The 143,177-nt window shown below is 47.7% G+C and overlaps 4 protein-coding genes across 4 annotated transcripts; 1 reads left to right on the top strand and 3 right to left on the bottom strand.

Annotated features, from left to right (window-relative positions):
- The first annotated feature begins 32,745 nt into the window (after positions 1–32,745).
- LOC116887018 (core histone macro-H2A.2) lies at positions 32,746–82,557 on the top strand. Its single transcript, XM_032888505.1, has 9 exons — positions 32,746–32,874; positions 58,868–59,097; positions 63,154–63,260; positions 67,041–67,238; positions 69,129–69,239; positions 70,911–71,010; positions 71,947–72,036; positions 78,392–78,566; positions 81,709–82,557. The coding sequence occupies exons 2-9, from the start codon at positions 58,926–58,928 to the stop codon at positions 81,872–81,874; spliced, it is 1,119 nt and encodes a 372-aa protein (XP_032744396.1). The 5' UTR covers positions 32,746–32,874; positions 58,868–58,925; the 3' UTR covers positions 81,875–82,557.
- Aifm2 (apoptosis inducing factor mitochondria associated 2) lies at positions 81,491–105,908 on the bottom strand. Its single transcript, XM_032888506.1, has 10 exons — positions 105,850–105,908; positions 95,005–95,216; positions 94,570–94,685; positions 93,457–93,576; positions 92,971–93,063; positions 89,035–89,143; positions 87,167–87,319; positions 85,984–86,184; positions 84,671–84,846; positions 81,491–82,136 (listed from the first exon to the last, which is right to left on the bottom strand). Exons 1-9 carry the CDS (start codon positions 105,903–105,905, stop codon positions 84,695–84,697), a joined length of 1,212 nt encoding a protein of 403 aa, XP_032744397.1. The 5' UTR covers positions 105,906–105,908; the 3' UTR covers positions 81,491–82,136; positions 84,671–84,694.
- An 11,040-nt stretch (positions 105,909–116,948) lies between these two features.
- Tysnd1 (trypsin domain containing 1) lies at positions 116,949–122,856 on the bottom strand. Its single transcript, XM_032888728.1, has 4 exons — positions 121,635–122,856; positions 119,861–119,991; positions 118,581–118,766; positions 116,949–117,732 (listed from the first exon to the last, which is right to left on the bottom strand). Exons 1-4 carry the CDS (start codon positions 122,801–122,803, stop codon positions 117,515–117,517), a joined length of 1,704 nt encoding a protein of 567 aa, XP_032744619.1. The 5' UTR covers positions 122,804–122,856; the 3' UTR covers positions 116,949–117,514.
- Positions 122,857–125,221: 2,365 nt separating this feature from the next.
- On the bottom strand, positions 125,222–138,239 carry Sar1a (secretion associated Ras related GTPase 1A). Its single transcript, XM_032888313.1, has 7 exons — positions 138,130–138,239; positions 133,740–133,813; positions 133,511–133,630; positions 133,063–133,128; positions 132,175–132,278; positions 128,699–128,830; positions 125,222–127,223 (listed from the first exon to the last, which is right to left on the bottom strand). Exons 2-7 carry the CDS (start codon positions 133,795–133,797, stop codon positions 127,107–127,109), a joined length of 597 nt encoding a protein of 198 aa, XP_032744204.1. The 5' UTR covers positions 133,798–133,813; positions 138,130–138,239; the 3' UTR covers positions 125,222–127,106.
- Positions 138,240–143,177: the final 4,938 nt, after the last annotated feature.

Raw genomic sequence — 143,177 nt, 5'->3', positions numbered from 1 at the left:
AGACGCTACCCGCTCCTCCCTCTTCCCCTCCTTCCCCCTCCCCTCCCCTTTTTCATATCTGGGGTTGAATCCAAAGCTTCAAGTTCACCGGACTTTGTCACTCAGCTGTATCATCAGACCTTTTATATTTTCACTCCTTATTTTGAAACAGAGGCTTGCTAAGTTGCTCAGCCTGACCTTGAACTTGCGATTCCCCCTGTTTCAGCCTCCCAAGTGGTCGGCGTTCCAGACATTGGCCAGCAGACCCTGCTATCCTGAGTCTTTATCCTTACCCAAGGACTATCTCATTGACAAAGCACCCAAGCTCCCTATATCCCTCGTGCGCTTTTCTTCTCTTCCTCACAACTCATCATGGTCCCCTCATGTCCAGGGCCAGGCTGATCTCCTGAGCTGAACACGTTCGCCTCTCCTTGTTCATTTTAGAAAGCCATGCAGAGCTATTCACTGATCTCCAGTGCACATTATTCATTAACGCACGCATGCATACACGCGCGCGAGTGCGCGTGCACGCGTGGGTGCGCACACACACACACATACACACATATACACTCACACACATATAGACACACACATACATACATACACTCACACACAGATGTACATACATATATACATACATATACACACATACACAAACATACACACAATACACATCCATACACTCACACATATACATACACACACACACACACACACACACACACACAGGAAGGAGAAGAAAGCAAAGGGTTTCCTTTTTAAGGTAACATGAAAGATTTATTTTGGGAATAAACGCTTAATTAGAAGAAACAAGAGTGAGCTGTCACACTGCATAATTCTTCAGAGCAAATGGGGGAAGTTTTGAAATAGAAATGACCTGTGAGAGCTGTAAGGAGATCAGGGTCCCTGTTTCGTTTCCTGGAGAAAGAAGATATTTTGTGTGGAGAAAAGAGCCAGGTGCAGTGTGGAAGAGGGTGGGTTTATGGCTGTGTGAGTAGATGTGTTCGTATGAACTCAGGACTTCTGAGGCTTTACAAAGGAAAATGCGGGGCTGCAGAAATGCCTCAGGGTGAGGAGTGCCTCCGGCCTTATCGAGGACCAGGTCTCAACTCCCAGCATGCACACGGTGGCTCACGACTGTTTATAAGTCCAGCTGTAGGCAATACTGGACTCTGAGGGCACCAGGCACACACGTGGTAAACAGGCATGCAGGCAGATAATACACCCCGGTATATGAAATATAAATAAAATAAATAAATGTATACACAAACATGTCATCTTAGTTCTACTCACAACAGGGCCTGAGTGTAACAGCCACCTGACTGTCCTCGGCACACACCTGACTGAGGTAGCAGCTTCCTCTAATCAAAATGACTTACTGTTCTATCACTGTGACGAGACACTATGACCGTGGTAACTTTTTTGGGGTGAGGGTTGAGAAGGCAGGGTTTCTCTCTGTAGACCAGGCAGGCTTGAACTCCGAGATCCTGCCTGCCTCTCCCTCCCAAGCGCTGAGATTAAAGGTGTGCGCCACCACTGCCCAGCATGACCATGGTAACTCTTACTTGCCCTCAAAAAAGCATTTAATTGGGGCTAGCTTACCGTTTGGTGGAGACAGAGGGTGCATACATGGTGCCGAAGAAGTAGCTGAGAGTTTTACATTCCAGATCTGCAGGCAGCAGAAAAAAAGAGAGGTCCTGCCTCGGGCTTCTGAAACCTCAAAGACACGCCTCCTAATCCTTCTCAAGTAGTGCCACTTTCTGATGACTAAGAATTCAAATGTATGAGCTTGTGGTAGTTTGAATAGGTGTGGCCCCCAGAGACTCGTGTGTCTGAGTGCTTGGCCCCTGGGAGGGGCACTATTAGGAGATGTACCCTTGTTAGATGAACTGTGTTGGGGTGAGCTTTGAGGTTTCCAATGCTCAAGTTCTGCCCAGTGTGGAGCACAGCCTCCTTCTGCTGCCTGTGTAGAGCTCTCAGCTCCTTCTCCAGCATCATCATGTCTGCCTGGATGCTTCCCACCATGATGATAATGGACTGAACCTCTGAAACCGTAAGCCAGCCCCAATTAAATGCTTTCCTTTATAAGAGTTGCCTTGGTCATGGTGTCTCACGGCAATAAAACCCTAATTAAGACAGAGCCTATGGGGGCCATTCTTATTCAAACCACCACACAAAATGAAGTCTCCTTGCAGAAGCTAGGCCTCGAATTTCCTGTCAGTCTCAATAAGAGGAAGGTGAGGGTTGGTGAAATGTTTGGAGGCCACGAGAGATGCTTGCTGCCAAGCCTGACAACCCGAGTTCAATCCCTAGATCCTCGAACTGACCCTAGAAGCTGCCCTCAGACTTCCATACTCGATCTGTGGCACACACGTTCACATAAACCTCCCCCCGCACAATAACAATAAATAAATCTAAAGAGAAAATGCACAGAGGGAAAAAGGGCTCAGAGCTGATTAGAAGATACACACACACACACACACACACACACACACACACACACACACACACACCAGCCAGGAACAGCACAATCATGGCAATTTATTAAAACCCATCAATCAACGAGCTCGTCGTTGTATTAAAATTTATTTTAAAGAAATTAATCGGTAACTTTTGACAGAGTGACAGGAAACCAATTCATTATCTCAAACGAAGCGTTGATTCTGCCCTCCGATATCAACCCCACCATGGTAATCAAATAGTAATGCGCGCACGTGTCTCTTTATAAAGGTTCTCTGTCTAATAGATGAAAAAGAAATTAAAGAATTAGAATATAACCATTTCACATCCCCGGTGAATTAATAAATTTAGGCATTTAGCACTAATGGATGACAAACGTCACAGGAGGGCGGGGGGAGGTAATCAGATATCCGAAGATAGAGCGGAGAGCTGCAGTGCGCATGTGCGGAGCCCGGCTGATCAGACTGATCCCGGAGTCTGACTTTTCAGCGCCCGAATTAAAGCTGGAGCTGGGTGTAAATCACACACAGGCGTCAGCAAACCCAGACTGTGGAGGCTGGGGCGGGGGTGGGGGGAGGATTTCCGGTTCTTCAGTAGACATCAAGTCACAGGCACGATTCCCAATGTCAGGTCTTTTTTAGATAAAACGGAAAGAAGGGGATGAAGGAGTTCGCAGATCAAAGGAGGTGTCGGCAGTGTGTAGTGATTCTCAGACTTGGTCTGAGTCAAAAGGCTGAGCAGTGGCTTCATCCTCTGCAATGGGGACGACGACGAAGCAAGCCTAGTGTCTGGAAATAGACACTTAGGTGATAGAATTGCTGGACGCCATGAGAGAGTGAGTGAGCAGGTACAAGGTTCGAGAGGACTTCTGTTCTAATAAAGACTGGGTAACAGCAACAAGGACGAGATTTATCCTCCAGTCCGAAGTCAGTAAGATACCAGGCCATTTATCAAGCAGTGGGTGGAGAACACTTGTCTCTAGACACAGCACATCCAGCTTCAATGAGCAGTGACCACTGAGAGAGGTAACCCATGAGGTGGGCTTTAGAATGAACCCAGCTTAACCTGTGGAGAATTTCCAACCAGACTGAGAGGTTGGTCAGAGAAGGGGGCCCCTGACAGTCTCCCCAGGTTGAGGAGACAAAGCTGAGAGTTTGGGATAAGGCCTTGTGTGCCAGGGAGGGACCCGCGCACAGAGAAGGCACCTCTGAGGCATTCACTCACCAGCGCAGGGAAGGATGGAAATTGCCAGAAAACTGGGAATGAACCACACCTAGGGGTTGAGGTGAACATTTCCCGGACACCACACAGAATCAGTAAAGCCTGTGGCCTCAGGCGCCACAGGAAGAAAGTTACTGGGGATTCTAGGATTCGAGTTAGGAGGCCAAGTTGGCTCTAGCGTCCAAGTTGCTCAGCCAGCAATGCTTCAACCACAGGCCTCAAACGCCCCAGCAGTTTCCAATCAACTTGCATTCCTGAAAGGAGGAGGAAAAAAAACCTCAAGAATGTGTTGCAGGAATGCGAAACATCCAGAAGCAAGACAAAAAGGGGTGTGTGTGTGTGTGTGTGTGTGTCTGTGTGTGCGTGCGTGTGCAGTGTGTGTGTGTGTGTGTGTGTGTGTGTGTGTGCTTGTGGGTCGAGGATGGTGGTGGCTATCATGACCTAGTATGCAAATGAACAGCAATTGTAACAGATAATGAGGAAAAGACACAACACAGAAGATAGAGCTGTAAGGCAACAGGGTGACGGTGGGAAGCAACGGCTCAGACAGAGGAAGGAATGAACTCGTGAGAGACTCAAACGCCTTTTGAGAGATTAAAACTGAAGACAATTGAAAATGTAACACAGGGGTTGGGGATTTAGCTCAGTGGTAGAGCGCTTGCCTAGCAAGCTCAAGGCCTTGGGTTTGGTCCCCAGCTCCGAAAAAAAGAAAAGAAAAAAAAAAGAAAAAAAGAAAATGTAACACACATACACACACATATACATACACACACACACATATACTCACATGTATAATACATACATACACACACATATACATATACCCATATACACTACATGTCTGCTCACACACACCTATACAATAACATTCATATAAACATAATTTACACATATACATACACTCACACACCTATACACTAACACATACACTCACACACACATATACAATAACACACTCACACATACACACACATATACATACACTCACACACACCTATACAATAACACATACACTCACACACATATATAACACATTCACACATACACACACATATACACACTTACACATATACATATACTCACACACCTATACACCTACACAAACACTCACACACCTATACAATAAAATATTCACACATACACATACACATATACACACTTACACATATACATACACTCACACACACCTATACAATAACACATACACTCACACACACATATACATACAGACATAAACACACATACACTCATACATACACACATATACATACATACATACATACATATACATATACCCACATATACATACACACATCTACTCACACACACCTATATATTAACACATTCACACATATATACATACACATATACACACTCACACAGAGAGTTATTATTCATAGCAAAAAGAAAGGTTAATCAACTCGAAAACAGAGAATTGGGAATTATTCGAGATGAAACACAGAGACAAGAAACAGGAAGAGAAGAGTTTCAGCAACGGAGAAGGAAGTCCTGGCCTTCTAGAAAAGGTTCCTGAATACCCCGAAGGACAAGACGGGGTCCTACTTTGTTTCTCTGTTGCTGTGATAAACACCATGGTCAAAAGCAACTGGAGAGGAAAGGCTGTATTTCAGGTCACAGCCCATTACTGAGGGAGGGACTCAAGGCAAGATCTCAAGATAGGAACTTGAAGCAGAACCAGCAGAGTGCCTGGTCTGGCGGTACAGCTCTCAGGAGGTAGAGGCAGGAGGATTTCCATGAGTTAGAGGTCAGCCACAGTGAGTAAGTTCCAGGGCAGACAGGGCTACGTGGAAAACTCTGTCTCAAAAAAAAAAAAACAAAAAAGAAAGAAAAGGAGGGGGGGAAAAAAGAGAGAGAGAGAGAGAGAGAGAGAGAGAGAGAGAGAGAGAGAGAGAGAGAGAGACTGAGACTCTGCTCCTGGCTTTCTCTCCCTGGCTTGCTCAGCTACCTTTGCTACACAGCCCAGGCCCACCTGCCTAGGGATGGCACCACCCACAGTGGATGGCTTTGTACATCAATCAGCAATCAAGAAAATGCCCCAAAGATGGTCCCTAAAAGATGGCCCCAAAGGCCAATCTGATGGAGGCAAGGTCCCCTTTTCCCACGTTAACAACCAAAATTGCCATAATAAGGTAGGTTTTGTAGAAATAGTGGCTGAAGCCAGACATTTTGTGGCCTATGCCAATAATCCCAGCATTCATGAGACTGAGGTAGAAGAATCTTGAGTTTGAAGTCAGCCTGGGCCGCATAGCAAGACGCTGTCTCAAAACAAAACAAATAAACCAAAAACCAGAAGGAAAGGATCAAGGGAAAGAAGGAAGAAGGAAGAGAGAGGGATGGAAGGAAGAAAGGAAGGGTAAAACAGAGGAAGAAAGGAGGTCCGAATGGATGGATGGATGGATGGATGGATGGATGGATGGAAAAAGGAAGAATGGAAGGATAGAAAGAAGGAAAGATGGTGTAGTGTGTAATTTTAAATAAATCCCATGCTCCTTCCTGCTAGGTCTTGCCCATCCCCCACAGCTAGTTCCATCTGGCCCTGGTTCCCATGGCTGGAATACAGACGGCCAACAACCACTCTGGTCTCACTCGGCTCCCTCTAGCCCCACGAAAGGAAAACACTAGAGACTTAAATTTATACCAGCCAGATTTGTATCGGTAAATCTCCAACCCCAATATGCCCGTGCAAAGAACACACAAGTCATTTAATATATGTACAAGCTGCACACCGACATCGGGCAGATTCACCGCTACACTGCTCTGTGGTCCAGCTATGAAATCCCGTGCTATTTGCCGCTCTTGCAGGCCATGTGGGTCTGCTCCATCGTCCACCTCTTCTCCTCCATCTTCTTCTCCCTCCGTCCTCCTTCTCGTCTGTCTCGTCGTTTCTTTCCTTCCTCTCTCTCCTTCTTTAAAACTTCCAGGGGTTGGGGATTTAGCTCAGTGGTAGAGCGCTTGCCTAGCAAGCGCAAGGCCTTGGGTTCGGTCCCCAGCTCCGAAAAAGAGAAAAAAAAAAAAAAAAAAAAAAAACAACTTCCAGCCACGCCTTTCCCCTCCACTGCCCAATCACAGGCTCTCCTTTATTTTCAGGACTGGGGAGCAGGTTACATGATTCGTACTCAGGTGATTCCATGTGATTAGCATCAAAACACAACAGGATGGAAGGATGGATGGATGGATGGACGGACGGACGGACGGACAGAAGGAAGGAAAGGAAGAAATTCCTCCATATATAATCAACATTATTAGACCCTGGATTTAAGAAGTCTAATGAACCCAAACCATAAGGAACAACCAAAATTAAATTTCCTATAATCAATACTAAAAATAGGCTTCATAGATAATCAGGAGGCAAAAATACAACTGACTTTGTTTTAGGGAACTTGTGGTGTAGCGGGAGATAACCTAGACTCTCTTATATTTATTTTTTTATTTTTATTTTACTGAAAATATTTTTCATAGAATGTATCCTGGCTATGGTTGCCCACCCCGTTCCTCCCACCTCCCAGCCTTCCCTCCCATCCAGATCCACACCCTTTCTGTCTTGTTAGAAAAACAAACAGGCATCTAAGGAAGAATAATAAGATAAGTCGAAAAAGAAGCAAATTAGAATATGACAAAAACAACCAAGCAAGAAAAAGAGCCAAACAAAAAACATAAGAAACAAATACAGACACAAAGACACGCGATTTAAGCTCACACACAGAAATCCCATAAAAACCCCAAACCTGAAGCCAAAATATACACAAAAGTGGGAGAGGGGAAACACCCGGACTTAACATGAGGTAATGAACCTTCCAAAGATGCCTCTGAGTTCGTTTTGTGTTAGCCACTTACTGCTGGGCATGGGGCCTGTCTTGAAGAGTCACTTGTTGCCCAAGTGAGACTCCTTTGGAGAAAACAAATTTGTCATTTGCAAGTGAGCAGAGTCGCACACAGATTCTGTACAAGCTGCAATCAATTGGAGATAGCTTCTAGGTTATCGATGGTGTGTGTGTGTGTGTGTGTGTGTGTGTGTGTGTGTGTGTGTGTGTGTTGGGGGGTAGGGGTGTCCACTTCCCCTTTCAGCTCTAGGACTCCATCCAGTACAGATGTGTGTAGGTCTTGTGCATGCTGCCTCTGTCTCTGTGAGTTCCTCTGTTGTGTATAGAAGGCCTTGATAATTTGGTGTCCTCCATCCCCTCAAGCTCTGTCCTGCTCTGTAGAGCTCCCTGGTCCCTGAGGGGAGGACTTTGATGGAGACACCCCTTTTAAGGCTGAGCGTTCCACGGTCTCTCTCTCTGCACACTGCCTGACGATCTCCGTGTTTATCCATCTGCAGATATTATCAGAGGAAGCTGCTCTGATAACAGCTGAGCAAGGCACAGGTCTGGATCCCTGGCGGGTGGCACATTCCCAGTGATGACCTAGACTCTGATCCTCCTGTCTCCTGAGATCTGGAGTCAGCGGCATGCACAACTACACCTAGTTTTACAACTGATTTATTGATTTAAATAGTACAAGCCAGAAGACAAGGGAGCCTTTTTATTTTTTTAAAGATTTATTTTATTTTATTGTATGTGTTTTGCTTGCACATGTCTGTGCACCATGCTCCTGCATTGTGCCTGCAGGGGTCACAAGAGGTCATCAGATCTCCTGGAACTGGAGTCAAGAATGGGTGGGTGCTGGCATCCCAACCAGGGACCTGTGCACGACTCCTGAGCCAGCTCTGCAGCCCAGGAGCAGCGCTTTCAAAGTAACCACTCCAATAACAAAAGCTCGGGTTACATTGTTACCTAATTTGGGAACCAAACAAAGATTACCAGAAATGGCAACCGAGGAAGTAAACAGAAAGGGGGAGGGTGGATTTTTTTTTAAAGCCCAAAGAAGATAGTTAACTGTTAATTGCAGTTAGTTAAACACAGATCTAAAATGTCCTGACCTCAACACAGGGCTTCATTGTTAATGACAGAGTTTACTAAAGCAAGATGGCTGGCTGGTCATCTCGCAGCTGCCTTAGGGAAGCAGAGAGATGAAAGTTGTGCTTTGTTTCCTTTCTCCATTCTATTTGGCCTGGAATCCCAATACACAGAAACGTGCTGCCCACATTTAGACGGGTCTCCCCACCCCATTTAAGCCCATCTAGAATCTCCCTAAAAGGCGTGTGCAGGGCTTCGATGCCTGGTCAAATCTAAATTTCTGTTAAGGTGAAAACCAGTACTAACCATCTAGTTTTATTTTGTGAAGAGACAAGAAGGGCATGAAACTAAAATCATTTTGGGTGTTGGAGAACTTTTTTAAAAATCTCATCCACCATTGCAGCCTATGTAAACAAATACTTTGAACGGAAATATGCCATTCCTAAACCAGGTACTCCTAAGGAACAAAATTCAGGCCTTTGGCTTCAACTCACTACCTTAGTTTCTTTGATGGCGTCGAGGCTGGCTGTTCTTGTCAGAATCACTTTGCAATACTTGGCTGACAACCAGACTCTAGCAAAATTAATAAGCATTCTAAAAGATGTGTGTGTGTGTGTGTGTGTGTGTGTGTGTGTATACATATGTCAAATTAAAGACGGATAACATTATGTTTTCAATGTGCAACATCCTGTTCTGGTTAGTGATACAGTTTGGCAGGGCGATGGGGGTTGAGTAGCAATAAACCTGAAGTCAGATCTGTCAGTCCTCCGCCCCTTAGGATGTCACTTGGGGACTCCGATGCACTTCTTCGGAGGATTTTACGGTTGCTTTGTAATCGGGGAGGCTGAGGGGCTATGGTTAGAAATGCTGCTGAAAGATCCTCGTGTTTCTAATCTTCCAAATAGAACCTTAGCAAGCGTCTCCATGTCACCTGTCAAAAGGCTGCATTTGCTGCATCCCCAAACACGAACAAGCTTTATTGAAAGTGAACAATGGGCCACAAACCTTTAACTTTGCTAAAACACCACATCCCACATTAGGAAAACCAGCACATTCCAAACCGTAGACCAGAAACCCGAGAGTCTGAGAAAGGCACAGCCTGCTGTAAAACTAACTGCTCGCAGAGCCAGCAGGAAAGGGAGAAATAATCCATCGAACATCTGGTGTTTAGGGATGACGCGGGCTGGCCGCATGGGATTAGCTGCACACGGTATCAGCACAATTGCAGCCTCCAAGAAAGTACCTCACACGCAGCAAAGATCGGCAACAGGACTGCAGTGCGCTTTGATGCAAAATGAATGCCAGCTTTTCCCTTTCTCCGATTTCTGATCCTCTGAGACGTGAGCAGGCAGCAACCCCCACCCCTGCAAACCCACACAGACCCCTCCCTGCAGTCATGAACGGGAGCCGGTGGTAGACTATATAGTCAAGACGCCAGATAAACCTTTCCTCCCTTAAAAAGCAAACCAAACAACTACTCGATTGAAGTTGTAGATTTGTGTAGACGTAAAAAAAAAAAAAAGAATAAATCCAATCTCAACGGGAGCAGACTCAGAAGGCTAAGGCAGGAGAATTGCTGTGAGTTTGAAGATAGTCTGTGCTACACAATAAATACCAAGTCAACTAGGTCTACATAGGAAGGAAGGAAGAAGGCAAGGGGGGAGGGAGAACATTGTAAATATATCATGAGAGTCTGGGCAGATGTATTATACGTAATCCCTTCTTGAAAGAGCATTATCTTAGACTTTTGGGAGCTGCAAGGACAAAGTACTTGAGACTAGATAACACATAAACAGGAAATTTACGGCTCGCGGTTTCCAAGACTGGAGAGTCTCAGAAGGAGATGCCCGTGGATTGAGTTGCCTGATGCTGCTGCAAGTGCTAGAAGAAAAGGCCTTGCCCCAGCCTCTTACAAGGGCTCTACTCACTTCCTAGCGACGCGCCTCTTAAAACTGTCAGGTTAGGGGCTCAGCCTCACATGGTAAGCCCATAGCAAGTATCTCTCTATGAAAAGAAGCGCACACAACAGAGAGAACCGGTTATAGTCTTCGCAACAGCGGCACATGGCGTCCCCACGGAAAATGCAACTGTCCAATTAAGCCCAATCGTTTGACACCTGTATTATCCTGTGTTGCCTTCTGGGGCACACACTCTATCTTGTCTGTATATGTGCACATATCTCATGTGTATTGTTATCTGAGGGGGGGCATCAAGGACCCTTAGAAGACAGCTAAAGGGAAGATGCTTACATCCCTTACATAGACTGATTCCTTACCTGAATCTAACATAGGGATACCTGTCTCGAAAGAAAGAACGAAAGAAAGAAAGAAAGAAAGAAAGAAAGAAAGGAGGGAGGGAGGGAGGAAGGGTGTCCTGTACAGCGCAGGAACAAATAGTCACAGTGGCGCTTACGGCACAGACACCGAAAGGGTTTATTGTCATCATCAGAATCGTTATTAAAGTACTCCACAGCTGCTGACATGTGGGAAATGCCTAATAGATAACTGTTATTTACCACAGCACTGTATGTTTTCATATTAAGCAACATTCAGAATGGAGATTCATTTCTGATTCAAGAGGCAAATATTTGAAGACGCATCACAAAAACAGAGCCCGGCAGCCTGCTTCCTCCTCAACCCCTGTCATCACTCTGAGATGAAGAAACAACTCATATGTTCTGCTGCTCGTCCAGGGCCCCGTGTGGAGATGCCGGGACTAAAATGGAGTCTGTAACGGCCAAACGCCACCTCCTTCCCTTGAATGAAGCAGATAAAAATGAATAAACTGGAGGGCTGCCTATGTTTCATTCATCCAATCAACTGGGAGACATGTTTTCCCCGCTACTGTTTATCATCAATGAACTCTGTGGAAGGCCAGCAGAGGTCCAGGTGGGAACCTGCTACTGTCGTCTTGCTAAATAAACACACAGCCCAACTGCTGCTAACTATTTACATTTAGACATGTAGTTTAGTGCTGCTCTTAACCTTGGCCATCGAAGCCTCTTTCTGCCATGGGCAACAATTAATGCAGAAGGAGACTCATACTGTCCAACACTCAGCCCAAAACAGGACATTTATATCAACCCTTACCGCCAAGGCTCCAGGAACATGACCAGTGGCAGGGCCAGGAGGATGCAGGAGGAACATTGGAGGCAGCAGATAGGGAGGAACAGAGCATTGTGCTGTGAAACGCTGTCCTCCAGACATGACATGATTGGGTCACTCAAGAGCTCACTGCAGCTGGGGCCACCAGCACGAGACCAGCACGTGGTCTAGGTAGCAAGCTCAGTCAAGTGTCCAACAGGCGACAATAACTGGACTCAGTAGGTTACAGCTGGGGGTTGGGGGAAGGCTTGAAGGTGGGAGGAAGACATTTGGGATATGGGGATATGGGAGGGGAAGTTGGAAGGTATGATCAAGATACATTGTATACATATTTGCAGGAAAAATGAATACAAACCATTCTGAAAAAAAACGTGGCATACGAACTATAAGCCACAGGGCAAGCAGAATGCAGGCAGTATTAAGAAACCCTTAAATAAGGTCGGTGTATCATCCTTTTCTGAGTAATAAAGGGTATTAAAAGACCAAAGTCCCTACAACACTGGGGACTCACATTCCTTCTCCCATATTGCTCATCCTCCCTAGGCCACACCATCTCCTACACGACTTACCCATGGCCAGATGACTGGAAGCAAACAGATACTTGCCGTTAAGAGCTTGATCTAAAAATTATACCTGTAATATATGCAGAGCATGCCAGAGCACAGGGGCACAATCATATACAGCTGCAAGGGAACCTGGGAAATGTAGTCTTGCTGTCTGGGCTTAATTTGGAGAATTCTACAACTAACGGAAAATGACAAGGGCCAGAGGTGTGAGTCAGTTGGCAGTGCTCACCTAGCATGCCTAACAGCTCTGGGTTTCATTCCCAGCATTACATAAACTGTACCTCTGTAGTCCCAGAACCTGACAGACAGAATCAGGAGGATCAGAAGTTCAAGCTCATTATTGGGGCTAGCCTAGGCTACCTGAGCAAGGATAGCCTGGGCTACATAAGACCCTGTCTCCAAAAAAAAAGAAAGAAAGAGAGAGAGAGAGAGAGAGAGAGAGAGAGAGAGAGAGAGAGAGAGAGAGAGAGAGATGACAGGAAAAGGAAAAAAAAATTGAAAAGTGGGCAAACATAAACCAACTCTGCACTCCATGTTTATTTCCACACTCTGCCAAGACTCCACTAAAACAACAGTAAAAGTGCTTAAAGTCATCAATCTTCAAGAGAAGTGGGAGAAATGGCCAGAGAAGACAGATACACAAGCAAACCATATTTTCAGGCTGGCACCCTTTCCCAAGCAGTTCCTGGAAAGTGTGTCCTACAGATGAGTCAGATTCCATTACTATAATAAAATACACGAGATAAATTATAAAGATAAAAAGGTTCGGGTTTGTGGAGTCATGGAGCCCTGTGGAGCAGGCCTGGAGCCAAGAGCAGACTGCGCATGACCAAACACGGAAATCTCCTAAGATCTGCAGAAGTAGAATCGCTGCCCCCTGGGCCTGGGGCTTGTGTGTCCCAGTGCACATAACCCTGTGCCCCCACCTTTACCTATCACAGGAGGTCTCTCCTTATCAGATCATACCCAGCACCACCTGGAAATTCCTCCTTACGCAGATGAGATATCACCAGTGTCCTGGCCCCGGCCAATGATGTAAACTCACCCCAAAAGCCCCTACCACAAAAGGTTTAAATAGTGATTATTCCCCCCATTAAACATGCTGTCTCAGTGAGGCTGCCTCCTGAGAGTCTGTTCTACTCGCACTCACCACCACACTGCCATGGGAGGTCTCTTCCACTCCAGGCTGTCTAGCCTCGCTTCCTCTCAAAGAATATGTCGGTTGTGATCACAGGCTGATCATGGCATCATGGACAGAGAGCAGAGACTGAACAGAACTGTTTGACAATTTTAGAGGCTCCAGTCCACGATTGGCTGGCTACTGCTCTCAGGCATGGTGCAATACAGTCTGGAAGAAAAAGGTGAAGCCACTCATTTCACGGTCTAGAAGCAGAAGAGGCCAAGGTCCCACAATTCCCATTGATACCACACCCCTCAGTGACCTAATGACGTGTGTTATATAACAATATCCTTTGAATTGAAACATCCTATCCTAAAAGGAAGGAAATTCCATAAGACTCAGAAAGTTCTAAAGGAAGCTTCATTAAGACTTGGGGAAATAGCCTGCTCCTGGTGGTGCACACCTTTAATCCAGGACTAGAGACAGAGACAAGTATAACCTTATGATCAGCCTGGTCTACATAGTAGACTCCAGGACAGCCAGGACTCTATAGTGAGACATTGTCTTTAAAAAAAAAAAAAAAAAAAAAAGACAAGGAAGTCATAGACAACTCACAAGTCAGGAAAAATCCCTGAAATTTGCTAGATTAACAAGATTACAAAAGCAATACAGAATGCTGAAGAGAGAGACTTTCTGAGTTGTTCAGATGCCTGCAAATCCTCCAGAGAGCTCCAGGGTTCCAGCTTTCATGAGTCACCACGCTGGCTAGGGTAGATTCTTAGTGATGTAGCTGTCTTGGGACATCCATGTGCCTTTAAGTAACTACTCACCCATGTTTCTGTAAGAAACCCCAGTAAACTCATTGGCTCAGGATGTTGAACTATTACTTTGATGGTACTATTACATCTATAAAGGGAATTTCTATCATTTCCTGGAAACTCCAAGTTGGGAGCTAAACCTTTAATAAAGGAGCATTTGAAGAGCATCCAAGAACTACTACCAATATACCACTTAAGCAAGGAAGTACATCAAGAAAAAAGATGAGGGCTGGAGAGATGGCTCAGTGGTTAAGAGCACTGATTGCTCTTCCTGAGGTCCTGAGTTCAAATCCCAGCAACCACATGGTGGCTCACAACCATCTGAAGTGAGATCTGATGCCCTCTTCTGATGTGTCTGAAGATATCGACAGTGTACTCACATACGTAAAATAAATAAATCTTTAAAAAAAAAAGATGAAAGGTCCAAAATGAGAAAGGAGATAGGAAACTGTCAAGAGGATGGGAAAGATGCCCAAGTTAGCATTGACATAGAGTCATCTGAGGAGAGGCCTTCCCTGAGAATTTACCTACCTATCTGCGTGTGTGGGCCAGGTTGCCTTAACTGTTAATTGACTCCACCCCTAGGTAAGAGTGAACTGAAAAGAGAGCTAAGTAAGTGTGAATCTAAGTGTGAACCAGCAAGCAGCCTTCCTCCTTAGTTCTGCTCCAAATTCCTGCTTAATTAAATTCCTGTCCTGTGTTCCTTCAGCGATAGACTGTGACCTGCAAGTATAAGCCGAACAAACCCTTGTTTTGTTAGAACCCTTGCTCATCTCAGGCATGAGCTAAGAAACCTCATTTACTCTTCTTCCCCACAATCCGGCCCTCAAGGCTAGAATCTCTCCCCATCTCCATGATTCCAGCTACCCACCCATCCATGCACAAGTACCCACCTAGGGCTCAGCTTCTTTACCTTATATGGGCACGATCCCAGTCCCTAGCTCATTCGTCATCATCCCCACACCTCCAATCCCATAACACCCTCCCACTCACAGCTTTAACCCTGGTGCATGGCTTCCCTGACCTCCACCTAGAAGATCTATGAACTCACCCGAGAGCCCCTTCTGGATAAACCTACGTTGTTACATCTGATTAGACTTAGACTTCAATTGGTTCCTTTCGTTGGCGAAGAAACCCATCAAGCCCTTCCTCCCTCATCTTGCTTCTTGGCAGTGTTTTGTCACAATAATAGAAAGGAAACTAGAACAAAAGGTGAACTCAAAAAGTCTCACACAGTGGTGCCAGGCGGCACACGCCTGCTAATTAAACGCACATTTGTGCACAATATCCAATATTATGCTAATGTACAGCATGGTGCTTATAGTTGACAGCGCTGGCTTGTGTACTTGAAATCTGGCCAGGGCAAGGACCTGCCACATACACACACCATTCACTTCATCCTGCGGAGAAGCTCCTTAAGACAGAAGGTAAGCTGTTGTTGTAAAATTATATGTAAATGGGGTTCTTTTACTCCACTAGGTCCAGCACCACAGTGCCCCAAGATATCTCCTAGATATCTTGTCAGCACGCATCCCAATTCTGTGGCAGCCCAGTGTCTCTTGCCGCCCCACACTCTCCAACACTTAAATCGCTACAGGAAAGAACACACAACACAATAACCTTTAATCCAATTGATGAGATATAATTGTCCACCTAAACATACAAAGCCCTGCACAATCCATCCCTTAAGAACATTCATAACAACCTGTAAAGGTACAGTGTGGAATCTTAACGTTGGCTTCCATGTCCTCTCTGCGGCTTCTCTGCAACTTCCTCTTGTCTCTTCCTTCTTTCTGTTCCAGTCTCCTCTTCCCTCAAACTTTTCTCCCGCCCATCCTTCCTTCTCATCCAATGACAGGCCTCGTTCTATCCTGTATCCGCCTCACCTGTATGATCATCCTACAGTAAGCAACTCAAAATGGCTATAGGAAGTCCCTGAAACTAAGCAGATTCACTAGGTCCCTCCCTCCCCAGAGTTAACAATAAAGACTTCTGAGATCCATTCTCAGACAGGTCAGGCTGGAAAGATTCCAAGACCAGACCAGCTGCCCGGATCAAGCAGAAATTAGCAGAGCTACAATGGAAGAGGTTTGGATCAACTGCGTCACTTAGAAATGATACTACTCTCCCACCCATTGAGCTGCCTACGTACGGGCTGTGTGGTGTGCCTCAGCTTCCCAGATTTTGTGAGCTGGTACCATTGCTGGGGTGGATATTTATGATACAGTTGTCTTTGGGTCATTTCTGCTTTGAAAGTAACCCCTTACTCACATTCCTGTAAGTCACCCCAATAAAACTCATTGGTTCAGGGCTGAAGAGATGGCTCAGAGGTTAAGACTCTGCTTCCAGAGGTCCTGAGTTCAAGTCCCAACAACCACCTGGTGGCTCACAACCACCTGTAATGGGGTCTGATGCCCTCTTCTGGTGTGTCTGAAGACAGCTACATCATATTTCTATGTATAAAATAAATAAATCTTTAAAAAAACCTCGGGGTTGGAGATTTAGCTCAGTGGTAGAGCGCTTGCCTAGCATGCGCAAGGCCCTGAGTTCGGTCCCCAGCTCCGGAAAAAAAAAAAAAAAAACAACTCACTGATTCACTACCTTGGATTCACTTCGGTATGTCATGGGCTCCCTCTCTGGAGTGAGTAGACACCCTTAGTAAAACACCCCCATGTCCTCCTCTTTCATTTTAATAGAAAATTTAGAGCAAGAGAGATGGCTCAGTGGTTAAGAGCACTGACTGCTCGCCCAGTGATCCTGAGTTCAAATCCCAGCAACCACATGGTGGCTCACAACCATCTGTAATGAGATCTGATGCCCTCTTCTGGTGTGTCCGAAGATAGCTACAGTGTACTTATATATAATAAATGAATCTTTAAAAAAAAAGAAAAATGAAAATTTAGTTTCTGCCAGGCAGTAGTGGTGCGTGCGTTTAATCCCAGCACTTGGGAGGCAGAAGCAGGTACATATCTGAGTTCAAGGCCAGCCTGGTATTCAGAGTGAATTCCAGGACAGCCAGGAGTGCACAGAGAAACCTTATCTCAAAAAAAACAGGAAAGAAAGGAGAAAGGAGGGAATTGGTAGAGAGGGGAAGGGGAGGGGAGGGGAGGGGAGGGGAGGGGAGGGGAGGGGAGGGAAGGGGAGGGGAGGGGAGGGGAGGGGAGGGGAGGGGAGGGGAGGGGAGGGGAGGGGAGGGAAGGGGAGGGGAGGGGAGGGGAGGGGAGGGGAGGGGAGGGGAGGGGAGGGGAAGGGAAGGGAGGGGAGGGGAGGGGAGGGAAAAGGAAGGAAGAGGAGGGGAGGGAGGGGAGGAGAGGGGAGGGAGGAAGGAAAATTCAGTTTCCAGTGAAGGCATCAGAGGTGACCTCCATGTGTATGTTGTGGTATGTGCACACACATGTTAACAAAAATACTAACAATATTGTTAACAATAAAATTTAAGTGTCATCTTGTCTCTAGAAAATAACTAAGGGCCTAAGTTCCACCTGTTAGTCCTCTCCCTGCTACTGTCAGGCAATGCGCCATGATGTATGGACCTGGCTTAATAAATGCTACTCATTGAGCTGATTTCTATCAGGGGGTGGGGGGCAGGAACACGATTCCTTTGCAGTAATCTCAGTAGATGCAACTGGGCTCCATTTCCTGACTCTGTGATGAAAAATTAATTTCCATACTTTAGAAGTAATCGTCCCCGCTCCCAGCACTGGAGCAGAGTAAATAGATCATCAATAGTTACTATTACAGCAATGCTGTGTATCGGGCAGCCTGTCGGTTGTAAATCCTTTTCAACAGACATGTTATTTCTTCTGGGGGAACAAACAGATTTGTTGTAGATCAGAGAGTCAACTGACAGATGGCCTTTGTATAAACACACCATTTGTATAAATAAATTATATTTTTACCACGGCATTCGGCATTCGTAGATCTGGAGAAAAATCAATGCCCCCATTCTTTAGAATCGGCCCGGAACTGGAAAAGGCACTTCTGTGTGTGAGTGGTGTCGTGCCGCACAGATCTGCCGAGACAGATGCTGAGTCCAATCCTCGGGCTGATTGCTGCCGTCACAAGCCCTGGCTAGAGTAGCGGGGTGATCTCCGAGACAGCGTCCCTGAGCAGAGCAAGCTATCAGCTGGCACTCCCCACGAGCCCCACGTCTGTTTCCATTCAACTTCATGATACCATGTGCTTCCTCCCAAGCACAACTTTGCATAATTGGGGCCGATGGCGTGTTCGTCTAAAAGACCGGGAATGTTTCATTTTGCTTTACAACACAGCACGTCGCTTAAACGCTAAATATCTGGGAGATTCCTTTAAAAATCCAGACTGGCCTTGACTCTGAGCCTAATACTGTCTCAGTCTTGCACACTGTAGAAGCACACATATAAATATTGACACATGCGTGCACAAATACGCATAGCATGCGTTTGTATGTGTGCACCTGCACGCTTACTAACTCCAAATACCCTGTTCTCAGACTTTCTTTTTCTTTTTAAATTACCATAGAAAGAAAAAGGGTTTCCATCTGGCATTTTCATAGACACTTATGGGTTGGTGGGGTTTTTCTATTTATTTATGTGTTTGTGTGTATGTCTGTGTAGCACATGCACGCAGTGCCCACCCGCAGAAAACGGAAGAGAGCGTTGGATCTCCTAGAACTGGAGTTACAAATGGTGGTGACCCACTATTGAGTCCTCTGCAGGAGCGACAAGTGTCTCTGATCACTGAGCCATTCTACAGCTGCCAATACTTAGGCTTTTTAAGTTAATTTTTTGAGAACGTCATGGATGCATACTGTATTTAGATCATCTGAATCCTCCCTTTCCCCTCTCCATCTCCCTCCCATATTCATGTCTTCTTTAATTATTATTGTTTTACATGTATGCACACATATATACATATCACATATATACACATACACATATACCTATATAGGAGCAAAACATATTGAGTCCGTGCAGTGCTGCTCTTATATGCATATGTTTAGGGATGACGACTTGAGTTGCCCTCATGTACATGTGTTTAGGGGCTGGCGACGTGGGGTTGGACAACCCTGTTAGGGGCTTAGTCCCTGGAGAAAGCTGATTCTCTCTCTCAACAGCCGCTGCATGTCTAAGAAACGGTATCGGCTCAGGATGCCCAACACCAAGTCTTGGGAGAAGGAAGTGGCCAGATAAGGAAACAGACCTTGGGGGCTAGCTTTAGGAATGTGATCTATGGGTTTTTAGTAAGGCAGAGGGGATGGGGGAGAAAGGCAAGGCTATCAGAACCATGCTCACTACCCTGGATCTGGCCGGAGTCCATTCCACATGTAGTTCTTCATCTAGGAGTAGACTGTTTCCACCTATGTTGCCACGTCCACTAGTCTGGTCGTTATGCATATTGTTGAAACTTCACGGGTGCAGCTCCTCCCTGTCGCAGCTCGAAGGCCCACGTAGCAGCAGGTATCTCGGCCCGCTGGCTCTTACAATCTTACTGCCCCCTTGTCTCCATGTAGCGTGAGCCTCAGCTATTGGACTGCATCAATTAGGGCTGGTAGAAAAGGATAGGTTTTTACTAATGTTTTTCAGAATCGGGACTGGTAAAATGTTTTTCTTGGAGACCATGAATTGCAGCCACAGAAGGACAGGTGGAAAAGGGTTTAACTGCACAATGAGTGCTTGTGGACTTTTCTTTAAAGGATATTATCCTCCTCCATGAACAATTAAGATCCTTAAGTCCACAGCTCTGAGCAAGAAAATAAAAGTTTAACATTAATCATGTCCACCATTCAAAATGTTGAAGCCTGAGAGACTTTGCCTGTTCCCAGCTTTAAAAACAAGAGAGATTAACAAGATTGATTGATGGCCAGTATTTCCCCAGCCATACGATATTTTCAAAAGCCGTATTTATTCTTTAAAGTGATTGCTGAGCTGGGCTTTTCATTCACAACCTCAGACCCCTAGACTGCTCTTAAGAGTGATGGTAGCTGATGTATTGATGGAATTAACAGAGCAGGCAGGCCAGTACCCTTCCGTCCAGTGGTTTCCATCCATCTGTCCATTCACATGCCTGTCTGTATGCCTGTCCGTTGTGTGAGACAGATTTCTTGAGGGAGAAGAAAAAACTGCAAGCCCCCTTACCTCAGGAAGGGAACTCACCACAAAGCAGTTAGGATTGTACCTAAGTCCAACTTGGTGAACCAATGTGTTTTTATTGGGGTCAGAAACGGGAGTACGGATGATAGATTACTTACAGGACCACGGTGACTCAAATGCAGCTGCATCAACCAAAAGCCCACCCAACATGGGTGGCAGCTCCAGAAAGCTGCAGGCCCAGAGCTCTCAGCACAGCTTGCCAGCACAGCTCCACAGTTCAGAGAAATATCTCTGCAACTCGACTGGTCATTGTCTCCTCCGACACCTGCTCACTGTTCTTAGCCCCGCCCTGTGCTCACTGTTCTTAGCCCCGCCCTGATCCCCCCAAGGTTTATAAGCTTCCGTTTCCTAGTCATGTGACTGTTTTGCCCATTGAGTTTCCACAGCCTCCCGCCTCCCACTTCAACGAAATCTTTAAATTTGGTTCTCGGAAACCATTATACAACTGATCGTTTCCTTAGTGGATGTGTAGCCCAGGCTGGCCTTCAACTCAACTTGGAGTCAAGGACAGCTTTGAAGTTCAAAATCAAACCCAGGCTTCATGTATGCTGGTCAAGCTTTCTCCCAACTGAGCTATGTCTGCCTTTATGACACCCTTGAGAAATCTCAGCTTTCTTCAGAAGAGATCGGAAAAGCAGAATAAATCATCTGGATATACAAATTTTGCATTTCTGTATGCTAACTGTAAATATATAAATACATCGATAGATTGATAGATGGATAGATGATAGATCTGTATGTCAACTGTAAATATATAAATACATCGATAGATTGATGGATGGATGGATGGATAGATAGATAGATAGATAGATAGATAGATAGAGAAATAGCTACAAGGACATGGTCCTACTGGAAGAGGCAAAGAGCACAATAGATCTAGAGAAGTAAAACTGACGGCCGATTGTGTGTGTATCATGCACGGATCAGAACTAATCAGGAGAAATGCAAGTCTACTCAATTCAAAGAAGATGCATTAGATCATGAAAAGGGAAGCAGGTTTGAGCCAGAGCCTATCCCAGCACTGGAGAGGTGCAGGCAGGAGCATCAGCAGGTTTGTTTTGATTCTGTTTTTCCAGGCAGGGTTTCTCTGTATAACCCTAGCTGTCCTGGGACTCGCTCTGTAGATCACACTAGCCTCAAACTCAGAGATCCACCTGCCCCTGCCTCCTGGGATTAAAGGAGTGCACCACCACTGCCAGGCTGAGAATCAGCATTTTGAGGCCAGCCTTAGCTACACAAACCAGTTAAAGGCCAGCCTCAGCTACGTATCCAATTTAAGGCCCACCTTAGCTACAGGACCAGTCTGAGGCTGCCTCAAGACACACGTCTCAAAATAAAAGGAGGGAGAGAGAATGGGAGGAAGGTTTTAAAGATCAGGATAGGGCTGGAGAGATGGCTCAGTGGTTAAGAGTACTGACTGCTCTTCCAGAGGCCCTGAGTTCAAATCCCAGCAAGCACATGGTGGCTCACAACCATCTGTAATAAGATCTGATGCCTTCCCTCTTCTGGTGTGTCTGAAGACAGCTACAGTGTACTCATATATAATAAATAAATAAATCTTTAAAAAAAATAAAGGGCGGGTTGATGAAGTTATTTTTTTAAATAGATGACGTGGAGCTGGCTCAGTGGCTTGGTGGCTAAAGGGGCTTGCCGCCACACATGGTGACGTGAGTTAAATAAATCCCTGGAATACACACTGTGGAAGGAGAGAACTGACTCCCTCAAGTCAACCTCAGACCTCCATATGAGAAGCATGGCACATGGACACACACACACACACACACACACACACACACACACACACACACACTCACACCAGATACACAAATGTAACTGATGTGTAAAATAAAACAAATGACTTACAGGTCAAGTCCCAGTAGATGCAACAGAACAGGACTCTCGGCACACAGTAACTTCCTTTTCCCTCATAAAGCAGGTCAAGGGCCCTGTCACACTGCACATCTATTTCAGTTGAATATTTCAGTTGATAGGTTGGGTCCACTCATTTTAAACAGGCAACTCTCCAGGTAGCCAATAGCAACTATAGGCAGTGACTTTGTCCCTATGTGGGGGAGTTAGTTTCCTTTTGGTCTGTCACTCCAGCCTTTTGTAGAAGATCAAGGACGACGGGTTCTCTTCCGTAATTACTTCCTACTGAAATTAGGATGCTACATTGTTGTCCAGGAAGGATGGAATGTAGTCAATGGCCAGGAGAGGATTCGGACAATGAGGCATTCACCAGAAGCACCTGGTTCGCTGGCCCAGCTGAAGACGAAAGAAGCAGTCATAGCGGCTAAACTGGTCCACATCCGCTTTCGACCAGCCCAGGGCTCGCAGCAGCTCATTCCTGGAGTGTGTCTGTCGGCCGAGGGAAAATCTGTTGAAGCAGATACAGACTAGACACAGACTAGTAAAAGTTCAGGAACATAAAGGAAAACCGTACATTTGGAACTTTCAGGCTATAGTTCTGGCAGTTGAGGGAGAGGAAGAGGAGTCTGAAGGCCAGAGGAGAGAGATCACTCACTCCCTCAGGAGCAGGCTGGTGGGAAGACTTAGACTGTACTTTCCTGGAGTCAGTGACCTGTGAGAGGCAAATCCAAGACCAAGGACGACCTCAATTTCCTGAAGTTTACATGAATTCTCTGGTTCTCAAGAAGAGATCGAAGTTTTAGACATATCATCATTACCACTGTTTGTCCCAAAATTCACATTGTAGAAAACGCGGCTAACGGGTGTCAGGGCTTCGAGTCATAGCAAAAGCTTTGGGCTAAAGGCGTGAGCATTTGCCCTCTGAGCATTTAAGCCTCTCTACTCAGAAGACAGCCAGAGGATACTTAAAATCTTGAGCTTGTGACTGGTAATAGTAGTCAGTGCTGGTAAGCTTATCAGAACCCCACTGATCAATGTTAAAACTCTGAACCTTCAAAACAGAAGGGGAAGGAACCTGGAACATTTTCCTACTACTGTCTTATACCTTTACAGCTTGCATTTACATGCCGTAAAACACTAGCTTTCACAGCCTCAGACGTTCCCTCAGATCCCCAGAACTTACTGAAGTTTTTACTTCTTAAATTCTGAGCTCTGTCCATCAAAGAAAGCAGCCATCAGTGGTGGTTGGAGCAGGCGGTGGCAGAGAAAGTAAAACAATACTAATCAGCACAGGACACAGGAAGCTCACATTGTCAGAGGAGAGCAGTCAGAAACAAAACAAGCAGTAGCCACCATCACTCATTCATACATTCAACTGAGCCTGACCCATTTCTGTCTCTGCTTCCAAGTTGGCCACAAGACTTAAAGACCCATCCGTACTCACAAAACAAACAAAACTTTCCAAATAACCAGAACCAGGTGATGGACAGCATCTTGCTTCTTTTCTTGGACGGGGGTGAAAGTGTTTTGTAGTTGGATGATGGGTCAGCGGTGATGTTGGGCTATAGAGGGGCTTTGAGTGCCCCATACTTAGGGATGCACTGGGGAGGCAGGCAAGGGAAAAGGTGTGTCAGACTGAGTGATTTGGAGGAGAGGAAGGAGGGGAACAGCACGCAAGGCTAAGGTCAAGTGAGTGGAGATAGCAAAGGAAATAGAGCCTCCCACTTTGGCTAGAATATGCTTCCCAAGCAAGAGCATGGGACAGGTTGGTACCACTAGGAAAGGGTGGGCAAGGGGGAAACCACTAAAGATTCAAGTAAGTGGGGCTGGAGAGATGGCTCAGTGGTGAAGAGCACCAATTGCTCTTCCAGAGGTCCTGAGTTCAAATCCCAGCAACCACATGCTGGCTCACAACCATCTGTAATGAGATCTGATGCCCTCTTCTGGCGTGTCTGAAGACAGCTACAGTGTACTTCTATATAATAAAATAAATCTTTAAAAAAAAAAGATTCAAGTAAGTGATGGGGACTGATGAGGTTGGTACAGCTGTCCCTCTACCCTGACAATAGGGGAATGAGAAGAGGAGGTGGGTCCCCAAAACTCAGTCAGGACCAAAAAGTTGACTCTGGTGTCCAGAAGGAAGAAGATGGTTGCCCTGATATCATGATGGCTCCCTGCTGGAAATGGCAAAGGTCCAGTCAAGGAAGCCCGGACTCCCTCTGTTGTCCATGCCTAAGAGGTCAGGACCATCTGGGCCTGATGCCCACATGCCATGAGGGGACAGTCAAAGACCCATTGTCCCTTTTGAAGGCACTTCAAACACGGTCAAGATAGATTGTGAGGGCTGGTGAAAACCCAGGCCCAGTGACATTCCTGACTGCATTTGAAGCAGGGACCGGGAAGTTCTCAGGTTTCCGGAGGTGAGAGAGCCTGAGAAATGGCTACGGCCATCTGAAAGGCCTTAGTCAGTATCAGGTATCTTTGTCTTCAGGCGTTTTCATCTCTCTCATGGTACACCTTCAAGACCAGTGCTAAAATTTCTGTCCATGGAGTCAGGGCCCCCCTCTCTGGGTGTTTAAGTTTGGCCCTAAGGTCAGGGAAACTCTGGAAGGTCATAAGGAATTGTTTTGCATCTGGGGCCTCAGGATCCAGACTGACCTATTGGAGCAGGGCATTTGTAAGGTGGTCTAGGAACTGAAGTGGGTCTTTGTGTTTGTTCTGGCCGACCTCTTGGGCTTTTTTCATAATTTACTGCTTTAAGGGGAGCCTTACAGTCAGGAGGCAAGTTATAAATCCATCCCTAGCTAGTATGTCCCCTAGAGTATTGTAGTTCCATTCAGAGTCTGGTCACAGACCACCTTGGCCTCCACTGGGTGGGCAACATTAATGTGGTGAATTTCATCTAGGTGTGCTCTAGCCTGTCCTTATGGTGAGAATCGTATGAATGTCATGAATGCTGAGCTTGTAAGATTGGATAATTTACTGGAATTCTTTAATGAAGGTGGAGGAGTTAGCCTGGAAGACCCTAGTCACTTTTCTATTTTAGAGTTTGCTTAATGAAAAGGGTCATGTACCCTGAGCAGGCTGTCCACCCTGGCAACTTCCAGCAAAGGGAAAAACATGGCCAGGTTAGGCCAGATTAGGTTGAGTAGACAGAGGTAGAGGGGATCCCATGACAGAGTGGGATCAAGTGGCCGGAGAACCAAGGGCTCCGGTGGGCTGAAAGTGGGTGCCACAAAGGGTTGATTTGGATGGCTTGTTGCTGGGGAGGAAGAAGGGGCTGGAGGAAGAGAGAGAGCAATATGGCAGATGCGGGGAGCCTGGTGAGCTGGATTAGAAGTTGTAGAAGAACCATGGGGTTCAGGCTTCATGGCTAGGAGGGGCTGGGTTGGGGAACAGGGAGAACAGAGAAAGAGTTTGAATCAGAGGTAAGAGAAAGCTTGGACACAGGGAATCTCTTCCCGTTTCCCTGACTGCTCGCAGGAGCTCTAAAGGTCCGGAATAATATTGAGATCTAGGCGACCATTCTGATTGGTTATCTAAGGAATATTGAGGGCAAATTTGATTGCAAAAGTGAGTCAGTTTGGGGCCCTTCAGGTCAGGTGTCAGGTAAGGAGGCATTCTGAGGGGGAATGAGAGGTTACACATGACTGCGGTCCCCTGAATGAGAAGGGAAAGGTGAGTGTGGGCTTCAAAGGAGGACACCCTTGTAGTCAAGAGTGTCCTCAGGACTCAGGGAGGACTAGACAAAGACCAAGCCATTTAAGGGGTTGTCATGGCACTCAGCAGGGTTCAGAGCTAACAGCCCAAGGACATTCCATGCCTGGTACCAGGACTTCTGATGAGGCCAGAAGGCTTCCCAGATGGTGATGAAAAACAGCTCAGGAACAAGGTCTCATCCACAGGGATGTGGAACGGGGTCCAATAGTATCACAAAATCCACAGGGCACAGTGAGGCTTTGCGGCTACAGGCATCTGGGCAGGGGATGGCAGAAAAGAGAGTGGGGAGCAAAGGGTCACAACAGCCCAGGAAGCTGTAGGACCGCAGTTCCAAAGGGGAATAATGGAGCTGATGAAAATGACTGTGGGGAAGTGGACCATGCCACCAGACAGAAAACCTGGTAAGTTCGAGAGAATTCGGGATTTTTCATAAGTGAGAATGGTTGACTGGTGCTTAAATCTACTCCTGACCAGGTTCCTGTCCTAATACATGTGACACAACACCCCATTGAGAGGACTGTGACAATCAGTCACTGTAGGGACAACAGCTGAAGTCCTTCCACATGCAGATGAGGCATCCCTAACATCTCAGACCAAGCCAACAGAAAGCATCCCACCTCTAGATCCCAATACACCCTCAAATGTCTATAAGGGTCCTATCCACAAGGAATAAAGTGCACAAGTTATTTCACCGATTGTCTGAGAGTGCCTGTCATTGAGCTGTAACACTCCAGGGGAAAGTTTGCTCTCCTGGAAGCTTTTGTCACTGGATCTTGGCCTGTCCCAACCAGCCTGGTGTGTGAGCTTGACTGCAGCCACTTCCTGCTGATGGTCTTGACCTTGGCCCCTAGCTGCCTGTTGTGTCTCCCTGCCTGCCACCTATTCCAGGGTAGTGGCAGCCGAGAAAGAGGCCCAGCAGCCTGTCTTGCTCTGGCTTCCCCTCAGAGAGCTGTAACTCTTTGGCCGCTCCAGTGGGGCCAGAGGCTGACAGCACTTGGTACAGAGGCTGACAGATGACCACCTCCAAGAGTATGGGAGGGGTGCGGGAAGCTCAATGGTCACTTCCTTGGTCTCACAGAAACATTTATACTGACTGGAGGGGGAACTTACCCAACTACTACTGGTGGATGGAGTGTGGAGTTATCAAGGAGCCAGACAGTGAGTTTGTTACAGGTGGACAGGACATGAGGGATAGAGTCCTAGTGGAGATCTTGGTGGTTTGAATACGCTTGGTCCAGGGAGTGGTACCATTAAGAGGTGTGGCCTTGTTGGAGTGGGCGTGGTCTTGTTGGAGTAGGTGTGGCCTTACTGGAGAAAGTCACTGTGGGGGTGGGCCTTGAGACCCTCCTCCTAGCTGTCTGGGAGACAGTCTTCCCCTGGCTATCTTTGGATCAAGATGTAGAACGTTCAGCTCCTCCTCCACACATTTGCCTAGATGCTGACTTGCTTACTGCCATGATGTTGATGGATGGAACCCCTGAAATCATAAGCCATCCCCAATCAAATGTTTGCCTTAATAAGAGTTGCCTTGTTTCTTCATAGCAATAAAACCCAAATTAAGGCAAGCTCAGACCCCAAAAGGGAGCACGGGCACCCGGAGGGCCTCTCTGAGTCACAACACAGGTTTTTTTTCTGGCACAAGGGCGTCTTGGCAATCGGGAGCCAAGCAATACCACAAAGTCACACCAGGCAACAAACCACACAAGCGATTTATTGGGAAGAACATAGTGGCAGCTGCCTCTGAACAGAAAGAGACTGCAAAGGACTGGGCAGAGGGGTGGGCTTTTATAGGATGTTTGGAGCATGCGCAGTGGGAAAAGTAGGGTTTGGCTGAAAGTATCACTTGACAGTTAACTCTGATACACTGTTTGACTGTTCAACTATGGAGGGGAGGCCGGGATTTCCAAGGCTAAGTGCTACACCTCAGATGCGAGAGGCATCCTGGCAGCTGGAGCCAAGGACTATCACACAGTATCACAAAGTCACGCTGCACAACAAACCTCAATCAAAAGACTTATTGGGAGAGAAAAACCCAGAAAGGCGGCTACCTCTCTCCGCTCAGGTGAGAAGCAGCGAGAACTGAGCTGAAGGCAGGAATGTATATAATGTTTTTTGGGGCAGAGCTGGAGCTTTCCAAGGTGGCCTGGGATTGGTGGGCTTATGTGGCCTGACTGTGAGGCAGACTCAGGGATTGGTGAGATTTTTTTTCTCTGCAGGGCAGGGCCTGGCCACTGTGGGTGTTGGGGCTGGGGTAGATGGTTGCTGGGAATGGCCAACTTCAGGAAAGTCTGTGGGTGGGGCCTGGTCATTGGAGCTCCTGGGGATTGGGAGCTGACCACTCATGCCTCCAGGGGTCAGGCCCAGCCACCAGAGTAGTGTGGGAGTGAAGCCTGGTGGTTGGAGGTCTACAAGGGGTGGGGTCTACAAGAAGAGTCTCTGTGCATGGCAGGGAAAACTGCCCCTTGAGTTGGCATGAACAGCCAACACCAAGTCTTGGAGCTCCAGGTCAAGCCAGGGGCAGGGTGGTTTCCCCTTGGCTCTCTACCCTACACATCCCAATCACTAATGGCCTCAACTCAGAATCAATACATGGATCCATCACATTATACACACACAGGTCAAGGGTTAAGAAAATGTTCCCAGGGAAAACTGTCAGCAACCCACCTCCTACCATGAGGCTGACTGCCTACTCTTGGGTTGGGTGGGATCCAAGAGGCTGTCAATCAAGTGATCCTAGTGTAAAACTCCCTTTGCTTAAGGTACTCCCCTGACCTTGAATTAAGGTGGTAACTAAGTATGAATCAGATGCTACCTCTTGTCTACTCTCTGCCTTAGTTTTACCCTCAGGAAAGACAGAGCATAGAACACCTGGAAGGATCAAGGGAGTTAGCACAGGCGCAGTGCACAGCTGTGACTCCACACCTCCCTTGACTGGAGGCTCCCTGAACTAGCCTGCCCTCTAGATCTAAATTTATGATCCCATCAACAATTCATTGTCCTGTGGTTTTGTAGCACTGGGTTTCGGAAGGAGCCTGGGGGAAGTAAACCCAGAGCCTTGGGCAAAATAAGCAAGCATTCTACCACTGGGCCACATCCCCGTCTATTGACTGTTTTAAGTGTAATCTAGTTATACACTGTTGTGAGAAAGAATTTTCCTGGGGAAACAGAAAACATACACACACACACACACACACACACACACACACACACACACACACACACACACACACACACTGGTGGGCTGGGGCAGTAGGTGTCTATTCATTCCAGGGAGGAAAACACCACAGACCAAACTAACGATTACACCAAAGTCAAACTTGGAGAACCAACGAGCTTTTGTTGGGGTCACTAGCAGGAGTATGGGTTACAGGTAGGGATAGGACCTGACTCAAAAACAGCTACATCAGGGTTGGGGATTTAGTTCAGTGGTAGAGCGCTTGCCTAGCAAGTGCAAGGCCCTGGGTTCGGTCCCCAGCTCCGAAAAAAAGAAAAAAGAAGAAAAACAAAAACAAAAACAAAACAAAACAAAACCAGCTACATCATCAAAAAATCCACCCAACACCAGTGAAGGCTCACAAAACTGCAACCCTACAGCTCTCTGCCCAACTTGTAGGCAGCACAACAGGTCAGAGAGGATTTCTGCAAGGCAGTTGGTCCGTGTCTCCTGTCCTAAAGTTGTTCACTGTTTCTGTAACCTTGGAGAGAGGCCTGGCTGACTCTTGAAAGTTTCAACTTTACCAGACATGTCAGGTTTGTTTACTCTCCAAGTCTGATGAGCCCCCTCCCCACCACCCCCAGCTTGGTCTTTGGAAAGAATGTTTCCCTTGGTAGGAAACCGCTCTAAACAATAAGAGTAGATACCTCCCAGTGGTAGATTTCTGGTTCTGGGTTAAAAGCCCCTAATGTTATGAGACGTTGAACTCCATCTGTGCATTGGAAGTTGTATATCTGTCCCCTACAGTTCCTGAAAATTTTGGAGCTGGTAGAGACTTTATTGGCTGGGTGGCCTTGGCTGGGCCACATGCTGGGTAAGCTTTGCTGGGTGGCCTTGGCTGGGCCATTGTATCTATTCAAGTTTGGATTTATAAAGTTTTGATTCTGCTGTTAAACATAGCACATTAGGGTTGGGGATTTAGCTCAGTGGTAGAGCGCTTGCCTAGCAAGTGCAAGGCCCTGGGTTCGGTCCCCAGCTCTGAAAAAAAGAAAAGAAAAAAAAAACAAAAAACAACAACAACAACAAAAAAACATAGCACATTATGGAGTTGATGACCACTGTGTCACACGCGCGCACACACACACACACTCATTCCGAGGGGTGGCATCATTTTTAGCTGGTCTCTAACTTGCAATTTCTCAGCTTTACCGTGGCCTGAGAGCAGTAGCATTCAGTAGAAGCCATTCCTGGAGTTTTAAATCTCCACTTCTGTTTCAGTGATGTGCGGCGGGGCACATCTCTTGGGATACTGGGAAGGGTGAAGAGCTAATACTCCTAGTCAGCCAGGTGAGCGGAACACAAAAGGTTTCCAATATGCCACCGTACACTGTGCTCAGCCTCAAAGTCTTACTCGGATTATGCTGGGTTGACAGGGATGTAACCCCATCTTAAATGGGAGGAGCCTCTGTATTTGCAGAAACTGCCAGAAGGAAACCCGAGGCTCTTGAGTAACACTTCTCAGCTGCATCCTTTCTCTGGATGGTTCATACTCAAATACTAGTTGAGACAAGTTACAGAGGAGTCAGACGAATCCAGCTTGTAACCCCTGAATTTGGGGACAGAAGGATCAAGAGTTCAAGATCTTCACTGGCTACACAGCAAGTACAAGGCTAACCTGAACTACATGAGACTATGTCAAAAGAAAGAAGAGAAAAGGAAGTTGGGCATGGTGGCACAGGTTTTGATCCCAGCACTCAGAAGGCAGAGGAAGGCAGACCTCTGTGGCTTTGAGGCCAGCCTGGTCTACAGGTCAATCTCCAAGCCACCCAAGGCTATACTGTCCTTGTCTCAAATATAACGGGTAGAAAGGAAAAAGAAAAAAAATGAAATAAAAAGCAATCACATTAAAATGGCTTTCTCTTGGAAACAAGGTCTCCAGGCTGGCCTTGAGCTCACAGAGGTCCACTTGCCTCTACTTCCCAAGTGCTAGGCTTAAAGGCACGAGCCACCATGCCTAGCCACAAATACCATTTTTAGTAAAATCACAGAGAATGTTGACTATTATATGTCAATGAATAATTCATACATTTCTATGAGGCTGGCTGACTGGGGCCTGGGAGTGATTGTCAAGTTCTCCTACAAGGTGTAGAACTATCTTGAATGTGGCCTGAAATTTTTTGTTTTTCGATTTTTTGTTTTTTGGTATTTTTGTTTGTTTTGTTTTGTTTGACTTTTAATAAGAAAGATAGGCACTCCCTCTAGGAATATGCAGGGATGCCACTAGGAGACCTCTCAGGCAGCCATTTGAAATCCTTTAAACACAAAGATTGTGTCCTGTCTGGGCTTCTGGCCTGGCAAGGATTCCCAAAACAAAAGCCAGGAGGGTCATCCACAGATAGCACAAAGGGTTTATGAAGGACACTCAAGGCCATCCTCTCTCTCAGACCGTGGTGTCCCCGCCATGGGAGATGTGTTTAAAGCAGAATGAACCATGCATGCATGGTTTGCAGGGAGAGCAGAAGAGAAGACTGGCTCTCAGCAAAACACTCAAGCTTAAAATACACATTCTCAATGGGAAGCACTGTCTATAAATGCCAGCTGCCGGCTGGATAAAATGGCGAGAATGGTAGGTCCTTAGCTCCTCTCCACCCAGGCAATCAAAGGCCTCTGGTGACCCCAAAGTCCCCCACTGTGTATATAGATACAAGTATAGTTTGTGGTATCAAGCACACACACACAAAAGGTCAAGGATTTGGGCAGCGTCCATTCAATCAAGGCTGAAGATTTCTGTTTCACTTTTTTTTTTCTTTTCCCAGAGATCAAAAGGTTCTCTCTCAAAGTCCTCTGATTTATCCAGGAGAAATCTGAGGCAACATGGTCGGCCCATTCAAGTTACTGCTTATGACTGGCCCTAGAGCCATGTGCCCTTGACAGGCTTCACGGTGTAAAAGACGGCATGGTTTTTCATCAGGGACCAAGCAACTACACATGCCCAGTGTCACCTGATAGTGTCCACTGCACTGCCTTCACAATGAATCTTCCAGAAACTAATCAAAATTGCTTCTTCAGACACTCTCTTTGTGTTTAACCTCAATAACCGTTGGGAGATGGCAAATCAAAGCAACCCGATTTTTAAATGATGCTGGGGCACACGGTCTTCATCCGCCAGGACGCACATCTGGATCTCCATCACTACATAGCAGATCGCGTGCATAAATTCTCAGTTCCTTTGGCCCCATGTGCGACACAGTAACGTGTTTGGCAATATTTTCAGGACAGGCTGCATCCAAGGTGGCTTTTTTTTTTTTTTCCCTTTTTTGCGTTCACCTTCTCATTCCGTAGTGGGCAGATGAACGCCCACACCTCTTTCTCCCAGCAAAGGTGGGTCGATCTATCTGGAGCCTGTGGCTGGTCACCACAAGGCCTCCGCACCGGGCTCTAGGGAAGCCGGGTCCTCGCAGCCAACAGCTCCGCGAGGCGCAGGCCCGGTGGTTCCACTGCAGAAGGACAATAGCTCATCAAGCCCCACGAAAGCCCCCGGACCCGTCGCGGAGCCTGGGCTGGCGGGGGATGAGGCTGAGCGACTCCTCCTAGAGGTGGTTATGTGGAGAAGGAGCAATCCCTTCTCCCTCCTCCTCCTCCCCCCGCTACTATCCGCGGCCCGGAGAACTGCCGCTTGCCGCCATTGACACGCACAGATACAACCCCAAGAAAGGCAGGGTCCTGCCCGGCACCGGCGGCACGCGGGCCGAACCTGCGGCCGGGATTGGCGCGCACTAGGCCACCGGGCGCCCGGAGCCCGCGGTGCAGCACCAGGTGAGCCCGCCATGCCCGTGGCATCATTGTTTCGGGGGGCGCCGGGGGTCTGGAAACAAAACCCTCTTGCCCGGGCAGTGCAGGGGCCGAAGGGGAGCCACGGCGCCTCCCCACTGCAACCCTGTGGGCGCACCCCGGTCACCGACCCACCTCTGCCACAGAAATTAATAAATCGATCTGCCCAACTTGCTTCCTCGGGAGATAAAAGGGGGGTTTGCCGAAGACGCCGCGCGATGCCCGCCGCTGGCGAGGGGCCGGGGCATCCTGGGCCAAGCAGGGAGGATGCCGAACTGCGGGGTCCCGCGGCCGGGCTGGCGGTGCCGGGAGCCCTGGGCTTCGAGGATGCGGAGCTTGGGGCACGGGGGAGGGAGGAGGGAGGCGCCGGGGCGCCGAGGGGACCGGGAGGGGGACGTTGGCTCGCCAGGGCCGAGGGCGCGCGACCGGGGCCTCCGGGGTGCCGAGCTGGGCGCGGGGCTGACAATGGAGGAGGACGCAGAGACGCCGGGGCGGCGCGGGCACGGAGCCTGGATGCTGCGGGCGCCGCGGCGGAGGAGGACGCGGGGCCGAGCACTCTTCTCGGGTTCCCTTTCCGGGGCGATCCGTGCTTCCACCGACAAATGGCGGCCCTGAGCGGCTCGCCTACGGGTCCCAGATGCTTAATTTGCGCGGGAAAATAACAATAATAATAGTAACAATATCAAGAAGAGAGGGATCAAAGTCAAGTCAGGAAAAGGCGGCAGCCGCTGCTGCGGGTAGGAATTAGCCCTGCCTCCCCGGGTGCCAGAGCGCCATCCAGGTGCACAGCTTTCCAGCCCCGCTAGCCTAGGATGGCTCCCTAGAGTGGCTTTCCACGCCATTCCTCATGGGGGCGCCCTCAGCTCCTGCCCTCTTTGTTCCTCTCAACAATGGCCAAAGGGGCATCGAACCCCACCCCCGCCCCCCATCGCCAATTGAGCCTCCTCCTTAAGGAGCTCAGCGTTACTGATTGTGCCTGGGCTTCAAATGAACCACGGGTGGGCCTGATTCATGCCTGGCCATTACTACAGCATTTGGGCCCGTGATTCTCTTGGGTGAGGGAGAGGGGCCAGTGGAAAAACCAAAGAGTGGATGGACGCTGTAGGAACTGGTCTTGGTTAGCCCAGACTGGAATGCCGTTCTCCAGGTGAGCTGGCAGTCCTTAGCTTCAGGGGAAATCACAGCAAGAGGCCATACACCCCAGGAGCCCCAGGGCAAGATCAATCCGATGGGGAACAGCAGTCTTGGTTCATCAGCTGTTTATGTTGAATTAAAACTGTTCGGAGGTGGGAATAGAAAACCTTATTCAGAGTAAAATGTCTTCGCTTATATCGTTTCAAAACAAATGAGACTGTGCGTAGTCACCAGTCCGCTCCTTCTGCCAGACCGAAACTCTCACAAGTAAATGCTCAGAACTCCAGACCTGCACACGGTGCCTTGGAGTTTTCAGAAATATTGAAATGCGGGAACTCAAATATTGAAATTCCTCTGTGGGAAACTGTATCTTAACGAAATAACTCACATCAGCAAGATCTCTTTCCTGCATCCAAATTCCCTCTCAAAATACTGTCTTCCTCTCCTCCAAATCGCCCTACCCTAACCGTGGTTCTGCCTCACCTGGATCCACTCCTTAGCATTTTGATGTGATTCACAGTTGCTGCTATTTCAGAACTCCATGAAAGGAACTTACTTACCTCTGTGGATCCACAAAGATTCTGACCCTATCCATATTCCGCCTGGATGCCAGGGATTGGGGTGTGGGGGTGGTGCCTCTGGCCTGCTGTCCACAGCAAGCCGCACCCCCTGCTGACTGTGACCTGAGACAATCAAACTCTGTTTTCTCTACCTCCTACCAGGGAAGCGGGAGGTGAATTCTATGGCAGACAGCTTAAATGGAAGATAGCAACACCCACAGAGAGGCCCGTGCAAAAATTGAATTCTCTTAAGGCTGTTTTTTTTTTTATTCATAAGAAATAGCCTTAAAGTTAGTTGCCGCCTTGCTAAGAGCCTTTGAAAAGTGTGTAGGGTAGAGATGAGCAAAAGACTGATGATCAGCCAGCCAGCGTCCACTGATCACGAGCTCTTAAACAGATCTAGACAGAGAGAGCAACACGAATTTGAGGAAATGGGTTCTACTCTCTGTGAGCATACCACTTCAGGCCTGGGAGATGCTAAAATAAAAATGAAGCCAACACAGGAAAAAAGTGCTAGCACTTCTGCTCCTGGGAAACTGGGGTACCTTCTTTTGCCTAGGGGTGTGGTGTGTGCCTGTCGACAAAGACTGGGTGCATGGCAGTTGGGCACTGGTTTTTACATGTGTGTGTGTGTGTGTGTGTGTGTGTGTGTGTGTGTGTGTGTATGTGTGTGTCTATGTCTGTGTTAAGGGATACATGTGCCACAGTGCCCATATAGAAGTAAAAGGACAACCCCAGGGATCAGTCCAGACCTTGTTTGAGACAGGGTGTCTTTTCTTTTTTATCCTTCACTTAGACCAGACAGACCAACTTCTGCCCTTGGGCTTCTTACAATTCTGACTGTGACTGAAATTTCCCTGAAGAGCTACTGAGATCACAGATACTCTACCCATCAGGGTTTGACGTGGGTTCAAGGGTTTGAATTCAGGTTCTCATGCTTGGGTGTCAAAAGCTTTTGCCCAAGGAGCCATCTCCCTAGCCCTGAGCTTGGCATTGCTAAATATGTAATACACAGGTGCTATAAAGTAGCAGTTCTGAGATTGTTACATTTACTTATTGTGTGTGTAGCTTGAAGGCGGGGTGGGAGGGTTGGGGGTGGGGGTGTCAGAGGGCAGCTTGCTGGAATTAGTTCTTTCCTTCTACCATGCCTGTCCTGGGGATCCAATTCAGGTTCTCAGGCTTGACAGCAAGCATCTTTCCCTCTAAGCCATCTCTCTGGCACTCCATTTCTTGGTATATAGCCTACTGAAGCTGACAGTGAGCTCCGTATGTGCAAACATTCATGGCAGAGTTTTGGTAGCTTCAACATTGAAAACCCGGGTAACAGCCAATAGTAAGGAATGCTACATAACCCCTCACACACCTATATTCTGGAGTATGAGACAGCCATTATAAAGAATAAAGTCAGTGTGTATATTCAGAGAAAGATCGCCCAAGGCATGCTATTAATAAAGAAAGAATGGGGCAAATTGCAGACGCACCAAAAGATAAACTATAGATCTCTAGAAATGAAAAAACCATATAAATGGGTAGAGAGTGTGAAGGAGACAGTCTAAGGACTGTGGAGCACTTTGCTTGCATCACAGCTACTGTGGCTGCTGTGACCTTTGACCTTGTACGAATCAGTCAGTCTGTGGATTGCTTGGCCAGGTGCATGCAGGGAGTCGTAGGGAAAGGATACAGGGTAACAGGAATGAACCCTCCCAAAGTGCCGAAAGTTTTAAAGGAAGGGGAGGATTTCGGTTGGAAGGGAGGAGCAGGGCTAGGCTTGCTGGAGACAATGGGAGGATTGGATAGAAGTGGCTGAGAGACGAGGCAAGAAGTGCTCCCTCTCCTCCTCCATCTCCAATAGGATTTTATGTGACATCCCAGCAAGGCTGAGTTCAGGCTTGAACTACCAGCTTCCCATTGAAGATGAACTAAAAGAATGCTCACAGTGGTTTTCATTGTACAGGTCCTTGGTAAGTTTAGGAGGAAGCAGGAAATAAGAAAGGAGAAAAGGGTGGTCCGTGTTTCTTTTGTTTTAGCCCAGGCTGGCTTTGAACTCTGGCCAAGAATGATCTCCCTGATCATTCTTGAGTCCCTGATCCTCCCCCTTCTACCTCCCAAATCCTCGAGTTGCATGCACGCACCTCCCACCTCTAGTTTATACAGTCATTGAGACTCAAAGCCAGAGCTTCAGGACGCTAGGGCAGCACTCCTTCAGCTGACCATCTCAGCCACATCCTGTGCCTGGGAGTCCAGTGGCAGCATAGAAAGGTCGTGTTTCTATGGACAGCTGGAAAGCTGGGGGTTTCTCTAAGTAATTAAACTGGAGAGAATGGTGGCTATTTGAAAAGATATTTCATTTCACAAAATAAAGAGGAAAGTTCAAAATACTTTTGTAAAAGGTTTAAAAATATCCATATTATTGGTTTGGGGTGTCTGAAGACCATTTTCAAGAGTTGGTTGTCCTCGGCTTCCTCCTTTTCCTCCTCCTCCTCCTCCTGGGTGCTGGGGCTAGAACTCAGGTCTGCAGGCTTTACAGCAGTCACCCTTTCCTACCTATCCTTCTTGCTGGCTTTAAAAAATGCTTATGAAGGGCTGGAGAGATGGCTCAGTGGTTAAGAGAATTGACTGCTCTTCCAGAGGTTCTGAGTTCAATTCCCAGCAACCATGTGGTGGCTCACAACCATCTGTAATGAGATCAGATGCCTTCTTCTTAGAATCTGTCTGAGGACAGTGACAGTGTAGTCACATACGTAAAATTTTAAAAAGGAGTTGGGGGAGTTCTTGACTTAAGAAAGAGAAAAATGCTTTAAAGCAAAATATTTAAATCTTTTTTAAAATTATTCACTCATTTAAGGAATACTTATTAAATGTCAACTGTGCCCCTAGCCCTGTGCAAGGAGTTATAAGAGGTGTTGCTTCCAACAGATCGAAGAAGAAAGATCCAGGCGGGGCGGTGGGGGGGGGTGTTCCAGGTGAGACAGTGGGATTGTGGTACAGTGGGATTCAGTCTTTTCCTGGTTCCTGAAAGTTGTCATCTGCAGCTTGCACTAACACACACACACACACACACACACACACACACACACACACACACACAAATAAAGAAATGTAATTTAAAATTTTTTGTGATTGCCTCCTTTAAAGAAACAAACCAAAGAATTCGTGTTGAGGGCCAGTGAGTCGGTTCAATGATAAAGAGCGTGCTACCAAATCTAGTGACCTGACTGATTTCGTGGTGGTAAGGGAGACCCAGGTCCTGCAGGCAAGGTAGATAAATGGATGGGTGGGTGGATGGATGGATGGGTAGATGGGTGGATGGATAGATGATAGGTAGATGGATGGATGGGTGGGTGGATGGATGGATAGATGATAGGTAGATGGGTGTATGGATGGATAGATGGATGGATGGGTGGGTGGATGGATGGCTGGGTGGATGGATGGGTGGGTAGATGGATGGATGGATGATAGGTAGATGGATGGATGGGTGGGTGGATGGGTGGATGGATGGGTAGGTGGATGGATGGTTAGATGGATAGATGGATGAATGGATGGATGGATGGATTGGTGAATGGATGGATAGGTAGGTAGGTAGATAGATGATAGACAGACAGACAGACAGATAGATAATTGAAATGCAACCATTTAAAAGTTTGTGTTGATTACATGTGCACTGCCAGCCAGGTTCTATTCTGATAACTTGATTATGAATGAACACATTTAGTTCTGACCGCGGCGCCACAGACAGCTGATGTTACTCTCCCTGCCCTTCAGAGAAGAAAGCAAAGGCTGAGTAGGTGCCAGGGGACTCCAGCCCAGGAAACCTGCCAGCATTCTCCATCCACCTCTTTTAAAAATGCTCCCAGCACTCTACGATTCTGGGTTGATTTTCGGAGACCTTTTTGAAAGTATGAAATTTTTATTTTTTTACCTGCATTTTATTTTTTATTTATAAGACTTAATTACATCACTGCCAGGAAACCCTGTGACAGATGAAAGTTAAAGAGACTCTGATGGAGCCACGTAGCGCCCTGCTTTAAACTGCCGTGTCACAGAGCATTAAGTGAGATAAATCTGGTGCTGTCTTTGAAGCCCTCGATGTTCGTTTATCCATCCCAGCATCCATCATACTTTGCCCGATTTATTTGACTGGCATTGCCAATTTGGGCCTTGAATGGAGTAAGTAATTCAAGTCAAAATTCTATCCTTTGACATAAATAGGGACCAGACATACGCACGGGCCTGGGGACACCACCTCAGCTAATTTCCTGATGTTACAAAAGTCGCTAAATTGCTCTCTCTCTTTTTTTAATTTTGGCATTTACTTATTGTGTGTATCTATGTACGTGGGCATACACATGCCAGTGTGCACATGCTACTACACATTCGTGCCACTGAGTTTGCAGAGTTCAGAGGACAGCTTGCAGGAGTCAGTCTCCTCCTTTCCCATGTGTGTCCCAAGGATCATACTTGGGTTGTCATGTTGGCACCAAGTATCCTTACCCACTAAGCCATCATGCCAGCCTTAGCCATATACACATACATACATACATACATACATACATACATACATGCATACATACATACAGTCCTAAATGACAACACTCAGTCTGCCTCAGGTTTGAGGGTTGTTTCTGGTTATGAGATGTTAGTATTCTAAAGATATAGTTCATATGCCTCAATTCTGTTGTTTCCATGAGAATTGGGCAGCAGCATAATAAGATCAAATCCAATCCTCCTGCACCCAGACCTGTGCTTGCTGGGCAATGCTGTGAGCGATGTATGCACAGAATGATGTAACTTATATTTTCCACAACCCTTGCTGCTTAATAAAGCATAAAATTAAGCAGTGGTGGTGGCCTACAGAGAGGTCAAGCCAGTAACTTCCGGGATAGATGGCTTAAACGTTTAGGTCAGAGGATAATCCAGTGCATTCCCCATCGGCACAGGAAAATTGCGAACTGATTACTCTTGCAGAATTTCAATCAAGAGATAATCAAGTAATCTCCGGCTCGGGACTCTGCGTGTGATATGTCCATGTGATATGTGATTACATGTTTGTAGGTCTACGTGTGTATGTATTTGTGGAGGCTAACTAAAGGTTGATCACCTCTTTTTTTTTAAAACTTTTATTTGGGGTGGGTGTGTTTGTGTGTAGAGGTCAGAGGTCAGAGGACAGCTTGTACGATTTCTCTTCTTCCACATGTAGGTTCCAGGGGTGGAACTCACGTCATCAGGTTTGGCATCAAGTGCCTTTACCTGCCTGCCCCAGCTCCAGCCCCACCCCATCTCCCATCCTCCAGCCCCAGCCCCAGCCCCAGGCCCCAGCCACAGCCACAGCCACAGCCCCAGTCCTGATACCAGCTTCTTGGCTTTTTTGTTTGTTTGTTTGTTTGGTTGGTTGGTTGGTTGGGTTGGGCTTGTTTGTTTGTTTTTCTAGAAAGGGTTTCTCTCTGTATCCCTGGCTGTCCTAGACTCACTCTGTAGGTCAGGCTGGCCTCAAACTCAAGAGATCCACCTGCCTCTGCCTCCTAAGTGCTGGGATTAAAGGTGTGTGCTACTACACGCAGCTCGTTCTGGTTTGTGTGAGACAGGATCTCTCTATGTAATCCTACCTGGCCTGGACCTGATTCCTTTGTAAACCAGGCTGTTCTTGAACTCAGAGAGATCTGATTGTGCCTGCCTCCCGCCCTGCAGACTTGTGTAGCTATGCCCAGCCCACTACCTGACTTTTTAAGAAAAGTTCTCTCGTCGAACTTGGATATTTCTAATTTGGGTAGCCAGTGAGCCCCAAGGATTCCCCTGTATCCTGGAACCTTCCATGGACTTTAGACCCATACCATTGCATCTGACTTTTTACATAGGTGCTGGGAATATAAACTCTGGTCCTCATGCTTGCAAATTTGCAAATTTAGCCATCGACCTAAATGGAATGTTTACCTTTGCTGTTCTGGGGTTGACAAGGTATATAGCTGTCATGGTGGGTGGAGACAAGGCTATTCCAATGCACAGTGAAGTCGGTTTTCTTTTCTTTTTCTTTAAGATGTATTTATTTATTTTATGTGTATGAATACACTGTATCTATCATCAGACACAGCAAAAGAGGGCATCAGATCCCATTACAGATGGTTTTGAGCCACCATGTGATGGCTGGGAATTGAACTCAGGACCTCTGGAAGAGCAGTCAGTGCCCTTAACGGATGAGCCATCTCTCCAGCCCTGAAATCAGGTTTCTTTTTCTGCGATTATCAAAAAACAAGTTCTGGGCATGCGCCTGACTTTTCCTGGTGTCAGCACTTGTAATAGGATCCTTTGTCCAGGGTCTCTGTGGAACATCTTTTCTGGAGAAAGCCCCAAAGTCGGTAAACACATCGTTGTCATTGCACAGTACCTGGAGCAGGTTTCTGGCACCTGGCTCTCCTTCCCATTCTCTCCCAGCTTGTTCTATAATGAAAGCTCCTGTAAGCTTTGGTTCAAGCCAGAGAGGAGTTTTAAAGAGTCTGCTGATTGGCCTGAGGACCAACCAACCACAGCTGGTCATTGAGAAATAGCCCAGTGCTCTGTGGCCATTCGGTCTCCCTGAGGCTACAGGGAGTGATATGATAAGAACAGTAGAAGCTTTCGCCATTGTAATGTTTATTGCTGGAAAACAAAAAAACAAACCCCTCTGTGTGTTTACCCTAGCTCCTGCCTGCTTTTTTGTGGAGGGAGAGGTGGAGTGGGGTAGAAGGGAGTGAGCACACATACTAATCTGCAAACACTACCCACCACCTGCCACTCCTGAGTTAAAAGGAAGGAGAGTGTGTGTGGGGAGGGGGTGTAGAAGTGGAGTTGGGGAGAGGCACTCCAGAGCCTGCTGCCTCTCTTGAGCTCAGACTGTCCGGTTGAGAGCAGACCGTCCAATGTCTGAGGAAACCCTTGATGGGTCAGATACCACCAGTTGCCTGAGGCCCTCGCCCCAGTCCTTTGATCAATTTATCTTGGCTCAGATAACACCAACCCCCTTCCTGGAGAAGCCCAGAGAATGCTGCTTGCAAGAAATTCCATTAGTAGTTGAAATCAACCAGAGTTTGAGAAAAACTAGGACAGTTAACTCAAGAGTCCCATTTGTCCATCCTTAAAGAACAAAACAGCAGGCAGGAGCTAGGCTAAAGACCCTGAGGGGTTTGTTTGTTTGTTTGTTTGTTTGTTTGTTTGTTTGGGGGGTTTTGTTTTCCATCAGTAAGTAGACTCAGGGGTAGTGAGGTGTCTCTGTAGGTAAAGGTACTTACCTTTTGTAAGCCTGATAACCAGGAAAGTAGGAGGAAAAGGATTCTATAGAGTTTCTCTTTTGAGTTCCACACACACACGCCCCCAAGCACCTAAGTAAATAAATCCGAGAGGCAAACAGGTGCATTTTCTGATTGTCTTTCTCTGGGGTACATTTTTAACTCAAGTTTTAAAACAAAATTATTAGTCATTTTTCATCCAACTAGTATCACTAAAGGCCAAATGTATTTATATTAAAACAGCATATGAATAGGTGGGAAGAAATTAACACAGCAACATCTGCTTTTCTCTTGTTTAAGAAAACCATAGCTTGGGTTCAACGAAGACAAGAAAATGTGTTAAAAGTCACTATGTGGTTGGGGATTTAGCTCAGTGGTAGAGCGCTTGCCTAGCATGCGCAAGGCCCTGAGTTCGGTCCCCAGCTCCAAAAAAAAGAAAAAAAAAAAAAAAGTCACTGTGTGCAGTGGAGAGATGGCTCGGTCAGTAAAGTATTAACCTGTAAGCACAAGAACCTGTGTTTAATCCCCAGAGCTCAACGTAAAAACTCAGGTGTGGGACTGAGATGGCTCAGGTCGTAAGAGCACTTGTTGCTTTTCTAGAAGACCCGGGTTTGATTGCCAACTCTCACACAATGGCTCACAACCTGTCTGTAACTCCAGTTTCAGGGGATCTGACTCCTTCTGACTTCCATAGGCACTGCATACACATGTTGCATAGACATACATGCAGACCAAACACCTATTCACATAAAATAAAAATAAATACATCTTAAAAACAAGCAAACAAACAAAAACCATTGGCTGGTGGTGTGCACCCATATAATCCTTGTTCTGGGGAAATGGAACTGAGTGCATCCCTGGGGCAGGTGTGCTGGCCAGCCAGCCTCCTCGTGTACGTGAGCTCCAGACCAGGAGACCATGTATCTCAAAAAAAAAAAAAAAAAAAAAGACAGGCAGCTCCTGATAAGAGACTCGGAACAACCTCTGACTTCCACATGTATTTTTGGGCACACATACCCACAAACTTGTATTTGTGTGCACGCATGCATGCATGCACAAATGTACAAGTTACACACACACACACACATACATACATACATACACACACATACATACATACATGTGTGTGCGTGTGGCAAGTTACAGTGTCCTCAACTCCTGAAGTGATCTTAGTTCACGCACGTAGGCCTCCTCTCTTCTGACAGCCTCTGGAATGACCCAGGTGGCCCTCGTCCTCTGCCTCTGAATTACAAAGAGCACATGAGCCTCCCAGTCCACAGCATGAATGGAAATGCATTTTTAAAAAGGGAGTGATTTGTTTTCCAATAGTATAATTTAAATCAATTGGGTTAATGCTGGGTTTTCATGTTCGTGGTTGGTTAATTTGGTTAATTTGACCCTCGTGTCATTTGATAAAACTGCATTTGGTGTTGCACTTTACGTGATAAATGGTTACCGTGTTTCAACGTAGGTGATGGTGAAATTATTGACTGTTCTCAGTCACTCAAAGATGAAATGCCGCGGAAAATATTACTTGTGCAGTAATAGCTTGCCCTCGGAGTCCCTAAATGGAAGTGGAATAGAGCTGGTGATTTAGCTAGTATCACTGAAAATGGGTTTCACAGCTACAGAGTAATGCTAACAAACTATTATTATCTTAATACAGTACTCAGAGTAAGACACCAAAATACGTTAGAATTCTATTAGGTGAGGAGCTGTCTGTCAAGAGGCTCCGTTTCCTACTTCATACCCCTTAAAGCACAGTTCTGCATATAGTTAGTATATTTTTATGGAGTTCCTTTATGTCCTATTTAGCTCCATTTTTATCTCATTTGGCTCCCCCAAAGGAGTTATGGACTGACAGAGAATGCTACTTCACAGTGGCGTCTGCTTTATGTTTTTCATAAATATTTACAGTCTACAGTCTTCTGGGGCCCAGCAGTTCAGAGGAGGGGCCACAGGTGCCAGTGCGACTTCACACAGTCCACTGACCCACCAGGGACAGGGCTGCAAGTTTCATGTTCGAAAATGTCTCAGGGAACAGTAACTAAAGGTAGTTGTGTTTTGCTTTTATTTCCTGCTTTCAGATACACAGGAGACTTTTGATTTGTATAGTTCTAAAGCAAAGGATCTTAAAGAATACTTTAAACAGTATTAAGATTTTAGGCCTCTTTGTAAGACACATGAACAAACCTGACCTGGGACTGTGACAACAGCAATTGGGCCCAGTCCCTTCCTTTCTCTTTTCCTGATTCTAGTCTTTTTTAAAAAGCCTCCAGCTTGAGGATGCTAAGGGGTGTAGCTCGTTGGTGGAACATTTGTCTAGCATTGCCTGTGTTCTGTACACACACACACACACACACACACACACACACACACACACACACACACAAATATCCCCCCAAACCCTTGTCTCAAAAAGAACAAAATAAGAGGGCTGGAGAGATGGCTCAGTGGTTAAGAGCACTGGGTGCTCCTCCAGAGGTCCTGAGTTCAATTCCCAGCAACCACATGGTGGCTCATGAAACTGTAATTCCATTCCCAGGGGATCTGACATCTTTTGGCCTCTTGAGTTACTTCACATACCTGGTGCACAGACACACATGTAGACAAGACAGCCAGCCACATAATCTTTTTTGTTTAAAGAAGTAACATAGATTTAAAAAAAAAAATACCTTTTGGAAGAAGTGTAACCGCTTTGAAAATTTGTCTTTTTTCTTTTTTGTTTGTTTGCTTTTTGATTCAGGGTTTCTCTCTGTTGTAACCTTTGCTGGAACTCTGTAGACCAGGCTGGCCTCAAATTTGGAGAGATCCGCCTGCCTCTACCTCCCGAGTGCTGGGATTAAAGGTGTGCAGCCACCACCGCCTGGCGAGATTTCTTTTTTCTCCTGTTTTTAGCAACTGATTGTCACATTTATTTGTACACTTATTTATGTGCCTGCCGGAAATGAGAGATCGAACTCAGGTTGTCAAGTTTTGTGGCAAACACCTCCACTGAGCCATCTTGCAGGCTCCCAGTTTTGTAGAGGCGCAAGCTATCAAGTAGCCCAGGTTGGCCTGGAGCTCACTTTGATGTTCAACTCCTGACCCTCCTGCCTCTGAAAGAGCGTACCCCAAAACGGGGAACTGCGTCTCTCGCTCCGATCGCGGGGTGGGGTGCCCCCAAGAACCACGAGCAGCCATTCTTGATGTAAAAGCACGAGGTAGCTTTATTAACGAGATCCCGGGTCTTAGCGGGATCCCAGGTCGACACGTATCTCACACAGGAGACAGAGGAATCGACCCCGAGCCTCCAAACTCGGGGGTTTATATAGGGGAGGTTAGGGGCATTCGCGAGGTTACACATGATTGGTCAATTCAAAAGGTGCACAGTTACTTTCGGCGCGAAATTACATCAGCAAGGAGTACGTGCTCTCTAGCAGCTCGGCAGGCAGGTAGGGTGGCTCATCTCACTCAGGGGGGTGAAGGAAGGGGAGGGGGTGGCTACAGATGGTCAATGTCCTTGGGGCTGATAGCTGGTTTGGCAAGTCCTATCTCTGGCTCTCCCTCAGGCACGTCCGGCCCTGCACATCCGGACTCTGACAATGAGCAACCTTTATGAAACTCTAGTTCTACACCTCCACCTTCTACCCACCGTATAACAGCTGGGCCACCTCAAAAGTGTCATTTATATTTAAGAATGAGAAAAGAGTGAGATCAGTCTTATTAATTTTTTTAAAGATTTTATTTTACTTTTTAAAAATTTATTTATTTTTATTTATAAGTACTCTGTATCTGTCTTCAGACACACACCAGTGTCCCCGACAGCAGGGACCCACCCAGTTATTCAGGGTCCCGAAGAGGCTTTCTACCTGTGGGCCAAATGAGGGTGAAGAGAAGAAGGAGACCAAGCAAGATTCTGTTGTCAAGGTCTCGTTTATTGAGAGAAATGTACAGCATTTAAAGCTCTGAGGCAGGAATAGAAGCGGGAACTGAAGCTTAGGGTGGGGGAGTTTGGGAAGTGCTCAAGGATATAAGGTGAATCACTACACTGCAAGATATCCTCCTATAACAAAGAGGCAACAGTCTTCCGGGGACATGGTCTTTGAAAAGGTCGAACCCTTCTCAGGAATCTGCTCAGGGACATCCGGTGTTTTGCTCAGGCTGAAACATCCTGTCATTGCTCCCAGGGTCTTCCTGGGAGAGGCTTTAGTTCAACAATCTCATGTCTGTATGGCAGTCATTTCAAGGTTGAACCTCTGTGGCCATGCAGCCCAGAGTCACGTAGCCACCTTGAGCTATGCAGTCACAAAGCAGCCAGGCCCAAATCCAATACGGCTCCCTACACACCAGAATACACACACATCGGATACGTTACAGATGGTCGTGAGCCACCATGTGGTTGCTGGAAATTGAACTCAGGACCTCTGGAAGAGCATCTGGTGTCCTTAACCGCTGAGCCATCTCTCCAGCCCTAATTTTTTTTTTTTTTACTTTTACTTTATGTGACTATGATGTAATTACGTCACTTCCCCTTCCTTTTGCTTCTTCTGCACCATTTGCCCCTCACCTTGTTCTCATTCAAATCCATGGCCTCACTTCTACTGTTATATAAACATATATGTGCGCATGCACGTGTAGCCCTAAGTACATAAACACGGCCTGCTTAGTCTGTATAATGTCTGTTATATGTATCGTTTTAGGACTTCTAGGGCTTTCCGTTTAGTATTGAATGACTTCCCCGAGAAAGACCATCTCTTCTGCCCTCAGCATCCCTTAGTTGCCTGTGGTCCTTTGTGTAGGGTTGAGGACTCTCCATCCTCCTCTCTCTCGCTTCCAAATGTCTCTTGGTGCTGTCCCCCTTCCGGCTGTATTAAAGAATCGTGCTGATGGGACGTCATTGGTGTGGCTCCTGATAGTCGAAGGACACAGGACCTCACAGCAAACGCCCCGTTCCTCTGGCTCTCACAGTCTCTCCGCCCACCCTTCCGCCATGATCCCCGCCCGAGCCTTAGGTGCGGGGATTGTATTTTAGGGGTATCCACTGGATCTGGAACCCACGGCTCACAGGTACTTTGATAGGTTGTTGTTTTCTGTAATGGACTCTGTTACCGAGAGGCATCTCCTTGATGAACTCTTAGAGGATTCTCCACCCAATGCCTTATTGAGGCACACATTATAGTACAGCACACAATGAGGTCAGTACTGATGACATAGTCGTGTGTATTAATATTAAATAAGGCATCGTTAATACAGAAGCCCACACGTAAGAAAGCCATGGGCGAGGTTGGGGATTTAGCTCAGTGGTAGAGCGCTTGCCTAGCAAGCGCAAGGCCCTGGGTTCGGTCCCCAGCTCCGGAAAAAAAAAAGGAAAAAAAAAAAAAAAAAAAAAAAAAGAAAGCCATGGGGCTGGGGTGCTGCTCAGTGGTAGGGTGCTTCTTAGTACATGGGGGGACCCTGGCTTCCATCTTAGCACCTTGAACAAGACGTAACTACAGGTGTCTGTCACCTTACAGCACAGTTATGGCCCAGTAGCCCCAGAGTGAGCTGAAGATAGCCCATCCCGTGTAGAAAAACACCGTAGTCACCTGCCCACCCTGGAAGCCCAGCTCAGCAGCACAGTACAGAATGCAGAACTGGCTTTTTCGCCTCTTCGACCACAAGGCAAGCTGGGAACTGTAGCTATGGCCAGCCACACAGGAGAGCACCAAACTGCATTACCGCTTGCATATAAGGTTCAAATTCCAAATTGCAGGTACAGTGTCTACCAGATGCATCTAGCCGTCACCTGTCTGTCAAGTCAAAAAAAAAAAAAATCAAAGAGCCATTGTAAGCCAAGGCCCGTCCATACATGTTCATGCTGGTGCGTGGTGAACCTGACACAAAAACCTAAGACTTCCATAGCTCCCAGGGGCCCCAGGGAGGCCGCTCTAGCCGAAGAAATGCACATTTGCGCCGGTTAGTACATTGTTGAGTCCCTAGAATTTAATATGCCTGTGTGCGATAACCACAGTGAGCGATGGGTAAGACGTGTGCTGTTGGCCGCTGCATACACTCTCGAGACGTAGGATGGGATTGGATGCTGCCAGCCTCCTTCTCCTTCTGTACTAACCTTAACCTAGCAGTTTGATTTGTAGCAATGGTTCTCAACCTTCCTGATGCTACAACCCTTTAATAGAGTTCCTCACATCGTGGTGACTCCCAACCATAAAATTACTTTGTAACTGTAACACCGCTACTGTTCTAAACCGTAATGTTTAATATCTGATGTCCAGGATGTCTGATATGCGACCCCCATGGGGTAGCAACTCACAGATTGAAATCCACTGATTTACAGCTATAATCAAGAACTTGGCCACAACCAGGTATCATCCAAAGGAAGACAGTTGGGGGTGGGAGCGATGTCTCACTCAGTAACATCCTTGACTCCCAAGCGTGAGAACCTGCATTATGGCCTCAGCACTCATGTAAAAAGCGAGGCACAATATTATATGTCTGTAATCCCAGCACTGGGGAGGTATAGACAGGGTGCAGGGAGCTCATCCACCAGACTGTCTGGCCTTGTCTGTGAGCTCCAGGTTAAGTGAGAGACCCTGTCTCAAAAAATATGGTGGGGAGCAATCAAGGAAGATGATCAGTGTTGACCTCTGGTCTCCACAGGCACATGCACACACACACACACACACACACACACACACACACACACACACACACACACACACACTCAAAGAAAGAAAGGAAGAGAAATTGAAAGAAAAGCTCATCTGAAGACCCAAGCCATGATGAGCTGAAAGTGGTTGGGCCCAGCAGAGACCAGAAACTCCCCAGCTTCCCCAGTGTGTTGCTAGGGGTTTCCAATGTGTCCCCAGGGCGGGGGTTGCTTGGGGTCATTACTATCTTTATTATGATACCGTGGAAAACATTTTAGAGCATGGAAGCATAAATCTCACAACATCTATAGTTTCCTGCTCAATGACAACCCATAAGTACTGCGTCTCATTGAAGCCATGATGATACATTGTTCCCACCAAATCTAGACAAGGAAAAAAAAAAATCAAAACCAAGGTTCACCATGAATTCTGGGGAATACGGTAGTTATCGGGCTAGGCCAGTGAGAGTCTATTGCCTGTGTTTGAGGGACAGCTACAATTTATTATTCATTCTGAATTGTCTACAAAATTTAATAAATGCCCTTATGGACCCAAAGCCAGAGCCTAGAACAATAGACTTTCAGGTCCTCTTCCCAGCATACCCCAAGGGATGCTCTTTTTTTTTTTTTTTTTAATGTTTTGAACTGCTCTCTGTCTCTTTTCTCTCCCTGACCCCTTTCTCCCTTTCTTTTTTTTTTTATTTTATTTATTTATTATATATAAGTACACCTCAGAAGAGGGCATCAGAGCTCATTACAGATGGTTGTGAGCCACCATGTGGTTGCTGGGATTTGAACTCAGGACCTTTGGAAAGAGCAGCCAGTGCTGTTAACCGCTGAGCCATCTCTCCAGCCCCCACAAGGGATGCTCTTAAGAGTCTGTGAGGCATTTCCTGGTTGCCCGTGGGTGTGCTTACCACTGTCCTGGTAAAACGGCCATTGTGATAAGAGTCTATGCCCCTGGTCTTTCTGCTATGGACAAACCAGACGTGTGTTTTGTGTCAGGACTTTCTTGAAGTTCGTTAAGGGACCCCATGCATAGCCTGGGGAATGGGAGCCTAGGGGGACCCTGGGAGGTCATTTCACATTGAGATCTAGCCACCCTAGTGTTTTCTTCAACTATGTAAACAAACAAAATAGCTTGTCATCGATAAGCGGGAGCCAAATTGTTTGAGAGCAGCCGGTAAACAGCGTCAACATTAACTACTAGTCAGATGGCAAAGGATCTTCTCCTGATGGCTTTCTCTCTAGCTCAGGGGCTCTCAACCTTCCTAATGCCGTGACCCTTTAAAGCAGTTCCTCGAGCGTTGACACCCAGCCATAAAATTTTCATTGCTACTTTGCAACTGCTAATTTTGCTACTGTTATGAATCCTAACATAAATACCTATGTTTTCCGGTGGTCACTGGGGCTGCGGCCCACAGGTTGAGAACCACTGTTGTAGGCAGGAGACCCATCCCCAGGCTTAAGTTCACAAGCTGTGGATGCAAGCTCATTCAAATTTTGAACTCCTCTCTTTCCAAGACAAGAGTGGAGTGAGGAATCCTGGCAAAGGCAGGGGTTAGGATGATTTCTCCTGACTACAGCGGAGCAGGAATAAGCATTGGGAGGGGTGGTCCCAAGAGGCTTTGCAGGGGTCGGGAGGTGAGAGGTTTCCTTTCCTGGTGGATTTGGGAGCTTGCCAACTCCCAGCAGCCCTCCTGACATCACCTGTGCCTTCTAGCAATGGGCAAGGTGTCTCAACCCTCACATTCCAACTGCCCGTAGGCACCTGGTTGCTTAGAGACAGCAGTCCGTCTGAGAAGACATGTTCCCTAGCAACAAGAACCCTCTGGTCCTAGGTTAAAGCCTTTGAGGTGGGCATCTCTCACAGACAGACCGCACCTGGCCCCACCTCCCCAGCTCTGTGCCAAGCTGTGACTAACAGGAAGCCTGGAGCTGCAGAAGGGAGTCTTGCATTTAGGAGACATTTGCAGTCTACAACCAAGTTCCCCGTGGCACTGCACCTCCATTTTCCCTACCCAGCTAATTTGTCTTTGTGAGTATATTAAGCATCCCTAAAGTCTCCCTAAAGTCACTTGTTTTCTACTATTACTGATCCCTAATTTCTAGTTTTAGGGCAGGGCCTGATTTGTCTTGATTCATCCCGGGGAGTCCCAAGGTAGTTTTATCTTACAAGCCTACATCGTACAAGCCTGACTATTCTGTTTCATGTTAGAAAGATGAGTGTGTGTGTGTGTGTGTGTGTGTGTGTGTGTGTGTGTGTGTGTGTGGTGTAGGTATGTTTGTGTGTGGGGTTTTCCTGACCATTTGGCACACAGCATATCCACAGGACATGTTTTACTCTATGGTGGGCCTTTCAGGTGGTTTCCTTGGCAACCGGACTTACTAACCCTTGGGGGCGGGGCAGGGGGTTCATGTAACAGTGACTGAAAAAGCGTGAAATTGGCTTAGTGGGTTCACTGTGCATCTTTGTAAACCTGAACTGACCCTGAACTGATTGAGGGGGTATAGTCTTGTGTGGTGTTTTGTTTGTGTGTTTGGTTTGTTTGAGACAGAGTCACATGTAGCCGAGACAAGCTTTGAACTCTGTGTGTGTGTGTGTGTGTGTGTGTGTGTGTGTGTGTATGCACATATGTAAAACATACATATATATGCATGTATATACACATACACACATACACACATCCATAAATATATACATACATACACATATACACACATACATATATACAAACACATACATACATTACATACATACATACATACATACATACATACATACATACATACATGGGTGAAATTGGGCTTAAGCATGTAATCCTCCTGCTTCCACCAGGGGAGAGCTGGGATTACAGGTGTACACCTCCACCATTAGCCTCTCTGAACGATTTAGAACTGACTTCATTTAGAGGTTAAACTTCTTGACCCAAACAATTTGGAAGTGCATTTTATAAAAATTAGAATGTATGAGAGAAAGGCCATTAGCCAGGAGCCACCTTCCCTGCTGTACAAAAGAGGTTTCAGGGGTTGGAGCCAACGTCATAGGGGTGCACAAAGCCTCCTGCTCCCACTCCGGGCTCTTTTCTTCCTCTCGGGAGCCCCATGCATTTGAGGTGACTTACACAACCACAGTGAGATGATCTGGGCATTTAATATTGTTGAGTGCCTGACTCCTAGGACAGAGCTAGTGACAGCTGGTGCTCCGTGCATTTCCTGGCTCCTGACCCCTCCTCCTCAACTTGTCAGATGTTCACACTTCCAACCTGCAGTTCCGGCTTCCTCAGGGCCAGAGCACGCTCGCAAGATGCGTGTGAGGTCAGCAGCTTCGGACAGCACGAGTGCAGAAATCGTGGACATTTTCAACGCTCAGCATCATCTTGTTCCTATGTGCCACCATCAGGGACAGTATTCTAGGGCCACTGTGGCTTGCATTCCTCCGAGGAGTACTATATCCTTTAGTGGGGAAGTGACGAGTGAAACAGGAAAGCATTAAGGGCATAGAGCGTTTAAAATTAATGTAGGTGACCTACGTAATAAAATACCCCGAACCCACTTCATTCACCTCAGGGACAATGACTGTGAGTTAAGCATAATGCCACGTGCCTACCATCCAAGTCATGAGGCAGAAGCAGGAGGATCATGAGTTTGAGGTCAGCTTGGACTCCATAGGAAGTTCCAGGTCAGCCTATGGGGTGTGTATGTGTGCGCGTGTGGGTTACCCCTGGAGTTCAGAAGAGGACTTTGGATCCCCTGGAATTGGAGTTAGAGATGGCTGTTAGCCACCTTAACTGCTGGAAATGGAACCTAGGTCTCATAGAAGAGCAGCCAGTGCTTTTATCCACTGATACATTGCTCCAACCCCCAATTTAAAAAAAGGCGAGGCTGTGGGGTGCTATCCACCTGCGAGGCTATCGCCAGTCCAGTGCCAGGCGCTTCAGCCTGCAGCCCTCAGCCAGGATGCTCCTCGGCTGAAGTACAGGAGCCACTATTGAGTAACTCCGGTTTGTCATGTGCAAGGCGTTGACGCTGTCAGGGAGCATTCAGTTCCAGAAGCCCAGACTTCTTACTCCAAAGACTCCTTCATGGCCAGAGTCCACCTCACATCAGCCTCCCCAACAGGATTCTCCCCTTGGCCAGGAGTTCATTCCTATCTTGCTTACAACAGCTCAATGGCCAGATGTCCGTGCAAGGAAGTCATTTGTGCTCCACCGTTATCTGTCCACCAGATCTTACCTTACCCTCTCGACCTGGCCTCTGCCTACCTGGGCTGCTGCCTGATCAGATCTTTCCTAGGTTCTGTTTTCTCCTCGAGGTCCCATAGATTTCCTGTCTCCAGAGCAATCATGCCACTTCCTGTAGTAGAGCCCACTGCCCCTCACCCTACCACACACTCACTCACTCACTCACTCACTCACAAGGTCGTTGACATCTTCTGTTCCTTCTGCCCAGGTGTGTCCTTCCAGATCTTCTTTAAGATCTGTTTCACTATGTGCCATGATTTGTCTTCCTGGCCTCATTCTTTGATGCCTTGCTACTTTTTATTCCTCCCTTTCCTCCTCCTCCTCCCCTTCCTCCCCTTCCTCCTCCTCCCCTTCCCCCCTCCCCCTCCTCTCCTCCCTCTTCCTCCTCCTCCTCCTCTCCCCCCTCCTCCTCCTCTCCTCCCCCCTCTTCTTCCTTCCCTTCCTCCCCTTCCTCCTCCTCCTTCTCCTTCTCCCCCCCCTCCTCCTCCTCCTTTTCCTCCTCTACTTCTACTTCTTTTTTTTTGAAACAGTGTCTTACTATGTAGCCCAGGAAACTTCCCACAATCCTCCTCCCCCTGCCCCGAGTGCTGAGATTACAGGCTCACGCCATCCCACTTGGCTTCTTACTCATTTTTCTAGGACCTTGACTCCAGCAATCTGTGGACACACACCCCCTTTCCTCTCACTACAATCTGTTAATCGTGCCAACTGTATTTTGTGGTGCTGGGGATCCATTTAGGGCCTTTAGGCCAGGAATACCTTTAATCCCAGCACTCTGGAGACAGAGGTAAGCAGACCTTTGTGAGTTCAAGGCCAGCCTGGCTACATAGTGAGTTCAAAACTAATCAAAGCCTATCTTAAGGTGGGAGGGAGTGACTATTAAGGTGCTATTCCAGGCTCTTTTGGACACTAGGCAAATATTCTTTCACGCAGTTACAGCCTCGATGCAACAATCTTTAAAAAGAAGTTTTAATTATGTGTAAGCATCTTGAGTGTGAGTTTGTGCCCCTGCCTGTGGAAACCAAAGACACTGGATTCCCTGGAGCTACAGTTATGAGTCGCCCCATATTTGGTGTTGGTAACTGGACTCAGGTCCTCTGGACTCAGTGCCCTTAACCACTGGACTATTTCTCTAGCTCCCAGAAATAACTTGAGATGACCCACAAATCCCGATGTCCTCTTTTCCTGGTATAAGTCACCTGCCATTGGTGTTTGGTCAGTTCTCTTGTCCACGCTGCTCCCCTTCCAACGTAGAGGTAGGGGCTGTCTCTGAAGACCCATTCTTAATGCCTTTTTCTTAGGGAAACTCTTCAAGTTTCCTTGCTGGTCTCAAAGCCTGAAGGGCTGGAAGGATGGCTCAGTGGTTAGGGGCACATGTTGCTTTTGCAGAGGACTTAGGTTCACCTTCCAGCACCTACCTCCTGGCTCACAAGCACCCGAGACACCATTTCTAGGAGATCTGATGTCCTCTTCTGACCCCCACAGGCTCAGGCATGCTTGTGGTATGCATACTTACATGCAGACAAAACACTCATACTCATAAAATAAGTAATTCTCTTTTTGAAAAAGCAAGACGAAAAACCCTGAAGGAACCTTTTTCAGGTCCATAATGGCCCAGGGTTATGGAGGAAGGGTCAAAGGAGCTTCAATCCCGGATACCTCAAACAGGAGGATGGCAGGAGTTGGCTCCCTCCTCACTCCCAACCTGATGCCAAAAAACTGCTCTTCCGGGTTGGGGATTTAGCTCAGCGGTAGAGCGCTTGCCCAGCGAGCGCCAAGGCCCTGTTCTGGGTCCCCAGCTCCGGAAAAAAAAAAAAAAGAAAAAAAAAAAAAGCTGCTCTTCCACCATCAGCCCCGGTAAGAATTTATTACCGTGACAGTTATCAGGCCTCAGTCCTTGTTTGACCTTATAAGGTTTCCCCACCCCCACTGTCCCTCTCCCATCCCCTCCTCACAGCCTACAGCCCCTGAGTGTGTACATGAAATATCTCCCAACAGCCCTGCCCTGGCCAGTGATGCACAGCCACACAAACCTTGCCCAGAGACCCTGGCCACCTTCCCAGAGGCATAAATACCCCTCCCTTTCCCCCTGTCAGTGTGCTCCTGCTCTCACAGCTTGGGCGCCACATGCAGACTTGATCAGGTAATGGCAGCTGCTTTGTGTCTGTGATTGTCACAGCCACTACTTATCCACAGAACCAGATTTTGTAGTGTTTCTCTCCACCCTCCTACCTGCTGTTCCCTGGGCCTTGCAGTCAGTGACAGAGGGGTGATAGAGATGTCCCACTTCAAAAGAATTAAGGAGGTCCTAGAGAGATGGCTCAGCAGTTAAGAACACTGGCTGCTCCTCCAGAGGACCCAGGATTGTTCCATAGCACCCACGTGACAGCTCGCGGCTGTCTGTAACTGCAGTCATGGGATCTGGCGCCCTCTTCTGGTCTCTATACAGCCAAGCAAACAAGCTAGTAAACAAATAACACTCCTACACTAAAAAAAGAATAAAAAGAAAAGAAATGGAGAGAGAGGGGAAGGAAGGAAATGTCTCAGGACTGAGTACTCTTAAATCCATAGTTGATGTGTAAAACATCTCAACCATAACAGATGTTAGGATACAACAGGAAATTAAAACCTACAAAATGACACAGAATGTATAGGCAAGTGCTACTATGCCTGAGTTCAGTTGTGCTCTGTGGAGCGCCATTCATGCAAGCTCCTCACCCCTACACACATGCACACACAAGCACACACACACAAGCACACACACACACACACACACACACATGCAGATGAATGCACGTATATACATATACATACATACACACATAAATGCACACATACATATACACACATACATATACATACATACATACACATAAATACATACACATACATATACACACAAATACATATACATACATATGCACATACATACACATATACACACATAAATACATATACAAACATACATACACATAAGTACATATACATACACACATAAATACACATAAATACATATACAACATACATATGCACATACATACATATACACACATAAATAGATATACATATATATACACACATACATACATACACACACATAGATACATACATATTGTCTTAGGGTTTCTGTTGCTGTGATGAAACGCCATCACCAAAAGCAAGTTGAGGAGGAAAAGGTCTATTCAGTTTACACTTCCACACTGTAGTCCATCACTGCAGGAAACCAGGACAGGAACCTGGAGGCAGGAGCTGATGCAGAGGTCATGGAGAGGCCTACAGGCTTGCTCGGCCTGTTTTCTAATAGAACCCAGGACTGCAAGCCCAGGGATGGCCTTACTCACAAAGGGACAGGCCCTCTGCCATCAATCCCTACTTAAGAAATGCTCTGCAGGCTTGCCCACAGCCCGACCCTATGGAGGCATTTTCTCATTTGGGGTTCCCTCTTCCCAGGTGATTCTAGCCCATGCCAAGTTTGTACAAAACTATCCATACATACAAGTACACACATACCTACAGATATATTAAACATGCATAAGTACATACATACATACATATACATACAAGTACACACATACCTACAGATATATCAAACATGCATAGGTACATACGCACATACAAAAATAAAAAGAAAATGACCTGCCCCAGGTTCAGTAACCCTAGCTGTGTGTCTCCCATGATCCTTTGAGCCTTTGGCTTTCTTGTGGTCACGTGGGCTGCGGCTAAGACAGTTTCGTGGAAATGTGAGCTGCTGCCTTGGTGGGCAGAAAGAATGTGAGTTTATTTTTCACTTTTTCATTGTATTAACAAGGGAATGCCATCATCACTCCAAGCAGAGAGCTCTGACTCATTTTTTAGAAATGTCTATGGCTTTACTCTGCTCCTGTTTGCCCTATGCAATTTACTTACTCTGAATTATACTGCTCCATAATTATATATTGTTATTCTTTGTTATGATCTATACTATATGTAAGTTATAAATAGTTTATGATTGGGGGGAAGGTCACAATATTCCCTTACCTGGTAGCTTGAGACCAGTCCAGCCCTTTAACAATTATTTTAGCTTTAGAAAGACTATGTCTGAGCCAACCTGGCAGACTGACCAGGGCTCCATAGAAAGACTCTGTCTCAAAATAACAAGAGCACCTGTGTACAAGGTGCTATAGTTGTTTTCACTGTGCTCAGAGGATGGCTTCGTAAGGGACAGTAAATTATGCAGAATCCACTTCTCTCTGCTGCCTTCAAATGTACCCCCTAAATCATCCTGGATTCCCCATCCCAAGGAGCAAACTCTGGGTTCTGCTGTGGTTTTCTGTTGCTGTCTAGTTGCTAGGCACTAGCAACACTGCCCTTTTTGGAAGGCATCTGTTTTAAAGAATGTTATTCTGGGGTTGGGAATGTAGCCTTGTTGACGGGGTGCTTGCCTAGTGTACATGAAGGTCTGGGTTTGATTACCCAGCACCAGTAAACTTGTTATGACTGTACACGACTGCAATTGCAGCACTCGGGAGGCGGAGGCAGGAAAATCACGTGTTCAATCAAGGTCATCCTCAACTACATATTAACTTCGGATTCAGCGACAATTTGGAGTTTTGGTTTCTTTTCCAAAAACAATAAATAAATAAACCCACAGAAATAGTTTAAGAATATGTTTTCGTTATAATCCCAGGTGTGGGATATGGGGACTGACCACAGCAGCTGACTGTGATTTGTCTCGTGCTCTAGCAGTGGTGTGATTTTGCCAGCTGCAGATAGTTTCTGTTGTGAGTGTGTGACATTTTGAGTTCTGAAAGCTCTTCAGAGAATATATAAATGCTAGGGCCCTGTGAAGCAGGGTAGGGAGGGCACATACTGTTTGGTTATTGGTCGTTTGCTGTTGGTCACTGTTTGATCACTGCTTGTTAAGTGCAAAGAAGAAACAGGAAGAAATTAGATATCCTGACTTCAAAGATAAAACTTGCCCCAAGGAACTTCACGCTCAGCAGGACATAGTCTAACAATAATAACGTTGTCCCCTTTCTGACCCCTGACTTTATGCAGGGATCTCCTTCCCTTCCCCTCTATCCTTTAATCTCTCTTTTCTAGGGTTGAAAGGGTAGAAGAAAAGGGGTGGAGAAGGGTAGGAGAGAAAAGAGCCCACCAAGTAGCAAAAGATGGGTATATTGCAGGCCAGGCTGGGCTACCTCACGCCCTGGCTATAGAGACACTGGAATGTGCTTACTTTTGAGAAACATGTGTAAACTTATTTACACCACTTAAATAAGTGGTGCATGTCTTTGGTCCCAGCACTGCGATCTCTGTGAGTTCAAGGCCAGCCTGACCTACATAGTGAATGCGAGACCACTCAAGACTGCACGGTGAGACTCTGTCTTTAAAATGAAACATGGAGCCAGGCGTGGCAGTGCTCACCTGTAATCTCAGCATTTAGAAGTAGAGGCAACAGGGCTGGAGAGGCGGCTCAGCAGTTAAGAGCACTGACTGCTCTTCCAGAGGTCATGGGTTCAATTCCCAGTAACCACATGGTGGCTCACAACCATCTGTAATGAGATCTGGTGCCCTCTTCTGGCCTGTAGTCACATATGCAGGCAGAAAGCTGTACATAAAATAAATATATAAATCTTTAAAAAAAATCTTTAGTCATGCAGGCAGAAAGCTGTACATAAAATAAATATATAAATCTTTAAAAAAAATCTTTAGTCATGCAGGCAGAAATCTGTACATAAAATAAATATATAAATCTTTAAAAAAAATCTTTAGTCATGCAGGCAGAAATCTGTACATAAAATAAATATATAAATCTTTAAAAAAAATCTTTAGTCACATCTGCAAAATCCCTTTTTCATACAGAGCAATAATCACAAGGTCTGGGCACAAGGAAATGACATCTTGGCTATCACTGCATAGCTGGGTACAGGAGTATAACTTCCCCCTCTTGTGACAGCTTCCTTTGGTCTTTGCTGCTTGGGGCTGCCCCGTGGGGAGGGATGTTTGTGTGGGGGTCGAAGATGCCGTTTGGGGCCCTGCTTCTCGTGCTGGTGGGCAGCCAGTGTTCAGTTGCCTCCACAGGGCAGACAGAAATGTCACAGTGTGTCCTAAGGCCACACTGATGTGCCTCTGATGTCCCAGGCCAACCTCAATCCTGCCTTCTTTCCTTTCTAGTATTGTTTAGTGCCAAGAGACCACTCTGTCAGCAAGCTGAGAGGAAAACTGCGGCAAGATGTCAGGCCGGAGCGGGAAGAAGAAAATGTCTAAGCTGTCTCGGTCAGCCAGGGCCGGGGTCATCTTTCCAGTAGGGCGGTTGATGCGCTACCTGAAGAAAGGAACCTTCAAGTACCGGATCAGCGTGGGTGCGCCAGTCTACATGGCTGCAGTCATTGAGTACCTGGCAGGTAATTCCGGCATGTAAGGGACCCCACAGCCAGGTCCCCACCTTTTCCTGTCCCTCACATTTGGGTAGGGTGCTGTGAATCTCCTGATACTTCCGGATAAGAATGGGGCTTTTCCTGGCCTGCTTGGCCAAGGTTGGCTTCTGAAGGCTTTGGGGAAGGAGAAAGAGCATTGGAAAATTGGTCCACATAGGACAGAGAGCCCACATTTAAACTGTTCTAGACCTGCCCAGCAGGTGGCAGAGAAGATCCCTGTAAAGGGAAGAGAGGGCTCTTCACTTTGATTCAAATTGCCCAATAAATCCCTAGGGGATGGGGAGAGTTGTGAGGTTTTTGTTTGTTTTGCTTTTAATATACTTAAGGTAGGAGGGCTGGGGGGATGGTTCATTTGGGAAAGTGCTTGCCAGACAGTCATGAGAACCTGAATTTGATCCCCAGACTTCATGGAAAAAACTGGGCACCATGCCACACACTTGAAATCCTGGCACTGTAGGAGTGTAAACAGGTGTATCTCCCAGGCTTGGCTGGCTAGCCAGCCTCACCGATCAGCAAGTTCCAGGCCCCCCGTGTGAGAGCCTGTCTCAAAAATGAGGTGGCTAGCCCCCAGAGGAATGACAACTGAGTTTGAGCTTACATACACACATACACAGAGAGAGAGAGAGAGAGAGAGAGAGAGAGAGAGAGAGAGAGAGAGAGAGAAACACAGTCAAGAACGCATTCTCAGATCATCATGATTGTATGGTGAGCACAGCCGGGACAAGAGTGGTTTGTTTGGTTTTGTACCAGAGTCTCATTCCGTTGCCCAGGCTACCCTGGAACTCACTATTTCACCAGGCTGACTTCACATTTAGGTTGATCCTCCTGCCTCAGCCTTCTGAGTGCTGGGATCACAGATGAGCACACTCCACCCAGTAGAGAGGTGCTCAGTGTCCTTCTCACTGATTTCTGCTTGGTGTTTAAGTTGTTCTCATGTATTAAGCAGAAACACAACAATGTCGCGGTTGCCTTTTAAGAAACAGTGTGCAGATGGGTGTGGTGGCGGCACAAGCCTTTGATCCCAGCCCTCTTTGAGTTTGAGGCCAGTCTAGTCTACAGAGCAGTTCCAGGACAGCCAGGGCTACACAGAGAAACCCTGTCTGGAAAACAAAGAAAGGGGTTGGGGATTTAGCTCAGTGGTAAAGCCTAGCAAGCACAAAGCCCTGGGTTCAGTCCCCAGCTCCGAAAAAAAGAAAAAAAGAAAAGAAAAGAAAAAAAAAAAAGAAAGGAAACAAAAGAAATCTATGCATGGAAAATGTACAAAAGCTTGGATGACTAAGGGGGATTAGACCCTTGTTGGGTCATTTTATTCTCTAGTAACAATGTTTCTAACAAAGTCTTAGTTTGTCATTCCCCCCTCCCACTTGCCAAGCTTAAGTGCCCTGAGAATTCTGCCCAGTTGAAAAGCCTCCCGACAGTGTAAGTACTATGGAGGCAGAGGCTGGCGGATTTCTCTGAGTTTGAGGCTCCACAGAGGGAGGTGCAGGCCAGTCAGGGCTACATATAATTTTTTAAAAGAAAGGAACGTTGAGCATCAACCTGAAGCCACAGGCCAGGTAGTCTAATATGTCCTCAATTTCAATATATTTGTCCCATCAGCCCAACAGGTGTGTTCATACTTCTTAAACCACAACGCCCTAGCCATTCGGAAAATGAGCTCACGGGGCTGGGGAGATGGCTCAGTTAATAAAGTGCTGGTTCTGCAAGTGTGGGGACCAGAGTTACTATCCCAGCACCCATGCAAAGTGTGCATAGCCTGTAACCCAAACACTGGAATAGAGGCAGATCCCTAAAGCTCATTGGCCAGCCAGTCTAGCCGAAATAGCAGGCTCCCACTTTAGTGAGAGACTGAAAACGTATGGTAGAGAGAAATAGAGGATTACTCGACCTCAACCACCGTCTTCCAAACAGGCATTCATGAGCATGCGCGCACACACGCACACGCACACGTGCACACGCGCACGCACGCACACACACACACTATTGCCAGTTTGTCAGTGAACTGTTACTAAGCTTGCTGGCCATTGCTGAGTATTCCAGGAAAGGCCTGAGAAGAATTTGCAGTTCACTAAATGCCTTCTATTCTGGAAATGCCACATCGATACTTAACTCCAATGTTTGTTTTATTCTAATGTGTTTGTTTATCACATCTGCCTGGCTAATGTGGTGTACCTGAACCGAGTTTCAACCACTGCCGTCGGTTTTCTGGAGGATGGCAACTTTATGGGCTATTCTGTTTGAACTGAGGTTGATTGAGAAGAATGCATGGAGAATCCCCTCCCTGTTCACTTCAGGTCTAGGTATTCACACCATTGTACCATCAGATGTCTTCAAAACCTAGAGACTGTCTGCAGACCGTCCACACACTTCCACACAGAACATTTGAGCAAACACTCGTGCATTCTCATTTTCCTGCTGGTCCACTGCTCCCAGCTTCCTACCAAATACCTTTCTCTTTAAAACCATTCTGTTTTTTTTTTTTTTTTCATTGTCCTTTGTGTGCATGTGTTTGGTTGGTTTGTCGAGTCCCATGGTGTAGCCCACGCTGGCCTGGAACTCAGGACCCTTCTGCTTCAGCCACCCAAATGGTGGGAACAATAAGCAGTCACCACACCAAACTTAGTCACGCTTTTTTTTTCTAAGACTTATTTTTATTTGTATTTATGTGTGTGTCTGTGTGCATGTGTACCATATGCATGTGGGTACCCCTGGAGGGCAGAAAAGAGTGCTAGATCCTGGAGTTATAGGAGATTGTGCACAGCCTGACATGGGCGCTGGGAACTGAACACTGGTCCCCTGGAAGAGCAGCCAGTGCTCCTAACCTCTGAGCCATCTCCCCAGCCCTCATTCACACTTTTTAAAGCAAGTAAATCATTTTCCCACAACTAAAGAGAAAATAAAATGAATCTGTAATTAAAAATAAAATTAATCAGGGCTGGAGAGATGGCTCAGTGGTTAAGAGCACTGACTGCTCTTCCAGAGGTCCTGAGTTCAATTCCCAGCAACCACATGGTGGCTCACAACCATCTGTAATGGGATTTGGTGCCCTCTTCTGATGTGTCTGAAGACAGCTACAGTGCACTCACATACATTAAATAAATAAATAAATAAATAAATAAATAAATAAATAAATCTAAAAAAATAAATTAAAATGAAACAAAATAATTTTTTACAACAATAATAAAAACAAAGAAAGAGAAGTAGCAAACACCTTTAATCCCAGCACCCAGGAGGCAGAGGCAGGCAGATCTCTGTGAGTTCAAGGCCATCCAAGGCTGCATAGTGAGACCCTGATTCAGACAAACAAACAGAAAAAGAAAAAAAGAGAGGGCCAAGGAGATGGTTTATTGGTCAAGGCACTTGACATGACAGCCAGGCCACCTGAGTTCAATCCCTACAACCCATCTTTGCAACAGACTCCAGAGTTGTCCTCTGACCTCCACAAGGGCACCCACCACCACCCGACATGCACACACTAACGAATCTTTAGAGAAATAAAAAAGGAGCTAAAGATGGTCCAGTGGTTAGAACACTGATCGCTCATGCAGAGAATCTGGGTTTGATTCCTAATGCCTACATGGTAGCTCACAGCCATCTCTAAATCCAGTTTCAAAGGATCCAGCATCCTCTTCTGAACTCTGCAAGTCTGCAGGCACACAATGTGGCACACATACACGCATGCACTCACAAACACACAATACACACATTTAGAAGAAGTAAGAAATGATCGAAAAATAAATGGTATGAAGTATTTGCTTCATCGAACCTGAGGCCTGTGGGCCACATACAGCTCGGGATAACTAAGAACATGGCCCAAAGCAGAAATCGCAAGCTTTAGGATGGGCAAGATGGCTCGGAGGTAAAGGCACTCGTTTCACAAATCCGTCATGAGTCCAATCCCCAAAACCAACATGAAGGTGGGAGGAGAGAACCATCTCCACAGACTTGTTTTCTGATCTCCACACATACCCACACCAATGGTAATAGTAACTCGACTGTCTATTAACCTCCCCTTATATTTAGCGGAAATCCTAGAGTTGGCTGGGAACGCTGCAAGGGACAACAAGAAGGCCCGGATAGCCCCCAGACACATCCTGCTGGCCGTTGCCAACGATGAGGAGCTCAACCAGGTAGGTCTGCACTCTAGACTGGGGGGTGAGGGGCGGGGGGTGGGCAGGTTGCCAGGTGTCTTAGTTAGGGTCTCATTGCTGTGAACAGACACCATGACCAATGTAAGTTTTATAAAGGACAACATGTAATTGGGGCTGGCTTACAGGCTCAGAGGGTCAGTCCATTATCATCAAGGCGGGAGCATGGCAGCATCCAGGCAGGCCTGGTGCAGGAGGAGCTGAGTTCTACATCTTCACCCGAAGGAAGCCAGGAACAGACTAAGCATCCTGAGGCAGCTAGGAGGAGGGTCTCCATTCCCACCCCATAGTGACACTCTTCCTCCAACAAGGCCACACCCTTTAATAGTGCCATTCCCTGGGCCAAGCATGTGCAAACCATCACATTCCACTCCCTCACCTCCATGGGCTTGTTTAAACACTTGAGTCTATGGAGGCCATACCTAAACATAGTAAAATTAAAAAGTACATTTAGTCCAACTTCCAAAGTCTCCATGGTCTATAGTAGTATCAACAGTGTTAAAAGTCCAAAGTTCAAAGTCTCTTCTGAGATCCATCCAATCACTTAACTGTAATCCCTGAATTAAGGCAGGCGACCAGCTGGGCAAACTCCAAACTCTGCCATCTCCATGTCTGATGCCAAAGGGGTCTTCAGATCTTCAACTCCTTTTTCATGTTTGTTGACTGAAACAAACTTCTTTCTCCTGAGCTGGTTCACTCCCTTTTAGCAGCTTTCCTCAGCAGACAGCCTGTGGCTCTGGTATCTTTAACATCTTTAGGTCTCCAAGGCAGCTTGTTTCAATGTCTTGGATGTACACATGATCCTGCAAAGGGCTGGCTTCACTTCTCTAGCTCTGCCCTCTGTAGCCCTCAGGTTGATCCATTGCCACTGATGTTCTTGATGATCATCCCATGGTACTGGAGTCTCCAATACACTGGGGTCTTCCTTTGCAACTAGGCTTTACCAGTAGCCTCTCACAGGCTCTCTTCATGGTGCCAAGCCTTAACTCCTTTGCATGACCCCTTCAGTCTTGGGACATCAACTGCAACTGAGGCTGCACCTTCACCAATGGCCTTCCACGGCCTCTCAGTGCCCAGCCTCAGCTGCTCTTCATGACCCCTTCATGCCTTCAAAACCAGTACCACCTGGGTGACCCTTACACATTACCAAGTCCAGCCGCAGCACGAGGTATAACCTTGGCTATCTCTGGAACAAAGCTTTTGTGTGCTCTCAGAAAACACTTCCCAGATTTCACCTCAGTGATGCTGGTCTCTTTCTTAGCTCCACCTGACCAGCATCAATTGTTCCAGTAGCCTCCTTCTCCTCTTGAATATAAAGCCAGAGACCCATGGCTGAAGCTGCTGAGTTCTGCTGCTTACAGGAGCTGGAACACGGCCCCCTTGTTCCATTATATTTCTAACTCCTTCACTGCCTAAGCTGGGCTGTCCTGTATCTTGCACTGTAGATTGACCTTGAATTTAGAGATCTGTATGCCTGTCTCCCCAGATTAAAGCTTTGTACTAAGTTGCCTGGAGCTAACTTAGCTGGGTGGGATCTTGCCCCAAGGTCATTTCTCCCTTAATTCAATTTAATATTCTTGAACACAAGATGCTCCATTTCACTTCCGGGTGTCCCTTAAATACTCGGACTATATATTTTGTATTTTTCCTTTCTCAACTTCTCTTTTTTCATTAAAATGCTCTTCATGAGACTTAACCAGAGAACAAAGTCTATGATGGATGTTATTAGACTTCCTTTGTCAGTGCAACTAATCTGAGTCTTTTCACCTTAGCCTCAGGCAGACTCCAGACAAGGGCAAAAAGCAGCCACATTCTTCACCAAAATACCACAAAAGCAGTCTTTACTGCACATGCTGAAATTCTTCTCTTCTGAAACCTCTTGGGCCAGGCCTGCACAATTCAAATCACTCTCAGTAACAAAGACTTCCTACTAAGATAGCCCATTAAGCCCCATTTAAAGCATTCCACTGCTTTCCAAATCCAAAGTCCCAAAATCAACATTCTTCCCAACAAAAAACATGGTCAGGCCTAACATAGCAATACCCCAGTCCCTGGTACCAACATCTGTCTTAGTTAGGGTCTTATTGCTGTGAACAGACACCATGACCAATGTAAGTTTTATAAAGGACAACATTTAACTGGGGATGGCTTACAGTCAGAGGGTCAGTCCATTATCATCAAGGTGAGAGCATGGCAGCACCCAGGCAGGCATGGTGCAGGAGGAGCTGAGTTCTACATCTTCACCCGAAGGAAGCCAGGAACAGACTGAGCAGCCCCAGGCAGCTAGGAGGAGGGTCTCCAAGCCCATCCCCACAGTGACACACTTCCTCCAACAAGGCCACACCTTCTAATAGTGCCACTCCCTGGGCCAAGCATATGCAAACCATGACACCAGGCATGCTCCTGGGTGGACACAGCCAGCCATCATCGTACCAGTGATGGTTCTCAGTCCAGTCTACGCGCACATCTACGCATGCACACACGCATGCCCATCAAGACCAGGCAGAGAAGAACAGATCTTGATAGCTTTGCATTCAGAGTCAAGACCAGGGCTGGAGAGATGGCTCAGCCGTTAAAGGCTAGGCTCACAACCAGAGTCAAGACCAAGTCCCCTCTGGAGTAGACACTGCCATGCCTTCAAGACTTTGTCTTCTTATTACACACAAGTCATCGCATGCATATATTTTCTTGGCAATTTCTTAACTCAAACCCTGAGGGTGATTTGTTGAGGCATGAGTAGGAGACTCCTTATCTATGCATTAGAACTGATGGACTCAACAGTCAAGTGAATGCCTTCCTAGACAAGAGTAGGCAAGCTGGGGATGGGGGTGGAGGGGAGGGCGTAAATAGTATGAGAATTTCTATCTGTACTTATGTTCTGATCTCATTCTTTTCAAACTAAAATGTCTTCAAAGTTTTGCTGGGCCATCATAGAATGGTCGCTCCCCTCCCCCCAAAAAGAGTGATAAAAATTGATTGCTAGAAAAATTCAAAACAAAAGCATGCAAAAGAAAATGCACAAGCTCAGGGGTTGGGGATTTAGCTCAGTGGTAGAGCGCTTGCCTAGCAAGCGCTTAAGGCCCTGAGTTGGTCCCCAGCTCAAAAAAAAAAAAAAAAAAACTTAAAGAAAATGCACAAGCTCTTCTCAGAGCCGATAGTACTGTAATAACTGTCAATTTGCTGTAGATGTTTCTAGACTCTCAAGGTGTCTGTGCTGCTCCAGTAAAGGATGGATGGTTAGCGGTTCGTGGTTCAGACCGCCCTCTAGTTTAGAATATGCAAAATACATGACTGTTCGTTGATTGTTCAAAATGTATCCATCGGGAGGTTCGTGGCCGAGTGTATGTTCCTAAGGGGACACAGGTTTGAGAGTGTGCAAAGCACTGGATCTCATTCTTGAGTTAACCTGGACATAGGTTTGAAAGGTGCAATAGGTGCAAGCCTCATTCTCGAGTTAACCTTTGAACCCAGCTGTGCTTCCCATATGTGACGCTCTCTGTTCTCCGTCATCATCTGAAATTCCAGAGCCCCAGGCATCCTGCCAGTTTTCACGTCTCTTTGATTCCACCTCGTTTTGCTTTCTGTGCAAGACCGCAGACAACCTGATGCCTACTGAGGAACGCTTTGCCAGCATAGGATGAGCGAGCCCAGAGCTCTGGGACAGTCAGGTTTCCTTAGTTGAGCAGAAGGCAGACTCAAGGCTTGTTCGGCTGGTGGCGTAGCCTGCGCGTGCCTGACCAGCCTTCTGCATTCCTCTCTCAGTTGCTGAAAGGAGTGACCATCGCCAGTGGGGGTGTCCTGCCCAGAATTCACCCCGAACTGTTGGCCAAAAAGCGAGGGACCAAAGGCAAGTCAGAAACCATCCTCTCCCCGCCCCCAGAAAAAAGAGGAAGGAAGGCCGCATCAGGCAAGAAGGGGGGTAAGAAATCCAAGGCCACCAAGCCTCGGACGTCCAAGAAGGTGAGTGGTGGGGTCTCTCAGGAGCCAGGTATTCCCATAGTAGGCATGCTGCTCCTCTCTGGAAACCTAAACCCCAAGGGATGCGATTAGGAGGTGGGGCCTTTGAGCAGTGACGATATCAAGGGGACACATCCTTCACAGGCAAGTTTGGTGTCTGCATTAAGTTTCCCTGTCCCTGATGCTGTAATAAAATATTCTAGGGAGAAGGAGTTTGTTTTGACTCCATCATGGAGCAGGGAGTCAAGGTGGCAGGAGTTTGGAGCTAGGCATGGTGCGTGGCACAGCGCTCAGGAAGCAGAGGCATTCGATCTCTGAGTTCAAGGCCAGCCTGGTCTACAGAGTGAGTTTCAAGACCTGCAGGGCTACACAGAGAGACTGTGTTAAAAAGAATTAAACCGGAGCTCTAACTCAGTGACGGAGCATCGCCCAGCACGTGGGAGATGGGAGGGAGAGGTGCTAGGCTTCCTCGGGAGCATTTTGTAAATAACAAGGACGACAATAATCATAACTCCAAATGAAAGCTCGGCCCCTCAGATCCGCACGCTAAGCAACCTTTCACAAGCTCAGGAGCCCTGAGCAGCAGAGAAACCAACCATTTTCATCACAGGCGGTTCCGTTAAACACTAGGAAGCTTATAAGACTGTCACTCTGAAGAGCTCCAGGATAACAAAATAGCATGCAAGAGTTCATGCTACTGCCACCTGGCCCCAGGACAAGCCTGGGGAGAATCGAGGCCCAGCATTAGTGCAGCTTCTTCTCTTTTTTTTTTTTCCCGGAGCTGGGGATCGAACCCAGGGCCTTGCGCTTGCTAGGCAAGCGCTCTACCACTGAGCTAAACCCCCAATCCTGTGCAGCTTCTTGACACAGCCACTTGGCTTGGAATTCAGTGGTTCTGAACCTTCCTAATGCTGTGACCCTTTAACACAGTCCCTCATGTTGTGGCGACCCCAACCATAACATTATTTTTGTTGGTGCTTCATAACTGTAATGTTGCTACTGTTATGAATCACGGTGTGAACATCTGAATGCAACCCCTATGTGAAGGGGTCATTTGATCCCAAAGGGGTCAAGACCCACAGGTTGAGAACCACTGGCTTAGGTACTTGTCAACCTCAGGCACAGAAGACAAATGTAACAGCCAAGAATAATGTATCGGTGTCCCGCTACCTGTGGGCTTCTGTAATCATTGTTATGATAATGGGGGTTGGTTTGGTTTGGTTTGGTTGTTTGAGACAGTATCTCTTGTAGCCCAGGTTGGCTTCACTTGTCTATGTAGCCGAGGATGACATTGGACTTCTGATCCTGCTATGTCCACCTCCTGAGTTCCTGGGTTTCAGTTGTACGCTCTTACGCCTCATTCATTGATCGAACCCAGGGCTTCCTACCTGTGAGGCAGGCACTCTCTCCACTGAGCTACATCGCCGCCCATAATGTGTTAGCCATTTCTTTCCTGTTTACTGTTTCCCTCCTCCAGGAAATAACAGGAGGGCCTGGGGTGTGGCTCAGAAGCGAACTGCACTTGGTTAGTTGATGGAGGTCCTGAGTTAAACCCATGGACACCCCCACCCAGAGATAGCGAAGGGTGTGAGTCAAGCACAACAATAGATGTGTATGAATGTCATACTGAGAGCTTTTACTTCATGCACCAGTGAAAAGATGGAAGAATGAAAGGGAGGGAGAGAGGGGGAGAAGGAGGGAGGGGAGGAAAGAGTAGAGAGGGACTCAGTAGCAGAGAACTCCCACATTCACTGCAGAACAGATCACCCAGCGTCTGTTGCCTGACCACTTCCCGTCATACCCACATTGGCGGTGGCCATGAAAGGACTGTCCCCTAATCCCAGGGGACTTCTCTGGACCGTTTCTCATCTTTCCCTCTGGTTTCACCCACAGTCCAAAGCCAAGGACAGCGATAAAGAAGGAACATCGAATTCCACCTCAGAAGACGGGCCGGGGGATGGCTTTACCATCCTGTCTTCGAAGAGCCTCGTTCTGGGGCAGAAGGTAATGCCACTGACTGAGCTGCCGTAAGCTCTTCTGTGTAGCCACTGCTCACAGGCCTAATGCCTCCTCCGTCCAGGTGTTGTATGTATTTCTGAAGCAGACTATTGGTGCTGAGATCAACCCAAGGTCAGCCTAAAGATTCCTAGAGAATCTGGACAATAGGACAGCATTCCTGGTTCTGCTGGGAAATCCCCAAACCCCAATTATGTCTTCACCCACCGAGAAAAAAATCTATTGCTAACTCCCAGCCAGGCTTGAAGAGGCCTAGCTTCCAAGATTAAATGTCATTTAACAGAGGGAGAGAATAGCAATATATGTTTCTTGAATATGACAGGTGCTAGAAATGAATTATTTGTCAATAATTCAGTCTGCCTGCCTTCCTTGGCTGCAGGGGGGTGGAGGGGAGAGAAAAGATAAAAACCTAACAGGGTGTATTCCAGCAATTTCTCAGCATCCTGCCAGACATGCAAATAATTCATTTCTATGCGCGTCAAATTCACTGAGCAGACAGATTATCTTCGGAGCCAACCCAGGGCTAAAATAAGATACAGGCGGATCTCTGCGCGCTGCCTGGTCTCAGCCTGCACCAAGGGAGAGGCATCCCCATCCAGACAGCTGGGGACCACAAGGTCTCCAGGGAGCAGAGATGTGGCAGGTTCCTTATTCATTTCTGATTTTAAAAAAAAAAAAAAATGGGGCTGGAGGGATGGCTCAGTGGTTAAGAGCACTGACTGCTCTTCCAGAGGTCCTGAGTTCAATTCCCAGCAACCACATGGTGGCTCACAACCATCTGTAATGGGATCTGATGCCCTCTTCTGGTGTGTCTGAAGACAGTGACAGTGTGCTCATATACATAAAATAAATCTTTAAAAAAAAAAAAAAATGGAGACACAAAGGTGGTGTATGTGTTCCCTTCAGAGCTGTGAACTTTGTCCCAAACTTATCTAGAGAATCAGAAAGTTCCCACTCCCTGGGGAAGACATTGGGAAATGTTCTTCCTTCTATTCTGCCGAAACCAGCCCCAGGAATGGGGTACTCACATTCTCCTGAGTATTCTTCTTGAGTAGCTCAAGGATAGAGTGTTTCCCTGATACACACAAGGCCTTGAATGGGTCCATAGCACAGAAGAGGGGTTGGGGGAAGGGCAGTTGTCACAGGTAGGGGCAGAGTGTGAACCCAGAGCCCTCTCCTCCCCAACAAGACGATGGACCTCCTCCAAACAGTTCTGTACTCCTTAAGTCGTGAGGAGAGAGTAAGCTCTGGGCTGCTTTCCACACAGCTCCTGAGATGTGCCAGAGGTGACCAAGGCCACCAGGGTGAGGAACAAAAGACACATAAATGACAGAAAGAGGACCGGAGAGCCCATTCTGGGCAGTAATGGTGGATTGTTGGTCTCAAAAGCATGGTGGCCCAGGCCTATGATCCTAGCATTGGGAGGCAGAGATAGAAGTTGAAGGCAAACACTGTCTACCTAAGTGAATTCAGGGCCAGCCTAAGCTACTATCTGAGGCCCTATCTCAAAATGAAAGAAATAACTGGGAATTTGAGCCCCTGTGCTGACTGACCCTCAGCCTGGATGGTTGAGAAAAGCAATGCTGACCGTTATACTGAAATGATTTTCAGTGGGGAAGTTGACCTTCTTCTTGTCACCATCTTTCCTTCCCAATGCAGCTGTCCCTGACCCAGAGTGACATCAGCCACATCGGCTCCATGAGGGTGGAGGGCATCGTCCACCCAACCACAGCCGAAATCGACCTCAAGGAAGAGATAGGTAAGGCCCAGGCTTTGGAGAGGCGACATGGTGTGGCCCGCTGTCCAGACAGCTCTCTCAGACTCGGTTGTCCCTCTCTGCCTGAGGTCCCAGGTGCAGATGGCTGGCCCTCAAACAGCTCAGCTGTCAATCAGCACCTGGCCCCCTTTGCAGTTCAGTCTGCCAACCGCTCTGCTGCTGCCTGCACGGCTGCGGCTGCCACCCCGGCTGCAGCTGCCACCCCAGCTGCCACTCCACCTTTGCCACTGCATTTTCATGTCCTCCCCATTGCCTGCATTATGAAAAGTAAAGCAGAAAACACCACTCGGGGAAAAGCCATTAATGGGCACCAGGCACTCACAGGATGCACAGACATACATGCAGACAAAACACCCATCACAGAAAGAATAGGTGAATTTTTAAAATGCCTTTTAGAGGAACGTGTTATTAACACTGAGTGACTTCCACAGACTTGAACAGTGCTTTAAGCAACACAAGACACCTTCCCCAGGCTCCCAAGAGAGATGGGGTCCCCTCATATGTCACACACAGCACAGTGACCCACCCATCACACGAGACCCAGTGTGGAATCTTGCCCCAGCTGAGTTGTGCTGGCATTTGGGAAGGTTTTGATCTGGGATTTTCAGATTGGGGTGTTCTGCCCTGCTGGGATGTATTCTCAGCGAGAAGGAAGTCTAAGGTTCCATACTCAGCAACACAAGAGAGGAAGAGAGAGACGTGGGAGCAGGGGTGAGGGTGGGGTATGGGGATCCCATAACAAAGCTCGTCGGCCTACACAGGCCTCTCTGCCTTGCCACCAGTGCCGCCAGTGACCACTGCCAAACCAGGGTAACAAAGGAGGTGTCATCCGTAATATCTAAGTTCCTCTGACCTAACACGCCCAGCAGTGAGATTCTATTGAAATGGAATCACCACGGGTCACACTGTTCTTTGCAGGTAAAGCCTTGGAAAAGGCCGGGGGTAAAGAGTTCTTGGAAACAGTAAAGGAGCTTCGCAAGTCCCAAGGCCCTTTGGAAGTTGCTGAAGGTAAGTGTGGGACTGGGCTGCATCTCAGCAGGGCTCAATCCCACCCTTGCAACCTCCAGCCTCCCACGTCCATACGTGGTCACTGGATACAACAGGATACAACAGGATGCGCCATCCCTAGAACCCAGGTTAAAAACAAACAAACGAAAAAAGCCAGGCACATTCGATGTCCTAGGCTGGCTACTCCAACGGCGAGGAGGTGGAGGCAGGAGTATTCCTGGCCGTCTAGGCTAATCTACTTGGTGAATTCTGGGCTGGCAAAAGTCCACCTCAGAGGAGGTGGACGGTGTTCCTGAAAGTGACACTGAGTTTTCTCTCTGGCTCTAATACACATGCACGCACACACACACACACACACACACACACACACACACACACACACACACACACACAGGCACACGCAGAGAGACACACATGCGCGCACGCGTGCGCACGCAGAGACACACAGTGTTTGGGCAGCTCCTTTAGCACCGCTCTGAGTTTGGACAGTGGGTGTAGGTTGTTTCCCTATGCTCTGGGCACTCTTGGTCCTTTATAGTCATGAGCCGCAGAGGTGAACACTTGTCACATCCTGCAGGACAGTTAACGAGGGGTGCTAGGGGTACCTGGAAGAGAATGGGGGACAAGAGACGCTAAGGACGCCAAGACAAGAGTCTGATCAAGGCGATAATTCTATTTTTCCCCAAGGCTGAATTTATACCATAACATGGGTAACAGAGGGAGGGGGGGAAATAAGAAACATTTACGCAGGCCAAGGACACAGTATTCGTGTGGTCAGCTGATGTTGACAGGATGTCAGAAAGGTCACAGGTTTGTCATATCTATTGGTGAGCAGGATGTTGTTTTTTTCAGAAAGGTTACAGGTCATCACATTGGGATCTTGACATATCATATTATTATTATTATTCATTTTGACCACCAGATTTGTATTAGTCTTCTGCAGCTGGCTGGGGATTTTCCATAGAAAAATCATTTTACTATGATTTCTAATCATAATAATAACATCAATAATAGAGGGCTTCAAGGGCATCGCTCCCAACAAACACTAAGTGTTCCGGGGGTTATTTGGTTCAGTTTTACATGTGTACAGCAAGATACACAGAACATAAAATGTACCCCATGCGCCTTTTACAGTATGTAATTCAGTGGTATCAAATACTTCTACAATGTTGCACAACCTGATGCTCTACCTACTTCCAGAAGTTTCTTGCCACCTCTGACCAAAAGTCCAGCTCCTAAACCACTAATCTACTTCCTGTCCCTACGGATTCACTTGGACTGGACATTTCATGTAAATACAATCGTATAGCGACTGGCCCTCTGTGTCTGGCATCTTGTAGCTGACATAGTATTTTTTAATTTCATGTACGTCATAGAATATATCATCCCCTCTCCTCTTTTTTTGTGACCAAATACTATTTGTGTCAGCATCCCAACACATGCCTGAGAAAAATCAATTTGATAGGGGAAAGATTTGCTTGGGGTTGAGTTTCACAAGGTTCGGTCCAAGGCTGGATGTTTTGTGGCCTGAGGTGAGGTAGAGGAGTTGACGGCATGAGCTGACAAGAGGGCTCACCTGCTGCCAAGCTCGACCACTGCTTAAAGCACCGATAATCCTCATGAGGAATTAGGTGGCTCACAGCGGTCCTGCACTCACCTAGCATTCATGAAGCCCCAGGTTCCCATCACTTGGGAAGAAAGCCAGAGTAAAATTCCCATAGCCAGGACTGGAGAGATGGCTCCAGAGGACCAGGGTTCAATTCCCAGCAACTTCCAATCAACTCAGTCTGTAACTCCAGTTCCAAGGGATCTGATGCCCTCTGCTGGCCTCTGTAGGCACTACACACACATGCAGTGCACAGACATACAGGCAGGCAAAACACCCTACACAGTTTTAAAAAAAAACTAACCTAGGGGTTGGGGATTTAGCTCAGTGGTAGAGCGCTTGCCTAGGAAGCGCAAGGCCCTGGGTTCGGTCCCCAGCTCCGAAAAAAAGAACCAAAACAAAAAACAAAAAACTAACAGTCCCACAGCCTTCTACCCAGGGCTATAGTTGGTGTAAAATCTGTTTCTAGGACAGAGAGAGTAGAGGCCCTCATCGAGGCGTTGGACTACTGTTAAATGTGATATTAAATGTGAAATGCCTGCCCACCCATAGGCCCATGTGTTTGAACACTTGGCTTCCAGTTGGCAGCACTATTCAAGAAGGTTGTGGAACCCCTTGGGGAGAGGCCTAGGTGGGGGAAGTGAGACTAGAGACATAGGCTAATGAATTACTTACTTACTTATTCTTTCTGCTATTTAACCAACCACCTCATGGTCATTGGCTAAGATTGCCAGGAAGCTAAGAGGTTTCTACTGTGGACCTTATCCTTTCAAACTGTAAGCCACAATAAATTCTCCATCCTGTAAGTTGCTTTTGTCAGAATTCCATCACAGTGCCAGCTTTTAGCTTTCCTCTGTCACCTCCACTCTGGCAGAGCACTGATGCAGCTGTTGGAGAGGTCACTTGGTCTCAGGGTCAGAGTGGGGCTCCCAGGGGGTGCCTGGAAATGTGGGAGAAAAGCAACCCAAACACAGGACAAGACACTCTGAGGTGTTTCTACACAGAATTCAAAAGTTGTGAGCGAATAGTGAAGTTGTAACTAAAGAATTCCTTTTGTTGTTGTTGTTGTTGCTGTTGTTGTTGTTGTTTCTTTTTATATATGCGTGCTCTGCCTGCATGTATGCCAAAAGAGAGCATCATATCCCATTACAAATAGTTGTGAGCCACCATGTGGTTGCTGGGAATTGAACTCAGGACCTCTGGAAGAGCAGTCAGTGCTCTTAACCACTGAGCCACCTCTCTTGCTCCCCCACCCCCTTTTAAACTTTTCTATATAGTACTTTAAGAGTTATTTACTTATTTTATGTATCTGAGTACACTGTCACTGTCTTCAGACACACCAGAAGAGGGCATCAGATCTCATTACAGATGACTGAGAGCCACCATGTGGTTGCTGGGAATTGAACTCAGGACCTCTGGAAGAGCAGTCAGTGCTCTTAACCACTAACCCATTTCTCCAACCCCTGCTAAAGAGTTCTTATCAGGAAACTTCCAGAATTAAATGCAGGTTCGGGTTGGGCAAAACAAATGAAAGTCCAAACCTGGCCCACCACAGAAGCTGGTCAGGAATTCTGATGTCAACAAGAATCCTTAAAGCTGTCAGAGAGGAGAGGCGGCGGCCATCTATAATAAACTGGAAGCTTGAGCCGCTGAGAAAGTTCAGCCAGTGGATGCTCTCGCCACGGGCTTAAAACCCTGAGTTCAGCCCCTGGGATCTTAATAGTGGAAGAAGTGACTGCCTTGTGTTTTCCCCTGATATGTGTGTACTGTGACCTGCACACATTAGTGCATGCATATATGCATGCACATGTACACACCACACACACACACACACACACACACACACACACACACACACAATTTTCCCTCAAAAAGAAAAAAAATGAAATCTTCAAAAATAAGGAGCATAACTGACCTCGACTCACAAGAAGGGCAGCAAGTTCTGCCCTTGGCCTTGGCATTAACAGGATGGTGTCTTAGCTACTTTCCTATTGTGGTGCAAAAACCCCACAGTCCAGCCACTTACAGAAGAAGGCGCTTACTGGAGCCTACAGTTTCCAAGGGTGAGTCTGACCATCATGGCGGTAGGCAAACAGACATGGTGCTAGAGCTGTAGCTGAGAGCTTACATCTTGCTCCACAGGCAGGAGGCAGAGAGAAAGCTAGCCTAGGAATGGCATGGGCTTTTGAAACCTCAAAGCCTGTCCCCAGCGACACACCATCTTCCAACAAGGTCATGCATCCTGACCCTTCCCAAACAGCTCCACCAGCTGGAGGCCAAGCATTTGAACACACAGCCTATAGCAGGCCGTTGTCATCCAAACCGCCACAGGCCCAAATGGAAAATTCCACTAAGTCCCAGCTTAGTGGATGAGGAGAAAGGAGTGAACGAAAGTTGCAAGCCAGCGCTTCTGAAGCCTGGCAACCCAGCACTGACTAAATCCGCCCACAGAGAGGCTCATGGGGCCTGATCACAGGAGGCAGAGGACGTGCATTTTATTCCTTTAAGAGCTTCTGCAGGCTGACGGCTACTATGACATGTCTGCCTTTCGTTTTTTATTTTATATGTATGGGTATTTTGCCTACATGTATATAAGTGTATCACCTGCATATCTGTGGGTCTCCCTTCTCCTGGGGGTCATTGGCCTCCAGCCCATGAGGGCAGAGGAAGCAGAAGTGGTGAGCGGGCTTCAGACGGCTGTGAGTTTGACGGAAAGATTTCCAGAGACCCTTCAGTGAGACGGTTCTACTTATGGCTCCAGGGGTAGGGGATATAAGGGTTTTAGAGGTTATAGGCAGAAAGGATTGACTGGTCATAACATGGTCCCGGATTATCACATGGGTGGTAAGGGATGGTTGGTTATAACACAGTACTGCATTATCATACTCTGGAAGGGCTGAACTGGGACTTGGTGCTGACTCATGCGGCGTTTGCAGGAAGCTCTATGCAGGTTCTCCTCCAGATAAGATCAGGCACCCATGCTCGAGACACTCCCCAGATAAGGTCAGTGGAGAAGGGAAAACTCCATTTTGTACAGAGCTCTGGGAGCTATCCAGACGAGATAAGACTACTAGCTTAACAGCAGGGTCTTCCAACACATGTCTGGTGCCCACAAAGCCAGAATGGGGCATCAGATCCCCTGGAACTGGAGTTACAGACAGTGGTGAGTCTTCAGGTGACTGCTGAGAATTGAACCTGAATCCTCTGGGGAAGCAGCCACTGCTTGTAAGTAATGAGCCATCACTCCACCCCGCCCTGCCAGATGTACGCCTTCTCAAAGATACGAAAACATGTGGAAAATATTAACCTCTTGGAACTGTTAAAATGGCCCTTACATAGCTGTCCTTGCCAGACACTGCAGGGAGCCCAGATGCCTCCATACATGTTCTCTAAGCCAGACCAGTCTGTGCTAAGCCTCTGCCCTGTGCACTGTGCAGAGGATGTAGCGCGTCCTGAAGGAAGAGGTGGATGGCCAAGTGAGCATTCCAGGGTCACACAATGCATGTCTTAACCAGGCCGCCCAGTTCCATGGTGAAGGCTCAGAAAAGACGGCCAAGGGAGCTGGGGAGTGGGAACAGAAAGGCCACCTCTGATGTTTGATGGCCACAGGGACTTCCCTCAAACTCCTACATAGCCATGTTCTTATAAGATCTGCCACTGTCACTCTGGCTTTGTGGGCTCCAGATGTGTGTTAGAAGACCCTGCCAGTTTAGGTGGATAAACAGTTCTGAGAGAAAGAGAGAGAGAGAGAGAGAGAGAAACAGAGATAGACAGACAGACAGACAGACAGACAGAGGCAAAGAGACAGAGAGATAGAGAGATAGGGAGGGACGCAGGCAGACAGACAGACAGACAGAGAGAGAGCGAACACAGAGGAGAGGGTCTAGTGAGGTAACTCATCAGTTACGACCACTGGCTGCTCTTCCAGAGGACCTGGGTTCAAGTGCCAGCATCTACCCATGGTGGCTCACAGACATTTAAATACAGTTCCAGGGAATCTGCCCTCTTCTGGTCTCCTTGGGCTTTGTATACCTATAGTAACCAGATATTCATGCAGGCAAAATACTCACACCCATAAAAATAATTTTTTAACCTTGCCCGGGTGGTGGTGGCGGTGGCACATGCCTTTAATCCCAGCACTTGGGAGGCAGAGGCAGGTGGCTCTCCAGGTTTGAGGCCAGCCTGGTCTACAAAGTGAGTTTCAGGATAGCCAGGGCTATACAGAAAAACCCTGTCTCAAAAAACAAAGAAAGACAGGGAGACAAAGGAAGAGGAGAGAGAGAGAACACCAGCCAGCCAGCCACTGTGCTACACTCCTTTAATCCCACACCACCAATTAAAGCTAAGCAGTGTAGCAACCCTGGCAGTCCCATCGCCACTGTTTTATTTGCAGTCACAACGTGCCCTTGGCCATGTCAGGGAACAGTTAAGGACCCCGGGATTCTGTGGTTTAGAGATGGCATTACTTAATCTTCCAGTTACCAGATGTGATCTTGTTGCGTTCCCATCCCTGGGATCCATCCCCTTTGTGTCCCTGACCTGGGGCCTGATGGCAGGTGGCCAAAAACAATAAGCTGCCACCTCAAGGCTAAAGCTCTGCTTCCTGCCAAACTCGCCTCACAGTGGCAGACACGTGCCACCTTCTAGTCCTCCAGGATCTCTCAGGGTCACCTGGGAGGCCTGACCTGATCACCCGACATGAGGTGGGACTCAGGAAATAACCCTCTGCGTCTCTCTCCTGTGTCCCAGCTGCCGTCAGCCAATCCAGTGGACTCGCAGCCAAGTTTGTCATCCACTGTCACATCCCCCAGTGGGGCTCCGACAAATGTGAAGAACAGCTGGAAGAGACCATCAAAAACTGCCTGTCCGCAGCCGAGGACAAGAAGCTTAAATCTGTCGCCTTCCCACCGTTCCCCAGCGGCAGGTAGGACACGGTTTCTGAGTTGAGGTCTCTAGCCTTTCTGTTGGGAATCAGTTACTCACCAGCGTGTCCACATTCGAGAAGATGCAGCCAAGGTCTGCCAGCACAGCCAGAATGTTAGGTAGACAAGAGAGTGAGAAAGATAATTACAGCCCTCCCTCTTGGCCTGGGACGGCAGGACTCCATGTCTGGGGCCAGCTTTCCTGCCGGGTTGATATCAATGTCCTGACAGAAAGGCAGACATCATGGGTGAGGTCGGGTGGCACTTTGGTTTTGGGTATAGTTGTGAGTGCACATGGCTCATACTTAGCTAGCTTTTTTTATCCAACCCAAGATCATCTGCCTAAGGAATGGTGCTGCCCACAGTGGGCTGGGCCCTTCCATGTCAATGTCAATCAGGATAACCCCCGCCCACCCAGACATGGCCACAGGCCAATCCGATCAGGGCAGTTCTTCAGTTCAGGCTTCTCTCAGATGACTCTAGGCTATCCATCTTGTTTTTGTTTTCAGACAGGGCCTTACTGTGTCCAGGCTAGCCTGGAACTCACTATGTAAATTAAGCTAGTCTTAAACTCAGAGATCTGCCCGACTCTGTCTTCTCAGTGCTTAGCTTAAAGAAGTGTACTACCTTGGTGTTTTACTGTTGTTTTGGTTTGAAATTTGTTTGTTTGTTTGTTTGTTTGTTTGTTTGAGATAGGATCTTGCCAGGAGGTGGTGGCACACACCTTTGAGCACTAGGGGTCAGAGACAGGCAAATCTCTGAGTTCAAGGTAAGCAGGGTCTACAGAGTGAGTTCTAAGACAGACAGGGATATACAGAGAAACCCTGTATTGAAAAAACAAAACAAAACAAAAACAAAAACAAAAAAGGAAAGGGAAAAAAAAGAGGAGATATCCTGGAACTCAATATGTAGACCAGAATAGCCTAAACTCACAGAAATCTGACTGCCTCTGCCTCTCCAGTGCTGAGATTAAAGGCGTGTGATACCATGTTGGACTTACCACCTTGTGTTTTTGAGAGAGTCTCTCCTTGGTTTTGAATTAACCAATTGGGTTATGCCAACTAGCTAGTGAGTCTTAGTTAGAATTTCATTGCTGTGAAGAGACACCATGACCACAGGAACTCTTTTTTTTTTTTTTTTTTTTTTTTTTTTTTTTTTTTTTTTCGAGCTGGGGACCAACCAGGGCCTTACGCTTGCTAGGCAAGCGCTCTACCACTGAGCTAAATCCCCAACCCCTACCACAGGAACTCTTATAAAGAACATTTAATTGGCTCTTGTTTACAGGGTCAGAGATTCAGTCCCTTATTATGGTGGGAAACATGGCAGCATCTAATCAGGCATGGAGCTGGAGGAGCTGACAGTTCTAACTCTTGTTCCAAAGGCAGCTAGGAGGAAACTGGCTCCCATGTAGGAAGAGGATCTTGAAGCCCTCCCCTACAGGAACACACTTCCTCTAACAAAGCCACACCTACCCCAACAAGGCCACACCTCCTCATAGTGCCACTCCCTGGGCCAAGCGTATTCAAACCACCACGGGCCTCCATCTGCCTTTTCTTCCCCAGCACTGGTGTTGCAAACACAGATCTCCACGCCCATCCTTGGTGTATCTGTTCTAAGAATCAAACTCAGATCTCTATGCTTATGTGGCCCAACTGAGCCATCCCCACAGCACGCCCCATGTTTGTTTGTGAAAACCTGCTATATTCAAGCACACATCCCTACCCTTGGTCCTTAGCTAGAACACACAATCAGAAAACGCCAGGTTCACAGACCTTGCTAAAGTGTGGTTCATAGAACCATAGTTCATAGAACCACCACCACCACCACCACCAGCAGCAGCAGCAGCAGTAGTGTCCCCTGGTTATAAATCCAGCCCCCATAGCTGCTTCAAGATCCCTAGGGAATGCTCAGGACAGGAAAGGAGGAAGCTGAAGTTTTGTTATCTGAACTGGGAGCAGCAGAGGCTCTCGCTGCAGCTCAGTGGGAAGAGCTGGACTCAGAGACACAGGGAAGCTGAGGACAAAGTAATGAATACTATGGGATGTATCCTCCATGATCAGGCCATGGGTAGCATGTTCCACACAGAGACACTCAAGAGAGTTCAGGAAGCAGGTATATCCTGGACTCTTGGACCTATCCCAGGTATCTTGGTAGCTGACCCTAAGTGGCTGTGATGGCTGTGTTCCTAACGGCTGGTGAACAGCACTGTTAACGACCCACTCCCTGGTGGTCCGGGTCTCAGCCAGCTTCAACCAACCCAGTCTGCCACAGTGTGGATGTGAGTGAAGATTTTCAGTGGTTCTCAACCTTCCCAATACTGCGACCCTTTAATACAGTTCCTCACGTTGTGGCCACCCCACCCAACCATAAAACTGTTTTCATCCCTACTTGCTACTGTCAAGAATCGTAATGTAAATATCTGACATGCGACCCCTGTAAAGGGGCCAAGTGAGGGGTCGAGGCCCACAGGTTGAGGACCACGATGCTAGGCAACCACAAACCAACGGAGCCCCAGCCCCCAGAAATTTTGAAGGCCTCTTTGTTTGCCTTTTTGAAGACATGGTCCATAGATGTAGAACTGACAGAATTTATAGTCAAGGTCTTTGAGTCAGTTGGCACAGGGACATCCTTTACATACTGAGAGCTGTCTGTGACCTCGGCTGAAGTCACCATATCTAGGTCATCAGGGACATCTCCGCCTATTCCCGTCCTTCCCTTGACTAACGCCAGAGAAGGTGATTTGTGGACTGGCCCCATGCACGGTGAGTCCCACACTGTACGAACAAGGGTCCAGGGCCAGAATAAGAAGAAACTGAGGGGGTTGGGGATTTAGCTCAGTGGTAGAGCGCTTTTGCCTAGGAAGCGCAAGGCCCTGGGTTCGGTCCCCAGCTCCGGGGGGAAAAAAAAAAAAGAAGAAACTGAGATCAGGGTGTGATGTGTTTAATCACTGCACTCTGGAAGGCAGAGGCTCAGATCTCTGAGTTCATGGCCAGCCTGGTCTACATGTGATCAAGGCTATATTGTAAGGCCCTGTCAGAACAAAAACTCAAAAGGTTCAATCTCCCTCTCCCCGAGACTAGGAGAGGATTTCACAGTGGGTACAGGGACCAAAATGACCTGGGCTCTTCTTTTCCTTGGACATAGAAACTGCTTTCCCAAACAGACGGCCGCCCAAGTGACCCTCAAGGCCATCTCGGCCCACTTCGACGACTCGAGCTCATCCTCATTGAAGAATGTGTACTTCCTGCTCTTCGACAGCGAGAGCATTGGCATCTACGTGCAGGAGATGGCCAAACTGGACACCAAGTAGCTCCCCAGCGGGGAAGGAGGAGGGTCAGGGTGATGTCACAAGAGCGGGGGTTTTATTTTTTAAAAGGATTGCAGAAGGCTGACAGGGCTTGGGAGCAGAGAGTGGCTGAGAGGGTGAGCGGAGGCAGCAGGAACAGGTCCTGCCTGCCTGGGGAAGGGGCCCGGTGCATTTTATACTCTCTTTACAAAGGGCCTCTTCCACAATTAACCAGGTTCCACCAGAGGTTTCTTTCCATGTGTTTTTTCTTCCTGTTGTTTTAGAACTTTTTTTAAAACAAACATAAAAATAGACTTTGTTTAGATTTATAGCATTGACTTTTACAATCTCTCTCTCTCTCTCTCTCTCTCTCTCTCTCTCTCACACACACACACACACACACACACACACACACACACACACAGAATCTGTTCAAATTTCCTATGTCTTTGGTTCCTCCTTTTTTCCAAGGGAAGAGGGCGTGACTGTCAAACCTAGGTATACTGGCTGTCTCCCTCAGTGGAGAGAAGACGAGAAAAACATCTCGGGGTGCTTTTCTGTTATAGGGTCCCCTCCCTGACGCCTAAAATATTTGTAACTACACCCAAAAGGGTTTTGCTTCAGGATTTTTGTTTGTTTGTTTTTGTTTTTTTAAAGAAAAAGAAAAAATGAGAAGAAAAAAAATAAAAGATCCAGTGTCTTTCTTATAACATAGCCCTTTATTGTGATATTCTCCTCCTCTTGGAAGCCTGCGTTCCCTGCAGATAGATTCATCCAGAGTATTGTAAAGAAATCACACAAAGCCTGTCACTGGAGAGTCCTGGCACGCTCTGTGAAGCTCTGACATGGCCAGCTTCCTGCAGACAGTTGACCCTGCCCCCAGAAAGGGTGAGCTTGCTGGGTGGCACCCACGACAGCAGAGCCAGGGGCAGAGCTGCCGGTGAGTGGTCAGTCTCTGGGAGAGAGAGTCAAGTCTCAACTCCAGTCTGGAACAGACCTTGGTCACAGCCCAAATGGGGATGGACTGGAAATCCCAGGGAGGCTGCTATCTCAAGGACTCTTGCCACCCATAACCAGAGGCCAAGGCCAAAAGCAAGCAGAAAGAAGCAGGGTGGGGAGAGTCATGTCTGAAGCTACTGGAGTGGACTTTCAGTCTCTTCTGCTAAGACATTCAACTTAGGCCATGCCCAAGTGGCTATCCCCTACTTGGATAGGGAAGTCCTTCATATAATTCATACACCTTAGCAATCTATAGCACACATGGTGACCAATGAGGACCCAAGTGGCAGGAGCTGGCCGTAAATGAGCAACATAGCTCCCCACCCCCCACAGAAGCCTGCTGGTAACCTGGAAATCACTCGAGGACTCAGTTGCCCCTCTGGTCTCTGGAGATCAAGCAGCCAATGCTCTCCCCAGTCACAGGTCTCCATCCTGGGATTCCTAAAGCCAACCAGGCGTCAGCCTTAGCCTCTCCAGACTTATAAACCTCACTGTTAGGATGCTGTTTGCATGACTGTCCTCGGAGCCAAGCAACCACCATCCTGGGGAGTTCAGCCGCTCTCCCCTTTAAGAGGATTGTCCCAGCTGGCCTTGTTGACTATTTGTATCTGATGGTGGTGTGGTGGGGAGGGTCAGGAGACCTCCATCTGTGTATCTAGCAGGCCCCTACCACTGTACACAAGTCCACTTTAATGCCCTGCATCTGGCCTTAAGTCTTGGGCATATAGGCTGGGAAAGGCTAGGGAGAGAGGTGCTCTCTGTACTGCCTCGGATCTGTAAGGCTCTCATCCCTGCTGGTTAAAGCTTCCCAGCTTGGCCTGTCATGGGAGAAGCCAACAATATGTAAGGAAGCCCAATACACTCACTGGTTCCCCGGAGTAAAGTCTGACAGAACCCTGCCTCAGTTTGTCATTGAGACCTTAGGAGAAAGGACAGATGTGACTTATATCGCCCCCGCTTCCCAAAGAGATTTCAGCAACAGATGGGTGAGCTAGAGAGGGATTTTGTCTGACTCTTCATGAATGTACCTGTGACACACAGTCAAGCCGAACATGGACACAAAGACCCACGAAGATTAAAGAGGGTCCCAAGGCACCAGGAAAGACTGAGGCAGGAGCATGACGAGCTCAGGAGTTTGAGGGAAACTGAATAATATAGGTAGACACTGTGGGGGCAGAGAGAGATGCTACACTCACGTGCTGTGTGAGTGTTGTTCAGAGGGAAGGAAAGAAGACGGAGGGAGAGCAGAGTACAGGTACTAACCATACAGAGGAAGATAAAAACGGGGCCCCAGTTAATCCCTACGTACTGTGAGATATACAAGCTCCCCACCCCAGCACCCTTGGTCTCATGCTATGGGCTTTCTTGACTATACTACAGATGAGGTCCGGGCTAGAATTGCCCAGTCTTGCCCAATGCCCAAGAGCTCTCAACAGTACTCCCAAAGCCCAATGCTTTCCTGTGCACACACAGACTCATGTGCACACACAGACTCATGTGCACACACAGACTCATGTGCATCCACAGACGGAAGCCTATGATATGGGAGGCTCCCTCGGCCTCCTCCCTCTGCCTCCCCGAGACCCGTTAGCTAGCACAGCTGCAGGCAGACTTTCCAAACCCGGAAGGAATCTTCTAGGTTAGTTTTTCTTTTTTTAATGCCTCCCCCCTTTACTCTCTGTCTCTCATTTCCGGCTTTACCCAAATTGTATTCCCAGCCAGCACATGGCTGACACCATGATCCAGACAAAGAGCTCTGCCATTGGCACCTGTCAGAAGGGTGTCCTTTGTCAAGCAGTCTGTCACCCCTCCGAGTGGTACCTCGACTCCCATGCAGCCTCCCTGTCATGGTGGAGATTGCCGCATGGTTTTCCAGCTTGTGGAGATGAGAAGGTCCCTGCTCTTGGCCAGCCGTACCATGAGGCGGCCTACATAGAAGCCACTGATCTGGCCCACGCCATCGTTTCTGCCCATGGACAGGAGGAATGTCAGCGCACCTGAGAGGCAAACGCACAAAGCAAGATAATGCTTGAGGGATGCAGCCATGACGCTTGAGAGTCCAGCAAGCAGCCATGCATACCCTTTAGGAAAGCAAGTCGTGTGTGTGTGTGTGTGTGTGTGTGTGTGTGTGTGTGTGTGTGTGTGTGTGTACAGCAGCCATGCATACCCTTTAAGAAAGCAAGTCAGGGGGCTGGAGAGATGGCTCAGTGGTTAAGAGCACTGACTGCTCTTCCAAAGGTCCTGAGTTCAGTTCCCAGCAACCACATGGTGGCTCACAACCATCTGCAGTGGGATCTGATGCCTCTTCTGGTGTGTCTGAAGTCAGCTACAGTGTATATAGCTAAATCTTTAAAAAAAAAAAAAAAAAAAAGGAAAGAAAGCAAGTCAGGTGTGTGTGTGTGTGTGTGTAACCAGGGGACAACCTGGACTGTCATTGTTCAGGTGACATTCACATATTTTTTTCCAATATGTAAGTGTTTTATTGTCCCCAAAGAGCCCAAATTGTACTTGTGATCAGGATCTTATTTCTGAAGCTAGGAAATTTTTTTTAACTAGATTTATCTTTTTTACTGACCACAAAGCCCAAGTTTGTTTTCTCTTTCTCTCTCTCTCTCTCTCTCTCTCTCTCTCTCTCTCTCTCTCTCTCTCTCTCTTTCTTAAAGATCAATGTATTTATATGAGTACACCATAGCTGTCTTCAGACACACCAGAAGAGGGCATCAGATCTCATTACAGATGGTTGTGAGCCACCATGTGGTCACTGGGAATTGAACTCAGGACCTCTGGAAGAGCATTCAGTGCTCTTAACCTCTGAGCCCCTTAATCTCTCCAGCCCCCTTTTGTCTTTTCCTTAACACGTGTTCTAGGCATCAAACTAGGGCCCTCCTTCTAAGTACTTCACTGACTGAGCCATCTCCCCGGCCTCGTTTGTTAGCAATGTTGCTGGTGAAACCCAGGGCTTCAGGGCCAGGCAAGAATTCTACCACGGAGCTACAGCCACAGGCATGTTTGGGTTTAAAGAGACTGTGTACTGAGACCTGCAATCTTGTGGTCATTCACCTTACAGCCCCCAAAGCCTTCCGTGAGTCTAATCCCAAACTTCAACCACCGTAAAGTACCCAATCTTTCCTTACCTGGCTTGTAGGCTTTGAGGGGCCTCTGCTTCATGGAGTTGACAATGTTGGCCACAGCAACGTTTGCATGCAGGCCAGCGTGATAGGCCATCTTGGGCTCCTTGATGTCGGCACAGTCGCCAATGGCGTAAATGTTGCTGTAACCTTCCACCTGGAGGAACTCGTTCACTTTCAGAGCCCCGTTGCTGGCCAGCCTACTCTCTGCTAGGCAAGAGATGTCATGTTAAGTTGCCTCCAGAATAGAAGGGTGAGTGCAGGATGTGGGTCCTGTCAATTCGGAGGTATGTGCTACGAAGTGACTCCCCCACCTGCTGTCATCCAGCCTGAGGTCCCCACCCAAGATCTCTCCTGCTGAAGCAAGCCCAGCCCATAGGAACAGAGCCGGAGCACTGGAAAGGACCCTCATACAAAACACAGAGAGCTCTCTGCAAGTCCCCTGGCTTTGGAACATACATCAGAATTTCAAAACACACAGACCGTTCCTAAACGACAAACAGCTTCCCTTAAAGGGACTGAAAAGAACTTCTCTTTGGAAATACATTAGAATGATGAGATGTTAAACTCTGGGTTTTCTGCCCACTACTCCTGTGGACTGGCTTCCTTTGGATTGAAAACTAACTTGCTGTTGGATCTGGCAGAGACTGGTCAGGGAAGGCTGCTCGGCCGTGAATGGCAGGTACCTGGAGAGGCAGGTACCATGGAGCTGGGTCCCTGAGTCTTGCTCTCCTATGAAGATGCTTAAACATGCATTAGTCCACTGTCTGACTACTGAACTTTAAGGTCCCGACTCCCCAGATGGAGGTTTGGAATGAAGTGGGGCCCAATGCTTGGGTCTGGATTTGGAGAGAGCAGGGTACCTGTGGGTGGAGAAAAGCCTGACCTAGGACTTCCTTGACTTCCTCAGTGAAAGCAACAGGAAAAGAGAGGCCATTCTCACCTCTCTGAAGCCTGTTCCCATCTCCCCCTACTAGGGGGAAGCACTCACCTTGGGGGATTCTAGCCTCCAAGCAGGGGTTAGGTGGGGAGCTGGGCTTGGCTCATCTGAATTTAAAGTTCAAGGTCTAATAAACTCATGGGATAAATGGAGGAGACACAGGGTGCTGGTTCAGGTGGCAAGGGCTATGGGGTGTCTCCAAATGCCAGAGCAGCTTAGGGAGCAACCACTGCTGGGCCGCTCACTCACCGAATGCACTGTGGTAGGCAGAGCTGTTAATCTTGATCCCATTGCACACAATCACCATGTTGGTGGCCACCTCTGTGCCCTTGTCCGTTTCCACCTTGATGTACTCCCGATACTCATTGCGAGGCAGTTCCTCCAGGTTGCTCACCCGCTCACCTGTGGAGGGGTCCATGACAGGAAGCTGGCAGAAGCCAACACACACCACGGTAGAGCAAGGGAAAAGCGAATTCTCCCTCATGACTCTCCCTCCGTCCACTCTCCCAAGCAGCAGGATCTGAACATCCGTCCCCAAGGGATCCATCTGGGGGAAAGTTCCCAGAAGCTGCTACTGGGAAGCCATGCCAAGCTTCCCATGTTCTAGGAAAGACTACTCTTGCCCATCCTAAGCAGAAAGCCTCTCAGTACAATGAACACCAGAAAGCAGAGAAAGGACTCAGTTGGTAGGGTGCTTGCGGAACATGCCGAAGCCCAGCACCACATAAACTAAGCACGGTGTTTGCCCATACTCCGGAAATGGCAAAAGATCAGATGCTCAAAGCTCTCCTTGGCTTCAGAGTTTAAGGCCATAAGGCCAGCCTGGTCTACATAATATACTCTTTCTCAAAATTAAATATACCTATATATGGAGGAGCTGGAGAGAGGGCTCAGGGGCTAAGAACTCTGGCACTCTTCCAGGGGATCCAGATTTGATTCGCAGCATCCAAGCAGAAGCTAAAAACCATCTGTAACTCCAGTTCAAGGGCATTTGACTCCTTCCTCTGCCCTCCATAGGCACCGGGCACACTCATGGGACACAGACTCATCCATACACATAAAGAAATTTTTTTTAAAGAACAGAAAGATGGATGGATGGATGGATGGATGGATGGATGGATGGATGGATGGATAGATGGATGGATGGATGGATAGATGGAAGGATGGATGGATGAATGGATGGATGGATGGATGGATGGATGGATGGATGGATGGATGGATGGATGGATGGATGGATGGATGGATGGATGGATGGATGGATGGATGGATAAGTGGATGGATGGATGGATGAGTGGATGGATGGATGAGTGGATGGGTGGGTTGGTAGGTGGATGAATGGATGGATGGATCGATGGATGGCAAATGTCAGAGGAAGTGAGGAAACCTGTCTGGAAGTAAAGTGCTTCCAGTCCTCCACGACCAGTTACCAAGGGAGGCTGTGATAGCTGAGAGGGGTTTTTGCAGCAACCGCCTCACAGCCTTCTGAGAGAACATGAAGGTGACACTCAGGTGCCATCCCTCTCCAAATGCTGGGAAATTCTGTCCCTTCCTGCTCTGGGCAAAAAGCCACACTCAAGCAGGGTGGTGGTGGGCCACTCATTTAATCCCAGCACTCCGGAGGACAGAGGCAGGTGGATCTCTGAGTTCAAGGCCAGCCTGATGTACAGAGTTGAGTTCCAGGACAGCCAGGGCTACACAGAGAGACTCTGTCTCAAGAGAGAGAGAGAGAGAGAGAGAGAGAGAGAGAGAGAGAGAGAGAGAGAGAGAGAGAGAGAGAGACTCAATGCCTCAGATTACAAGTCTGCTCCCTCTTCCACAGAGACATCAAAAATGAATGAAAAGATGGGCTAATCCTTTAGAAGAACTTAACTCGTTCAGTAAATATCATCCATCTACTCTTGTCCTAAGTTACAGCGCAGAACTGCTGCACCCGGTGACTCCAGTTGGACACAGCTTAAGCAGGCTCTGATGTGTGAGTCATCCTGCTGCTCTCCAGATACGGTGGGGAAGAGGGAGCCTGCGTGGATGTACCACCCCTTCGGGCGGCCATGGCTGGGACTCTGGGCAAGGGAGTGGGGCTGAGCAGGGCTGGGCAGAAGGGGTGAAATCTCACATACTCAGCAGCAGTTGCACACCCTTCCGGAGGAGGATCTCCTTCACTTCCTGCCGCACACAGGGCAGGAGCTCCTTGTCCGCCAAGGGTACTCTGGAGTGGATAAGAGTGACCTGGGACAAAACGAACAAACAAACAAACAAACAAACAAACAAAAAACCACAGGGCTTCAGAGGGAAGCCTCTGAGTCTCGTCTCCTATTTCCCAGGTAATACTGAAGAAACTGAGCATCAGAGATGAACTCTGCAGGGTTCAGGGCCCCAGCCCACCTCAGCACCCATTACCCAGTGCCTCTAAACCAGAGGACCACCGGTGTCCCTGTACAAACTCACGCCTCACCTAAGGCAAAGGGACAATTCCTTCAGGATATACAGTATTATCACTACAGAAGCTGCTGGCACTCCAATGTGACTAGCAGGCTGATAGCAACACTAGCCAAGTTCTATTTACTTGTTTGCTTATCTGTCTGTCTGTTTATCTATCTATCTATCTATCTATCTATCTATCTATCTATCTATCTATCTATCTATCTAATCTACCTATCCATCTATTTATGTTTTTTTTTTTTTTTTTTCCCGGAACTGGGGACCAAACCCAGGGCCTTGCGCTTGCTAGGCAAGCACTCTACCGCTGAGCTAAATCCCCAACCCCTATTTATGTTTTTCAAGACAGAGTTTCTCTGTGTAGCCCTGGTTATCCTGGGACTCATTCAGTAGATCAGGCTGGCCTCAAACTCAGAGATCTGCCTGCCTCTGCCTCCCGAGTGCTGGGATTAAAAGCATGTGCCACCACCACCCAGCTAAGTAAAACTTTTAAATGATTTTATTTTGTTTTTGGAGACAGGATCTCTCTGTGTTAGTGGTACTCAACCTGTGGGTCACAACCCTTAGGAGTCACCTAAGACCATCAGAAATATCAGATACATGACGATTCTCAACAACAGCAAAATTACAGTTAGGAAGTAGCAATGAAAATAAATTTATGGTGGGGTGGGAGGTCACCACATGAGGAACTGGATTAAAGGGTCTCAGCAGTAGGAAGGTTGAGAACCACTGCACTATGTAGCCCTGGTTGTCCAGGAACCAGCTAGGTAGACCAGACTGGCTTCAAACTCCTGGAGATCCTCCTGCCTGTGCCTCCCAAGTGCTGGAATTAAAGTTTTCTACCACTACGCTTGGCTCTTAATAGAAACATAACAAAGGAAGTGGCTCCTTGTGCGCCAATCCCCCAACAATGGGCGGCTTCTCTAGGCTCTTTCCACCGAGTCAACTGATATGTGCTACTTCAGTCTTTACCCCAAGGCATGACAAGAATAACCCAGTCTGTTCCTGGTTGCTGCCTCAGAGCTCTCAAGCCCTTCTCATGCCATGTGTTTTGATATCTGACTCCAACTCCCAACCCAGAGCTTCTGAGATCTTTGTGATTCTCTGAATAAAACGGGTGAATGCCTCGGAATTTCCTGAGGGACAGGCTCATCCTTCATTCTGAAGAGACAAGAGCAGCAGACTCAAGCCATGATGGGAGCTTCCAGTCCCTGCCCCAATCCCCCAAAAGGCAGAGGGCAGCTAGAGTTGGGAGTTCCAAGGTCCATCATGGCTCACCAATGAACCCTTTAAAAACTTCCCTGCAGGGCTTGGAGAGCATGGCCAGGTGGCCCACCCTAACCCCAGGGAGAAAGAAGCCCCTGTGCCTGGGACCTCTTTATCTGGCTGTTTATTTATGTCCTTTAAAGGCTTACTGTATTAATTTTTAGTTACGTGTTTACGTGTCTGGTTGTGGCTATGTGCACCTGAGTGCAGTGCCTGTTGAGTCCAGAAGAGGGCATCAGATGCCCTGGAGCTGGAATTACTGGCTGTGTGAGCCTCAGATGTGGGTGCTAAGAACCAAACCTGGGTCCTCTGCAAGAGCAGTGTGAGCTCTTAAATCACTGAGTCATCTCTCCAGCCCCATCTGTGTCCTTTCAAACATCCTTTGTGGTAGGTAAATCAGCAATGGTGTGATAGTTTGAATGGAAATGGCCCCGTAGACTCATAGGGACTAGAACTATTAGGAGGCATGGCATTGTTGGAGGAAGTGCATCACTGGGGGCGGGTCTTGAAGTTTCGGAAGCACAGGACAGACCAGGTGTGTCTCACTGTCTCATCCTGCAGATCCAAACTGTAGAACTCTCAGCTCCTCCAGCACCATGCCTGCTTCCCGCCATGATGATAATGGACTAAACCTCTGGACTGCAAGCCAGCCTCAGTTAAATGTTTTCCTTTATAAGAGTGGTCGTGGTCATGTCTGGAGAGGCTCACAGCGTGGCTCGGTAGTTAAGAGCATTTGCTGCTCTTACACAGGACCTGGTTCCATTCTCTGCACAGCAACCCACAAGGCAGCTCACAACTGTCAGTGACTCCAGTTCTAGGGGATCCTGGGCCTACTTCTGGCTTCCACGGCACTGCATTCACAAGGTTCACAGACGTACATGAAGGCAAAACACCCACACACATAAAAATAAATAAATAAATAAATATCTTAATACAAAAGCTGTTACGGTCATAATGTCTCTTCACAGCAATGACACCCTAAGACGGTAAGCACGCTGCGTCTCTGGGATCTATAAGCTGCTCTGGCCTCTATTAAGCCTGCTAGGAGGAACATTCTGTTTCTGGCTGGGTCACGCAGCCATGCTGGTCAGCCTGGGACCTACTACTCCACTGTCATCTGAGGTGCGAGCAGCCTTGTGGAGCTTGATCTATGGTATGCACCAATTCCAGGCGGTTGGAATTGAACTGCATCCTGGGAAACCCCACTGGTGTTGGTAAGACCAGTCATCATTGACCCTCTCTTCTCATCACAGAAGCGCTGAGAACAAGCAGCAGACAGCGGGTTTCCCCATACACGAGGCTCATGAGTCAAAATGAAGACTTTAACTACATTCATCAGTCACCATAATTTCCAACCATTTGTCAGAGAGTAAGTATATAATTAAATTACCCAGGATTGATTTTCCTTTTCGAAGACAACCTTCTCTCCTGAGGGAGGAGAGCGCTGCTCATGGGATCTGTGTGGCTTGAAGAGGCTGACCCACATGAGCCAAGGCTGACCCACATGAGCCAAGGCTGACCCACATGAGGTACCAGGAGGCCCTGGCCTGCAGAACCCATCACAACTATCATTTAACCCTTACCACTCAAGAAGCTTAGACCCTTCTCTCTCTGAGATGCCAGCTTGGGTCCCATCTCTCCAGCATTAAGAGTTGCCACCCTTCTATGGGTAGAAGGAACTGAGAGCCAGTCCTTCCCTGATGAGGGCGGCTCTCCCAATGTCGTGAGCATAGACATCCACATGGCTGTCCAGGGCTAGGGCTGCCAATCAAACATACTAAGCCTCACAGCAAAACGAGGTTGTCCAAGAACATCCAGGCGTCATCCTAAAGGAGACGTGGGAGGTTGGGCTCACGAGACCTCCCTGGCCCTCCTCTTCCCACATTCGGAGCTCTCCGCAGCCAAGAGTCTAAGTAGGAGGCTCTCCCTCACTGTGTGGGGAAATGGTTCATGGGATTACTTTTTCTACAAGATAGAAAACAGACTCTGCTTATGCAAACGGAGCTCCAGTCTCCCAGGGCCTGAGCAAAGTCCTGGTGTTGCTGGGGTGGTGAGAGGGCTGGTCTGGTAAGGGTGCTTGATCCCAAGCATGACTACATGAGTTCGAGCCCCAGGGTGCACAAGGTGGAAGGAGAAAACCAACTCCTACAGGTTATCCTCCAACTGCCACACTCCCACAATGGCACTTGCACATGTACACACACACACACACACACACACACAGAGAGAGAGAGAGAGAGAGAGAGAGAGAGAGAGAGAGAGAGAGAGAGAGAGAGAAACCACTAAACAAACAAATGAACATAGGGGTTTTTATCCTGTTGAGAGTTCATAGCCAAGAGGTCTAGCCTCACCTCCTTCTCAGGGTACTCGGTTTTAATCTCTGCGGCCATCTCAACTCCTGCAGAGCCACCTCCCACCACCACGATGAACTGCGAGCGCTGGATCTGCAGAAGAAGGGACCGTGAAACATAGCCACATGCCTTTGTGACAAAGAAGAGCAGGACTCTGCCCATATGTGGGCTCCAGATGGGCCTCCTCCCCACCTCAAAGGATCACAGGGGAAACTGGACTCATGGAGTCATGTGCATTCCACCACACAAAGCAGGTGGGGTGAGAGACATGCCTATACAAAGAGGTGGCGGATGAGACAAGCCAGTGACATACCAGCACAACACACACAGGAACTCTGGGAGAATCTCAGTGTAGCAACTCCTGCTTCCACCATGGCTGTTTATCCACCATGGATGTTCTCCCACAGTCTCCCAACCCGAGCCCCGGCTGTGGCCCATTGCACTCTGGCCTGCCCACCCTGTCTCACATGCGTCAGGATGACACACCTGCTTCACCATGTCCTCATAGGCCTGGATGGCTGCCTGTTGGCAGGACACCTGGTTAAACTTGCCAGGGAAGGGCCCAGTGCTGCCTGTGGCCAGAATAAGATGTGAGAAGGGCAAGGCCTGGAGGGGATAAGAAAAAAGAAATATGAACGTAGGCCAGAAAGGAGTGACTGGGCCTCTGCTCCACCTCAGGACGCCAGCGGTCATGAAGCACTACAGAGAAGAGGCTTTGAGCGGCCCCATTGGAGGACAAGAAAATACCATATTGATGGGGGTCATGTGAGTACCAGAAGCTAAGAAACATCTAAGGAAACATGGGGTGGACAGCTAGCCAGCATGGGAATGCAGAGAGCCCCCTCTACAGTAGGGAGTCAGACAGAAAACTGCCTGGGGTGGGGCGGGGGAGGGGAGGGGACAGGGGAGGGAGGCCAATAAGCAGGACTCACGCCTCCAGTTTGGAGACTTTTTTTTTTAAGATTTATTTATTTGTTTTATGTATATGAGTACACTGTAGCTGTCCTCAGACACACCAGAAGAGGGCATCAGATCCCATTACAGATGGTTGTGAGCCACCATGTGGTTACTGGGAACTGAAAACTGAACTCAGGACCTCTGGAAGAGCAGTCAGTGCTCTTAACCACTGAGCCATCTCTCCAGCTCTGGATTTTTGTTTTTGAAACAGGGTCTGGTGTAGCCCAGGCTATGTAGCTAAGGATGTGACCTAGACTGTCTAACCTCCTGTCTCCAGCTCCCATGACATGTAACATGGAATTACACGGCATGTACCATGCTCCATGCTGAGGACCAAACCCAGGGCTTCAAGCACGCTAGTCAAGACCTCTGCCACTGGAGCCACACCCCCAATTCCTCTCTCGGGTGTTTAGGACCGTCCCTCTATCATGCCAAAGCGGGGGACAATGGCACTCATGTAAAGGCTCAGGACAGGGCCTGCCATGTAGGAAAGACTCAGATAAGTCCAGCCGCCATTTTGTTCTGCCATGACCAACATGAAGAAGAATGTGCTTTCAAGCAGCAAGCAGGGCTTGGAGTCCATGGATGGCTCCTCTTGGAGCCTGAGAGGACCCACTCCCACCAGAGCAACCCCACACTCACCTCACCACCCTCTAGCAGCACCATCCGGTTCTTCAAGTCTATGCCAATCACTTTGCCCTGGCGGAAGTTGTCCTTGAAGGTCACCGAGTAAGAAATGAATGTCTTTTTGGCGAACCCTGGGAATGGACCCGGAAGATGTCACTGAGTAGAACAGGGCCGAAAGCTTTCCCCAGTCAGAAGGATGCTCTTGGCCACAGCCAGGCCAGTGGGTATCCCCAGTGTCCGCTCTGTCGGGAAGTGGCCGTCTGGTCCTCAGAAGAACCTAAGCTCTTACTCTAAGGCCTCATTATGGAAGATGCTTAAGACCAGCGGCTTGAACTTCTCCGGGATGAACCCAATGCCTGGAGCAACTTGCCCTAACATAGAGAAAACGGCCCCAGCCCTGACGTCATACCCCACAACAAACAAGACCATGCTGGCGAAGCAGCTACTCACCGCTCTCCACGGAGGCCCGGAGGGCTGCCACATTGTGGTGGAAGGAGTCCTTCATGTCCACCAGCATGAAGGGGACATTCAGCGCCTGCAGCTGACTGGCGGCCGCTATCCCTCCAAAGCCCCCGCCCACGATCACCACGTGCACAGCTCCTGTGTCCACCGAGACCTGGGAGCCCATCTTGAACTTGGCACTGCTGGGCTGGGAGAAGATTCTGCATCAGATTCAGGGGAACGGGAAGGAAGGTGTGTCCACAACAAGAGACAGGTGTCGGCAGGAGTTTCCCTCGATCACTGTCCACATTATTTGTTGGGACGGGGTCTCTCAGTTGAACTCAGAGCTAACCAATTTGGCGAGTCTAGCTAGGACAGGATGCCCTGTTCCTCTGCCCTTTTAGGGATGGAATTACAGGGGGACAGCCATGCTCACTTAGCAGTGTATTGAGGGCCAGGGATCCCAATTCAATTATCACACTTGTGTGGCAATTGCTTTAACCACTGTGCTGTCTCACCAGCCCCACGAAATTCATGAAATTCCAATTGCATGGACACTGAATTAAATTAAATTAAATTAAATTGAATAAGAATAGGGAACAGCAGGCTGGAGTGATGGCTCAGTGGTTAAGAGAGCTGACTGCTCTTCCAAGAGGTCCTGAGTTCGATTCCCAGCAACCACATGGTGGCTCACGACCATCTGTAATGGGATCCAGCACCCTCTTCTGGTGCGGCTGAAGACAGAGACAGTGTATTCACATACATAAAATAAATAAGTCTTTTAAAAAAGAATAGGGAACAGCCTGCTCTCACCCCATCAAAAACACCCGCCCCCTTCTCTGGAGGCATCCGGCCCCTCCCCAGAGCCGTTCTGTACACCCACGGTCACGACCTCCAAACTGTTCTTTAATTTGTTCTAAATGTACAGCATCAAAGATTTCCAAGGAGGAAGCAATGCATGGGGTCAGACAGACAGACAGACTTGGCCCCAGCCTTACAGATGCAGAGATCAGAGGGACAAGATGGCACAGCAAGTGTAAGACCAATGGCCTAAGTGCTCGATCCCCAGAACGCAGTGGCAGGAGAACACCGATTCCCAAGAGTTTTCCTCTAACAACGTGTGCCCCTCCCCAACAATATCATACACACACAATAGAAATTATTAAATAAATATTCTCTTAAAAAGCAGAGTTTAGAACATCAAAGGACCACATAGCAAAAGCCATGCAGGAAGTCGGGCAGGTAAGTGAATGAGAAATAGTAACCCTGCCTGTTGGGAACCACAGAAGTCAGATCTAACGGAAAATAAACCCTTTAACTTCCACACTACAGACACTGGGAAGACATTGTGCTAGGAGTCGAGGTCGCCAGTGTGGGCCCCAGGCTAAAGGGAGCCACTGATGGCCTAGGACGAGCATCTCCAAACATAGGATGTTGGTCACTGTGACTAACCATGTTCCTCAAAAAGCACACAATGGAAATATAATCTCCAATATGACAGTGTAGAGGTGGCCCTCGTGGGAGGTGTTTAGGTCATGAAAGTCCCACCTATGAATAGATTTTTGCTGATGATAAAAGATGCTGAGGGGGGCTGGAGAGATGGCTCAGCGGTTAAGAGCACTGACTGCTCTTCCAGAGGTCATGAGTTCAATTCCCAGCAACCACATGGTGGCTCACAACCATCTGTAATGAGATCTGGTGCCCTCTTCTGGCCTGCACATGTACATGCAGGTGGAGTACTGTATACACAATAAATAAATCTTTAAAAAAAAAAAAAAAGGTGCTGAGCGGTCGGTGAGATGGCTTAGCTGGTAAAGGTGCCTGCTGCCAAGCCTGCTAGCATGAGTTGAATCCCCAGCTCTTTCCCAGTGAAAATCAATATTTGAAAATTGTTGGGGCTGAAGAGATGGCTTAACAGTTAAGAGCGCTGACTGCTCTTCCTGAGGTCCTGAGTTCAATTCCCAGCAACCACATGGTGACTCACAACCATCTGTAATGGGATCCGATGCCCTCTTCTGGTGTGTCTGAAGAGAGCAACAGTGTACTCACATAAAAAATAAATCTTAAAAAAAAGAAAAAAATTTAAATAAACAAAAAAAAAGTTGTCCTCCACACGTGCAACCTAACAAGTGTGTATATGCATACACACACACACACACACACACACACACACACGTACACATTCATACATGTGCACACACACAAATAAAATAAAAATGTAATTTTAAAAATCGGGCCCCGAGGCTTCGAGTTTGGGAACTTGTTCTTTTTTGCCTTCCCCACAGGAAGATGCAGGAGGACTCTTGGAAGAGGCTGACGCCTTAGCTTTGGACTTCCCAGCCTTTAGAACCATGTGCGAGCCCGGTATGGTGATGCACACCTTTGATCCCAGCACCCAGGAGGCAGAGGTAAGCGTAGCTCTGTAAGTTCAAGGACAGCCTGGCCTACATAGTGAGTTCCAGGACAGCCAGGACTGTTAAACAGAGAAACAATATCTTGGAAAAAAGCAAAACAAAACAAAAAACAAACAAAACAAAACAAAAATGGAACCAGGAGCCCATACCGTGTTCTGCTCATTTTAAGTGAACAGCATTTTGTAACAACGCCACAATGAGACTAAGATGGACTGTAAGGTAGAACAGAGGAGCCTGCAGTCGGGTAGGAACAGCCCCCCACCTCACACACACACATCTAGGGGATATGATCCAAGACATTGAAGTGGGGGACAAAGGCCTGCTGGGAAAAATCTCAATGACTATCTGAAGGGAGGTAGAATGGTTGGAAAAACACTAGCTCTCAGGTAGAGCGGAGAACAGGGCCCCATGGGAGGTTTTTGAGGAGAAACAAGAGAGGCAGCATCTGAGGAGTGTGCCTACGGTGGGTGTGGCCCAAGCTTGCGGCTCACCCCTGGACTGAGGCAGGCTACCCGCTTCCAGCCAATTGAGTACAAACCTTAGTTGAACCCTTGGGTGCTAAAATTCCAAAGCCTTTGGCCCAGAGCCGGATGTTGAGGCATCTGAGGCAGAGGAAAGGGGCAGTCCAGGGCGCTAAACACAGAACTGCTGAGCCCACAGGGAAACGCAGGCTCAAGTTGCCCAGGCTCCCTCCCAGTAGCTGCATGGTGTTGTCAGGGCCACGTCAGTGTCCTGGAGTCTGTTCCTATGACGGACTGGGATTTGTCTCCAGCACATATACACCCAAGTGGCCTTGAGACAGCCTGAGGGCTTGCCAGTGTTGAAAGAGACACCCATCCATGTGAGGGCCACATCACTGCAGCTGAGGTCTAGACAGCAGGAAAACGGTTGTTGGGTGGTACTGTCTCCTACCAGAGGACATCAGACTTCTTCCAACCTGGGCCAAGTCACAGGAAGGGACTCTAGGGAGATACTAAGGACAGAAATGCTACAGAGCGCAGTCAGAGAGGCCCAGTTATTCTGTGGGCTTCAGGGCAGGGCATTAATAATGCCATTTGGGGACATAAGAAATAAGGAACTTAAGCAGAGTGGTCCATGCCCACAATCGCCACACCTGGGAGGTAGAAGCAGGGAGATCAGAAGTTCGAGGCCATCCTCAACTTCTGGGTTACATAAAGGCTTTATAAAATAATCTAGCACTTGAAAGGCAGAGAGGCAGGCAGACCACCAAGTTCAAGACCAGCCTGGTTTACAGATCCAGCCAGGGGCTACACAGGGTCTCAACAAAAACCAAAAACCAAAGACTTGGGAGGCAGCTCAGTGGGCAAAGCGCCTGCTATGCTAGCGTGATAACCTGAGTTCTAGCCACAGCACCTACATAAAGCAGGGGCTGTAGTGTGCACTTCGGGGGGAGGGGCTCCTGGAGCTCACTGGCCAGCCAGCCTAGTGGAATGGCTGAGCCCCAGGTCCAAGTGAGACACCCTGTCTCAATCACATGTGGATGCACACCTCCTAAGAAATCACACCCAACAACCTCTGGCTTCCAAGTGCACGCACGCACCGCGCACCCACGCGAACACACAAAAGAAAAAGAAATGAACTCCTAGCTGAGCCTTGAAGGACAAGCTCAAGCCACTGAACAGCTCTTTGAGGGAGTACGTCTCAACCTATCTGGGACAGTCTCAGGAGGCACTGTGGCACAGCAGGGCCACCCTCTGTCTGACTGTCTATGTGGCGAGAGGGAACCCCACTCTTCTCTGAGCCCCGCTTTACTCTTTATTATTATTATTATTATTATTATTATTATTATTATTATTATTATTATTTTGGTTCTCTTTTTCGGAGCTGGGGACCGAACCCAGGGCCTTGCGCTTCCTAGGCAAGCGCTCTACCACTGAGCTAAATCCCCAACCATTCTTTTTTATTATTAATTTATTTTATTTTATGTGTATGAGTGCTTGCCTGCATGTGTATCCGTGCACCGCGTCATGCTTGGTGCCTGGAAGGCCAGAAGGGGAGGTGGGGACCCGTGAACTGGAGTTATCTAGATGGTTGTGAGCTGTGGGCTCAGGGAATGGAACCCAAGTTCAGCCAGGAGCAGCCAGTACTCTTAACCACTGAGCCGTCAATCCAGCTCCCTCGGTTTACCTGTTTTAATCAGAAGAACTAAGGGTCCAGTCAGCCTTGACACTCACGAGCTAGCCTCACGCACCCGGGATTGACTCTAAGATGTAGAAGCCCCTTGGGATTGTTCCCACATCTTCCCACCATGCAGGATCTGCTTAGAACTCCTCACGCTGCTTACACTTGGTACCGGGGGTGGGAGAGCTCTGCATCAGGGGTTTGAAGGGGACTTCCTACAGATTAGAAAACTGAGTCCCTGACAGGACTGAGACCAGGACAAATCCCCCCAGGAGGCAAATGCTCCTTCTCCTCCTCTAACTCCTCGGAGGGCTGCCCAGAGCTAACTCCAAGTATTCGGCAGGCTGAATTTGCCAACTGAAAAGAAGGCAGCGAATATTTGGGAGGACACGGGTACTCAGCCAGAGGCAGGGATGGACACCAGTGGGTTAGCGGCACCTAGGAACATGGAAGGTCATAAGGTAGACCTCAGTGGGTATCTTCCACTTGCCTCCTTGTGTGTGGGCACAGTCCTGCCCTAGGCCAGCATTCAGCTGTAAGGTTAGAAGTGGGTAGGAGGACTTCAAGACTCACGTGGCAAAACTGTGGGTAGAGCAGGTGACAGGCCAGCACAGACATCACTAAGAGCCCATCATGCCACATGGGCCAACAAACCTGCACTTGTGTCTCCTGAGAACTCCTTCTCTGGGAGGGGAGTGTGCCAGTATCTACTGAGCTGGCCAAAGGAATTTTTTAAGCAACCTGCTCCTTCCTCAGCCTGTAGCTACCCCCCCAAAATGCAGCCCTTTGCTATGCTCACCTGAGCCAGCCCCGACTAAAGGCAAACTGCTGTTCTGGGTCTCTCAGCCTTGAGGGCCTCAGAGCAAAATGCCAAGGAAAGGGAGGCTGTGTCACTCCCTGCTGCCCTCTCTCCTCCACTGACCTCTGCCACCCTCACTTTGGGGATAAAAGGCCAGCAACACTCCAGAACATTTCAGCTCCTTGCCCAACACTTGGACACATTAATTGCCCTTGGCTTTTCTCTGTCCATTCTTGGCTGTCCCTCTCCGGAACAGGGGTGGGGGTGGGGCGGGGCAGGCGCCTTCCTCTTTGCTGTGCCATGACCTACTTGGCCAGCTACCTAAAACCACAGTCTGGGGCCACAGAACCTCTACTTCCAGCTGCAGACCCCAACGCACGCCTGGAACGAATGACTGTATCCTTGTGTGTTCTTACATGGCCGCCATGCCGGACCAACTGCAAACATTGCAAGACTCCATTAACTCACAGAAACCGCCACTCGTGGGAGACTCCTAAAGAAACTCCAACAGTCATACAACCTATCCTCTGTGGTCTGGCTGTCCTGGAACTTGCTCTGTAGACCAGGCTGGCCTCAAACTCACAGGGATCTGCCTGCCTCTGGAGCACTGGGATTAAAGGCCTGTGCCACCGAGTCTGATTCTGACTTGTTTGTTTTTTGTTTTTTGTTTTTTTCTTTTTCTTTTTTTAAGATTTATTTATTTATTTTGTATATGAGTACACTGTAGCTGTCTTCAGACACACCAGAAGAGGGCATTGGATTCCATTACAGATGGTTGTGAGCCACCATGTGGTTGCTGGGATTTGAACTCAGGACCTCTGGAAGAGCAGCCAGTGCTCTTAACCTCTGAGCCATCTCTCCAGCCCGACTTGTTTGTTTTTAAAGGGTGAATAACATTTTTGTAAGAAAGGCTTGTGCATGGAAAAGTCGGGCAACAGAATCTGCCTATAGAGCCTCACACCCGGTACAAGCAGTAAGACACAGCCCCTAGGTGCATGCGCGCGCACACGTGTGATGGCTGCAATGCTAGGTATTCCCTGTCTTTTCCCTGAGACTTAGCAATTCACAGGTGTGAACCACTGAAGGATGCTCAACCTTTTCCAGAACTGGCCCATGATGACATGAGTAGTGGGCTAAGAAGGAGTTTCTATTTCCTTTCTTAGCTGCTTTCTCTTGTTTGGTTTGCTAAACAAGTATGAGTTGTTTCTGCAAAGTTAGTTGAGTTTCAAAAGTGAGGTAGGCCCATGGAGATGGCTCAGTTGGTAAAGTGTCTGCTATACCAGCGAGCATGAGGATCTGAGTTTGTATCATCCCAAGAACCCACTTAAAAGCGCTGTAACTCCAGGACTGGGTAAGCAGAGACAAGCAGAGCCCCGAAGGTGGTTGGTCAGCTAGACAAATGGATGAGATTCTGGATCCGAGAGACCCTGTCTCATTAAGGGGCACAGGTCTTAAATCCTGCCAGTACTATTAACTCTGGAGGCAGAGGTAGGCAGATCTCTGTGAGTTCAAGGCCAGCCTGGTCTAAATAGAGAGCTCTAGACTAGCTAGGGCCACAAGGTGAGACCTTGTCTTTTTTTTTTTTTTCCTTTTTTTGAGCTGGGGACCCGAACAGGCCTTAAAGCCCAAGGCAGCGCTCTACCATTGAGCTAAATCCCCAACCCCGAGACCTTGTCTAAAAAAATAAAAATAAAATAGGGGTTGGGGATTTAGCTCAGTGGTAGAGCGCTTGCCTAGGAAGCGCATAAAGGCCCTGGGTTCGGTCCCCAGCTCTGAAAAAAAAAGAACTAAAATAAAATAAAATAGGTAAGTATTTATCAAGGAAGGGTGCCCAATGTTAACTTTAGGCCTATGTACCAACACACACACACACACACACACACACACACACACACACACACACACACGTTGGACAGGGAAACTACCAAGGATGATACATCATTCCTGTGATCCCAGAATTTAGGAGACAGAGGCAGAAAGATCAATATAAGTTTAAGGCTAGCCTTCACTAAATCATGAAGTTCAGGAGTACGGAGTAAAACTCTACCTCAAAAAGGAAAATAGGGGCTGGGAATTTAGCTCAGTGGTAGAGCGCTTGCCGAGAAAGGGCAAGGGAAGGGAAACAATCCACAGCTCGGAAAAAAAAAAAAAAAAAAAAAAAAAAAAAAAATAGTTGGGGTTGGGATTTAGCTCAGTGGTAGAGCGCTTGCCAGCAAGCGCAAGGCCCTGGGTTGGTCCCCAGCTCCAAAAAAAAAAGAAAAAAAAAAAAAAGGAAAATAGTGAGATAGATCTATTACAATATGATTTCTTTTATTTCTTATGGGCATGGGTGTTTTGTCTGCATGTATGTCCGTGCAGCATGTACAAGCGGTGCCTGCAGTCCAGGTGCCCTGGAACTGGAGTTACAGGCAGTTGTGAGCTGCCATGTAGGCGCTGGGAATTGAACCAGGGTCCTCTGAAAGAACAGCCAGTGCTCTTAACCTCGAGGCGATCTTTCCAGCCCCCATAATTTCTTTAATCAAATATCATTCACCTATACAAGTTACCATTTTTAGTGTAAATCGGCAGGCATCACTACAGTTTCCAGATTGCACAACCACCACAATTATCAATCCAGAAAACTATCAGGGTGTGATGAGACCCTGAGTGTGAGGGGACACTGAGGTAGAAGGATAGCGAGTTCAAGGTCAGCCTGGAATGCGTGGAGACCCCATCTTGCAGACATCCTTTGGTAACTACTCTTGTCCCTTGTCTCTACAGATTTTTGCCTATCCTACATGTTTTATGCAAGTGGAATTATCCAGCATCCAACCTCTCATGTCTGGTTCCTTTCCCTCACTTGTATGGTGTCAGTGTTCCTTCTTCACATGGCTAAATAACACCATCATGTGACCAAACCAAATTCTTGGTGTTGCCCAACAACTTAGCTTTCCTTCACAGTTGTTGTGAACAGTGCCTCCGGGGATGGACCTCTGCGCACAGGGTTTAATGTGGACATGCTTCCAAGTTTAGTCTAAGGCTACGGGTAGGGCTGTTGAGTCACGGGTGACCCCAGCTTTAACTCCCAGCGAGGAAGTACAGAGAACCTCAACTATAACTAGTGGGTTCAGAAATATTAGCTTAAAGCAGTGGTTCTCAACCTTCCTAGTGCTGTGACCCTTGAACACAGTCCTTCCTGTGGCGGTGACCCCCGACCATAACATTATTTTCATTGCTACTTCATAACTGTAGTTTTGCTACTGTTATGAGTCAGAATGTCGATATGTGGGGAGGGGTCGTGGGAGGGCAAAAAAAAAGAAAAAAAAAGAATGTCGATATGTGTTTTCCCATGGTCTCAGGTGACCCCTGTGAAAGCCTCATTCAGACCCCCAAAGGAGTCAAGACCCACAGGCTGAGAAGCACTGGCCTAAAAGAACTTTTAAGTGCTTGATGAGTTTGTCGGTGGAATGTTTACCTAGAATGCAAAAGGTCCTGGATTCCATTCCTAGTATTGGGTAAAACAGGTGTGGTGATGCGGGCTTGTAATCCCAGCACTAAAGAGGTAGAGGCAGGAGAATCAGAAGTTCAAGGCCAGCCTTGGATCCAGAGTAAGTTTGAGGCTGCCAAGGGCTACACAAGGTCCCATCTCCTTGACCATCTCAGGCAAAAAACTAATTCCTAAGTAGTTTACCATTGTCCCATCTCCCAACACATACACACACACACCATGATTCACACTTGAACTTGCCTATCAACTGTTCTCTATGCCAGACACGCACCCTGATCCCTGGGTAGAGACCTTCAGGAATCTACTGGAACACATTTCTGGCATAGCTATAAGAGGTCAAGCTTCAGGCTGGAGAGATGGTTCAGAGGTTAGGAGCACCGACTGCTCTTCCAAAGACCCTGAGTTCAATTCCCAATAACCACATGGTGGCTCACAACCATCTGTAATGGGATCGGATGCCCTCTTCTGGTGTGTCTGAAGACAGCCACAGTGTACTCACATACATAAAATAAATAAATCTTTAAAAAAAAATAAAATAAAAGAGGCCAAGCTTCAGACAACACACAACAGGAACCCTGTGCACTTAGGCCAAAGTGAGGCCACCCTACAGTCTACTCCACAAAAATCACAAATACACTAAACAGCCATTTGAGTCATCCTGGCTTCTCTAGAAGGAAGATTTCAACATTGACACACAGGGTGGTCATGTCTCCACAGTGGCCTAGAGGCAGAAGGGGCTCCTGAAGTGTGGCTCAGTAGATTATGACCTCCGTCCCTGCTTCTACTGGGGAAGGGAGATGATGGCTTCCCTCTTTGGATACCAAGGACCAGGCTGAGAGTGGGCACTCTAGGGTCAGCTGCTGAGGGATGCACCCCTAAATGTACCCTCGAAGAACAGCCTGTGCTAAAGGGACTGGCTGAAAGAACAAAAAGAGAGAAAAGAAATACTCATTTCAGGAGTGGGGATTTAGCTCAGTGGCAAGCACAAGGCCCCAGGTTCGGTCCCCAGCTCCGAGAAAAAAAAAAAAAAAGAAGTACTCACTTCGCCATCCACACTCCTGCACTCAAACCCTCCCTGAGTGACCTGCCCAACCCTGGCCGCTGCTGACCTGCGTCTCCCACAGACAAGCCCCACTGGTTATACAGTACTTGATAGGCCCAGCTCTGTCACTCATGGGCATAGAGTCCCGGGAAGAGCCTGACAGTGGCTAGGGTTCACTATCCTCCTAGTGAATAGGAGGTGACTTGGGTCAGTGCTGGCATGCAGTCCCTTGGGGAACTCCTCTAGGAGTGTGACTGAGCATTTGGGGTGTGTTGGCAGCAGACACAGGCTTATGTTAGGAGCTGATGAGTGGGGAGATCTGGAAGTTTCTCCCCAAACTATACCTGCCCTCCCTGGGTGCCTCAGCTCTTAAGACGGCTGTGCAGCCCCACACCCCCCTTAAATCCCAGGGTCAAAGTGATCTCAGCCGGCTATGGAGATGTGTTGAGTGTGTGGTCTTGGAAAGAACAGGGTGCGGGGGTGGGGGTGGGGGGGGAAGAGAGAGGGAAAGTGAGAAAGGGGGAGAGAGGGAGGTTGGGAAGAAGGGGAGAGAAGAGGGGGGATTCAGTCATGGCTGGTCTTGCTTTGGCAGAACTCCTACTTTGCAGGGGGCGGGGTGAAGCAGGCCTCCATTGCAACGGAATCGATGAGCCCTGGGACAACCCTACTCACTTTCCCTGAGATCCCTAAGTGTCTCCCGCTGCGCTCAGACACCTCAGTCCTTCTGTCTGAGACCCTCCCAACAACAAGGCCACGCCTGCCCGGCTGATCCTGTGCATCCTGCTGCCCCCAGGACCCCAAGTTTCCAGACAGACTTAGCGGTGATTTAAGCGCAATGGATTCCAAGGAACCCGGTTCTCAGGGCCGATGTTAGGTATCCTAGGCAACGGCCCCCTCCTAACTCCGCGGCCCTTGTCGTGCCCCTATCCCCCACGCTGCTCCCGGGAATAAGGGCCCCCAGCGACCTCACCTGTAGCGGTCCGCGCGTTTTCCGGGCGCCGAGGCCCTAGGCCGGGGCGTGCCCATCACTGTCCCCGGCTCGCAGCCCCGCCCCTAGCCCCGCCCCGAGCTCCGCCCTGAACCCCGCCCCTCTCTCTGCCCTGGAACTGACCTTGACCGCCTACCAGCCGCTCCCTACTTGGACACGTCGTCGTAGGCTACCTAGTCTCTCAGCCTGCCAAGACCCTGCGCCCTAGTTATGCCTGTGTTTCTGAGAGACACCTGTAGGTTCTCCCCTCCAGCCTCCTGCCCAACACACACACACACACACACACACACACACACACACACACACACACACACACACTCTCTAGCGGTGCTGTCTGCCCTCCTGTGCATATGTGCTGAGCGCCTGCTGTGTGTGCCCAGTAGTCCTGGGTCTTGCACTGGGGCTTTAAAATGGAGAACAACAGGGACTAAGCCACGACCTAAAGATTATACATGGACTGACCCTGGACTCTGACCTCATAGGTAGCAATGAATATCCTAGTAAGATCACCAGTGGAAGGGAAGCCCTTGGTCCTGCTAAGACTGAACCCCCAGTGAACGTGATTGTTGGGGAGGGCGGCAATGGGGGAGGATGGGAGGAACACCCATAAAGAAGGGGAGGGGGTGGGGTTAGGGGGATGTTGGCCCGGAAACCAGGAAAGGGAATAACACTCGAAATGTATATAAGAAATATTCAAGTTAATAAAAAAAATATTATTCTCCTAAAAAAAAAAAAAAGAAATACTCAAGTTAATAAAAAAAATAAAATAAAATGCAAGTATGAGCTCAGTTAAAAAAAAAAAAAAAAAGGAGAACAAAACAGGTTTATCTTTTGGTTATGTGATAGCCTGGGGAAAGAAGGGGTTAAATACAAAACTCAGGAGCTGTTTGCCTATCCTCAAAGCCCTGGACTTGTTACCCATGAAAGCAGAGGATAGCAGTACATGCTTGTAATCCTAGCATTTAGGAAATGAAGACAGGAGAGTTAGAAATTCAAGGTCATCCTTTGCTACTGAGGCCACTTTGGGCTTCCTGAAGTCCTGTCTGAAAATGAAGCTATCAAACCACCACTACTGACGGACTGTGGTGGTGCAGCCTTTAATCCTGCACTAGGGAGGCAGAAGCAGGAGGATCTCTGTTGAGCTGAAGGCCAGCCTGCTCTATAGAGCGAGTTCCAGGACATCCAGGGCTACACAGAGAAACCATGTCTCGAAAAACCTACAAAACAAAACAAAAAGCAAACAAATAAAAACAGCGCCACAAACATCTCCTGTCGTTTACTGCGTAAGGAAGCTTAGACCAAAAAAGGGTTCAGGCCTCTCTCCCATACTGAAGTCAGCCCTGAGCAAAGGAGGGAAGTGCGCATGCGTGCAAAGTCACAGAAGGATGCCAGAGATACAAAAGCCAGAGCATTCTAAGCTACATAGGGGGAAAGATAGGCCATCTGCCTCAAAGCAGATACTGCCCCCTACCCTAGGAGCAGTAGGCAAGTGTCTGTGAGATCACTTACAAGCCTGAACAGGGGATACTAGCTCATGCTAGAACCCACAGCCACTGGGGAGACTGAGACAGGAGGTCCACAAGTTCAAGGATACCCTGGGCTACAGAGTGAGACGCTGTCTCAACATATATAGACAGTAGATAGCATGTCTTTATTGGTTGGCTGTTTTGTTTTGCTTTGAACACTTGTTTTTATGAGAATTTCAATGTGAATATTTACATCATTTCCATCCCTCCAGCTCCTCCCATGTCCATCCCCGACCCACTTCCTGTCTTGTATAATTGCTACCGTTGTGTACCCAGAAAGAGACAGAGCAGAACTTACTTGAAGGGCTCTCTCTAACAGGCCTGCACACACAGACATGGTACCAGCAGCTTTGCCTTTCCCCTTCCCTCTCCCCGGCTAAACCCTTTAGATTCCTAAAGCTAGCCTCCCCCGACCCCCAAGGTTGGTTCCCTTAATTGGCCTCTGACTCATTTCTGAGACTGAACACCAAGGTCCAGCCACCAAAATTCACGATATGGATATACCAGCTGTACTGGCTGGTTGTGTGTCAACTTGACACAAGCTGGAGTTATCACAGAGAAAGGAGCCTCCCTTGAGGAAATCCATGAGACCCAGCTGTAAGGCATTTTCTCAGTTAGTGATCAAGCGGGAAGAACCCAGCCCATTGTATGTGGTGCCATCCCTGGGCTGGTGGTCTTGGGTTCTATAAGAGAGCAAGTTGAGCAAGCCAGGGGAACAAGCCAGTAAGTAACATCCCTCCATGGCCTCTGCATCAGCTCCTGCTTCCTGCCCTGCTTGAGTTCCAGTCCTGACTTCCTTTGGTGATGAACAGCAATGTGGAAGTGTAAGCTGAATAAACCCTTTCCTCCCCAACTTGCTTCTTGGTCCTGACATTTGTACAGGGATAGGAACCCTGTCTGAGACACCAGCTAACCTGTCCCATCAGGACTTCCCAACTCATCTGAGTGCAGATTTCCCCCTTTCCTCCTTAAAAACCATTCCTGCAGAGACATATGCTGCCGCCTTTGTCCCATCCACAGGCAGCTTCCCACCCACCCACCCCCAACTTGTTCTTCTGGGGTAATAACTCTCTTTCCTGCTGAGAAGTTGGTGTCTGGGTGTGCTCTGCACTGACTCTAAGCTCCTCTCCCTTCACTAAGTCCATTTAATATAATTTCCCTTATGAACATGTAACCACCTGGGAATGAGTAATGTCGGCAGGACACTTTTCTCTAGAGAAACCTCATTTTCTCTTCTCTTCTCTTCTCTTCTCTTCTCTTCTCTTCTCTTCTCTTCTCTTCTCTTCTCTCTTCTCTCTCTCCCTCCCTCCCTCCTCCCCCACCCTCCCTCTCTTCCTCTCTCTGTAGCCATTGACTGCCTGCTGCCTATACCTCTAAATTCACAGACGGGGCTTTGTGAAATTCCGTCATCCACAGCCCTGTTGACTGGTGTGGTTGTTATGCAGGCCTTGTTTAAGCAACCTTATTAAGATTTCCTTGCAGGGCCATGTCTAGAAGACACTGTCACAGCTTCTTGGACCTCTGGCTCTTATAATCATCCTGTCTCTTCTGGCTTCCTGAGCCTTATGTGGAGCAGTAGTGCCCTAGATGCTACACAGTGGTTAGTTTTTCTTTGCCTTTTGATCAGTTGGTGATCCCTGAAACAGCCTGTAGATTGTTGCAAAAGGAAGGTTCTTTGACAAGGAGTGAGAGCTACATTTATCTGTGGATATAAGGCTAAGTATTTAGAAGGCAGAAATTAGAACTTTAAGAAAATGGCAACATTGTATCTACCTCTAGGATCCATCCCATAGACATTTGACTAGGTCTACTGTACTAGGGAAGAATTCCTTACCATGGAGTATACCTCAAGTCGAATGAGACGCTGTTGGTAGATGTCTCACTGTCCATGTCTTGCCTTACTGGATGTTGCTGTGATCTGTAGGCTTTACAGATGGACAGGACTACTGGTTGCTTTTCTCCCTGGTAGCTTGCAATGGTGCCTTCCAGTACTGTGAGAGCTAGCCTGTCCTCATAGAAGTTTCCAGGCTGGTTCCAGTTCGATTCCTCTGAGTCCTATGCCCAAAATGTGTAGTGTCTTCGGCAACAGAGTCATACCTTCAAGTTCTTGGAGGCAGCCTTGGGCAACAGCAATAGCCTAGATTGTTTTGGGAGTCAAAAGATATAATTTCTTGGCTCACACCTTTCATCCCAACACTTGAGAGGCAGAGGCAGGAGGATATCTTCTAGTTCCAGGACAGCCTGGTCTACAGGGTGAGTTCCAGGATAACCAGAGCTACATATGAAACCCCGTCTCAAAAAGAAAAAAAAAAGACAAAAAATCAAAGACACACAAACACAGGGCATTTCTTTTTTTTTTTTTTTTTTTGGTTCTTTTTCGAAGCTGGGGACCGAACCCAGGGCCTTGAGCTTCCTAGGCAAGCGCTCTACCACTGAGCTAAATCCCCAACCCACACAGGGCATTTCTATGAGACATTTAAACACAGTGCCTAATACCCAGTTGGTTGTAATATAACAAACATATTTTATACTAGATTACCCAAAATTACCACCTACCTCCCCTCACCTCCACCCCCCCCCGTGTGTGTGTGTGTGTGTGTGTGTGTGTGTGTGTGTTTTAAAACAAGGTATCAGGCTGAAGAGATGGCTCAGTGGTAAGAGCCCTGGCTACTGCTCTTCCAAAGGACCCAGGTTTGATTTCCAGATCCCACACAACAGCTCACGACCCTTTAAACCTCCAGTTCCAGAGGGATCTCATGCCCTCTTCTAGCCTCTGCGAGCACCAAGCATATAATGTGGTGTACAGACATACATCCTGGCAAAGCACACATATTATTTTTAATTTAAAAAATCCTTTTGTGTCCAATGCTCTTGATGTGGGGACCTGTTGCGACCCACCTTATCTAGAAGACACTGGTGTCTGGAATCATCTCCAGCTCTAAGAGGACTTGGCGTCTGTAGGGCAAGTGGACGGTGCCACCAGACAGAAAAACCCCCAGGGAAATCTCACAATTGAGAACAGCAGGCATTAGAACCAGCTCCCAGCCAGCTCTCACTTGCCCTGAAACATGTAACCATGACACCCCACTGAAGTTCTCCATGTTAATGAGGTATCTAGGTAGGCCCTGAGTGTTTCACCTCCCTTCCTGGGCATCCCTTCCTGCCAAAGGTATTTAATTCCTGGTTTACCCTGAGTAAGGACGTATGCATTCACATCCGCCATCAATAAAGCAGTTTGGAAAAGCAAGCGTTGTCACCTTTATTTAAGGCCCGGAGAAGGCCTCTCTTCCAGTCCATTGTCCTTTCAGCACTCACTTGGAACCAAACTGGGTTCCACCCTGTCCCTGGCTCAGCCATCCCCTTTCTGCTGGCGCAAAGGGGAACCTTGGGCTCATGGACCACTGTCCTCATCTCCCTGTGGTTCCCAGCATCTGGGTACCCGGGAGATTGAGAACCACCAATCAGATTGTGTTCTGCCTTCCCTGAGCGGCATGCTGGCGGTGGCACTCCAGCATCCCTTCGATGTGGACATGCAGCCCGATAGGTGTCGTCCGTTACACGCCTGATTCTCTCTGCCCACAAGCCCCGCTGCACATCCGGGTTCTCCATGGAGCATAGATTGTAGTCAGAGACATGGGAGTCTATACCTCCTTCTCCAGTGAGAAACCACTGCCTAAATATGGGTGCGAAGAGCCTTTGGGTCATGTCTGCTTCAACCCTGCCTCACAGGAAAGTCGGGGGAAAGAACTGGCTGAATATGGAAACAGCCAGGTAAACCCCGTGTATTGTTTAACGGCCTGCAGGGCACACATGATCCAGGATAGCTATCATGTAGCCCAGCACAAAATCAACCATAAACCTACGTAAAATATGGAGGGTATTTTTTTGCAACTTGATAGCCTAGTTCTTGAGTGTGAACTTTGTAAATGACAGTATCATGTCCTGTTATCAAAAGCCTGGCTGTGACTGACAGGCGATCAGTGCGCTGCATGTCCGGGTGTGTCTTTCATAAAGACTAGTCAGCAGTTTGCAAAGCCCAGGGTGAAATACAGGGTGCATAGGCCACCCTATGTCACTGTGACCAAAACACCCAACAGACATCCTAAAGAGCCCCAAAGTAAATCACAAAGAGACAGTTCCCACAAACTCTGGCCTAATCCACAGGTTCAATCCTCAGTGGGTTTTTTTTTTTTCTTTTGGTTGGTTGTTTTTTATTTTTCTATTCCTCAGTGGAATCTTTTTTTTTAAGATATATTATTTATTATATATAAGTACACTGTAGCTGTCTTCAGACACATCAGAAGAGGGCATCGGATCCCATTATAGATGGTTGTGAGCCACCGTGTGGTTGCTGGGATTTGAACTCAGGACCACTGGGAGAGCAGTTAGTGCTCTTAACCACTGAGCCATCTCTCCAGCCCTCCTCAGTGGATTCTTCTCCTTCTCCTTCTCCTTCTCCTTCTCCTTCTCTTCTTCTTCTTCTACTTCTACTTCTTCTTCTTCTTTTCGGAGCTGGGGACCGAACCCAGGGCCTTGCACTTGCTAGGCAAGCGCTCTACCATTGAGCTAAATCCCCAACCCTCCTCAGTGGATTCTTAATGTGATAGGATTACTGGGAATTGAAAGGCAAGGTGTAGGGCCTAACTGCAGGAGACCCTAAATCAGTGGTTCTCAATCTTCCTGATGCTGACCCTTTAATACAGCTCCTCCTGTTGTGGTGACCCCAACCAGAACATTGTGTTGCTACTTCATAACTGTAACTTTGCTACTGTTATGAATCGTAATGTAAATGTCTGATGTTCAGGACATCTGAGGTGTGACCTCTGTGAAAAGGTTGGTTGACCCCTGGGGGTTGCGACCTGTAGGTTGAGAACCACTATCCTAGACCTTGCCTGTTATCTGTCCACCCATATCGACACCCAAACCTCTCACCAAATCCACAGAGAAGTGAGGACTGTCCTCCACCACATGCTCCTGGGACCACGATGATCTGCCCACACCCATGAGACCAAGCAACCGTGAACCGAGGCCTCTTGAAACCTCAAGGCAAAGTAAACCCCCTTCCCTTAGGATGTCCGTGGGGTGCTTTGGTTACGGTGACATAGAGTGACTAATACACCCTGCATTCATCCTGGGCTTTGCAAACTGCGGAATACTCTTTATCTTCTTTTATCCCCCGAAAACTGAGAGATTAAATAAGGCAGGCGTTCTCGTCTGACATGAAGAGGGTGGGGACCCCTTGACCAGTTCTCTGGGATGTGTGTTACTTTTTTCACTGTTGCGACAAAATACCAGACAAAAGAACCTAAGAAAGGAATTTTTTTACGCAGGCGGTGGTGGCGCACGCCTTTAATCTCGGCACTGGGGAGGCACAGGCAGGCAGATCTCTGAGTTCCAGGACAGCCAGAGATACGGAGAACAACCCTGTAAAAGGGTTCTTTTGGCTTACAGTCTAAGAGTACAGTCCACCATGGCAGGGAAAGTGTGGCAACAGCCACTCTGAGAGCCCGCCCCTCCTTACATTTCAGCCAATCAGGAAGCAGAGAGACAAATGTTATAGCTCAGTTCCCATGATCCTTTTCAGTCTGGGACCTCAAACTTTGTGATGGTATTGCTCATTAGAGTAGTTGTTCTTTTCACCTCAGCCAAAGGTCTCTGGGGACATCCTCCGTTGTAGAAATATTTAATTTCAATCCAGGATTTCTACCTTGCCTCTGACCATTTGGTTTTCGGATAAAAGACACACAACCTTTATGTTTATAATAAGCCTTAATCATCACATGAACTGGGAAGATGTCCATCCTCTATGCTATTGTGTCTATTTCCCAGCCAATAATCCCATTATATAATTTGCCATGTTTCCTCTGGCTGCTCTTAACTCCAATTAGCCAACCCACGTGGCCATTACTTTACGATTCTCAGCCCATAGCACATTCTCCTCTCTCCACCTTTTTTTCTACTTTGTGGTTCTCCTCAGACTCTAGACCAGGAACCCTAAACCCCGCCTATGTCTCTTCTGCCCAGCTATTGGCTATTGGTATCTTTCACCAATCAGGGATAACTTCCGGGGAAAGGTCATATGGCATCACCTGGGCCTATGAGCAGTCTCTGGGAGCAACCAGTATTTAGCCCCAGACACGCCCCGAATTGTCTCCTATTTGATTCTACAGCCTGTCAGGCTGACTGGGAAGGTTAACCATCACTAACAGAGAAGTCACTTTCCTGGAGTGTTGGGTCTCAATTTCTGGCACTGGCCCAGCACCTGGCTCCCGAGGAGTCCACTAACGTTTGACTCACGTTATTATTTAAGATTAAGATACAGAGGCTGTGGATATTGCTCAATCGGTGGACTGTTTGCATAACACGCATAAAGTCCTGAGTTCAACCCCTAGCACCACATAATTCAGGCCCGGTGATGCTTGCTTGTAATCCCGACACTGAGGAGGTAGAACAGGGCAATCAGAAATTTAAGGCTCTTATTGGCCACATAGTGAGTTTAAGGCCAGCCTGGGCTACATGAGACAGTTTATTTTTAGTTGAGGTCTCTCTATTATGAACTTTCACTGTGTAGACCAGATTGGCCTTGAACTCACAGAGATCCACCTACCTCTGTCTCCTGGGTGCTGGGACTAAAGGTGTCTGTTTGCTACCATAGCTGGCTAGAGACAATTTCTTTTCTTGTTATTAGAATTAAGGTATAGCCCAGTGTTGGTTGCACATGCCTTTAATCCTAGCGCTCAAGCAGAGGCAGGAGGATTTCTGAATTTGAGGCTAGACTGGTTTACAGAGCAAGTTCCAGGACAGCCAGGGATACACAGAGAAACCTTGTCTCAAAAAACAAACAAACAAAACAAAACAAAACAAAAAAAACAACTAAACAGGATAGGATATAAGGAATAAGGAGCTGGAGAGGTTGCTCAGTGGTTAAGGTCTTTCTAGAGGACCTGGGTTTAATTCCCAGCACCCACATGTGGTTCACAATCCTCTGTGACTCCAGTCCCAAGAGATCTGACAACATCTTCAGTTTGGTCTCTTTTGGCACCAGGCCAGCCCTTAGTGACCAAACATAGTGCAGGCAAAATGTCCATACCCATAAACAGAAATAATTTTTAAACGTTTTAAATTAAAACATAATCCATATGCCACAATACTAATGGTGTTAAGATTTTGCAGCCAGTACGGCTGCCTATTTCCAGAACCTTCCCATCATCCTACAAGAAAACTCTTACTATTCACCCTTTCCCGGCCCTGAGACAGTAACAACCAGACAGTTGAAACAATCCTCCTTTAAAACAGTAACAGCTTATGTCACTGAACAGAAACAACAGGCTTTCATACCTCATGTTCATTTCCGGTTTTGAAAGATCAGTTTCAATAATCTGCTCCCTGCTTATGGAGACACTGGGGCTCCCCCAGGGGAACTTGAGTAACGTCACTCCACTCAACTAATAAAGCAGAGGAACTGAGCCTTGAACAGAGGCCAGGACCACAGCCTTGAAGCCAGACAATCTCTCGGCAGGAAAGGAATCGTCCCTAAGGAACCACAGAGCAGGCAGTCTCCTTGGTGGTGTCTGCTATAAGAGAAACTGTCTGGGCACTTGCCGTGTAACATGCGACGGAGAGATAGATGGAGACGCCTCAACCTGCTGAGGACCTGGAGCTTGGGAAAGTTCAGGAAGGCTTCCGGACTGGAGGAGCCAGGCATCAGCATGGATGAAAAAGTCCAACCGGTAGGCTGTGAAGGGCGGGTTCCAAAAGTCTGGAAATGCGAGAGAGTTGCAAGGAGGCATGGCAGGTATTATGGTCTGGGTGTCAGGTTGACAAGGGGTGGGCTTGTGATGGTTAACTTGAAGGTCGTCTTGACTGGATTAACAGATGCTCAGGAGATGAGCAGAGTTGTGCGGGATGTGACTCAGAGAGCAGCTCTAGAGAGCTGGCAGATCCAATCTTTGGACCTTGCAATACCATTAACATCTTGGAAATTCACATGTAAGACCATGGAATCAGGTTACCAACCCCCTTCTCCCCTGTAGACCAGGGAGATAGCTCAGTGATTAAAGCCCTTGCCTCCCAAACAGAACTGAACTTGGATTCCCAGCACCCACATAAAGGCAAGTACGAAGTTGGCCAGTGGTAGCACATGCCTTTAATCCCAGCATTCAGGAAACAGAGGCAAGTGGATCTCTGTGAGTTCAAGGCCAGCCTGGTCTCAAAAGTCCAGGACAGTCAGGGTTCTGTTACAGAGAAACCTTGTTTCAGAGTGTGAGGACACACACACACACACACACACGCATGCGCACTCACACGGCAGGTACGGTAGCTTGCCTACAATCCAGCACTGTGGAGGCGGGGTCATGCCTAGGGTCATATCCTGGCCTGGCTCCTTTCCCTGTATCCAGTGGTGTGGACTGCTCTGTCCTACATAGCCTTTCCCTCCATGATAGATGGATACACCTAAAACTGACTTTACACAAGGCATTCTGCCGTCATGATGAGAAAATTAACATAGCCTGTCAGAGCCTGCTTCCCCCACCTCTAAGGACTGTCTCAAAGCTCGAAAGGCAAGAGTTTCTTACTCTTGTGTACATGTGTGCAGGATGCACAGGCACACGTGCTGGGGTCTGAGGATAACTCGGTGGGGTTAGTTCTCTCCTTCCACCCTTACATTGCTTCTAGAAATTGGACTCAGGTCATTAGGCCTTTCCCGTCCTGTCAGCCCCTCAAAGGCTTTCTGGTAGTTACCAACACCTTATTCCCAAACAGAATACTTAATCCAGGACAGGGTCTCTGTAGGCGCCCCTCTGTCATGCCTCACCGTCTTTAAAACCAGAAATCAGGGCTCATCACCTGACAAGGGGCTTTGTCTTTGAATTTGCGGATGCCTAAAGCAGCAAAAAGACCCCCAATCAGTGGCCACAGACACACCCCACCCCAATCCATATCATGGTGTGTATGTGTGCTTGTTTCCAACAGACGGGGTCTCACTATGTAGTCCTAACTGGTCTGGGACTTGCTATACAAATCAGGCTGGCCTCTTAGAGAACTCCTGCCTTTACCTCCTAAATCCTGATCCTTCTGCCTTCGTCCACCTAGTGTCGGCCGTGCAGGCATGGGCTTCCACAGTCAGTGCTGAGGATCGAACCCACGGCTCTGTGCTTTTTATGCAATCGTTCTGTCAACAGAGCCACATTTGCAGCCCCCGGGCACTTCCGGTTGCTGTTGTTGCTTTGGTGTTTTCTGTGACACAGGGGATCCAGCAAGTGATCCAGCACCAGACTACACCCGCAGTCCTCTTCAGTCACTTTGGCCCCCCTCTATCCACACCTAGGGCCCATTTTGGACCTCTGCACACCAAGGGCATTCTGCACACACCCGCTGCCAGCCCTTTCTAGGACCCACGTGTCCAGGCATGAAGGATGAGTACAGCTTTGGGCCAGGCTGGCAGACAAACCACAGGGAGTTGAAACCTAGTGGGAGCCCAAGCGAAAGAGAGTGTTTCCCTGCCAGGTCCCGGCCTGTTCCCCACTGTGCGTTTAAGGAAAAGCAGCTGATAGCTAGATAGAAGTGAGGTCATTCAAATTGTTTATTCCCTAGCTCCCACTGCACACATCATGTACAGGTCGCCAAGTCCCAGGCTCGAAAACGAAGGCACTGTGTCAGAGTTAAGGCCCAGGTGGCTCTCAGGGATCTGCCTGCGTATCACTGTGGCAACGGGAAGACACTCCTGTTACTGACCACTAGGACTCTGGGCTTCCACGCAGAGTTCTCCGAGTACAGAGTACCAGGCAAGAGCCCTTGGCTGTAGTGTAGCCACTTTGGGTAGCCAGGGGCTATGAGGCACAGAGATGCCAAACCGGTACCTACCCAAAGGATAGAACCCCCAGAAGGACGACGGCATTGCTGAGTCTAATTCTGGGAAACCGATGGGATAGGCTCAAGAAAGCACCCCAAAGTTGATCAGGGACCCACAGTTGCACAGAAGTTTGCTCATGGACAGCCAGTAGGTGAAGACGAGGAGGGGGCTTGGGCTGTCCCGGCAGATGACTTAGATGTCACAGCTGCCACACCAACACACTTCCCATGGCATAGAGTGGTCTACTTTCTTCCAGGGAGGCACAGTCTCAGAGCTTGCTCCGGGGGGCTTCCGGCAGGGGCCGCTGCAGCCGCCACACGACCCTGACAGGCTCAGTGGTGTGGTCCAGCTCTCTGAGGCCACACAGGTCACCAGTCTGACTGTACTGCTTCAGGGCCGGCTGGAGCACGGTGATGGGGATGCTGAAGTTCAGGTGTGGGTAGGTGGCCCCCGTGTTGTTGTCCCGAGTGTTGCTAGCAACAATGCCTGTTGGGGAGAAAACAATGAGGATGAAGCAATAGACAGGGTGTCCATGGTGCAGGAAGAACCTTCTCCTTGAGAGAGGCTTGGAAATGTGAACCTCAGCTCACATTGGCCTGTGCTGGATTTTCTTGATCGATGGGGAGGGCCCTGCCCATTGTGGGTGGAGCCATCCCTGGACTGATGGACCTGGGTGCTATAAGAAAGCAGGTTGAGCAAGCCGTGGAGAGCAGGCCAGTGAGCAGCATCCCTCCATGGCCTCTGCATCAGCTTCCTGCCTCAAGTTCTTGTCCTTACTCTGATGATGGGACTGTGATGTGGCAGTATAAACAGAATAAGCCCTCCCCTCCCCAGGTGGCTTTGGAGTGTGGTGATCACGACAGCAGACACTCTAAACATGAAGCTGGCATGGGATCTTTTTTTTTTTTTTTTTCTAAAGAGCATCTTAAGGTTAAAGGGTTGGCTCAGTGGTTAAAAGCACACATTTACTCTTGCCGAGGGCACAGTTTTGATTCCCTCATGGCGGTTCCCAACTACCAGTAGCTCTCTAGTTCTAAGGGCTCTGAATGCCTTTTCTGACCTTCATGACTAGGTATGACACTAACCTAGCCCATTAGATTTCATAATCTAAATGAGATTTAGTGGCTTATTTAAGGTCACGGCAGTGGCCAGTACCAGGGGAGGGCCACTGGCCTAGCTCCTCCCCTCTCCCAGATGAGCATCCTGCTGCCTCAGAGGCAGATTGGCCGAAAACTTCAACTAACTAAAGGAGGGCCTCCCAAGATGGCAGGCAGGCTACCACAGGCAGGACCAAGGCTCTGGCAACGAGATTGGGTGAGAAAGGAGCTAGTTACCCAAGAGGTCCCCCGAGCGTGTAGAGAAGAGAGGTCCTCCGCTAGAGCCGCCATGCACGGCGCAGGTGGTCTGTAGCATCACTGGGGCATCATCCACATGCACCACGGCCGACAGGATGCCTGAGGTCACTGAGGGCCCGCAGGCCTGGCCAAACACACCAAAGCCCACCACGCTGACAGGCTCGCCTGCCAGAGAGGGTTCGAAAGAAGCTGTGAGCCTCCACTCTATGCCCACTCGTGTCCTACCCTCTCCGAAGGTCTAGCCCTCCTCCCAGAGATCCTGCTCATCCCCTCCCACATCCCTAGGCATCTTTCCAGGAACCCTGCAGGGAGATTAAGAATTCGATGTGTTCCCAGTTGCATGTGCCCAATCAGTATTCTGGGGCATCAGGCAGGCCCCCATCCCCCACTCCTTTACTAAATGGGGTAGTCGCTGTTAAGGTTCTTGTCACCTGGCTCACACATGTAATCAATATCCATCTCTCTCTGGGATCAGATCTCTTGGTGAAGACATGGTGATGCCCAGCTCCCTTCTCCAAGGGCTGCCGAGGAACAGGGCACCTCTCACCTAGTCCTCACCACAGCAGAAGGTGCAGCAGCCCCATCTAAGCAAAGGGCAAACTGAGATGGGTGTGTGTGTGTGTGTGCGTGTGTGTGTGTGTGTGTGTGTGTGCATGTGTGCATGTGTGTGTGAAGTAAGAATGTAAGAACACCAGTGGCGGAGGAGAGATGCTACTCCAGAGGCCCTCTCTCTCGTCACCATCTGAAATGGATTACTTGGGGCTGGAGATGTAACTCAGTCAGTGGGGTGCTTGCCTATCATGCACAAACCCTGGGTTGAATCCCCCGTACCCCATCAATGAGTGTGATAGCACATTTCTAATCCAAGAAGAGGCAGGAGGATGAGAAGTTCATGGTTAGCCTTGGCCATCAGGGGTGTTTACTGCCTGCTTGGGCTACTTAGGACCCTGTCTCAAAATATAAAAAATAAATCTAAATCCTGCCATCCAAATTATGGCACCGGAGTTCCCAAGGCCCAGGCCCCCATGTCACCCTGCTTCAGGCCCTCGATAAGGTGTCCACACTTGGCCCAGCACCTGGAGTGTCAATGATTGATACACAGGGAAGTCTAAGAACCCCAGACCCCACCCGAGTTTCCAACTCCCTTGCTTGGTAGGCTTTGCCTATGCCTGCCTGCTGGGTATCGGGTCTGGCACGATTAGTGTCAACGCCAACTCCTGCCTGGGGTCCAGCCTGGCCCCCATCCTTCTGTCCTTTACCTTCATGGAAGTGCTCAGCCGGGACAGGCACGGGGACACCATTCAGGTCCTCTTCCAGGCTCACCACTGCTATGTCATATGGAGAGGTCTCCTGAGTGGCAAACACCACTCGTCCCCAGATTGCCACATTCCTGGGGACAGAGGAAACAAGTGACAAGCTAGTCTTCTGTTGCCTTAGCACTGGGGAAAGAGCATTATGGGAGTCAAGTCATGGAATGGGCTGGTGGTGACACTACCTTTGGATCCTAACACTTGAGAGGCAGAGGCAGGTCGGTCTCTGTGAGTTCTGGGCCAGCCAGAGCATACTGAGAGTCTGTCTTATTTGAGAGAGGGAGAGAGAGAAGGTGTGTGTGTGTGTGTGTGTGTGTGTGTGTGTGTGTGTGTGTGTGTGTGTGTGTGATGGACTGAAGTCAGAATAGGGGTACAGGTATGAGCCTTGGAACCTACACTTAACCAGATGTGCTTCACAAACACAGCACACTTCTTTTTTTTTTTTTACACAGCACACTTCTATGCAAAGCTGGACATGCCTTACCATAACCTACTGAGGGCTGTGAGCAGGCCTTGTTGATGCTTGTGGACACTGTCTCACCTCTCCCTCTGAAACCTACAAACAAGGCACTGGTATTATCCCCTTGAGGTGGTGCAGCTGAGGGTCAGAGAGGCTAAGCAGCCTTCCTAAAGGTCACAGTGGGAACAGCAAGGAGCTAGGACGAGCCTAACAAAACTCTCCCCTGTACTGCTTCATTCCTGGGCAGGAATGGGGGGGGAAGAGGCTTCTTTTTGAGACAGAGTCTCTCCTGTCCAGAAATTCACTATGTAGACAAGACACCGGGACACCCTACTACCAAGTCTGCAGGGTAGCTGCCTCCAGAAAAAACTGGTGATGTCCCTAAGACCAGCAGTCAAGTGGAGAGGGAGAAGTTGTGGGGAGGTGGAGGGATCACCACAAGCAATCCTCGTTCTCACTGGGAGACTCTAACTGTTCAGTTTGCTGTCTGTGGGGATTCTGGCAAAGCTGGGCTTCATTCAAAGACAGGGCTAACCCCAGAAGTTCAGAAAGGCCTGGGCTGACAGACAAGGACTAAGCTTAAAGCCAAGGTGCTCCTTGGTCCTAAGTTAAGTATCTGGGGCTATAGAGGACACAGAGCCACAGACAACTATGCCAGGAAGCCAAGGTCACTGGCCTACGGCCAGAGCAAGAGAAGGAGGGCAAAGGTGTTTCTCTCTACAGAGGAAATAAGTTGACTGTCTAAAGTCCCTGCCTAGCTGAACTCTGGGGTCGCTCACATCCACCTGCGTGGATCCAAGCCCTGTGCTCTAAATAGCAGACCTTGCTTCATCTTTAGGTGGCCAGGCAGCCCTGGTGAGGCTCTAAGGGAGCCCTCACTAGTAGGGCCACATCACTTCAGGGCATTCGTTAATCACTTACAGGGTTGAAGTTCTTAGTAAACCTTCTTTGGCCAAAGAGCTTTAATGGGGCCTAAACTGCCAAAAAAGTTTCAGGCTAAGGGGTTGGGGATTTAGCTCAGCGGTAGAGCACTTGCCTAGCAAGCGCAAGGCCCTGGGTTCGATCCCCAGCTCCGAAAAAAAAAAAAAAAAAAAAAAAAAAAAAAAAAAAAAAAAAAAAAGAAAAAAAAAGTTTCAGGCTAGCGCCTAGCAATTTGCTCAAATTTCACTGGGCCCTCCCAAGAGGTCCAAATACCCTCACCGGAATCCTGGTTGTCAAAAATGAACCGAGGTCTCTAACACTGGGGTCTGGTGAGGGCTTTACCTGGGTGTAGCTGAGTGTACCAAGACCCTGGCTGTTTCGCGGGGTGCCACATGACGGCAGGTCACCACCAGGCGAGGCGCCACAGCCACTCCGGAGCCCCACACGGCACCACACTCCACCAGCACCGCCGCGGCTGCCCACGAGGATCCGAGATCTCGCAGGGACAGGCCCCTTGGCGAGCCCACTTCGGGTGGCAGCAGCGCCGACAGAGAGGCGGAGTCCGGATGCAGGCGAGAGAGAGCAGAGCGAGCGACCTGAAGCAGAGGGGCGGCGGCGCACAGCAACGTGAGGCCCACCCACTCGCGGGCCTTCCAGCATAGAGGCGCGGCCACCAGAGCCACCAGCGCGCCCGCAGGTCGGGCCGCGAACACTCCGCCGCCTTCTGTGCCCGGCAGGCAGCGCGCGTCGGTGAGCAGCAGCGGACCGGCCGCGTTGCTGAGCACGCCGCGGCTCAGCGTGTTGAGGAAGATGTCTGGGCAGAAGGCACCGAACGGAGAGCCACAAGCCAGCAGCGGTGCGCCCTTGGCCACGGCCCCGAGCGGTGCTACGGTCACCGCCGGCCCGCGCCTCTCCTCGGCCGCCGCGCCCCGCTGCACTCGCAGGAGGGCGAACCAGCCGAGCGCGCGCAGCTGATCCTCCTCCTCCTCCTCTGACACCGCGTCGTCCGGCGCCGAGCTCACGAAGTGCCATTGATCCGCCGCTTCGGCCCCGAAGAGCCGCGCGAAGTGCGAGCGGAAGGCCGGGCAGCTGAGCAGCAACAGCAGCTGCGCCGGCCGCGGGGGCTGCAGAGGCCGCGCGCGGGCCCGGCTCGGGGCACCGGGTTCGAGGCCCAGGCTTGCGCACTGAGGCGTGCACAGCCCTGGAAGTTCCTGGTCCGCGCGGCCGGCGGGGCTGGCAGCCGTGGGTCCCCACTGCACGTGGAGGCGCAGGTCATCGCTGCAACTGTCGCCCGGTAGGAAGGCGGCTCCCGTTTGGGTCAAAGCCGCGCTACCAGTTCTGAGGAAGGGGGTGAAAATGCCCCCGTGGCACAGCACCAGGCCTGGGCTGCGGCTCAGGATCACCCCGCTGCAGCTCCACGAGCCCGCATCGGGTTGTCCTGCCCGCGAGGCGCTCACTACGCAACCCGCCTGCTCTGCCACTCTCATAGACGGTCCCCATTGCCGCCCCATGGCTTCTCCAAGACGTCGCACAATGGCTGTCACCTCAAGGCGACTGGCGCAAACTCTGACTCAAGCCTCCTCGCGGAGCCCGATTGGCTAAGCCCCAAGCGACCGCCCCTATTGGCTGGGCACAAAGCCGAGTCCCGATTGGCTACTGATGCTAATCCTATGCTAATCCTCCTTTCCCCGCCCTCTTTATCCCCTTGGTTTAGGGGCGCGGAGTCGATGGGTGGTGAAAAGAAACCTGGGCTACAGACGACACCGGGAGACCGACAAAGGCGACACCCCCTAATCGAATCTCGTACTTGGCCTGGACCCCACAGCCTCTGCACAGATTTAAGCAACCTCCGTCCCTGACAGTGGGACAATATGGGCCAAGGGAACCCTTGTTTGATTCTATATATCCATTCATTCATTCATACATACATACGTACATACATACATACATACATACATACATACATACATACATACATACATACATACATACGTTTATTCTGGATTTTCGAGATAAGGTTTTTCTGCGTGGTCCTGAAACTCGATCTGTAGACCAGGCTAGCCTTGAACTCAGGGATCCACTTGTCTCCACCTCCCAAACCCTGGGATCAAAGGCTCGAGCCACCAAGCCCCGCTTTTATTAAAAAAATAAAATAAAATAAAATTTAAATCCTACAACAATCCACTAGGGGGCAGACGACTCACAAAATTATTCCCAGGACAGTTAACTAAAATTCCCACAATACATAGCTTTTAGAATTGTTTTTGAGACAACGTGCCACTTTTTGGCCCACACTGGCATCGAACTTTGGCAACCCTTCTGCCTACAGCCTCCCTAGAGTCCAAGGGTTATAGTTTTACTTTACCCATGGGTAAAATTATTTAACCATGTATACTTCCAAGCATGCGTATTTCACATGACATTTCTAACCACTCAGGATTTATATTAGATCGGGAGCAAATACTTAGAAAAGTCTAGATTGGAATAGTTCAGGTTTTGTGGGCAATAAAATCTTCACCTCCAAATACTCAGCATATACCCCAGTCTCATAAACTTGAGTTTCATACACAACTCCTATCTCAAAATTGTGCTCCTCCACCATTTACAAGTGTAAAAATCAAGACTAGAGAGGAGGGTTCAACAGTTATGAGCTGTTCCTGCTTTTACCGTGGACCCTAGTTTGGTTCCTAGTACCCACGTGGTACCTTACAGTTGCTTGTAATTATAGCTCCAGGATACCTAATACTGTCTTCTGGCATCTGCTGACTCATGACTCAGGCAGGCAAACACACATACACTTAGATACTATAAAGGAGGTCCTCACTTTCCAAATTATGTCTGACAGGTGAGCAGTAACAGGTATGTTTGGAGAAACTTCATAAACCTCCCCAAAGCTATGCTTTGAATCACTAAAGTAGGTATTAACAGTGAGACTTCTAGCATACTGTGGAAAAAAACCCATTTGTTTTGTTTCATAACTTCCCGTAATGAAATTAACACTGGTGTTGCTTTCCTAGCCATCACACCTAATGCTTCCAGTGCTCCTGTCTCACAAATCTACCTGAAAAGGGAAAACAGTGGCTGGAGGTGGGGGAGGGAGGCAGGGGGCAGAAATAAAGTGGCCTTCTCAGAGCAGGCAGTCCTGGTTTGCAGACACAGATGGCCACAGTCTACCTTCCCCAACTTCCAGGCAATTAAGACTCTAGAATCCAGTAATTGTCCCTTGATGCCCTTCAAGCCTCCAGCCCTGTTCCTTATCGAGTTATCTGTTTAGGGCTGGTCACAGTATAGATATCCCAAGTCAGCCATCAGCATCTAATGTTAAGGCCCTCAGAACTAGACTCTGACTCTCGGGTCCCTCTCTGTCCCCAGCAAACACTCTTTGCCCACAGAACCAGTCTCCTTCCCCTGTAAAGGTGACCTCAGGGCACATCCAGCATGTTGTGTTTTGGATTTTGTTCTGTCTTCTGGTGCTTTTTTTTTCCAGAGCTGAGGACTGAACTCAGGGCCTTGCGCTTGCTAGGCAAGTGCTCTACCACTGAGCTAAATCCCCAACCTCTGGTGCTTTCTATAAGCAACTATAATGTAAATGTGAAATCAGACTTCTGTTTTGCCAAGTATGGCTCACTCGGGATATTGGATGATTCTGCTAGCTAGTATGTGCAAGCAGTCATTAGCACTGTTGCAAAGATGACCAAAAACCTCAGGCATGATCCAAGATGCTCAAACAGTACTGCATTTGCTATTAGTTCACAGCCGTTTTTCCTTTGCCTTTTATCCAGGTAGCAATTCAAGACTCACAGTCTCTGCAAATGTTCCTCCCTGTATGTAAGGGAGAATTTTTGTTTTTCTTCCCAGCATTGCGTGTTCACTCAGAACACATCAGTAAAAAAAAAAAAAAAAAAAAAAAAAAAAAAAAAAGAGGCAAGTTCATTTTAGCTTTTTATTAAAATGCTTAGGATACAGACTGACCTTCTTTTGTAAATGACAGTTTTACGTTTGCTGAAACAGGACACGTGCACTCTGATAAACAGAATGAAGTCTCAGTTCATTGGAGCCCCTGGTCAAGGCCCTGGCCCTCAGGTGGAGTTGCACTCGCTGCAGCAACCTCTTGGCCAGTTTATGGAAGATGGTGCTCTGTGCAGCATGAAGCAGACTGGTGCCACTTTTCAGCCATCTCTTTCTCCAGTGGCTAGAATAAACCACTTTCACAAAGAGCCACCCTGGACAGGGTCCATCCAGTCTTCTAGGTTGTTTCCGAGCAATTAGGGACAAATGAGAAAGACAAATGAGGAACCCAACACCGAGGCCATCACACCTGTCATGTGCCTGGACAGACATGTGGACAGTCTTTAGCCAAGGCAATGAAGGGCACACGACCTACCCAGCTCACTCGAGGCTTTAACAAAGGCCCCTCCGCACTGACAGTTCTCATTCCAGCTGTCCGTTGGTGAAGGCAACACATGCAGTTTGCAGACAGACACCTCACCGAGCCTCTGCATTGGGGACCTGGCAGTGTAACAGAACACTGTCCCATGAACTCAGTGCTCAAAACTAAAACGTGATAAGTCACTCCCTGGTGTGCTCCCACCTTCTCTACCCTCACGCTGGACACGAGTCTGACAGAAAACAGCAGCAGCATAATTTCCACTTTAGAACGTACTCACACCGTGCATTAGAGGAAATCAGAATCAAGACATCCTCCCGTCTACAGACCGTCTCATCCACTCTATGGGTACAATACAAAGTTAACATCAGGAAAACTCAACCTCATACACAGCAGCCAAATGCTATATATAAAAGTCCTGTTCATGGCCCTCACAGGGCCGCTGCTGCCCCCACACTAGCACTCGCTGCTGCCAGGTCACCTGGGTTTGCTCTGTTATTTCTGAAGAAAACACAAGAGCCCCTCAGAGTTTTTCCTAGGTTCCCTCGTTGCTTCCAGATCAGATGGGTAGCATCTCACAGAATCTAGAGCCTTAAGCTGCTGATTTTGCCCTGCATCCTGTTCAGAACCGTCCCTCTAGTTTATGTTCAAAAGCATCAGAGTCACACCCCCAGCACAGGGTCTACATGAGAGATGTCCTTAATTCCCTCATGAGGCAAAAGTCACTTCTTATATCTACAGTGAAAAAAGGAAGGTGCTACACAGAAAGATGAAATTCCACAACAGTATAAAAGCAAAGCCTGCTGAAACCGGTAACTGCAAATGAAGTTGACAACGTGATCATGACACTTTACCCACTCCAGATGAGGATGGTGGAGACCATGGCGGGTAAGCCAAGGCTGTCCTCTCCCCGCCTGTGTTCAGACACCACCTTCAACAGGCAGTCACACAGCGAAGCTCTGGCCTCCATCGCGCTATCTGTTCATAATTTTATGAAGTATCTAAATTTCATTTACTAGTTAAAAAAAAAAAAAGAATAGAAAATCTGGACCAAGTAAATTGTGAACTCAAAAAGTTAGAGAAGGGATACCAATTACATTAACAACACTTTCTTTAAAAAATAGAATCACTTTCTTTTGAAATCAACCAGTGGTGAGACATGTTTTTCTTCTCGGGTGTCCCATGATGGCACCCAGCTTTCCCTGGCAAATGCTGCCAGCCCCGTCCCGGCACACTGCCCGGCAGCAGCCGCAGGCAGTGTGGAGAAGAGCACATGTCACCACTGGGCAATGAGCGTAGACAGATGCGTGGCTTCTCAATGCCATACATGGTTGGAGAGCTTTCCTTGTTCTATTAGAAAAGTCCATGAGGAAGCTGTGAATAGGATCAGTCCAGAAGTAAAACTCTTTATTTTCACTGTCCAAACATCAGTCAATATACTGGGAAAGCCAGCGGAAACCCTCGCCGTAGCCTTGCCTCTTGAGCACACTGCACATGAATACTTCCATGGGGCGGGCGTTCAGCTCCTTCAGAGTCACATTCCCCTAAGGGAGGCAAAACCCAGAAAGGTCTGTTAGGACCTCCACATTCAGTAGCACAAATCCACACAGACAGTACTGCAAGTTTAAGGACCTGAGCTCTGATCTCCAGCACCCACAGAGGAAGCCAGGCATGGTGGCCCACACCTAAACTTCCAGTGCTGAGAGTAGAGACAGGTGGATGCCTGAAGCTCTCTGGCCAGTCAACTTAGCCCAATAAATGAGTGCCAGAGTTGACCAGAGTACATGAACAAGTATGTACATACACACTAAGTACCTGGCTTTATTTCTGTATTTTCTCTCTCATCAGCCTGCCTTTTTAGACCAGAGCCTCCCTGGTCTAGATATAGTATAGACAGTTGGGCACACTGATATAGGATATTCCACTTCTATTCTGCTTTTATTATACTTTTGCCATGCAGACATGAACAAAGTACTGTTTCTTCATTTGCAAAATAAAATTAAAGAGTTTCACTTCTATCAGCAAGAGGCACTAGGATAACGAAATGCTTTTATCTTAATACCTGAAAAAGCATATATAATACTTTTTAGGGCTGGAGAGATGGCTCAGTGGTTAAGAGCACTGACTCCTCTTCCAGAGGTCCTGAGTGAGTTCAATTTCCAGCAACCACATGGTGGCTCACAACCATCTGTAATGGGATCCAATGCCCACTTCTGGTGTGTGTGAAGATCGCTACAGTGTACTTATATAAATAAATAAATCTTTAAATGTATATATGGATGTCTGTGGCAATGTACAGGAGAATGCAGTGCTCGTGGAGGCCATGGGCATCACATTCCCTGGAGCTGGAGTTACAAGTGGTTGGGAGCTGCCCAATATGGATGCTAAGAACCAAGCCATCTCCTTAGCCCCAGAAACTTCTTTAAGTGGATTGAAGTCAGATATGCTGGCACTTGCCTTCAATTCCAGCACTGAGGAGTCAGAGACCAGCATATATCTGAGTCTGAGGCCAGTCTGGTCTACATAGACCTTGTCTCAAAAAATAAGTAAATACTAGCATCACGTGATGTCTAAGAAGCATCTGTCAAACACCAATGCCAGGGTGAGCAGCACCACCCCGACACCATGGGCATCGCAGTATGCATGGTACACAGTCACACGCAAGCGAACACACAGACATAAAATAAAAAATATTAAAAGAAGACTGCCTTTTGTAACACGTCTTCATCTACTGGATATAGAAGACAGATAAAGAGGGCAGGAGTATGGCTGAGTAGAACAGTACTTACTTAGCACAAAGGCCTGCGCTCAAGGCTTTCTTTGTATCACTGGGAAGGAAAGAAGAAGGAAGGAAGAGAGGAAGGAGGAAGGAAATGGCTAAAGAAACACCCGAGAAAACATTCACACTCAAGAAGAGACACTGTCTCAAAACACACATACACACACACACAAAGAGAACACAGCCATGTTTAGGTAACATGGATATCCTCTTCATGTGTCCCGAGGACTTCCTGCTTACCTTTCCTGTGGTTTGCCCATAGAGCCCAAATATTTCACGGAGTTTTTCTTCACTGATTGCATCTGTCCTGTCAATTTTGTTTCCCAAGATAAGGATTGGCACGTTGGATATTGTCTCATCAGTCATTAAAGCCTAGGGATAGAATTAAAACACAAACCCAAGTGAGCAACTTATGACATGAACGAACAGAACTAATAGAATCCGGGGTTGGGGATTTAGCTCAGTGGTAGAGCGCTTGCCTAGGAAGCGCAAGGCCCTGGGTCCGGTCCCCAGCTCGGGGGGAGGGGGGGGAACTAATAGAATCCAACTTTCACCGGCTTCCTAAGGCAACATGACAGCTCATCTTGGCATTAAGTGCTGAGCAGAGCACAGAACTGAAAAGCCTCGGCATGTTAACAAACCTGGGTAAAAGCAGAACACAGCAGGTGACTGATGTCACAAGGAACTGGGACAGACAGTCCACACTAGCATGTTCAGGGAAGCAGGACAACCCACACTGGAACAAAACCAAGAGGTGGAACTGAAACAGGCTCCATGGGAAGGGCAAAGCTCGGTAAGTGGAAACAAACCAAACAGCAGCAGCGCACACACAGTGCGAGACTTCAGAGAGCCACGCACAGTGCCGCCTGACTGACTAAGACATTTACACGGATGGGCAGTAACAGAGCAGAGGTGACAGCAACTGACACCCAGGTCACAGTGTCAGTCTGAAAATGTAAGTAAGCTCCACTATGTCCTAAAGAATATGGAGCCAAGTCAGCAATTCTACACGTTCAGAACAGGGATTGGACAAACAGTGTTTATGTGCAGGGCTTGCCTAGGAGACGATCTACTAACTCCAACTGAATGGACTGTGGAAGAAGTGAATCGCGAGTCTAACGATAAAGCAGACAAGACGACACAGTGCTGCTGTGGATTTCAAGAAGGAAACAAAGCTGAGGAGTGAGTGGCAAGTTCTCTCGTATCACAGTGCATGGCAGGGTGGCGGGAGGATCTACGATTTACAGGTTTCCAGGTCATGTCCAGGGTGGTGGAGAGAAACAATCCAGATGGCTTCATTCTGGGAGAGACCACCCAGGAGACAGCACTGTCTCCTCTTGTGAGGCTGGGGCTCAGCAGGTGTGGATGAGAGATCCCAACTGGAGCCATTCCCATGCAGAAGATGGAGGAAGCGAAGACCCTCAGGAATACCTCCATTTAGCACTAAGCAGAAAACCAAGTACTAGAGCTAACACTAGCTGGGCATGTGGTACATTCGTGTAATCTCAGTATTTAGGAGACTAAGAAGACCAGGCTGGGCTACATACCAAGACCCTGTCTCAAAAAAACAAACAAACAAAAAACCCAATAAACAAACAAAAAACCTTTAAAAACAAATCAATAAAACAAAAATTAAAAATCAAGAGTATAAAATAGGGGATGGGGAAACAGCATTGGGGAGAAGAGCACTAGTGCTCTCTTCCAGAGGACCCGGGTTCAATTCCCAGCACCCACGTGGGAGCTCATACCTGTCTGTAATTCCATTTTCAGGAGACCTGACACCTCCACACAGATATACATGCAGACAAAACACTGATGCATAGTAAAAAGAAAGGAAAGTGGAGCTGGAGAGATGGCTCTGGGTTTGTTTTTTTCTTTTTCTTTTTCTCTATTTGGCTCAGTGGTTTAAGAGCACTGGCTGTTCTTCCAAAGGACTGGGTTCAATTCCAAGCACACACATGGCAGCCCACTACTGTCTGCAACTCCAATTCAAAGGGTCCTGACACCCTCACACCAATGCACATAAAATAAAATTAGATAAATTTAAAAAGAAAAGTTAGCCCCACACAAAATAAGACCTAAGCATTTGAAACATACATTTAAAAAAAAGGCAAAAACATGAGATAGGTTCAAACTGAGAGAAGAGTAAAAGAAACTCACACATGAGAGAAAGGCACTGGAGAAAGGGCTAAGTGACTAAGAGCACCTGCTCTTGAAAAAGACTGAGGGTCAGATCTCAGCACCCACACAGCAGCTCATAGTCTTCTGCAACTCCAGTTCCATGGGATACCACACCTTCTGGCCTCCATGAGCACTGGCATGCATGTGGTGCACAGACAGACAGACATGCAAATACTCATACACATAAACATTTAAAGAAAACTTAAAAAGATGAGATGTAAGGGGGAGGAATAGGAATTATAAGGCAATACTAGACAAAGTCTAACAAAGGAGGAACCCAAAATGAATTTAAAAAAGCCTGAAGAATGCTAGCAGACTATACAGCCTGTCATAGGACTCCAGGAGAACGATTCAAAAACACAAAAACTCAGGATTGGAGAGACAGTATGGCAGTTAAAAGTACTGGCTTGGGGACTGGAGATGGCTCAGTGGTTAAGAGCACTGGCTGCTCTTCCAGAGGTCCTGAGTTCAATTCCCAGCAACCTCATGGTGGCGCACGAGTATCTGTGCCCTCTTTTGGTGTGTTTGAAAACAGTGACAGTGTACTTATATATAATAAACAAATCTTAAAAAAAAAAAGTACTGAGGGGTTGGGGATTTAGCTCAGCGGTAGAGCGTTTGCCTAGCGCGCGCAAGGCCCTGGGTTCGGTCCCCAGCCCCAAAAAAAAGAAAAAAGAAAAAAGGAAAAAAAAAAAAAAAAGTACTGGCTGTTCTTTCAGGTCCTGAGTTCAATGCCCAGCAACCACACGGAGGCTCACAACCACCTATAACTGAAGTCCCACGGGATCTGATGCGGTATATAGATGTACAAGTACACAAAACTCCCATATTCATTAAATACATGAATAAATAATTCTTTTTTTAAAAAGTATAAATGCTCTCAACTCTTTCAGTTTCCCTATGCCAAGATTACAGAAAGAGCAACCACAATGAGGGAAAACAACAACACTACTAACTAGGCTGGGCCAACGGGCAGCTGAGGAGCGCTATGAACAACCTGGGACATGTGGGTAACCTCTCATACGAACTATAAAACAAATGTACTCAAGTTCAAGCTGAGGTTCCTCAGGGCACTGAAAAGCTAAATCTCGCTGGGTTAGAGATAGCTCAGTGGTTGGTAAGAGCACTGGCTGCTCTTTCAAAGACTCTATTCCCAGCACCCACATGATGGCTCACAACAGTTTATTAGCTGTTAGCCAATTTCCAGGGAATACAGTACCCTCTGGCCTCTGCAGGGACCAGGCAAGTACATACACTCATACATAGATTCAGGCTAAACAGACATAAAATAAAAAAATAAATACATCTTAAAAAAAAAAAAAAAAAACCAGGGGTTGGGGATTTGGCTCAGTGGTAGAGCGCTTGCCTAGCAAGCGCAAGGCCCTAGGTTCGGTCCCCAGCTCGGGGGGGGGGGGGAACATATCTCAGATAAAGGTATTTTCTTCAAGGATTCTGATCACATTAAGTATTGGTACTATTGAGTTTGTATTTCAGGGTAAGACAGGAAGAAAAGATATATAAAGATATAAACCTACATTAAGTTCAACTTTGGATTCCATGAGACGAGAATGATCCGCACAGTCCACCAGAAAAACTATTCCATTAATTGCTGGGAGGTAATTTTTCCAAACCCGACGTGCTGAAAGACAAAACTTGTAGATCAGCAAGAGTACTGGTGACAGTGAGTAACCACTGGTCCATAAAAGGAGACTTGCTGAGCTCACCAAGGTCCGATTCTAGCAGTTAGAGCAGAGGATGCATGCTGATGGCCTGTGAGCCAAACTTGAGTCTTGAAAACTTTGAGTTTCTACCTTCCTTGACAAATGCAGACCTAGCAACTCCACACCCACGTTAATACAATGACTGTCCCCTTTGCTAACACTGCCAAAATCTCCACCAGTTCCAATGCTCTAAATGTAGAAAATAAGAACTGACCAATTTGGACCCTAAAGCTAGGAACTTTGTAACCTCCAAGTTAAAATCTAATGATACGGCTGTTCTACTGCCATGGCAGTTCCTAGAGGTAGTGAGTAAGTGTGCTGACAGATGTGTGAATGCTGAGGCCTGGTAGATACCAGACACTCAGGCCACACGCTCAGGTTCAGCGTTTAGCCACTGTCTTTTGTGTGTCACTGTTCTAGACTGGGTCCCGCAAGGTTGTGTAGCCTGGGCTGGCCTTGATCTGTCCTTCCTTCTGCTCCTGCTCAAGCCCTAGGTGCTGAAATTACGCATCTGTACCAACCTGGACACAATGGCCCACAACCATCTATAATGGGATCTGATGCCCTCTTCAGGCAGGCAGGTGTACATGCAGTTGGAGCACTCATACATAAAATAAATAAATTCTTAAAAAAAAAAAAAAAGGTTCTTGGAACACTGCTTCCCAGCAGTGTCTCACAAAACATCATCACCTAGCCTCTTACCTTGCTCATGCCCTCCAAGATCAAAAGTGGTGAAAGTCATTCCAGCAATTGTCAGTTCTTCTGAAGCTGAAAGTGTCAAAAAGGGGGAGAGAAATAAACTTCCAGTCAAAGGGCCAAGTGCTAGTACTGAGAACCAATATTAATGCAAACATAATCACGTTTTCACTGTGTAACGACAAGGATACAGTATGAAAATATACTTAGCCTTAAAAAGCCTCAATTTCCCCTTTCTCCAAGCTTCCTGCTTAAGATCAAATACAGGAGTTGTGTCTCATCACAGAACTGGTCAGAAAGTCAGTGACAAGTCCCAGGGATGCAGAGTAGGTGAGCTGAGTGTGTCTACAGTGACTTGCTTCCAGAACCTCAGTTAGTAAAACCCCGTCAACTGGGGACCCACCCTCATGCATGACACTGACCATCAGAAGGTCACCTGGCACCTGCAACTTACTGGGATGGAGTGTTGGTACGTGCTGGCCTAGTCTGTCATCTTTCAGCATGTGAAGAAGAGTGGTTTTGCCCGCATTGTCCAAACCTAAGAATACAAGTTTTCCAGATTTCTTGTAGAGTCCTGTAAGAGAAAAGAATGTCTTAAATGTTCTTCCTACCAAAGGCGACTTAGATACAAACTGAGGAAACATAGTTGCAACCTGTGCTGTGTTTCATGAAAATGGCTTTACCTAGGAACTGAAGCACACTGCTGAAGCCATTGTAGATCCACTCAAAGATGAAAGACATTATTGATGCTTACAACCTGTGTAAAACATGAATGTAACATTAGCTTTCTGCATGTGTTATTCTCGGACCCTGTCTCATGTTCACAGACCTGAGTTCTCTAAAGTAGGAAAGCAAAGTGTGGGGGCTGGAGACATGTTTCAGCAGTTAACAACATTTGCTGCTCTAATAGAATCTTACAGAATCAAAGCCCAGCTTTGACTCTGAGCACCCACGTGGTAGTTAACCCACAACTGTCTGTTGCAGTTCCAAGGAAATCCAACACTCTCTTCTAGCCTCTGTGGTAAACATATATGTACTCAAGCAAAACACTTACACATAAAATAAAAAGCAATGTTGCAAAGTCAACTAATCTTCTTCATTCTTTTTTTTTTCCCCCCGGAGCTGGGGACCGAACCCAGGGCCTTGTGCTTCCTAGGCAAGCGCTCTACCACTGAGCTAAATCCCCAACCCCCCTTCTTCATTCTTGAGACAAGGATTTTGTAGTCTGAAGAAAATCCTCTAGGACTCTCACATCTGCAAATTCAGATACTCATAGAACTAGGAGTTACAGACACACCGTCCTCTCTTCCTGGGAGATGCACTCCTCCAGGCAGCTGCCCATTCACTGCTGCCTACTAGTTGGCAACATCCTAGGAATTCAGTATATTTAATGATCAGAATCAAGCTGGGCAGTGGTGGCACATGCCTTTAATCCCAGCACTTGGGAGGCAGAATCTCTTAGTTTGAGGCCACACAGGAGAGTGTTCCAGGACAGCCAGGGCCACACAGAGAAAGTATGTCTTGAAAAAAATTAAAAAGCTGAATGAAAAAGCCAAACAGATGTAAGAGCATGTAATGACATGTCCATGGATTCCCAGCACTTGGGAGACAGAGGCAGGGAATATTTGACCAGCCTGGTCCATACAATGAGTCCTAGGCCACTGGGATTCTGTCTTAAAACAAAAGGACCAAAACAGAACCATGAAGAGTTCATTAACCTGAATAAAAAGTTTATTAAGCTGTTCTGTACAGCTCCAAAAAGGACACACCAAGTCTATCGACTGGACTGGTTTGGTTGACTCCATTGACCAATATCCTTAACCATTTTACAGATGTTTCAACTTGTGAAAAGATATACAGAAACATAAAGGAATAAAAACGTCTATAATACAATCTAGTACATATCCATTTTACAAATTCTTAATTTCTTTTTTTTTTTTTAAATAATCTTTTTTTTTTCTTTTCTTTTTTTCGGAGCTGGGGACCAAACCCAGGGCCTTAAGCGCTCTACCACTGAGCTAAATCCCCAACCCTAAATTCTTAATTTCTTAAGAACAGTAATATAGCAGGAGGTTCCAAAGGAAGTAAGTATCCTATTTGTTTCTTTTGAAAGAGACCTGGTCTAAACCATGCAGCACCAAGGACTGCTCCCAGTGTGTCTTGACCAGCACAGACACCAAAACCACTTTTCCTATTTCCTATAGGCTTAGGGGAAAAATGTATGACTCAAAGCCACTGAGAACTCTAGTTAAGAATACTGAGGAATCCTAAGACTCACAAAGACCCATTTCTTGGTCACACTGAATTTCTTTATCAGTAGCTCTGTTTATCACAGAAAAGAAAAATCGCTACTTTCTCAACAAGACAAAACTTTACAGAAAATGCAGCAACTACAATTAGATAGAACTTTCATAAACAATAACTGGAGGAAATGCGACTCAGTAGATACGTATGTATACACATTTGTATACATGTGTGCCTTTTTATCTTTTAAGAGACAGGATCCTGCTGTGTTGCCCAGACTGGCTTCAAACTCCAGGGCTTTAAGCTATCCATATACCTCAACATCCTGAAGAGCTACTATGCAGCCTGGCCTGTATTTTTCAAAGATGCTAAATGAAAAGCAAACGATCCAATTATTGGGAGTTTTATCTGTAAACTTCCTCATGCTTACTCCATTTAAGAACAAAATTTGGGTGGATGTAAAGACAGAAAACTGGCACACAAAACACATTTGCATGTTAAGTAATAGCCAGGAAGGGCAGTATACACTTGTAATCTTACCACTCAAGAGGCTCAAGAAGAAAGATCACAAGTTCACAGGCCAACCTCGGCTACATAGGGAATTGAAGGCCAACAAGCTACACACCAAAACCTGCCCCCCCAAAAGCTGGAGTCTCAGCTACACAGTGAATTGAAGCCAGCCTGAATATCATGAGATCCCATCACCAAAAAATAAATAAATGAATGAATAAAAGTTCTCATGGAGGGAGGCTGGGAGCATGGCTTAGTGCTAGGGGAGGGGTACGTAGCCAAAATGCACGGCCTGGGTTTGACTCTTGGCACTGACGAACCCACACAGCTTTATCTAGAAACTTACCACTTTAAGAAGCCCAGTAACAAATACATATTTAAGTTCAAGTTTCCTGAGTAAATCTTCTACAGTCCATCTAGCCAGATACCCTCTCTCACTCTTCCAGGAGAAACCCAGCTTATCTTTAACAGGCTGTGGCCTACTGTGGCCAATCTCACACCCAGCACTTCTAAATTCATGTGTACAGGCTTGCTGCCAACAGTACAGCGCGGTAATTTTTTTTTTTAACCACATCTTTTTAGAAGCACTCCCAAGCATGGGAATGAAAACTGAGGCAGGAAGGTGAGCTTTGGTTTGTGGCAGCCTCACCTATACCTTAAGTTCCAAGCCAATCTGGGCTACACAGTGACACTCTATTTCAAAAAACAAAGAAAAGCAAATATTCTCAGCCTGGTTAATTCTACAAATTTGACACTTTAGGGAATTGCTTTTAAAGTGGTAACTGAATTACTTTAATTTTCCAACTTATTTTCCTTCCCAGTTTTTGTTTTAAAAGCCCTATAAATTCTGCCAAAATGAGAAGGAAAATTATTAGAATGAACTCTTCAATGATGTTAAAAAGTAGCACTCCTATCAGACCAGAAGTTGGGCTGTACTGTGGCCCAAAATTGGCCTTGCTGACCCTGTCCGTGAGATCTCAGAATCTGAACCAATTCATCCATCAGCAACCTTGAATCTACACAGTACCAGCATATATACCTCATCTCATCCTCTCACCAACTCTACAGAGTTTAACAAGATGAAGATATGACACTCTTTAGGCTATCTGTCTTGTTCAAGACTGTGTGGACAAAAGCATCAGTTCCCAAAGCCATGAGAGATGTCTCAAAGGTTCAGAGTACCAACTGCACTTCCAGAGGACCTGGGTTCAATTCCCAGCACCCAGATGATAGCTCAAAACTGTCTGTTAACTCCAGTTCTGGGGGATCCACACAGACACACATGCAGGCAAAACAACAATTCACATCAAATAAAGTATTTAAAAAGAAAAGCCTCTCACCTAAAACCAAAGCCTTATTTCTGTTAATATTAAATCCCAATCACAAAACTTCCGAAAAGGTAAAGGGGAACTTTCTTCTCTAACCTACCACCTACACAGACGATAATCTTAACAACACACTTTTCAGAGGGTATTTTTACCGAAGAACACTATCATCTATGGGATGTTAAGAACAACATTAAAACTAACAACACTATTCATGAACCTTAAGTAAAAACCGTGCAAATATCAAGACTGTCGGAAACATATGAGATAAATCCCAGAAAAAACATCAGGCAATAAATACGTACTCTTAAACGTTTTCACTCCCAATGAACCTGGAGTATAAGGCAGCTGGCTATTAACTAAAAAAGTACGTAGCTGCAAGATGAATGTCAAAGATCAGCTTTCTGCTAATTCACCTTAAACCTCCCTTCTCAACCTGAGCAGACGGAGCCCAAGTCCTGACGAAACACCCAAGTAAGGGAGGGTACTGAGAAAGGGTATTTGGTACCATTCTCACCTGGGCAAAAATGATGAAGATAACATTCATCTACGATAATCGCCCAAGGAGGAATTTTTCCATGCACAGGAGAAAAAAAAAAAAGGGAGGGAGGTTGTTGGTGGAAGGAGCGAACACCGGGTTCCAGACAGGGCATCGGATACCCAGAGGCTGAACGTGGGGCTCGAGGGCCCACTCGCTACCTCGTGGCCCACGGGTCTGCAGAACCCAAGGATGAGTGCCAGAGATCCAGCTACCCTCGCCGAGGAACCAGACTCCTCCGCCACGGAGGCCACGAAGCCGTCCCAAAAACCCGAACGCCGCCACGCCACCCCGCAGCTGAGGCCCGTCCCCGCCCAGAGCCGGCCCGCGGAACCGCCTGCGTGTCACTGCCCCCCCACCCAGCCCCTCCACGGCAGCCCCCGCCCCGACCTTCGCTGCGGCCCGCCCCGGTTCAGCTGCCCCACCGCCGCCTCCTCCGCTTGGGCCCCGACTCACGGCCCGAGGGGCTCCTCCGGCGGTGGCTGGCGGCGCGACCCTCCCTCAGAGCACACAGACCAGCAGTACCCGGGACCGCCAGCTACGCGCCGGATGTACGTCACGCCCCTCCCTGAGACTTCCGGGCACGCACTTGCCCCGCCCCTCCTAAGCGTCACGCCGTTCGGGACTGCGGGCGCCGCCCTAACAGCCACTCAGGCCGCGAAGAGGCGGGCCCAAGATGTGACGTATGCTCCGAGTGAGGCCCCGCCCTCTCCAAGTAGGCTCTCCCGCTGCGGAAGACGTGGCAATGCCTGTCAGGCGGTCTGTGCTTCTGTCCCCAACTTAAGCAGCTACTTCAGTCCCGGGCTTCTGATCTCAGTACGTTTTCAGACGCATCCCGGATGTCAGAAGCGGAGGTTGCCAGATATAGGTAGTCTAGGACAGTAGAATTGACTTTGGTGACCTCAACCTAGGTGGATGCCACCTAGTCATTGTTTTAAAACGTTTTCCTTGCCTAGGGATAGTGTCTCCATTTTTTAAACTTTCTAAATAAAAGCGACAAGAGTTTAATGAGCAATTTGGGCAGTACCCTGAGTACTTGGGATCCTTCATCTAATTTAACCCTCACTATGTACTGCTAGCCCCACTGAACAAAGCAGTAAAGTAGGGGTTGCAGAATAGCTCATCAGGTAAAGGCACTGGTTTGCTGCCTGTATAAGACAAGGCTCTCAGAGGAACTAGAGCTGGCCCAGCATTGTAATGCACACCTTTAATCCCAGCCCTTGGGAAGCTAAGTTATATAGATCGCTGAGTTCCAGGCCAGCCAAGAGTTACACAGGGATACCCTGTCTTAAACAAACAAACAAATAAATAAGGAATCGAGATAGAATAATTATATATGTGCAATTTTTTAAAAAAATTTATTTATAAGTGTTTTGTTTACATGGACGTCTGTACCACATGCATGCTTTGAGATCAAAAAAGGGTGTCAGATCCCCCTGGCACAGGAGTTACAGACCATGGTGGGACTATAGTGACCATGTCTGTGCTGGGAATTGAACCAGGTCCTCTGGAAGATCATCCAGTGCTCTTAACTGCTCAGCCCTTCTCCAACCCCAATATTCATATATAACTAAGAGGCTTTATTAGAGTGGCTTACAGGCTGCGGTCTGAGTGGTTCAACAATTGGTTGTTTCCCAGTGGAAAGCCAAGAGTTGGGTAATCATTCAGACCACCAGACTAATAGTCTCAGCAGTCCCAGTCTGATGCTGGGAATCTAGGGAACTACTACCTAGCCAGGGGTCTTCAGTCTTAATGGAATCCCAAAGAAGTAGGTTCTAATATCAATGAAGGGAAACCTCAGCAATAGACCAGGTGAACTTGCCAGTGAGAGTGAGAGTAAACAGGCAACAAAAACAAAAACAAAACAGGCAAAAGCTTCCTTCTTCCCTGTCCTTTCATGTGGGCTTCAATGTACACTCAAAAGTGTAGCCCAGATTTTTTTTTTTTTTTGGCTCTTTTTTTTTTTTTTTTTTGAACTGGGGACCGAACCCAGGGCCCTTTAACGCTTTCTAGGCAAGCGCTCTAACAACTGAGCTAAATCCCCGACCCCATGTAGCCTAGATTTAGAGTGAGTCTTTCCACCTCGTATGATCCAATAAAGAAAAACCACAGGTTGGAGTGATGGCTCAGCGGTTAAGAGCACTGACTGCTCTACCAGAGATCAGAGTTCAAATCCCAGCAACTACGTGGTGGCTCACAACCATCTGTAATGGGATCCGATGCCCTCTTCTGGTGTGTCTGAAGACAGCTACACTGTGCTTGTACACATAAAATAAATAAATGGATGTAGGCAAAACATCCATAGACACAAAATAATTAAGGTAATTTTAAAAATCAAAGACAATACAGCAAGGGGTATCGGAATGCAGCTACATTCCAGCACTCAGAAGGCAGGGGCAGGAGAACCTCTGAATTCTGAGGGTAGCTTGGCTTACTTATTAGCGCTGGTGAAGAGATACAGCCCGGCCCTGTAGCCCAAGGGGCTCCTTTCCCCATTCCACTCAAGTGAAGACAGACACTTGATTGCAGTGCAGAAGAATCAGAGAGAGGCAAAGTTAGCTAGTTTATTAAACAGACCTAAGAAAGGGTGCATGCTTTAGAAGGTTCTCAACCTTCCTAATGCTTCGATCCTTTAACACGGTTCCTCAGGTTGTGGTAACCTGTGACCCCCCTCCCCAACCATAAAATCATTTTCACTGCTACTTCCTACCCGTAATTTGGATGTTCTGAATAATATAAATATCTGGTATTTCTGATGATCTTGGGTAACCCAGTGACAGGGTCAACTGACTCCTGGAGGAGTCATGATCCACAGGTTAGAACTTCTGCTTTAGACTTAAGTTTGAGAAGCTAGGTGGTGGGTATTTGTTAATTTAGGAAAAGGAGAGTACAGAAGTGTGTGTGTGTGTGTGTGTGTGTGTGTGTGTGTGTGTGTGTTTAAGAGCACTATGGTTGTGGCTCACAACCATGTAGTGGGATCTGATGCCCTCTTCCGGTGTGTCTGAAGACAGCGACAATGTACTCACATACATAAAATAAATAAAAAAATCTTTTTTTAAAGATTGATTTATTTATTTTATGTACATGAGTACACAGTAGCTTAGCTGTCTTCAGACGCACCAGAAGAGGGCATCGGATCTCATTACAGATGGTTGTGAGCCCCCATGTGGTTGCTGGGAATTGACTCAGGACCTCTGGAAGAGCAGTCAGTGCTCTTAACCACTGAGCCATCTTTCCAGCAACCCATTCATAAAGAATTTGAAACAAACCTTTTTAAAAATATTGCCAAGGTTACATAAGTTGAGGGCAGAGTGAAACACATGGCACTGTCTCAAAAAAATTTTTAATGTATTTATTATATTTGAATACACTGTAGCTGTCTTCAGATGCACCAGAAGAGGGCATCAGATCTCATTACAGATGATTGTGAGCCACCATGTGGTTGCTGGGAATTGAACTCAGGACCTCTGGAAAAGCAGTCAGTGCTCTTAACCACTGAGCCATCTCTCCAGCCCTCAAAAATGTTTTAATTGAAAGAAATTAATACTGTCTAAGCAAAGGTATGGCAGTTATTAGGAGGAACAGAAGCCATTTAAGGGTCTGTTATTTGTGAAGAATGATATCCCAGACTCAAACAGTATCCAACAGCAAAGAGGGTTTATTCTGTAGAGAACCTGCATGCAGGGTTCCACCATACATCAGGATGGAAGACCGAGATGTGGACTTTGCAGGGTTGATTTAAAGCCTGTTAGGGTAGGAGTGGAGAACTTTTACCTTTCTTTCCCTTAATTTTTTTCCTTTTTTTTTTTTTTTTTTTTTCTTTTTTGGAGCTGGGGACCGAACCCAGGGCCTTAGCTTGCTAGCCAAGCACTCTACCACTGAGCTAAATCCCCAACCCCTCTTTCCCTTGATTGGTTGGTTCTATTGCCCCAGGGTATGGGTGCCTTTGTGACTAGTTAAGGCTCTGGAGGATTTGGGAAACTTTTGCTGATTAACTATACTTGGCTCAGCCTAGGTTGTGATGCAGCTTCCTGACTGGCTCCCTGTGAGGGTGGATTTTCCTGGAATTGACTTGGACTCTTCCAGTTGTGGGAAACAAAAACAGGTCTCGTCTCCCAAACTGTCAGTTGGCAACCTGTCACCGAGTAAGCCTGACTCTGGCTAACTCGGTCCTCTCAACCAGAGTTAAAAAGCACAATAGGAGAAAAAGAAATGATAGCCTTAATGCTAGAAATCAGAGAATCTCATGATGAAGCCTTTGATTTGGGCCTTAGATGAGAGTCTCATTATGAAAAGTGGCCCTGGGGCTGGGGATTTAGCTCAGCGGTGAGCGCTTACCTAGGAAGCGCAAGGCCCTGGGTTCGGTCCCCAGCTCGAAAAAAAAAAAAAAAAAAAAAAAAAAAAAAAAAAAAAAAAAAAAGTGGCCCTGGAACTTGATATAAAGGCCAGGCTGGCTTTGAACTCAGAAATCCATCTGCCTCTGCCTCCAAAGGGCTAAGACCAAAGCTGTGTGTCACCATGCCCTTCTAAAGAAAAAAATTTAAGGTTTTATCTTTTAGTTGTTTGTGCACTTGAATACAGTGTCTTCAGACACCAGAAGAGAGTGGCATTGTCTTCTACAGATGGAGTCACAGGTGGTGGTCGTCATCTGATGTGGGTGCTGGGAATGGGGCTCAGGCCCTCTGGAAGAGCAGCAAGTAAGCTCTGAGCCATCTCTTCAGGCTCTAGAATCATTTCTGAGACAGGGTTTGACGATCTTCAAGTTGTCCTTGAAGTCACTTTTTATTTATTTATTTATTTATATGAGTACACTGTAGCTGTCAGACACACCAGAAGAGGTCATCGGATCTCAGATGGTTGTGAGCCACCATGTGGTTGCTGGGAATTGAACTCAGGACCCCTGGAAGAGCAATCAGTGCTCTTAACTGCTGAGCCATCTCTCCAGCCCTTGAAGTCACTCTTAATCCATGTAGGTCTTGGTCTCACAGCCTCTTGAATTGCTAGGACCATAGGCCTCCACCACTAAGCCTGGAGATCTTAAGGATTCTAACTTAGCAATGGGTCGATTCGTGATGTTTTCCCATGAGGGCACTACTGGGGGATGGTGGTGTAAGAGTTGGGAAGTAGATAGATCACTAGGTATGAACCTGGGGTGCCCAGGCCCATGGTGCCTCTATTTCCTCACTCCCATGTAAATGCTATTACGTCTTAGCATTTCTCATCTGAGGCCCAAAGCAATGGGTCCAGCTAAGCATGACCTGAACCCTGTGAGCCTTTCCTCCTTCTGATGGTCTCTCAGGTGTTTGGCCGCAACATAAACTAGAGACAAAAAGAGGAGACACAGATGAGCTATGTACTGACTGGTTTTGTATGTCAACTTGACCCAAGCGGAGTTATCACAGAAAAAGAAGCTTTCATTGAGAAAATGCCTCCATGAGATCCAGCTGTAAGTTTCCAAGTTTCAGTAAAATAACTTTATTTCCTAACACAATAAACATATACAT

The sequence above is a fragment of the Rattus rattus genome, chromosome 18, assembly GCF_011064425.1.
Source record: "Rattus rattus isolate New Zealand chromosome 18, Rrattus_CSIRO_v1, whole genome shotgun sequence".
Classification (NCBI taxonomy): Eukaryota; Metazoa; Chordata; class Mammalia; order Rodentia; family Muridae; genus Rattus; species Rattus rattus.
The sequence above is the reverse complement of the archived record's forward strand: the minus strand, read 5'-3'. Positions and strand labels throughout refer to the sequence as shown.

What these genes read in the sequence shown, in the direction of transcription:
- LOC116887018 (XM_032888505.1), top strand. Translation starts at nt 58,926, where the DNA reads ATGTCAGGCCGGAGCGGGAAGAAGAAAATGTCTAAGCTGTCTCGGTCA. An exon ending in CGACCTCAAGGAAGAGATAG is followed by an intron (nt 71,011 to 71,946) that starts GTAAGGCCCAGG and finishes TGTTCTTTGCAG; the next exon opens with GTAAAGCCTTGGAAAAGGCC. An exon ending in CCCTTTGGAAGTTGCTGAAG is followed by an intron (nt 72,037 to 78,391) that starts GTAAGTGTGGGA and finishes CCTGTGTCCCAG; the next exon opens with CTGCCGTCAGCCAATCCAGT.
- Sar1a (XM_032888313.1), bottom strand. Translation starts at nt 133,797, where the DNA reads ATGTCTTTCATCTTTGAGTGGATCTACAATGGCTTCAGCAGTGTGCTT. An exon ending in CGTACCAACACTCCATCCCA is followed by an intron (nt 133,129 to 133,510) that starts GTAAGTTGCAGG and finishes TGACACTTTCAG; the next exon opens with CTTCAGAAGAACTGACAATT. An exon ending in AATCCAAAGTTGAACTTAAT is followed by an intron (nt 128,831 to 132,174) that starts GTAGGTTTATAT and finishes TTCTATCCCTAG; the next exon opens with GCTTTAATGACTGATGAGAC.
- Tysnd1 (XM_032888728.1), bottom strand. Translation starts at nt 122,803, where the DNA reads ATGGGGCGGCAATGGGGACCGTCTATGAGAGTGGCAGAGCAGGCGGGT. An exon ending in GGCTGAGCACTTCCATGAAG is followed by an intron (nt 118,767 to 119,860) that starts GTAAAGGACAGA and finishes CCTCTCTGGCAG; the next exon opens with GCGAGCCTGTCAGCGTGGTG. An exon ending in ACGCTCGGGGGACCTCTTGG is followed by an intron (nt 117,733 to 118,580) that starts GTAACTAGCTCC and finishes TCTCCCCAACAG; the next exon opens with GCATTGTTGCTAGCAACACT.
- Aifm2 (XM_032888506.1), bottom strand. Translation starts at nt 105,905, where the DNA reads ATGGGCACGCCCCGGCCTAGGGCCTCGGCGCCCGGAAAACGCGCGGAC. An exon ending in AAACGCGCGGACCGCTACAG is followed by an intron (nt 95,217 to 105,849) that starts GTGAGGTCGCTG and finishes AATCTGATGCAG; the next exon opens with AATCTTCTCCCAGCCCAGCA. An exon ending in GGGTGTGCAACTGCTGCTGA is followed by an intron (nt 87,320 to 89,034) that starts GTATGTGAGATT and finishes ACCCCTCCACAG; the next exon opens with GTGAGCGGGTGAGCAACCTG.